This window comes from Phodopus roborovskii, unplaced genomic scaffold (genome assembly GCF_943737965.1).
Source record: "Phodopus roborovskii unplaced genomic scaffold, PHOROB, whole genome shotgun sequence".
Lineage (NCBI taxonomy): Eukaryota > Metazoa > Chordata > Mammalia > Rodentia > Cricetidae > Phodopus > Phodopus roborovskii.
The window spans coordinates 9537960-9678321 of record NW_026125295.1 but is presented as its reverse complement, the minus strand read 5'-3'; the positions used below and the strand labels follow the sequence as shown (position 1 = coordinate 9678321).

The window sequence follows — 140362 nt, the reverse complement described above, 5'->3', positions numbered from 1 at the left end:
AAAATTAGTAAGACAAACCAGGACAGGCAAGATGGCTCAAGGAGAAAGGCGTCTGAGGACCAGAGCTTGATACCTGGAACCCACATGGCGGGAAGACAACTGGGTCCCACAAGCAGACGGTGAACACCACAGTACAAACACCACACCACACACACACACACCACACATACACACCACACACACACCCACCACACATACACACCATACACACCACACACACACCACACACACACACACACCACACACATACACCACATACACACCACACACACACCACACACATACACACCACACACACCACACATACACACACACACCACACACCACACATACACACCACACACACCACACATACACACACACACACCATATACACCACACACACACACCACACACATACACCACATACACACCACACATACACACCACACACACACCACATACACATATACACACCACACACACCACACATACACACCACACACACATCCATCATAACACACACATACCACATACACACATGCCACACCACACATACAACACACACACACACACACACGCACAAAACACCACATACACATCAGTAAATTAAAATGTAAAAAAATATTTTTAAGACCCAAACCAACAGACTGAAGAAGGTAAGCAAACTGTAAACAGGACAGATGCAGGGAAATTGGTGCTTAAATGTATTATACTGAAAAACTTGAACAGAAAAGATAAAGACAGGTATGTGTGTGCCCTCTGAAGGGTGACGGGCAGCCATCTGAGTGACAGTGTCCCTCATCAGAAGTTATGGAAGCCACAGGAACTGGCACATTTTTAAAAAAGGCTCGAAAACCCATCAATCATGGGTTCAATACCCAGTGAAACTATCTGTCTGGGAAAGAATCCCAGGGAGTCAACTTTTTTGTTGTTTAAATATTTATTTATGGGCTCTGGGGAAGATGGCTCAGAGGTTAAGAGCACTGACCGTTCTTCCAGAGGTCCTGAGTTCAATTCCCAGCAACCACATGGTGGCTCAGAACCATGTATCATGAGATCTGGTGCCCTCTTCTGGCCTGCAGGCAGACATGCAGACATGCAGACAGAACACTGTATATGTGATTAAAATAATAATAAGTAAATAAATAAGAAAATTTGTTTGTGTAAGTGTGCTTTGTCGGCATATATGTATGCCGGCATGCCAGCAGAGGGCATCAGATCGCACTGTAGATGGTTGTGAGCCACCATGTCGTTGCTGGGAATTGAACTCAGGACCTCTGGAAGACAGGTGTGCTCTTAACTGCTGAACCATCTCCCCAGCCCAGGAGTTAACTTTTTTAAAATCCAGAAACAGAGGTCAGCAATAGGGCGCAGAGGGTAAGCCCGGGGTCCTAAGTGTGCCCCACCCGGCAGAAGAGAGAATTGACATTTTTACATTGTCTTCTGGCTTCACATGGGTGCATGGCATGACCCCATCACCAAACCAGGAATAGTGAGATGAACTTCCTGCCAGGCCCTGACGACCTGAGGTTCATCCCAGCCTGGCCCCTCCCCCAGCCTGGCCCTCCCCCAGCCTGGCCCTCCCCCAGCCTGGTCTGGGTCTGCTTCTGTGGCACAGCAGAGGAGAAAATGGTTCCCACAGGCTGGTCTCTGATGTCCGTATCCTCTCATGGCCTGTATATTTGGACACACACACCCCTAATAAATAAAATGTAAAAACACCCCCCAAACATACATGTAATAATTTTGTCCCCTCTTTACAGTCTGACATCTGCCAAAACCTGGATGAATGAACCTTGAAGACAGTGACCTCACTTGTATGAGTTAGTTCTCAGAGGCAGTAAGTTCTGGAGGCAGGCGGAAAGGATTTCAGACTGGGAAACTGAAAAGTTGAGGTGGTGAGGCTGCATACGGTGTGAGTTTGATGATGCTCTTCTGCACGCTCAACAGTGGTTAAAATGCAAAGCTTTGGGGCTGGGGAGACAGCTCAGCAGTTAATCGCCTGCCACAAAAGGCCGACGACCTGTGTTCAGAGCCATGTCAAAGCCCGATGCAGTAGTGTACCTGTCTGCAACTCACGTGCCTACCAGGAGATGGGAGGGGGAGACAGGAGGCTCTCTAGAGGGCAGCTGGCCTGGAACCCACATCGGAAGGATAAGATCTGCTCCCAAACAAGGTGGATGGTAAGGACTGACACCCAAGGCTGTCCTTCTCGGGTGCACTACGACACAATCTCACCGGCATTCATTCACATACATAAGCTCACACACAGTCACAACTCTTACCTGTGTTTTATCATCAGTAAACATACTTACTCATGTGCATACATGGTGAGGGGTATTATAACAGGGGGGAGTTCCTTGGCAATCCTGAGGCTGGATTTGACTCTCAGAGAATAAAATAAGTGAGTGTTGCTTAGTAATGTACACATGGGACTTGAGTGTTTGGGGAGACGCAGGAGAACAGCTTAGGTATTTTGGATCATGGAGTTGAGTCCTCGGCTTCAAGAACAAGACTCGTAAAAGGGAATTGTGAACAACTAAATCTCAAAACCAAACTTTTGTTCTACGAGAGCCTGGGTAAAAGCATGCTGCGATCTCCAGAGCCAGAGAACACGTCTGTAAGCACACTCCAGGTTCCACAGAAGATGGAGCAGCCACCACCCTCCCTTGGTTACGGCTGGGTTGCTTATGGTGGAGTTCGGTTCTTCTGAAAACTTAGCTGGTGTCCCTGTGTTCGGTGGCTCTCTGCTTTAGAGAGAGCAGGTTCTGCCACTGGTAGCCCTGGCCCTGATGAACAGTGACATGCGTCTGTCTACCTCTGAGAGCAGAAGAGGTGTGGTGCAGTTTTTACACAGCAAGTGCTTTGGACTCGGACAGATCTGGGATCTGATGCCTGTGTCCATTAGTGTCTGCTCACACAAGAGGCTCTGGTTCTTTGTGTCCTCATGTCCTGTGTCCTCATGTCCCCAGCACCACGGAAAGGGACAGACTGGGCAGCTATGGGGAGCTGCAGAGAGCTTGAGAACTGAGTTTTTACCCAGATCTCCCTGGGAGGCATGGGGTCTAGGCAAGGGGGGTGGAGAAGAGTTCAAGGCAGGTTCCTCCCACCCCGACAAGGCCTTGGAGATGCTGCTGCTGCCGCCGCCTTTTATCATAGACTCTCTCCACGCTTTATATTTTATACTCCCCACCCCCCAAAAAATAGCTGTATAAGAGTAGGGATATAGCTCGGTTGGTAATAGAGTGCTAACCTAGCATGCACAAGACCTCGGGCTGGGTCTCGAGTGCTGCATTTAACCCAGAGTGGTGGCACAGGCCTAGCATTCCAGCATGGGGGGGGGGGGAATGGAGGCAGGAGGCGAGTGAGAAGTTCAAGGTTGTATCAGCTACATAGTGTACCTGAGCTTGCACACACATGTACATACATGAATATGTGCACTGTACTGGCTGGTTTTGTGTCAACTTGACTCAACCTAGAGTCATCAGAGGAAGGAGCAGCAGCTGAGGAAAGGCCTCCCTGAGATCCAGCTGCAAGGCATTTTCTCAATTAGGGATCAATGGGGGAGGGGCCCAGCCCACCGTGGGCGGGGCCAGCCCTGGGCTGCTGCCCCTGGGTTCTATTAAGAAAGCAGGCTGAGCAAGCCAGTATGCAGCTCCCTCCAAGGCCTTGGTCTCAGCTCCTGCCCTGCTTGAGTTGTGCCCTGACTTCCTTTGGTGATGGGCTATGATGTGGACGTGTGAGCAGAATAAACCCTTCCCTCCCCAGCTTGCTCTCTGGCCATGGTGTTTAGTCATAGCTATAGAAACCCTCACTGAGACAGCGACTCAGAGCTCAAGTGAAGCTGGGCACAGTACTCGAACCTCAAGCCCCAGCAGGAAGTCCTTGGGAAGATGGGAGATGGTAGTGTGACAACTCTCAGGAGCTTACAGGCCGCTTAGCCTGGTCAACCACGTAGAAAAGCTAGAAATCCCGCTCCCATCCCAATAAACATGAAAACTGACACCGGAGGCCATGCGGACCTCTACATGTTCATGTCAGGACTCACACACATGAATGTGTACTCACAGGCACGCGCGCGCGCGCGCACGAACACACACACACACACACAAATACTGTATTCATCTGGGCTCAATCAATCCTCCTGCCTCAGCTTTCAGATGTCTCGATGCCCCTGGTTGAGTAGACTGCCTAGCAACCTGACCTCCAGAGACCAAGGCAAGGCACAGGAGAGGGTATTGCTGCCCACTATATTTCTAGAACTCTATTCATTCCAGCCGTTCACCAGGGTCCTCTTTCCTTTGAAGTAGGGCTTGGCCACGGAACCTTACATACTGACTTAGAAATATACCATCTCTGAAGGGCAGCATCGCTGTTCCCACCCTAGCTCATCCCGGAGAAACAAGTCAATATGAGTGTGGCACAGATTAACGTAACCTGTCATTCTGGGGCCCCAAAGCCTCTCCCACAGACCTCACAGGGTCATAGGTGTTCTGTCACAGAAGTGAGGGTGGCTTGTCACCACAGTGGGGTCCAGCCTCGCCTGAGTTACAGGACACAGCTAGGAAGCCATATCATAGCCTGGGAAGGCTGGAGAGCGCTGCTGACCCACAGTGCATGCTTTGTGCCAGGCATGCCGATACCAGGCATGCATAGATCAGGCACAGCCTTCCCAGCCAGGCTTCAAGACGGAGATAAGACAGCAACCTGGGCCCCAATCCTAGGGGAGTGCAAATGTTCTAGGCACTCTGACTGCTGACACCCGCAGCCTATTGGCACTCAGATGGATAAACCACACAGGTGAGAGAAAAGAATATAACAGGGTCTCCTCAAGAAGCCCACTCACAGCCCAGCAGTGGTGGCACTCAGGAGGCAGAGGCAGGCGGGTCGCTGTGAGTTCAAGGCCAGCCTGGTCTACAGAGCGAGTTCCAAGACAGCCGAAGTGACACAGAAACCCTGTCTCGAAAAACCAAACAACAATGGAAATCCCCTCACATCACAGCTTGCTTTGAGTCTTAGGCCTTTTTGAGACCGGGTGTCAATTCCATAGGGCAGGCTGCCCTAGAACTCATTGCGTAGCCAAACGTGGCTTTGAACGCCTAACCCTCTAGCCTCTGCCTCCCAAGTGTGGGTGTTACAGACACATTCTTCCACATCTAGCTTTCAAGACTGTGTTGGGCACAACCTGTTTCTTCTGAAGCAGGAGGCAGCCACCCCACAGGAGTCTGCATAGACACTGACCTGCCCACAGCCTCCCACACCAGGCCTCCGGGTCTAAGGTAGTCTGCAGCTGTGGGCAGGGTGACAGATCCCAGTTGTGGAGGCCTATGTCTCCAGGGACGGGAATTCTAGGCAGAGCATGAGTGCCAGGGGGCTGGGCTGGGGGACGAGGGGTTCAGGCCCTGGACTCTCATGGGTACCGCTTTGGGGGTTATCATCTCAGCAGACACCAGAGCTTCAGTTTCAGGCCCTTCTGTGTCTGCGTAGCCCTTGCTGGGGGACAGGTGAGCCCCACGAATGCCCTAAAAGCCTCGAGGGGCGGGTGGTGAGATGATGGGACACCTGCCACCTGGCTCAGGGCTGCAGCATTTAAAGAAGAAGCTGGGCCAAAGGCCAGGAGCGGTACCGAGTTTATTCCCCATCGCGCCTCTCCCCCAAGCGCCGCGCCTGCTGTCCCCACCCTGAGACCACGGGGATGTCACACAACAACTGGCCATTACGGCTCTACACATCTGTGTCTGGCCTTCTTGCCACCACCTAGACCCCTGGGAGGCGATACGGAGGCGGTCACCCCTGGGTTCAGGGCCCGCCATGCCTCCATGGAGGCTCCTTAACAGCTGCTCCAAGACCAGAGCAGCCTGCTTCACCTCAGCAGTCTCCCCAGAGGTGATGGTCCCAAGGCCACTGCCTCTCGGGTGGGCCTGGGAAGTTGTCACCACGCTCAGCTCCCTCATACCAGCATTCAGCCACTTGACCCATCTTTTTTAAAAATAAAGCATAAAAGCTGTCGAGACAAGAACCCCAACTCCACGGCACGGAGAGGCACACCGGAGCTCCCCGTGGGGTGAAGCATGTAGCACCAGGTTCACAGTGGCCTTGGGGAGAGAGGGCTGCACCCACTTTCCACACAGCACCCACCCCAGCCAGTGCCCCCGGGGGAGAGGTGTGTGAAACCCATCACCCGGGACGGGGTTCCATCCCCAGGCCCTACCCTTCAGACTGCTGCTTATTGAAGAATGGCCCGACAGACCAGGGTCCTAACCCCATGAAGGCCACCAGGGCCAGCAAGAGGCTAGGACGGTGGGGAACCCTGGAGGTCAACTTTTCTTTTCTTTTAATGTAAGCCAGCTCTGGAGAGTGGCCAGGCACTGGGGTCAAAGGTTAGGAATAGCAAGAGGCAGGGAAGGGGTCCCTGAGGACGTCGGAAGCCCAGAGATCAAGGGGGAGAACAGGTAGGAGCTGGAAGCCCAACCTTGGGCATCGAGGCAGGAGTCTGCAGCCAAAGGGGAAGCCTTCGTTTCTGAGCCAGGGCGCCACCTGTCTCCCCCATGGACACAGCGGGACCTGAGGCTATGCTTGCAGCCTGACTCTCCAGGCTGGGAAAGGGTGTCTACACCATGGACCCTGATCCTAGCCCAGAGGACAGCCGAGTCAGCAGGGCACCTTGGGCCTGCCCACATCTGTACAGAATAAAGTGCTTAGTTTATTGATGATTAAAATGTCCCCAGCCCTCCGTCCCAGCTCCATGGGCCTCTGAGGCCAGAGGGGTTTGGTACCCTCTGCCAGTCCCCTGGGGCACAGGGTCCCTTCTCACTGTGGCCGTGCTGGGGCGGTGGTGATGGGCGGGAATAAGGTGCGATGTGACAAACAGAAGCTTATGAACAGTGGGTGGACCAGAACTAGGAAACGTAGCTCATGGGAACTTTCTCCCAATTAAACGCAGGAATAAGGACATTAAATGACAACAGAGAAGAGTCACCTATTAGCGCCTGCCTCCCAAGGGCAAGCATTGGGCACTGGCTGAGCTCCTGCGGGGCCTACAGGCACTGGCTTCTCTCCCTGGCTGGGCTGTGGCACACCAGACAGCGTAGCGTGCAGGAGGGATCAGAAGCCAGCCAGAGGCAGGCAGTGGCCTGGCCCCAGGAGAAGAGGAGCCTGGTGTGGGCCTCGGGGGAACAGACACAGCTGCACGTGTCTCCTGGTGGGGGAGTCCAGCCAGGCAGGCTGGTGAGGGACAGGGGTGCCCCGTGGACAGCTCCTTGTCCCCTGACACACAGATAGCACCGTGAAACCCTGAACTACTTGCCTGAGGCTCCCGTAGGGCCTACCCCTGGGCTCTCACTCCCCTGCAGGAACCCTGGAAGCTGGGCTAGGGAAGTCAGCTCCTCCACCCCCTGAAGGCTTGGCCCCCAGCTCCCAGAGAGAATCGTTCCAGGATTTGGGGCTCTTTACAAGTCCAGCACAGGCTGAGGATCCCTGAGCCTGCCTGGCAGGGATATGACTAGGAAAAGAAACCCATGGGGGCCAGCCCCCACCTGTCCCACACAGAGGGAGTCTGCAGCCTGTCACTACCCTACCCTGCCATGCCTCCCCGGCCACAGGCCTCCTGGTGGGGCCTCCACAACTCCCTTCAACAGGGGTGCAGCCAAATTCTTGCCAAACCATCCCGTCCTAGGGAGTGAGTTAAGGGCACGGGAAGCTGGGGCGAGCACGTGAGGCTGACCCAGGCCCTGCCTGGCTCGTGGCCATGTCTGAGCCCAGAGCCCCCCCCTGCCCTGTATCTGTTGCCTCCGGCTCCCCTCACCTGGAGGGGAGTAGTCAACCGGTCCCTCTCTGTTCCTTCACTCCCAAAGACAAGGAGGAAAACCTGCGAAGAGCTGCAGAAGGGACATCCCAGCATGCACCAGGACCCAGTGCCGGGGCAGCCAGCTGCGGCACAGCGCCCGGCCTGTGTCCCTGCCGTCCCCGGCCTGGAGGGCCTTGCTGGGGGTCAGTTGGTGTCCAGCCTGGGAGCGGCAGTGGAGAAGAGCGGGTTTGTGGGCTGCAGGTGCGTGACGGGCAGGGCGGCGGGGTCGCTGGGCAGTGGGTGGCTGACCCGGAAGCATTTCTCCTTGTGTGCCTTCAACATGTTAGAGAAGCGAAAGCGCTGGCCACACACGTCACATGGGTAGGGCTTCTCTCCCGTGTGGGTGCGCCGATGGCGCTTCATGTTGGGGCGGCTGGTGAAACTCTTGCCACAGATCTCACAGATATATGGCTTCTCCCCTGCAACGGAGGGCGACAAGGGCGTTAGGGCCAGCTCTAACTCCCACCCCACCAGGGGCAAACCAAGGCCCACGCAGAGGGTTTGGACACACACCTGTGTGGGTCTTCATGTGCTCATCGAAGTACTGCTTCATGTTGAAGTCCTTGCCACACCACTGACACATGAACTGCTTGTGGCCAATGTGGATGCTCATGTGTGACCGCAGCTGGTACTTGTACTGGAAGCGTTCATTGCAGTTCTGTGAGGAGAGGAAGAGCTGCAGACGTCCTCGCCCTGCTTCACCCAACCTGATACTGTGCAAGCGTATGTGTGTCTATGTGTGTGCACATGTGTGTATGCATGTGTATGCTTGTATGTGTGTGCATGTGCACTTTTGTGTGTGCATTGTGTGCATGTGCGCGTGCATGTATGCGTGCAAGTATGTGCATGCATGTGTGTGTCTCTGTGTGTGTGCATACATATGTGTGTATGTGTGTGCATGTGCACATATCCATACCGACAGATGTACCTGTGTGGTCAACCTCTGGAATTTCCTCAGGGGCCCTGCTCCTTAGCTGTTTTTGAGACAGGGTCTCTCACTGGCCTGGATTTTGTTTAGGCCATGCTGACTGGCCAGTGAGCTGCAGGCACCGCCATCTCTGCCTCCCCTCCCCAGCACTGGGTTACCAGCATGTTCCTCCATGCCCAGCTTTAATTTAGTAAAAGCAACATAAACAAACAAACAAACAAAACACCAGGATTGAAGCTCAGGTTCTCACACCTGCAAAGTGAGCATTTTCCCGACTGTCTCCCCAGCCTTCCCTTGGGTTGGTTTGTTCCTTACACACACACACACACACACACACACTGACTCATTGTGTGTCTGAGGCTGATCTTGATCTGCTCAGGCAGCATCTGCCTCTGACCTCCCTTGCTCCCCACCCCTGAAGGTGGGGTAGGTGGAGGTGGGTGGGACCACCGGGGGACCCCCGCAGCCAGCAGGAAGCAGAGCTCACCTCGCAGCGGAAAGGCTTCTCCCCGGAGTGCTGCAGCGAGTGCACCTTGAGGGACATGCTGCGTTTGAAGGACTTCCCACAGGTCTCACAGGTGAAGGGCATGTCCTTGGTGTGGGCTGCGGGTGGGCACGGCCGTCACTTCTCCAGGGCACCCACCTCAGCCCCCACTCCCAGACCCGCCACACTTTCCTGGGGGGTGGGTGGGTGTGCTGAACTCATGAAGGCCAGTGAAGACGTCTGGAGACAGCCCTCCCAGCAGGGACCACCAACCTTGTTACCCAGCATGCTCCTGGCCAAGACCTAGGCTCCAGGGTTCCAGGCTCATCTAATTTATACTGTCGAGTGGGGGAAAGGGAGGCCAGGGCCATTTGTCTATTTGATCCTCCTCCCTGGAGTGTGGAGCCCAGTTGAGCCCAGTTGAGAAAAGGTGACCACAGGAACTCCAGACACTCACAGCCAGGCCCACCTGAAGGGTGTGTGGCCTTGCCTGAACATGGGTGGCTGTCACACCTGGGGAGGCCGCCTTACTGTATCCAGGTGTGAGCCCTGGGGGAGGTTGTATTCAAGAGAAGCCTGCTGCCCTGTGAGGGCCAGAAGGTGAGACAAAGCGTGAGGAGCCTAACGGCTGTCATGAGGACACAGGACTGTGCCAGCCCACGAGGAATTGGGGCAATTCAGGAAGCTTTTCCCGTCCACAGCTGGACAGAACCCCTCGGCAGGATCCACAGCCTGGCCAGCAGTGTGCCAGCTGGATCCCCCCCCCCCCCCGCCAGCTTGCCGGGTGTCCTGACACACTGGGCAAACTGCCCATCTGTGCGCCGCTGCCCCCAACCCTTTCCACCACCTGGGTACAGTCCCTTCTGACTGTGTATGTGGGTGCATGTGCACCCACCACATACACACAGTCTGCCCATCCTCCGCCCACGCCTGCCCCGCCCAGCAGGGACTCACCGACCATGTGCTTACGCACATGGGCCATGGTGTAAAACTTCTTCTCACAGATCTCGCAGGAGAATTTCTTCTCGGCGTAGCCGTGCACGATCTTGTTGTGCTCGTGCAGGGACCAGAGTTTCTTGAAGGCTTTGCCACATGTTACGCACTGCGGGGAAAGGAACAGAGCTCTGGGGGGGGGGGGCGGCGACCCGGGGCTGGCTTCAGCCTCAGTTTACCCATCTGAAAAGGGCTGATGCTCCGAAGCTGGGCTGACTCGCCCCATACCTACGCACGTGACCGCTGGGGTCCCCTTCTTAGGCCTCCCCAGGCACTGAAAGCTAGGTGGATTGAGGGTGGCTCTCATCCCAGCAGAAACCCCAGAGGCAGGAGGCCATGGGCTTGGTAGGAAGGAGTAAAGGCTTTACCCCCTTGAGCAGGAATGGTGGAGAAACAGCCCAGGGGCAGGAAACAGGTGCACAGAGTGGGGGATAGGCAGGGCACCGGGACACCGTCCCCACAGGCATCACAATTAGCAATTAGTTAGGGTAATTAACACCCGCCTACCTGTGGCCTTTTTTTTCCCTCCCTCCTGGGCCAGAAAATTAGCTGGCCCCGTGTGTGCATGAGCACACACAGTTGTGCATGCACACGCATGCTGGGGTGTGTTCAGACCAATGCATTCCATAATCTCCCACGCTTCCTCCTGTGCACACACAGCCTTGCTGCCCTTGTCCCCTGGCGAGGGTGCTGCCACATCCTCTGTTCATGACTCTGTGGGCCAGAGCCCAGCCCCACCTGCCTCCTCCTTAGAGCAAGCCTGGCCTGGCTTGGCTCAGGAGACGGTCTGGGCGGCGGGTCTCACCTGGATGTTGCGCTCGCAGTCTGTCTGGCGATGCAGCTGCAGCTCACTCTCCAGCAGGAAGCGCTTCCCACACTGGCCGCAGATCTGCATGCGGCTGTGGGTCACGTTCATGTGCTTCTCCAGGTACCAGCGGTTGTTGAAGACCCGAGGGCACTTCTGGCAGGGATGTTGCTGTTTCTCCTCCAGCTTCACCTTGGCCCCCAGCCCATCAGCTGCCTGGGTTGCAGGAGCAGCTCCAGAGGCCTTGGGCTTCTTCCCACCTCTGCGCCCGGCCTCCTCTGGCTCAGGAGTGGCTCGGCGCTGAGTGTTCTGTCCCCGGGACCGTGTGGACATGCGGCTGTGCAGCGGAGGGTCCTCCTGGCTGCCTTGACACCCTGCAGGACCTGCAGGATCCTGCCTGCCTTCAGCCTCCCCCTCTTCCTCTGAACTCTCTGCATCCTGCTCGCTCTGGCCATCCTCTTCATCTTCATCCTCCTGCTCACTGGGCCCTTCCTCATCTTCCTCCTCTCCCTGGCTGCCTCCTTCTTCTTCCTCCTCCTCTTCCTCCTCCTCCCCTCCACTCCCTCCTCCTTCTTCCTCCTCCTCTTCTGAATGTTCCTGCATCCCATCCTCCTGGCCCAGCACCACAGTGGCCCCAGCGCCTGGCTTGCCCTCAGGCCCAGTGGACACATGCAGAGTTTGGTTATTGAGATTCACCTCCACAATGATCTGTGATTGCTCCTGGCGCCCATAGGTGCCCGAGGCACCCAATCCTGGCTCCACACCCTCTCCACTTTCTAGCTTGCACAGGCTACCAGGGGCCTCGGCCTCCTCAGGCGCCCCTTCCTTTTCCTCCTTGAAGAGGAGCGGCTGTGCCGGCCCAGGAGCAGCAGAATCCCCAGCAGAGTCCCCAGTGGTCCCTGCCCCGTCCTCCACGCGCACAGAGTAGGGGTCCGGGCCCTCTCGGGCGTAGATCTTCGGTAGGCCCGGGGTGTCCGCCTCCTGCTTGATGTCACAGTAGTAGGGTGGTGGAGGCATCGGGGCGCAGCTGGCCGCTGGCTGTGGCAGGGCCACGGGGCCCGAGGGCGCCAGGGAGCGGGCGTCCAGCAGCTCCTGGCAGGAGGCTGCGATGTCCGCCATCTGCAGCAGCGAGGCCGCACTAAGAACCTCGTGCACGTTGGCGGCGTTCACCAGCAGCTTGGACGTGTAGATGAAGTTTAGGATCTGCTGCAGGCCCCCGGGCGCCAACGCCTCAAGAGACAGCTCGACCCGTTGCAGCTGCTTGTTCTGCGTGAACAGCGAGTGGAAGAACTGGCTGTAAGCAGCCAGCACGCCCTTGTGTGCGGGGAACACGCTACGCTGAGGCACCAGCACCAGGTCCACGTCGCACAGGTCTGGCTGGAAGAGGCGCTGCTCGTTCAGGCGGCCCATCAAGCAGGCGAAGTGTAGGGCCACGTCCTCCACCAGCGAGAACTCTGCCGCCGGGGAGTCTGTAGTCTTCTCCACCAGCAACTGCGGGGCGAGGACACAGGAAGGTGAGGGACGGCCACTGCCCAGCCCTGCCCAGCCCTGCCCTCAGTGGGGGCGCTATCAGAAGAAACGATCTGATTCATTCATGGTGGTGTGTGTGTGTGTGTGTGCGCGCGCGCATGCGCGCGCGCGTGTCAGAAACGAGGCAGGGACAGCTGCTCTTATGGCTACACTGTCCTGGGACCCGTGCCCAGGTGGCCACTCTGGGCCTCCTCCCTTAGCTCTTCTGTGCACACCTGTCCAGATAGGTAGGGAGCCCAGAGCTTCCTGGGAATGTGGGGCTTTTCGAGAAGCCCGTCCTGGAGGACCGGGGTCACCCCAAGATCCTTATTCACTGTGCCCCTACTGGGCTTCGGTCTGTTCCTCAGTGTGTTCTGAATGTCCCACCACACTGATGGGAAGAGAGCTTGACCGATGGTGAACGAACGACCGGAAAGCAGGGAACACAGCTTCTGCCACAGCGCCTGGGGGATGCGCTGAGACAGAGGCCAGCAGAGGACTTTAGGGTCACGGAAGACAACAGGTGGGAAACCCCCAGACCTAGTCCATCATTCCTCACACCCCCGCCCACAGCAGCTCCTTGCACCTCGGGCCCTCCGGCCCTCCGGGGAGGATGAGCTGTGTTCTCTGTTCACCACACTCCCAAAGGACACCTCAGTGAGGCTGGGATGATGCCTAGGCCTAGAAGCTCCAAGATGACTCTGCCTTGGAGGCCATACCGCCTGGACAGCCCCAGGGGCCTCAGAGACCACTAGACAAGACTGCCGGAGGACTCCTAGAAGTTGGGTGACAGAGACTGGCCTGCCGTATCCCTGCCTTAGGGTCTGGGGCTCAGCAGATTTCACTGGCTAGTCCAGCCCCACACAGGCCAGCTCCTCAGCTCTGCCTGGCGAGGTAAAAGCCATGTCTGAGTGCCGATTTGTCCCAGTGGGGAACATAGGCCCACTATCTTCCTCAGAGGTCCAAGGGTGAAGCTGCCCCGTGAGGCTATTCCCCTGTGAGCACTGAGTGGGCCAGACAGGCAGGACTGGACCTGAGCTCCCTTGTCACCATCTGAGGGAGAGCCCCAGGAAGCCTTGAGAACTTCGTCCTTCCAGACAGCATCTAGGGCATGCCTATGTTGCTCTCAGCTGACAGAGGACATCACTTTCCTCAAGCTCCCCCCACCACCCAAAAGCCACCCATCGTTTGACTCCGCCCCTGGTCCATCTAGCTGGGACGTGGCATGGGGCCCTGCCCATGCCTCTCCTCTGACTCACTCTGATTCACCCTCTAGGACCAATCCCTGCAGCACAGATGGAGAAACTGAGGCCCGAAGGGGCATTGCCCCATGGAGCTGTGGCTGTCCTGCTCTGCCTGGGTACCCCTTCATTCTGGCTGGGACGCTCAAGTTCTGAAAGTGAGGTGGGGTGAAGGTCTGGGGTCTGTGAGCCATCCAAGCATCTAACACACAGACACCACTGCACCTGCAGATGACTACGGAGGGGACAGATGGTGGCCCTGAAGGGCCTGCAAACCACAGACCCCACGCCTGGATCCTTTACAGAACCCTCCCACCCCACCAGGCCCCACCTGCTTGGAAAGGACAACCTGAGCCTGGCAGGACCCCATGCATTTCTAAAGCCACTTCCTAGCCTAACACCGCCAGCTTAGTGGCAGGGCCCAGCTGTGGGCAGGGCCCCTCCCACGCAGTGCCCACCAGCTGTGGGGCTCTGGCCAGATGCTTCTGCTCCCTGAAACTGAGGAGGCCTCTCTCCACCTGGCTATGCCAGCTCCAGCAGCCGCCCTCCCCTCTGGGGGAGGGGGCCACCTGCAGAAGCCGCTAAGCTGTTGAGTTCCGAGGGCCATCTGGTGAGACCTGGGGACAGTCAAGCCATCCGGTCTTCCCTGGGCAGCGTGGGAGAGCCCAAGCCGAGCAGGGGTACGGGCTTGTGACTTCTGGATGCCTGCCTTGGAGAGGCCTGGCTCAGAGACAGCAGGGGACCGGCCCAAGGTCACACAGGAGTCTCCACTCCAGCTGCGGGCGCCCCCCGCCCTTGGTGCGCGCAGTCCCAATCTCCGGCAGGGCCGCTGCAGCGCCCACGTGGCCCAAGGCCCGGGCGGGAATCCGACCCCCCCTTCCCCCCCCCGTTACCAGCCCCGGGGCGGCGCCGTCCGGGCGCAGAGAAGCGCCCCCCTCCGCCCGCGCACAGCAAGACCTCGGCCTTTTGCGCCCGCGCCCGCACCCCCCACCCCAGGAATTTCAACCCCCAGCCGCGCCACCGCGTCGCACTCCCGGCCGGCGGACACCCAGCCCAGAGGGTCGAGGACCCCCGGGGGAGGGTCCGGGTCGCTCCTGCCCCCGGATCGGGTCCCGCGGGACCCTGCGCTCCGAAAGGCGGCGCTCGCAGGTGGGCGGATAAGCGGGGGGACAGGCAGGGCCCTGCGTACCATGGTGCCGCGGCGCTGGGAGCTCACAGGGCCCCGCAGGATCGCGCTGCCCCCGGCGGCCGGGCCCGGGCCGCCCCATGAAGCGCCGCGCTGGGGGCCGCCCCCGCGACCATGGCCCCGGGGGCGCGGCCGGGCGGGCGGGCGGGCGGGCGGAGGCGCAGGGCCGCGGCGAGTCCGGCCCGAGCAGCTGCGGCCCTGGAGCCTCGGGCGCGGCGGGCGGGGGGCGCGGGGCGCCGATTGGAGCCCGCGCGTCAGCTGGGGCCGCCGTCTGGACGCTTAAAGGGCCAGGCCGCCCTGCGTGCGGGCTAGGGGCGCGATCGCGCGTGGTGCGTGCCGTCCCGGTGCGGCTGCCCCGCAGAGAGCCCCGGGCAGGGCCGGGCCGGGCCGGGCCGGGCGGGCAGGGCGGCAGCTGACGTGGGAGCGTTTGAACCGCGCGACCCCACCCTCCCGCGCTGAGCCCCTCTCTGCGGGGAAGTTCGCCCGGGAGTCTAACCCGCGTGTCCTCCCGCTGCTCCACGGGGGCGGGGCCGGGGCGGGCGTGAGGTCACGGAGCTGGGCGCGCCGGCCCCCGACCCACCTGCTCCCTTGAGCTCGGAGACGCCGAGGGCCCGAGCCCCGCACCCCAGCCACGCTCACCACCCGCCCCGTGGCCCCGGCTGCTCCGATTGGGGGTGAGTCTGGGGTCCCCAGCTGCTCCGGCCTCCCACGCGGTTTGCTCTGCACCCCTGGGACCCACCTGGTGGCCTTTGGCTGCGCTGGGCCTCCGAGCCGCCGCAGCCGCAGCCGCAGCCGCAGCCGCAGCGAGAGAAGCCTTTCAGATGACCTGCCCGGGACAGCCGGGTGGGGGGCCGGAGGCCCAGGCCCGGCCGGCCGAGCGGCCTCTCCGCGCAGCCTCCGCCGGGGAGATGCAGCCCGGCTTGCGGAATGCTGCTCTGGCACCGGCTCCGTGGGGGCAGGGGGCTGGCTGTGCTGGCAGGAGGCAGCGAAGGAACGCTGCCAGTGTGAGCGGCGGCAGGGCGGGACCGCGGGCTTCCACCGTGGTCTCTCCTTCGGACTCCCCGCACCCCTGCCCAGCGGCCGCTGCTCAGCCCAGTCGCTCCCCCAGCCCTGCTCCAGCCCGACCACTCCACTCCAACCACAAGGCTCCCTGAGCGTACGCCTTCCTCATGGTGGGCAGGGGGCTGTGGTTAGAGCCAGACAGGTGTCATCAAATAGCCGAGGGTCTGTCCCCTAAGAATGCAAGCATCTCCCACTAGGACACTGGGCTGGCCACCCCCGAGCCAGGGGGAGGAGAGTCAGGTGGGGTGGGAAGAGGTGGGGACAGAGGAAGGGCTCTCCATCTGAGCAGGACATACCCTGTAGCTGGGGGAACAAACCGCTTGCGGAGCGGCACAGATGCCTGACTGAGCTCCTGGTGTTCTAGGCTAAAGCTGTTCAACTGCCAGTTACCAGGATGCCTCCTGTCACTTCCAACCACCGTTTCCCTTCTGACTCCGAGTGGACTGCTACACTGAGTCCCAAAGGGAGACTAGACATGCAGATCGAACCCTGTGCCTGGAAGCTGGGCAGAGTGGCCAGCCTGACCACAGGAAGGATGCTGGCCCTTTGGGTGACGGCCTTGGTAAAGGAGCGAAGCAGCCCCACTCCCCAGCACAGGACAGAGGCCCGTGCTTTAGACCCCTGAAGCTGGGCCACAGCCCCAACTGCTTGGGTTCCCTGCGCTAGACTGGGGAAGCTAAGCTAACCAGGTGACGTAGAAATGCAGGCCAGGTAGTACCTGGGGTGGTGCAGGCTGGAGGGTTAACAGTGGTCTGCCTCTACAGCATGGGGCCTCCTCCTCTGCCTGAGCTCTGGCTGCTGAGCCGGGTTCTAATGGGCCACAGCTGCACCAGTGTGGGAGCCCTAATGCAAAACAGCAGGTTCCCTTTCCCACACCGACTCCAGGGCCTTACAGAGAGCATCTCCGTGGTAGTTTCCAGAAAGCTACTAGACCCTAGTCCTGCACCACCCTGGGAGGCTCGGTCTTGCAGACAAGTAGCCATGTCATGTTGAGGGCTGTTCATCGCTGCTGCTCAGAGGCCGGAAGGAGTCTAGGGTCTGTCCGGTAGTGTAGTCTACCCTGTAGTGTAGGCAGACTGTTCAGGCCGGTGCAGAAAGACTGGACCCCGTGTTTACATCTGCTTGCCTGATCACATGCATCATCCGGGTTCATCAACACAGAGGCAAGTGTCGTTCTCAGAATGTCACTGTCACGTGAGCTGCAGAGATGTGGAGAGCCAGGGCTCAGTGGACACAGGCAGCCCTGGCCCTTTCTCCCTCCTTCCCGCCTTGGTGTCCCTAAAGTTGTATGGGGTTGGGTCTTACTGCATGTGTGGTGTGGTGCGGTGAACAGAAGAGTGAGCTGTTCTAAGACAGGGAGGAAGCAGCCATGGTGCTGCGTTCTCCTTCATACCCCCTCCCCGGGTTCCTGAGGGACTGCAGCAACCCATGCCCCCCCCCCCCCCCCCGCTTTTCTTTTTTCTTTTTTTTTTGAGATAGGGTTTCTGTGTAACAGCTCATTGGAGTCATTCTGTAGTCCAAGCCTGCCTTGAACTCACAAATACCCTCCTGCCTCTGCCTCCATAGTGCGGGGATTAAAGGCATTGCACCATCACCGCCTGGTCCCTGTGCCAACTTTTTAAGATTAAAATTTATGGCTGTTTTGTCTTCATGTATGTCTATGTGTGGGTGTCAGATCTTGGAGTTACAGTTGTAAGCTTCCATGTGGGTGCTTGGAATTAAACCTGGGTCCTCTGGAAGAGCAGCCAGTGCTCTTAACCACTGAGCCCCACCTGGCCTCACAGCCTAGCCTTTACACATCCCTCATAGGACAATGGGGAGAGCTAATGTCCACTTAATTCAGAAAGTAAGACCAATGCCACTGGCAATGTCCCAGTACTGTCTAGCACACCAACTAAGCTCTGACTGGATGAGAATCAAGTTCTTTGAACTCTGTAAACACTACAGGAGACTTCCCTAGTATCCTCCCCATCTCTTAAGGGTGTGAAACAGGGTCTCGTGTAGCCCATGTTGGCCTTCTAATAATGGATCCTCCTGTCTCCATCTTCCAAGTGCTGGGATTACATAGGTTTGTGAGGCCAAACCCAGTTAATTTAAAATCACACACACACACAGTCTTACTGTTCAGCCCTGGCTGGCCTTGAACTCTCAGAGGCCTGCCTGTTCTGATGCTGGGGTTAAAGGTGTGTATCACCACATCTGGCATTTTCTTTAAGTTTTAAAGGAAAGCATCATCCAGAGCTGACAATTTTCCGTTTCTCAACTTGGAAAGACAACTATAACACTCAGTAGCTGCAAACAAGAAGTCAGGTCTCAAGGCTCACTTACTTGCCTGGCAGTCCCTCACCTGTATGTAAACGCCCTGTCCCCGTGGTCTCCATCAGAGGTAGATGACGATGGGCACCAGATGGCGGCTGGAGCTGCATCCCACCTGGGGGGGGGGGCTGTTTCTGCCAGGCTTTCCCTGGGCTCACTCCTGCTCTAAAAGACGCTCACTATGCAGTCTGAGCAAGCAAGGACAGTTGGCACAGACTCAACTTAGCGTGCACTTTCATTTCTACGAGACCCTTTTCAAGTTGTAGGGAAATTTAATTGGTATATACAAATTAAACACTGCTAGTATGTACAAAAGTATTTTCTACATTTTTGACAATATCAACTATGCCATTTGCAGTAAACAGGATGTTACAAAACTGTCCAATAAAGCATTTTCTATTAAGCACATTACACAACATAATTTAATTTTATTAAAAAAATAACTTCAAAATACAGAATGATCCTGGTTAGGAAGAAAAGCCATTTTTGTCATTCACTTGAGTATAAACAGCCAGGCGGACAATGCTGAGGATGAGAGCCTGTGCTGGACAAGGTGAAGCCCTGTCCATGGTGGCAGCAGGTGGCATGTCCTGTCTCTTCCTATGCCGACCCCCAGAACCCTGCCAGTGCCCAAAACTCCTCTGGCCACTGGACTGCAGACAGGGACTGCTCTCTGATCTTGTCTGACCTACGTCACATGGCCCTTGAAACAGGAGGAAGGCAGAACTTTTGAAGAAAGACAAAGACTCGAAGGAGCCCTGTTGAGGAAGGGAGGGGATGTGGGCATCCCTGGCCTAGAGAGGACCCGCTTGACATTCTACAAGAGGGTCTCCTGAGGAAGGCGCCCTTTAGCACACAGTCACAGTCTTGAGACCCTGAGCCGTGAAGTCAACCCCACCACGTCTGGCCATGGACCGCAGACTTGATAGTCAATGATGCATGCGCACTGTTTTGGGCTGAGAAATTTGGGATAATTTGTTACACAGCTACAGTGTAACAGTGACCTTTCCTTACTAATTCCATGTGGCAGTTTGTTTGGGCTCTGAATGCATTCTTCTCACCAACTAGTAGATTCAAACATCTTTGCAGGGGAAACTTTTAGGGAAAAAAGCCCCACTACAAAGTATATGTTTACTCTTCAGCAACCAAGCACTGACTTCTGATGTTTTCCCATGAACTTGTATTTACTGGCATGATGAACAATGGCTAGCCACCAATATGCTACTTACACACTGTTTATTTTTAGGGTGCTGGTCAGAAGCCCAGAGCATCATTACACGCTCTTACCCGGAGCCACATGCCACATGGTCCCGGAAGAGCATTTCCACATCCAGTGCCTCCCTCCATCGGGCCAGGGCTGTAAGACCCTCCAGCCCGGGATTGGATGGTATGGACGTCCACACCACATATAGAAATTCCTTCTGTGAGCAGGGTTAAACTGGCACTAAGGTGATTAAGTACACTTGGGGAAAGAATACAAACTAAAGAGTAAAACAAACAAACAAACACAAACTAATCTTTACAGGCTGTTATTTCTGGAGGAACCACGCAAAGCCACAAGAACATCCATCCATGTGTGCAATGGCCTGTGTTCCTTCTGCCCCAACTCTTGTCCTGGGTTCTCTCTGCTCAGACGGGCTCCACAGACAGGGAAAAGGCTGGTGTGTTGCCACAGTGGGACAGTAAAGCTTTGCCAAAGCGTCTCTGGGATGTGGTAATTAAGACCGTGGAGCTGCTTCTGAGTTCACTTTTCAGCTGGTTCTTCTAGCACACTTGGGCAAAATAAGACGACCAACCTTGCAGGCTGTTCCAACTGACCACCACCACACACCTGTTTGGAAGAAGCCCCTACCCTCAGTGAACCCAGTTCAGAAGAAATAATTTTTGGTGCCAGTCACTTTAAAAAGTGGAGATTCTGTCTTCTGGCATCAGGACATGTAGGACATGAAGTAAGTAAGGTCTAAGAGGAACCGAAGGCACCCAGCACCACGGCAGGAGCGGGAATAGCAACACCGTTACCGTCTGAGTTTCCGGCGTCTGTGGAAAGGCAGACATGGCGGCATGAGCCACCCCGCCCGCTGCACACCTGGCAGATGAGCAGGGATGTGGATGGCCGGACCTGACAGCACACAAACGAGACTACAGCCGGCATCGGCACTGCGCTGCGTGGCTTGCGATAGACAGCTCTCCATAATGTTTGGCAGCATGGATGCTAAGACCTGAAAACACTGACAAACCTGAATTCTATGGACTATGTGAGTTACAGAAGAACTATCTAAAATAACACTGCAAATTATACTCACATCGACTTCACCATTTCTTGATTCAAGAAAATGAAAACTCCATAGTTGTCTACTGTAAATATTTCCAGTTGACATCTGTACTTTAAACTTATCTGCACACACATAAGTGACAAGAAATACGCACTGTTGGATTTGAGCTCTAATACTGAAACACAACAGACTGCCATCCGGTTTCTTAAGCTTTAAGTTACCAGGTATTTACAATTAAGATACAATGCGCACAAAGCCGCCTCAGCTGTATCTGCTGCTCTCGCTGGGGCTCCGGTGACGAGAGTAACTTCTGTCACTTTCACTGTCCGAGCCATAGGATCTACCGCTCCTGGATGCAGAACAGAACAACACAGAAGCCTTTGACTCCGCCTCTTTGGGGGGTCTAACCATGGCAACACTATGGGCTTTTCAAGGATGTTTAAAATGGCACATGGTAGCAAAATCCAGGTTAAGATAACAAAGAAAAGATTGTGAGATTTTTTTTTTTTTTACATTTACTTGAAATCTATTCATAAAAATAAGCAAACTACTTTTCTACTAAATCCCAGTGAGTGTCAACACTAGATTACACTGAAGCTGGGTGGGTTTAAAGGTGTGGGTTTGCCTGTGAACAAAACCATTAGGATCCTGGCCCAAAGGCTTGGTTATGACCATCATTCGGTTCATTTAAAAGTATTTTCTGAGAGCCAGTCAACATGTAGGCACGGTAGGTATCCGGTAGGTATCATCCTACCACAAATGACCAGACCAAGTATAAGGGTTCAAGGACAACACAGGACAGTGGGCAGGTAGGCTGGTGCACTGAGCGCCCCATTCAGGCAGGAATGCACTCAGAGTTGCACTGGGATGCAGGTGCGGGGTCACCAGGGCAATGGGCTGCAGTGCAAACCTACTGGGAAGAAGGGGGTGATGGGAGATGTTACATAATCACTCGAAGACACAAATAAAGGAAATGATGGATATGGCGTTTGTATTTCTGGGCAGAAGGTTCTAGAACATTACAGGATGGAAGTCAAGAGTTGGAACCAGAGCTGGTAAGTGGTGGGGCTCATGTACACTGAGTGCCAAGGCCCCTGGACAGGTGGGAGACAGTCCCCTGAGACACTTCAAGCAAGGGAGTGGCCACATGCACTGTCTGTAAGGGTTTGTAATGATGGGGGGGGGGCGACAGTAGCCACCAGCAAGGGACAGTACGAAAGCTATTATAAAGGCTTACATCTTATTTTAAAAAAATGACACAATATAACCCTCAGCCCTGCTGCTGAAAGAAATCATTGTGATTACTAAAATGACAAACTGGCCACCCTAATGAGTGGTTTTCTCCATGATCTGGTTTTCTCCTTAACCCCCCTCTACAAGAGGTGCCTGCTCAAAGCTATGTGAGTATGTGAAACCCATTTTAGTTTCAGCTATAAAACAGTAACTAGCGCCGAAGGAGAAGAGCGTGGTCCCTTGCACCAAGTGCTCAGTCACTCGGCAGGGCTCTAGAGCAGGACCCACCTGGACCGCCTGTTGTACTTTCTACCTCGATGGTAGCTGTCACTCCTCTGGCTGCGGCTGTGGCTGCGACTCCGGCTGGAGTAGCTGTCATAAGTATAGGATCTGCTTAAACAGAAACACACACACTAAATTTTCTCATTCAAATACGGGAAGCCTCCTTCTTAGGGGTGCCAAGGGGGGCTAGCTCACACGGGCACTCTATGGAGGTGTGAAGACAGTTGCATAAGAAGTTCTAGAAACAGCAATTGCCCCCAGTTGGACTTACCATGTTAAAGAGAAAAATGTTAATTTCTTTTCTGCATTGAAAAATATCACAAAATTAACACTGAGTTAGTTTGTCTGAATCTGGATCTTATTAGGCAATTATATTCAATAAGCACCTGCCATCACAATCGGACACTGCTGCACAGTGGGCCACAGATAGACCTCATTTTTAAAGAGGTGACCTTAATGGCAGAAGGCAAGCTGTGGATTGCGCCTAGGCCCTGGGATCGAGCCCCAGCACACCGGGGCCTCCCACTGCCACTTACCTGGATCGACTGTGGGGGTCATAGGAGCTGCTCCTGGACCTGCTCCTGCTGGATGTCCTAGTATGAACCACAGAAGGGACTGTCACCTTGTGTATTAGGGCACAGGTCACATTAGCAATCTACACATTTTTGTCCCTCAAAGGGAAAACACAGTGAAATCTTTTAAGTATTTTGTTTTTATCACAAGTATATTGGAATTTCTTTTTAAAACCTTTGTATTTCACAAGGTTAAACTTTATGTAGTTCCCTGGGGAGACTCTCAGCTGGGTAGGAAGGGAAGAGGGCCATTTACATGAGTAGCCACAGCAGAAAATACCTCAAGGCTAAAGGGAGAAGCAGCTAGCAAGTGCAAATGCATGCCCTGCTTTAACCCTAAGCTGGTCAAGAGGGGCCCGCGCTTGCAGCGCTCAGTAACATTATGTGTGGAGGGGGCGGGGTGCCACGGCCACTCGCTCTGCCTCACTGATGAAGGGACAGGCAGGAAGAGTTCCAGAGCTCTCAAAGAGCTGCGTAAGGAACAGCCAACGTGGTACTTGACAAGGACCTGCTCAGTCCCAGAAGGGTTCCACTGCAGTGATGGGGCACCACACCTCCGGCTGAGTCCACAGCTTACCTGTGGCTATGGAAACTTCCATAGGAACTGCTCCGGCTGCGGCTTCGGCCTCTGCTGTACCAACCTCTGCTCCGGCTTCTAGAGTAGCTTCTTGACCTACAATGGAAACGAGTGAGAAAGCATGTACTCCCCAGCTAGGGTGACAGTGGGGACAGGAGGGAGGGCTCTGACAGACTCTACAGTGGACACAGGCAGGCACACAAAGGAAGCAGTCCAGATGCCACCATGGCTTAATCTAACAAGGAGACAAAGCCACAAGACACTGCAGCAGTGTATTAACACGCTCGCCCATGGCTGCAACTCATACAAGAGACCGCAGCACAGAGTGTATTAACACGCTCGCCCATGGCTGCTTCTCCTTTGTTTCCCGCTACCTGGACCCTTCTTCTTAGTTGTTACTCTCCTTCTTTGTCCTCCAGTCTATGCTGACGACAGACACTGGATGAACAGGATGTGAACATGATCTAAGCCCTGCAGACTCTGATTAAAGGATTCTTTACAAAGGCAAGAAAGCCAGCTACTTCACACCTTTAAATACAGAGAACGCATCACCAGACATGGCAAGAGAGCTTGCATTGTCCAAGTGGTAAAACCACAGATAACGATGAGTACAAATTTCTTCTTCTGAAATGCCCCTTCCCTATCTGTGTCCTCTATCTGTAGTTTTGGTCACATGGAACAATGTTCCTTATTCCCTTGTCAGATACTTGCAAACAGTGATCATACTTATGTTTTTCTGGGCTAAATGACATGAAGTGGGGGATGTTTCTTACCGGTAAGATGATGTGGAACTTCTGGATCGACTTCTTGAGTGACTGTAGGAGACAGACCTTGTTCTGTGTCGAGACTTGGTTTCAGATTTACTTCGAGATCTGTGTGGACTCCTGGACTGGCTATTGCCATCCCGACTAGGCGTCTGCTCATCACTGGAACTCTCTTGATTCCGTGGCCTCCGGTTTAGGCGTGCTGTCTTTCTTACTTCATCGAAGAGAGACCCAGGGCGAACTTTATTTTTGCTTTTGATTTCTATTCTCAAGCCTTGTGGCTTCACTTCAGGCACAGGAGCCAACGGCTTCACATCCAGGGTACTGGGTGTGCTTGCAGTAGGCACGGCCACATTTCCTACGCCTTGCAGTGGCTTCCACTTATCCGTCAGGTTCATCTGGCTCTTCACAGCTCCCTCCTTCTTTCCTGCAATTTCTACAGGGCCGGCCAAGCTGGCAGAGCTGTCCTGTTTCCCAGCTTCATTTGAGGTTTTACTCTCAGACACAATGCTTTCTTGTTTCCTTCCTGCTCTGGACGGTGCCATGTTCTCAACCTGCTCTGGAATAATGCTCACCTCTGGGCTGTCCAGCCCGTGGTTTGCTAATGGGGACACCTCCTCTGCCTTTGCAGGGGAGCTCCTATCGGGGGTGCACATCTCCATGTTGTCATCGGTCTGAAGCACGTCCTCCCCTCCACCCGGGACTTGCTCTTCAGTGTGCTGGGTGCCAGGGGGAGAGCTGGTGGCATTTTCTTCCACTTTCGGAGGGGCAGGGCAAGAGCTGAGGTTGCGGTCACCCTGGGCCAGCGGGTCGAGCTCTGAAGTGCCCTTCTTGGGGTTACTGGGGCAGCTGCCTTCATCACAGGCTCCCTCTACCTTTGCAATCGCGTCTTTCGCAGTGTCACAGCTCTCTTTCGGCTCCTGTGTAACTTGCTTTCCACTCACCTCCTCCTCCTCCTCGTCACCAAACTCCAGCGGGGGCTGCCAGTGAAAGGCTTGCTTCCGTTTTGGAGCCTTGTGCTTCTTGTCTTTCTGGGCTTTCAGTTTCTCCCTCACTTTTTTGGTGTGAACCCCTTTAAGGCTGTCCTTGGGGCGCCTTTGCTTGTGGGGCTCCGCTCTAACGTTTCCCAAGTTGAAGCAAGAGCCCTCTGACTCAGAGGCCGAAGACCGTGCTCTCCTGCACTTCCAGGCACCGTTACTGTCAGGCAGAGAAGTGTTTGCTGAAGGCTTGGCTGGGGGTTGGAGGTCACCCTGACCACCTTCTGACTCGGAGTCTGACGAGGCTTCGCCCTCCTCCTTGTCCGAACATCTCCGGGGATCACTTTTCCTGTTCTTAGCCACATCCTGCTCTGAGTTTGATTCAGAGTCCCACCTGCTCCCAGCACAGTGCTTCCCTTTGGACTTACTGCCGTCTCTAGAGTGATCAGAGAGACTCTCTCTCAACGCTCCCTTTCCCCACTCAGGCTCCCTGTTTCTCCCCTGCTGACTCCTCTCGGGGGCGGAGTGTACTCCTTGAGCATGTGACTGTTCACTGTCTGAAGAGTAATCTAAAGATGACCTGCTTTCACTACACTTCCTATGACATGACTTCTCTCTGCCTTTAGCATACTTACTGTGAGCTATCTTTTTCGAGCTGCTGCAGTGTCTTTTATTTGCAGTGACACTTTTTTCTCCACTAGACCTAAAGGTCCTCGTGGCTCGCCTTCCTTCGCCACTGCTAACAGAAGTGTATGAAGATGACCGACTATGCTGGGAACCATCACTGTACTTATTTTGTGAGCGAGACCTAGATGACGGAGACCTAGACTGTGATCGTGAAGTAGGTGGACTCCGTGATCTTGACCTTGTGTATGACCTAGAGGATGACCTGCTTCTAGAAGACTTGCCCCTTGACCTTCCTGAGCTCCCAGAACTCCTGCCACTATACTTTGAATAAGCGCTCCCATCACTTTCTGAATTTTTGTCCCTTTTGTGATAGGATGAACTTCTAGTTTCTTTAATACTTGTTAAACTGTATGTGCTTTGGACAGGCAGCAAGTGGGTTGTTTTAGCCTTCATCTCCTGAATTCGCTCATAAGAGGGCTTCCACGGCTTCTGCCCAGGCTTCCACCTAGAAGGGGGAGGGCTATCACTCAATGGAATTACAGGAATGCTTTCTGCTGCCACAGGCTGTACCAGAACATTTCCATTCTGTGGCATCGATGATCTTAAAGGTTCTGTCTTAACTGGCTTATTTTCACTCAGCTGAGCAGGTTGTTTTGGTGATTTTGATGCTGTTCTTCTTCGGTGCCCTGACCTGGAACTAGACCTGGACTTTGACAAAGCCCGTGATCTCGAGCTCCCTCTAGAATCAGATCGTGAATGAGACTTGGATCGGTAGGAGTTTCTGCTGGAGTGGGTTGAAGAGCTCCGGTTATCCTTGTCTGATTTAGACCAGTCCCGCTTGGATGAGGGGGAGGAGGAGGAGGCTCGGGATCTCCTTCCTCTATCACAAGAGGACTTCCTTCGGTGGGTGGAAGGTCTCGAGGGTCCCAGATCAGGTGGCACAACTACTCTTCTCTTCTTCGTCTGTCTGTGTCTTCTACAGTGTTTCTGCTTTCTGGCTTTTTTCTTATGCTTAAACTTCTTTCCCTTCCTGCGCCTCTTGCGGTGACCATCAGAGTGTCTGGCTGTGCTAAGATCTGAATAGTATCCATTATAGGACCATGATCTGGATCTCTGGGACAAGCTTCTCTCATCCCATCGGCTTGAACAGGGGTCACTCAGCCTGTAAGCGGGGGACATATGATATATATATATAAAACGTGCATGCAGCCATTTGCAAACACTTCTCTGTCTTACAACACACTTCTCACTAACAACAGAGCCACTTTTACATGAACCAGAGCGATGACAACTATTATCAGGCTCACTAAGACCCTTCTTGCTTTTCAGTGAAGCAGATTCACAAGTGATGCTTGTGAGAACCACACCAACTAACCAGAGTCCTATGGAGATACATGACTCCCAATAACACCCTCTGCTCACAGCCTTCTCTGTCCAACAGCAACCTCACTGAGGAATCTCTCAAGACAGAGTGGCGTACGACTTGTCTCTGTGGTACTGGACATCTTCAGGACTATAGGCATACTTAAGCAAACACTCTACCATAGAGCTAGATACCCAACCTCAACTCAACTTTTTAAAGAGTCTTCTTCAAATTTTCTTTTTTTAAAAAAAATCCATGCGTACATGTATGTTTGTGTGCACGTGTGTGTGGTACCTCATTTCTTTGAGAGAATCTCTCCATGGCCTAGGGTTCATCAATACAGTAAGTAGACTGCTGCCCAGCAAGCCCCAAGGATCCTGTCTCCACCTCCTTACCACCGGGATTATAAAGTGCTTACTATTACATTTTGCTCTTTTTACACATAATTCAGGGTTCTCATGCTTGGGAGGCAAGCATCTTACCAACTGAGCTATCTTTTTAATCCCTCTGTTTTTGGTGAGACCGGTTCTTATTATGTGGCCCAGGCTGGCCTCAACTTCCCAAGCACTGGCATCCCAGTGCCATCAGGCCTGGCTAATTCACATAGGTCTGTGTGAGGATGTCAGATCCCCTAGGATTGGAGTTATAGACAGTTGAAAGCTGCCATGTGGGTGCTGGGAATTGAACCCAGGTCCTCTGGAAAAAATCAGCCAGTGCTTCTAACCACTGAGCCATCTCTCCAGCCCCTTTCTCTTTTAAAAATATTCTTTTTGAGACATCTGAGGTGGCCTGGGAGCACCAAGCAGACCAGGCTTGAAGACATGAAGATGCATTCACCTGCCTCTGCTCCCCGAACACTGACCCTGAAGGCGAAGATGCATGCATGCACCTGCCTCTGCTCCCTGAACACTGACCCTGAAGGCAAACATCTCTATGCCCAGCTGTCTTTCCTTTCAGAGACTTTACTAACTAAAGTCACAGGAACACAAACGCCCTTAGTGGGAACCTATTTCAATGCTGAAATGACATCTACATTCCCTCTGCTTCACTGTGGCAAGTAACATTTTCTCCTAAGCTCCTATTAACTTAAAACAGAAATCAAACACAAGTACATGAAAACCAACAAAAGCTTTATGATCTTAAGAGGTAAAGACAAGGCGCACAGCGCGAGTCCTCAGCACCACGTCCATGCTATTCTCTTACGATGCCTTGAAGAATTACTTTCCAGCTAGCTATTCTGGAGCCAGACCCCCTTTCAGAAACAGGCAACTACTCTACTCCATTGCAGGGCAGCACTGATCAACAGTCCTTGGGAGTCAAGAGATGCGGTGCAGGCTCTATCTACCAATCCACGCACTAGCAGGTGTCAGACATCTACTAGTAATGTTTAAGACCTGATCCCTTCTACAACTGAGGCTCCATTCAAACTCTCATAAAGAGCCCTCTGTCTTGTCTCGGGGCGGCAGCGCTCCGCCTAGTAGCTTTCCCTTTGGCCACCATGACTGTGGCTGTCAGACCCTGGCTCTCTGGCACTAGCGCTCGGCGCCCAGGCTGTCTCACACTCCGTGCTTACTTGTCTCCTTTGCTCCACTTCTCCCCACTTGGTGGCCTGTAAGATCTCAGTCTCTGCATCTCCTCCTTCCAGTGAGGAGGGGTTTCACTGCTGTCTTCGTCTTCCGACTCAGAATGGGATCTTGACCGTGGAGGCGTGTGATAGCGCTTAAACAGAGAGAGGGTAGTGACGTCCTAAGAAGGCCTCTTGTAGGACACAGTCAGGCAGAGGTCTACTCTAGGCACCAATTTAAGTACTAACTGGAAAGTGTGAAGTTACTTCAAATATAAGACACCGAGAGGTGAGAAAGGCAAGATACTTGACTGGAATCCTATAATAGCTTCCTTTGCAGCCCTAACACATTCTAGCCTCCATTACTCAGTAGACTAATATTTCTCAATATACTATTTTATGTATTACATCATTGAATAATTACATCCACCCACAGCTGTAAATATATGCAATGGGAGTACCTTTCCAAACTGTGGGAAATAAAAACAATTCCTTAAATAAGTGGAATAGTCTTTTTCTTCTTTGCTTTCTTTTTCTTTTCTTTTTTTTTTTTTTTTTTTTTTTTTTTTTTTTTTTTGAGACAGGGTTTCTCTGTGTAGCCCTGGCTTCCCTGGAACTCACTCTGTAGACCAGGCTGGCCTCAACCTCAGGAATCCACCTGCCTCTGCCTCTGCCTCCCAACTGCTGGGATTAAAAGTGTGTGCCACCACCGCCTGACAGAAGAAATAATCTATCTAAAACTAAACCTCAGAAATTTTAAAATAAATTTTAAAAAGTTACTACTTAGGTAAGCAATTTGAAAGAAAAAAGTTCTAACATACGTACAATTGTGCCTCTTCCTCTAATTTTCCGTCCAGACTTTGATACAGATGGTTTCTGATCGCTTACAACAGGTGCAACGTCTGGAATGTTCCTGAAAAGGTTGTGATGACAATTATTCAAACGTCCCTATCCATACAGTCTTATGAGAGCAGTCACACCCACTCACCCGTTTTCTGAGCTCATTCACTCAGCTATGAGGCGTACCTCCTGTTACCAGGTACAGTCACTGCGCTAGCAGTTCAAGTGCTACATACATGACCCTGCAGACATGGAAGTGTGTGAACTGTCACTGCGGACTATCAGATCAGCAGTTCTAACCACTGTTCTAATAGAGCTCTAGATGAGGGTTACCCTGCCCTAGAAGAATTCCATTAGTAAATGTGTACTTGAAAAAGAAAGCATTTGATTTTCTAATCAATCAAATTTCTAAAAAAAAAAAATAAATCTTTTTTTTAAAGTAAAAGATTTGTGGAGGAAGCCAGCCAGCCATGTTAGCACACACACCTGTAATCCCAGCGTGTGGGAGAGTTCAATGTCAGTCTAGGCTGCCCAGCAGGACACTGTCTCAAAAGTAAATAATCAAAGAAAGAAAACAAAAAAATGTGAAGGGCTGGGTTCAGCTCTGCTTGACTTCTCAGCTTCCTAATCAACTACTCACAGGAACTTAACGATTCGCACCAGGCACTGAAGCATTCTTGTTCATGCATCACATTTTTCTCTCACTCTCCATCCCCATCTCCCTCTTTGGAGACTAGACCCAGTTACGTTGTTCAGGACGGACACCATATAGTGTTCCCTCGCTGTCCCTGCCCCCCACGAGCTACAACACTCAGGAAAGCAGGACCCACACCTAGGCTGGGCAGCACAATGGAGCCAACCGTGTTGGCAGATGTGTGGGTGAGAAACAAACATATACAGTGTAATAGCTAATCATCCATGTCAGCTTGCCTGGACATCCAGTCACTGACAAGACTGGGCATACCAACCATCCTGTGAGCTGGGGCAAGAGAAAGCCAGCCGAGTGACAGCCCTCCTCCCGGTGGAGACGAGGACCGTGTTCACCAGCTACTTACGGTTCAGGTTCCACTGCGACAGCGGGCATATCCCTTCTCAGTAAAAACCGGTTCTCAGGAACTGGAGGGATCTCTTCCGGGCGCACAACTGGCTTTTCTCTTTTAGCATTTGAGTCACCAGATCTTTTTTCATTCACATCACTCCTCTCAGAGTAACTAAAATAAACCAAGTCACCAATTTAGATGACAGCATTTCATAAAATAAAGGCACACACAACAGCGAAACTTACACTCATCCTGAAGCATTGATTTTTTACAAATATGTGAAAACATCAACACAGTGAAAAATCCAGAGCAAAGAAAAGTTTTATAAAACAAAAACAAAAAAAAAAAAAAAAAAAAAAAATTAAACCCAGAGTACAGAGTACTTAACAATTTGAATTGGAAGTTGTTCATGCTGTCAATGTTTCCTTTTTTTTTTTTTGGTTTTGTTTTTCCTGACAAGGTTTCTCTGTGTGTAGCTGTGTCTGTCTTGGAACTCACAGAGATCAAACTGTCTCCGCCTCCTGAGTGCTGGGGTTAAAGGTATGCGCCACCACCACCTGGTGATGTTCCCTTTTTTGCAATTGTATATTTGTGTGTTAGTGTGCATATGCCATGGTGTGGACATGAGACAGCAACTTGTGGGAGATGAAATCTTCCAGGGATCAAATTCCGGTTGTCAGGTGTGGTGAGAAGCCACTGAGCTGCTATCTCAGTGCCCATGGTTTGCTTTAGGGAGAATCAGTTCTCCTCGGGGTGTGGACCTTGATACAATGCCCATATTCCAGTGGGTGGCCCTAACCCTTGCACATATAGGACGCATTGCATGGGCTCAGGGTACTGAAGGAAAAGGAAGAAAGAGGAGGCAGACATAGTGGGACTGGAGTTTGAAGAGGGTTAGGAAGTAGATGATCAAATTATCTTATAATTATCTTATAGACGTGTGAAATTCTCAACCGATAAATAAAAATACTGTAGTGAGAAAAAGAATTTTCAGGCATTAGGACTGACAAGATGTTTCTGTGAGTAGAGACTCTTGTCATCAAGCCTCATGTCTTGAATTTAATCCCTGGGGTCCCATCTGGTAGAAAGAAAGCACTCCTCCAAGTTGTCTTCTGACCTCCACACACACGTTCATCTCCCACACGTATGTTCATCACACACACACACACACACACACACACACACGCACACGCACACGCACACACACACACACACCTTTGAATACACAAAATGACACTTTAAAAAATAAAACTTCAGAATACCTTTACGTGAAAAGGCCACTCTTTGCTCTGAGAGGTCTATGACACTCCTAGATTGCCACAGGCATCCCTCCCCTCTCTCAGTACAGTGAGTAGCAACCCTGAGTTTGCAGAGTGGTCACGGAGGCTCCCATTACAGGCATGTGTTGGCTCGGACCCCTCAACCCACACTCACCCTTCAGGGCTCAGCGTGCGCTTCCTCTTTGCTTCCTCTGAAGCGCTCCTCTCCTTCCGTCTCTTTTTAGTATGTCTGACTTTTGGCCTCCTCTTCTGTCTCCTCTTTCTGACTCTCTCTTGTTCAACTTCACTTTCTGACAGTGATTCTGAAGAGGAAGAGGAATTGGAAGAAGAGTCCGAGTCTTCTGAATGTGTTGGTTTCTTCCTTTTTTTCTCAAACACTTTTAATAGATATTAACAAAAACATTAGTACTTGAGTCCAGGGCATACCATCCAGAGAGAAAAACGTGACTGATGATTAACATAATTGCTTTGTGCATAGCAAACTAAAACCAGACTTAAAACTCTTCCCCAGTTACGTATAATATAGTTGTCTGCCAACTTGAAATAAACCAAAGCCCTCATCCACCATGAGGCATATATTCTGAATAAGTGTGACAAGTGATGAAAGCTAAGACAGAAAATAAACAATGTAAAGGGAACAGAGAGACTCACGTAGCCTAAGATTACATTTGAGCAGAGCCTAAAGTAAGAAGGGGTCACATGGATAGCTTAACAAAGAATGTTCTAGACATCTAAGGGCAGCACAAAGTCCCTCAGTGTCTGAATACAGGTCAATGTGGCTGAAGACAATGAGTAAAGGAAAAGTCAGGAAGACAGGGAGAGCCACAGGCTCTGTGCCGAGGACCCCACTGTAGGTGTCTGGGCAAAGGGCGTGTACATGAAATGTGGGGTAAGAGGCTCGCTTTGGTAGCAGCTAAAGACAAACCAAAGTAAAACAAGGAGACCCGTCAGGACACTCAGCCAATAAACGGTCACAGGGAAAGAGAATTCCAGGGCCCTGCAGTAACACAGGCATTTGATGGCTTGGATCAGCCAGCGGCCAGGGAGGAGGAGGGGCTGACAGCATGAGCTGGTGGATGGGGTCAAGCATGGCACAGAGGCACCCATGCTACCACCACCCACACTAAAACTGAAAAGTCATCTTAGACATCCAGGAGGTGTCTTCAAGTTACCATACACTTTACGCCTCTACCCTCCACAAGCTCTTACCATCTTTCGTCAACTTTGTGGCGAGCACCCCGCAGTCAATGACTCGGACATCCGCATAAGGCCTGCTCGCAGCATCTGTTTTCAGATTTTCAATCTGTTCAATCACTTCAAAACCGGAAATAACCAGTCCAAAGACAACATGAACCCTGTCATAATATAAATTCAAGATATAAATTAGTCTGATAATTACATTACGCACAGTAATTGGGATAATGCCGTGAGAAACACACCCACAGGACTGAAAACAAACCCACAGTGTTATGAACCAACTCCAAGGGAATAAATGACAGCTTGAAATCTACTTCATAATAGTGAATAGCGACAGTTCCCCTGTAGGAAACGTGTACTGCATCTGCAGTGGCCAGCCTCTCTGGGGTTAAGAATCTGGTAACAGGGAGAAACCACCTCAGCAGGGAAGCGGACCCATGACCACAAGTGAAAGGCCTCTTGAGCGACACAGAGGTGGCTTCTCAAAGCTGCTGGCCCCTGTAGGAAGGGCATGGCTACCAAAGAAAGACCTGTCTTTCAGGGCTATCAGCCAGACTTTTCCCCAAGATTGTAGTAACTTGATGCTTACCCATCCAGGTGAGGGGCAGGCTTTGTAGTTCTATACGATAAACATCAACACAAAGGTGGCGTCAATAAAGACGTAGTCAGATGAGGGAAGCAGAAGGTTTAAACATAGCATGTAGTGAACAAAGAAGTAAAGATAAAAAGACAAAAAAATGGTAAGCATAATATATATATATGTATATATATATATATATATTCAACCTTAAAGTCCCCTAAACACCAATAATAGCCATTTTACTGATTTAAAAAACAAGATTACAATGAATTATAAAATCAACTCTATCAGAATATGAGATAGGTTTCATTTGCATTATAGAAATGTACAGCATATACACTAAAATTAAATTTACTCTCAAATCAAAACAATAATGGCAACAGAAACAAATGTTTAAAAAAAAGAAACAAATTTCCCACTAGAATTAAACAAGGAGGAAGGCCCTGCCCACGTGAAGAGATGGACATGGCCACACACCCACTGGCTCTTCTATTTGTCACATGAGACCGGAAGGCAGGCAAATGGAGGAGCTCAGGAGTCCTGTGTGCAGAACTGTCTGCCCCTACTTACACTCAAGCTTTGCCACTCATCTGAAAATGCAACAGGACCCTCCTCACAGCAAAGTTAGAAACGAAGGATGTTACAGACACTTTCAGCTTCTATGGTCCAGAAAACACTCCAGCAGCTGCTCTGCGAGTGTCCCGCCGTCCCTGACGGGAAGTCTGTGGCTGCACTTCTATCTATCATATTGTGTTATATTGTGAACCCAAGCTGGCCTTCCCATAACATTTTCACAAATCTTTATATGTGAACTGTAATGCAAAGTGGACAGTTTGACCAGCATCAGACCATGAGAACCTTAATCGTAAGGGTGGAAACAATAGATGAGCCACAGGACACATTCAAGCAGTCACTTGTGCAGAAAAAAGTCATATGCATTTTACGTTCATTTTAAAGCCAGTCTAAAACACATGAACAGAACACAATGTAACCTTTACAACAATGCCAAAAAACATTACTATACAAGAAACTGTAATGTTTATACTTACTTTTAGAATATCCAGTTCTGTTAGAGGAGTATAGATAGTATTTAACTTAAAAAAATTTTAATGTCAATTTAAGTTTCAAAACTTTAAATGGAATTTTGAGTTTTAAAGTCACAAGTCTCAAATATTTCTCAGGAAACTGAGAAGAAATTAAAGCCAGTATAATTTTTAAAATAAAAATAAAAACAGGTAACAAAAAGAAGAAAAAGAAAGGACGAAAATTTAACAACTGGCGAGCCACAAACACTGAAACTATGAAACACTCACCCAGAAGCCATGGCAGACAACAACTGTACAACAAAATGCTTCCTGTATTGTAGAACGTGACATAACAGACAGAAACCAACACATGGCTAGGCAGAAACCCTCCTCAGAAGGTATAAGGGTGCTTCCAGAAAAACAGAACTGCTCTGCCTCGCACAGGATGAAAGCACGCAGCTGTTCACTGACTGGATACCTCCCTTCTTAGTCCTCACTCTCAGGAATCTGGCATCGAGACGAGATGAGCCAACAGATTTTTCTAGCACACAAAAAGTCCAATTCAATCGACACCTTAGCTAACAAATAACGTAAAAGCTATATATGGCAAACTCTTGGAGCAAATGGTGATATTCTGTCTAGCGGCAACCACACACCCTCAGATTAACCGAGGATGGGCAGTGATCTTGGGGCACGCAAGCTTAGGGTAGATGGCCTGTCTCAGTTTAGAAAAGAGCTGGGGGGGGGGGCCTCACGTGTGCAATGAGCATGCTCAATCACTGTTCCGGCCCTAGCTCTGTGCTCAACCCAAAGGAAAACCGGCTGACAAACACAGTGGACCCTCAGTGTACACACGACAGAGGAAAGGGCCACCTGTGCCTCTGAGGACAACCTTCCATCTGCTCAGTGTCCATCCCAACGTGAACCATTTTAACTTACTCACACCTGCAATTCAGGATACAGAAATATCAGCTGGCACCTTAGCTGGGACAGAATACAAAGTAAGAATGTGAACAACAGCTCACAAAAAAAGGAACTCTTTGGATCCGAGCCTACAAATTTCAGGAAGACTCGCTCTAAGGCAGGCTCACTGGCACTGTGCTGACAAGACACATGATAAACAGTAACAGCCTACAGGACAGAGAGCACATGCTCAGTCAAGTCTATTAAAGCTGACAGAGAAAGCCCACCCACCAACTCCTTCCTGTATCCAACATTCCCCATGATGTCACTCGTGACATCAATATACACGCAGTGAGTGAAGACTCAAGTGTAAATTTATAAACTTATACACACTTATTGAAGCTCACCCAGAGGAGAAACAAACACAAGACTATTTCACACGATAAAGCTCCCATGCTCACACGTTTCTATTTTTACCTGCGAGGGTTCACTTAAATCACAAACCACAGAACAAAGCTGAGAGGAATTGCTGTTGTCCCAAAGACTAAGCTACCCCATCATCAGGAGTTTTTGGACCTTACTAGCTCCTAAAATCCTAATGTAAGACACTACCCGGCATACACGAGAGCCACTGAAATAACTCTACTTTTTAGGTTACCCATAAGCAACAAACACCCCTGTTTTACACACACTGCTGCTACATAGAACACGCAAAAAGCTTTTCTCCTTAAAAGTGCTTCAACACACATAACAGGATTAAAGAAACAGAGAGAGAGAGAGCCTTAGAGTAATGAGACATTACCTTTGGAGCGCACGGTGTAACACTCTTTCTGTAAATTTTACACAAAAATGGCAAGAAATAAATTGTAATACACTTTTAAGACAAGACTGAATCTATGTTTTACTATCAATATAACTTTGAAATTAAACTTTTAGAGTTTTATGCAAAGCAAGAAAGCTTTTTAAAATGCAGGGCTCTAAATTTTCTTTCACAGGTATTTATGAAGAGATGAATTTTGTTTCAGAAAAGCCTCGTGGAGATCTTTTCAGACCCATGGTATTTTAATGGCAATAGCTAATAAAACATTAAAACTCCAATTATAAGTCCCCAGAGACTAGCTACTCCATCTTTCTCAAAAAGGTAATGCATCTTGAGTATTAACACAGACATACAAATCCAAACACTGAGAAGTAGGGACTTCTGATAGAAAGCAAAGATCCCCATGCCCACAAAAAAAGAAACCAAGTTCAGATCATTCAAACAGAACTTGAGAAACTTAACTAATTCGGTTCATGTTCATACTTCGGCTTTTCAAAACCATTTTCAGTTGTATATCACAACCACACGGGGCTGTGTGTATGTATGTGTGTGTATATATATATATATATCACAACATAATTGGAGAATGATTTGGGCAGAGTGTAGACTATGCTCACTGCTGGTTGCATATACTCAAGCTGTGAAGTCACTGGACAGAATTAATAAAAAACAGTCATAAGGTACAATTAGAACTTCAGGGATCTTCTCTCTGAGACTCAAAAGGCAATAGAGATGACAGCCTTAGAGCATAATATAAAATCCTAGCCACGGGATTTACATCTACTATCTTTCCCCTGATGACAACTTTTTTTTTTTTTTTGAAGAATACACATTGATGAATGTTAACTAATGAAATTAAAAAAAAAAAAAAAAAAAAAAAAAACCTGTGACTGTATAAACCAAAAACCCAACTATACTACAAACAAAAATGTGGTAGAGTTTTAGATCTGTTAATTAAAATGTTGTAAATTACAATCTCTCATATAGGCAATGGTACATGCATTAGGGTTACAAAAAAGTTTGAAACCATGCAGTTTTCAGAGTGTAAAACAGAAAGGCACTCCAGGCCTAAAGTAAGAGGGCACTAAAACAGCTATCTTAATGTCACCTTTGACATACAACCCGTTCCTTCACAGCCTGAAACTACAGCTATCACAAAACAGGAAACTCGTGTCCAGGCAATGGGCAACTCACAACGCTCTGTGTCCCCAAGTCACTCATACAGAAAACTCAGCACTAATATGAAGGAAATACACACAAATGATAACTAGACACAGCATTTCTTCCTGACTGTTGCTGACAGGTATGTCATAAAGCACGTGGTAAATCTAAACCTGGATGTTAAAAAATGGCATTTGATATTCAGAGAAAGTGGTTTTGAGTTCAAATATCACAAACTTCTTTCCTCTCAAAAAAAAAAATCTGAAACTCACATACGAACCAAAGCAACAACAACAAAAGTGTGCGGCTTAGGGTTGTGACATTTACTATCATCTCCTCTCTCATAAACTTCTCAATGTGTGGGTGAACCGTTTCTCCCCCAAAGTTATTTCTCTCTGCTCGCCAAAGTGTCAACAAACACTTGCTTTTTACCTTGGAAAGAGTGTTCCCCTCTCATGAGATAAAGAACCGTTTCTAAGTCTGATCTTAAATTGTAGAAAACAATCCTAGATCGTGTGCCCTGCCTTATTTATGGCCGCCATAATGAACAGGGATCGGAGGTGTGGCTTAGTGTAAAAGCACTGCCTGCCCTTTCATGACCAGAGTTCATTTCCTTACACCCACATGACAGCTATGTAATGCAGTCTCAGCAGAAAGGGACCTCTTCTGGCCTCCAGAGGCATTGTATCCATGTGGTACACTGACATACACATAAAAATAAAAGGGAGAGGACTCCATGTATGTAATCAACTGACTGGGTGGAGGTCCTCAATGTGGAGGACTTCTGCCTAGCATGTGCAGGCTTATAAGTCTGACCACCAGCACTAAGAAAAAGAAAAACACAAAGTTGAGCTTTTCTATATTATCTTGTTCATAAAAATTAACATGACCAAGAACAGTGGCCAGTGATAGTCTATTCACTGAAGCATTGAAGTCATAAAAGGCCTCCACTGGGGCTGGAGAGATGGCTCAGTGTAAGAGCACTGGATGCTCTTCCAGAGGACTGGGGTTCAATGCCCAGCACCCACATGATGGCTCACATCTACAATTCCAGTCCCAGCAGCTCCAACGCCCTCTTCTGGCCTCTGACGGCACTGCATGCACACGGTATACAGATGTGCAGGGAAAAACACTTAGTGCACAAAATAGTTTTTTTTTTTTTTTAAAGGCCTGTACTGACAAATATTTTAGGATCAGCTGAAGGACTTACTGCTGAAGCTCCTGGCTTAGACAAGATGAGTCCCAAGCCTTTTTGAGGCAAGCTTTTCTGACTGATAAAAATTAGGTAGCTAAAGAACGACTTCTTTTAAGAATGTTTACACACAAATCATTCCATATACTCAGAAATTTAGGGTCTTTCTGTAAGACATTCTCTTTCTCCTATGACATTTTTGTACCAAAATGTTCAGTCTATCTTAAAAACAGGGCTATTTGTGGCCAGATGGCTGCTTACTGTGTAAGCATGAGGGACCCTAGTGACAGGCAGCTCTCATTGTTATAACAGCTGCTAGGAACATGTGCCTGTAATGCTAGACCTGGGGAAGCAGAGAGATGAGCATCACTGGGGTTTGACAGCCAGCTAGCCTAGGAGAATCTGGAGAGTTCCTTTCAGTGAGAAACTCAAAAAAGGGGGGGGGGGGGAAGGGAGGGAGGGGGAAGTTGATAACGAAAGGTACATGATGTCAACTTCTAACTTCTGTTCTCAAGTGCACTCAAGAATACGCACCCATGCACACACATAAAAACATACGCTTTTTATAAATAATTGAAAGATTTTTAAAAAGAAACTCAAGGTACAAAAAAAGAACTAAAATCAAGATGTGTGTGTGTGTGTGTGTGTGTGTGTGTGTGGTTGTCTGGGACAGGGTCATGTGCAGTGTGTCCTAGGACGACTTGGAGCTCACTCTGTGCTAAAGTCTACAGCTAAGGTCCTTCCACAGCCATCTGCGTGCTGGGATCACAGGCATGAGCCACACCAAGACTTCCTGATAGCTAGGAACACACTCCATCCCAGGAGCAGTAATAATGGGAGCTATAGCCTCACCTTCTAATCACTGTCTTGTAAGTGCCTCCCATCTTCTCAGTGACTAAAGGCAATGTAACCCAGCACCAGAGCTGTCACCAGCAATAGCAGGCACACAAAGTCCCCCAACTGTCCTTCCCTTTCTCAGCACTGTGCCTGCCTGCCTGCCTGCTACTTAAAACACAGTGCTTATGACCGCGGAGCGTGCAGCCAGCAGCTTTGCTCTGTCTTAATGCTTCCTTCCAGAATGTGAGAGAAGGCTCTGGAGCAGCCTGGACTCGAAATGTTTTCTCTTCCTTATTTAGCATCTCAATTCTCTACAAAACAGAAAACAGCTTGTACCTGACTCATCCATTGCTTTACTTGCTTTCTGCAGGCTAGTGACTGAGCCTATAGCCTTGCACATACGACATTCGCTTTCTATCACTGACCTACACTCCCATCCTATAGCATTTATTGTTTTGTTTTGTTTTTTTTTTTTGATACTTGGTGTAAAAAGTAAACAGAAAATGACAAAACAAGTAAACACTAACGGGTTGACTTGGTGAGTGTGGTCCTACGATTTTGAATTCCTTTAAAACTGTTTCCATGTGAACTCATCTTATCCTTAGTGCTTGAGAGGCATGGGGCCACATTTCTTTCCAGCATCTGAGCAGCACTACCCCAAGAGAAGCTCGGGTTCACACAGCAGTCAACACAGTTGCCTCATCTTCACTACAATGTATGCATCTGCTAAGATATACTCTCTTCACACAGACACAGTTTGAGCCATGTAAAACTGTAACGACAACAGTCCACACCTTAGGAAGGGAAGTTGCCAAATGTGTGAGAACAGTTAGTGCACAGAGCACAATCATCCCCGAGGGACTTCCACACACCACACGAACAGCACCAAATCGACCCCTCAGGGACTGCAGGGGACTACCTACAGGTCCGCACAAGACCAATGAGACAATCTGTAAGACACATCAGAAGCCTCTCTTTTGACATATCCTTCCCTTCTGATTCAAAACCATTACTCAAGGTGCCACATGAAGTGTGTGGTTAAAAAAAAAAAAACACAGCCCAGAGCTGTCCCAGGAAAACCATTGGGTAGGTCTCATCTATGACTATACATACAACTAAAGACAGTACATTATTCTTTTTACTATTCCCAATGCCAAAAGGACATTGGCCTGCAAGATCCAGAGTTTCAAAGATGTCTCCTTTACTGGCTACCACCTCTTTCTTTATATTTATCCTTCCCATAAAAGTCAGGATATCTTGTTCAGAAAATGTGAATATTAGTTTATCTTGCAGCTCATGGAAACTGGAATTTTCAGCCAGCATAAAGCAGTACATGGGCACACAAGTTACTTAAAAGAAAAATTAGAACAAACTCTGTGTGGATACAAAATGTTCAATTACCTCCAAGACTGCGAACTCCTCTCCACAAGGAAGTTTCAAATAAATTTTCACCAAACTAAAGATAGAAAATTTTTTTATCATGCATTCAGTGATTTTAGTGTTATCTATAGTTAATTATGAAAACAAGCTTAATTTTTTTTTTATTCCTAACTTACTGATTTAAAATTTTCATTTGTTGCTCCTCTTCAAAACAGCAGCCTAATGCAAAATTAGGCCATAGAGAAAGCAGTAATAACTTTACTAAATGTTCCTAGAGATTTAAGTAGCTATTAAATGATAAGGTAACAGAGGTCTGTATAAATAAGCTAAGTGTATGTAATAAAGGCAAGACACTGCCACTACCCAATAAGGCAAATTTTAAATGTAATGATATAAAAAAGAAACTTTAGAGCCCTCAGATGCCGCCATCCTAATCAATGAATCGTTAGTTTTTCATGTTCACAGTTCAGATAAGCTTAAAAATGGAAACAAAGAGGACTCAGAGCAAACGGCTTTGACATGGCCATGGCATTACTACAAAAAGGCTCTGAAAATCCACCTCTTTCCTCTGCACTGCCCCCCCCCCCCCAGCCCCAACACAAAGGTTAAAACAGGAGCACACTCCAGTGAAAGCTCATGTAACTAACATCTGTGGGATCAAAGCAGAATGTGCAAGTGACTGTCCCAGAGTCCTGCCCCTCTAACCCAGCACCCTCGCCTTCCACTAGCTTCCGGTTTTTAGGACATCCTCAGGGACAGAGTGCCCCTTATCTCAACTTCTTCACATCATGCTGGGAGTCTTTCAGACAAACCCCAAATGTGAATCTTTATAGGAACAATTGGCTCCTTTAAAAGCCAGGGAAGCGCCATTCATATTTATCCATTCAGAAAGATGGAAAAGAAGATATTTCTCCAACATACATACAACACCAGAGATTACTATCAAAAGTATTAAGGTGCATGCTGGACAATTATCTTTCATATTTTATATGATGAGATAAAAAAAAAAAAAAAACAGGTTTAGAGAAGAACTTAGTTAAAAGTATGCCAAAGGTTTTACTTAGAATTTTTACATGAGAATCTGGTTTTTGGTTGTTCATGCATATACAAACAAGAAAAGACATGTTCTTTAAAAGAATATTTATCACCATTGTGTATTACGTCTGTATGAGTGTGGAGATTAGAAGACAACTTTGCAAGATTGGTTTTTCTACTTCTACCTTTATGTGGGTTCTGGAAATTAAACTCAGGTCGTTGGATTTATATGTCAAGTGCTTTACCAACACTGAACCATACATATAGCCAGCCCAAAATGTACTTGACTCTTTGAAAAGAAACTTAGTACTTTAAAGTTTGTTGAGTGATATTTACAAATTTTGGAAAAATGACAGCCGATGTTGAGTTATTAATTTTCCTATAATGTTATTGTTCTCAAAATAGGCTCATAGCAAGAAAGAAATCAAAACACAAAACTCACATGATGGTTTACCAAAACCAACTTGACCTAGGGTCCATCATAAATAATGTTTTTTTGTTTGTTTGAGACAAAGGGCCTCACTATGTAGCACTATAGCCCTAGCTGCCCTGGAACTCACTCTGTAGACTGGGCTGGCCTCAAACTCTGAGACTGGCCTGCTTCTGCTTCCCAAGTGCTAGGATCAAAGGCAGGCACCACCACATACATCGAGGCCACATCATGAACATTTTTTTTTTGCATGCTCATCTTAATTTCATATTCCAGTCTAACCTCAGCCTTCAATTGAGGAAGAGGCTAAAGTCCAATTCTTTCCTCAAGACGGCAGCATGTTGTACAAACAGTGTGTACCTTAGTTTGTACTTTTCAGTTCCATCCTTCAAATCCAGGGTATGTACTGAGTGCTGAAGCAGCCAATAGGGATTACGATTACTATGCAATTATCAGAGACACAGAGCCAAAGCAAAGCTGCCAGAGTCTGAGCAGAACGAGGTGAGCTATACATGTTTCTCATGAACAGTACTTCTCTGTAGGAAAAGCTCATCTGCATTATGCCTACTCACATGAAAAACTGGGAACCATTGGTATGTTTCCCGCGATTTGCCATTGACAAAAGGAACGCTCTGTCATGTTTGAGAATAAAGTTTTCATCTGTTTGAAGAAAACACAAATTTGTTAGCCTCCAATTATAAGCAGCTTTTGAAGTAATGCTCAAGTACTAAATGAAAGGAAAAGATGAAATTCCTCTTCTGGTCAGTAAGATATTTGGCAATGTTTAGAAAAAAAATTAACTAATCAAATAAAACAAAGCACAAAAAGGCCGAAAAGATACTAAGTAAAGCCTTGAGGAAAAGAACAGGTATTTAACACTCTGTACAAACAGCCTTAGAACAGTCACTTCCAGCAGTAACACACTTGGCTAAATGCTATAAACAGGCTCTCAGGGAAGACCAGTCAAGACATTTTTAGAAAAGTATCTACACTAAAATGTATTTCCTTCAAGTTTCCAATTAGCCTGACACATGAACTATAGACATAAGTGAGTTTTAATAAGCCTTAATCTTAAATGCTTAGCATTTGCATGGTAAACTTATTATTCTACTGAAGTCAAGCTGGTCTATGAGAACAAAAATATAACATATATCAAGTTTTAGGAAAATGTCAAATTAACTATTAGAAGGATCACAAAATTACCTAAGGAAGAAAGTTGTGTAAAACTAACATCTTAAAAGGCAAAATACAATTTTAAGCTACATAAGCATATGCCACAGGGAATAGCCATATCATGAGGCCCACAACATTGAGTGTAAGTTGCTACATGCCATTAGAACAAGCTAGAAAGGGGAAAAAAATTCTGCCATCAGTTAAAGATGGCTTTAATTCAGTAGAAATACCTTTAAAACTAGACAGCCATATCTCCCTGGATACGCCTGATACCCTCTAATACCACACGTTAAGCAGGGTCAGGCCTGGTGATATTTGGGAGAAATATTTTTAAAACCAAATTTCCTTTTACATTCACACAAACAAATCTTTCTTTAGAACTAACAGAAACATAAAACTTTAAAGAGCTAGTTACCTGGGGGACAGGCTTATGAAAAAGAGTAGTGATCCACTTCCCCCAAAAGAAATATAAAAACCATTATACACTGAAGCTTTGAAAGCAATGCTGGAACACACTCTAAATTCCTGCAATTGACTTTTCTAAGGCTTTTTGGGGAAGGGCAATAGTTAGACTTATGAAATGTTACTACTGTAGGAGTAAAATACAACCATAAAGTTCTAGTACACAAAAGAAAATATACAAACCTTTGAGAAAGGAAAAAAAATATCAAATTTTTATTCCTTGGTTTAGGGGGGAAACCTCAACTTGATTTTTCCCCCCGATGTAGAACTAGTAACCAATTGTAAAGAAACAAAGGCACAGATGCATGTATGAAATTACATAAGATTTTTTCCAAGTCTTCAAACAATACAGAATTCCAGCCACAACCTGACCAGACTGTCCGTGGATTTATTAGGAGGGCACAAGGGAGCAGAGTGGAGTTTGTGTTACTGAGCTTCGTTCTCTTACCTTTTCATTTTGCAAAAGACCACATTCTCTATAAACAAAAGAATATGTTGACAGTTTTAGGCAGGAAGATAGGAGTTTTCATGTATATAGTTGCCTAACCTCCATGCTGAAGGTCACGTTTAACCTTAAAGTTAGCCTTAATTAATCTTGTCAATTAAAAGTTATATATTACAATATAACTGATCCCCAAACTCATGCAAATAAAGTGTTTTCATGCAGCATTAGTTTCATGCAAAACGTGAACTACAAGTAACCCTCTTTTCATTAAAGTATGCGGCCAAACTTGCTTTACAGCAGAACTGAGACACAAACCACAAACAACACACAATGCCAGGCCTTACCTTTAAAGTATCCACCATAAATCGATTCTCCACCTTTTCCGTTACCTGAAAACAACGTGCCATAATGAAAATTTAAAATATTCAACACATGAAAACTTAGAATCTTTTAAACATCTACTGAGTGTGGGTATGGGCGTGGAGGGGTGTGCACGCATGTGCGTGCACACAGGGGAGTCAATTCTCTCCTTCAGCCATGTGAGTCTCAGGGATTGAACTCACATCATCAGGCTTGGTCACAAGTGCCTTTACCCACTGAGTACCTTGCCAGCTCCATTTGCTTTGGATTTAAGACATGGTGTCACGACTATAGGTCAGGGTGACCTTAAATTCAAAATCTCTGGTCTCTACATCCCAAGTGTTGGGAATATAGGTATAGGCCACCACATCCACCTCTACTACAAGCATTATTATATTATTTATTATATGATAGCTGAAGCACTTGAGATTGAAACCAGGGCCTGGTATGGACCAAGCAAGTGCTGTACCATTCAGCTACATTCCCAGCCCAATAAATTATCTTTGATGGCTTCCATATCTTGAAGGAAATCCTGAACCTTTTAATTGCTACAAAACAAAAAGTGATTCTACGAGCATTCAATTAATTTAATCATTAAAATATTATGAAAAATACTATCAGAAAAATGATCCCATGACCCATTTATATCACGTAGTAGTCACACTAAGAAATTTCTAGAATAACTATAATTGGACAGTACTATGGTGTTCACTGGAAGGAAATCTACGAGATAATTATAATGTTACTAAATTACATAAACAAAATAAAACAGCATTCTAGATTTATAACATCTATTCATCCAACAATGATGCACCGAGGACAATATTCACATTACTCTGTGACATAGTCACAATCAGAAGCAATAAATGAGATCTTTAAACACTGATTGATGGATTTATTAGGAATGTAACTTTTAGCTCTACCTTCACTGAAGTCCCCACCCTGAATCATAAAGTTTTTAACCACTCGGTGGAATGTAGAACCTTTATAACATAACTTCTTCCCAGTTGTTTTCCCAAGGCCTTTCTCCCCTGAGGAAAAAAAAAAAGAAGTTTAGCTACAAACCCATCATTCCATGGGAATAACCAACAAGCTAAAATGCAGTCAAACCCTCCCATGTGCTGACACCGTGACATGCACGACACAGATGACACAATGTAAGTAGTAAACATACAAAACATACAAACCAAAAAGAGTAACACAAAGCAGTATCAGTGTATGTATTAAACTGATCCAGAAACAATTCTATGTGCTACAGGAGATAAGGATGGAGATGAATAAAATATATTAGTTCAAACAATGTGTCTCCTTGTGTTAGAATAAAGGTTTTAAAAATGAAGCTTGCTATTTCTAATATTTAACATTATCTCTTTTTACTCTGTTAGGCTAGGACATGTGCAGTGATGCATAATGAAAAGCAAATTATGCTTTTCTAATCTGAGGTGCTAAATTATTTTAAACATTTCTTTTTCCTCCTGTCCTCTCAAAAAATGTTTCCTCCATTCTATGACGCAGTAATAACATTTTAGCTGTAAAACTCATTTCATGAACAATTATATTGTTATGAAAGTTGCCCTGCCTTAAAGCAGATATGGATGCAAGCACCCAGACATTCTTACTGAAGACAGGCTAAAACCTCACTCACCTGAGCACAGGCATAGGAAGTTTTTGCATGTTTTTGGACATATGTCTGAGAAGAGCTGAAACATAATTCGACCAACTGAAACAAAATACATGAGGGAAAAAGAACAGTGAGCAAGTTAATAAAAATATTGCATATAAGAACTTAACTGGGAGGCACCCTAATAACAGTAAGTTCTTCTTTGTTTCTTAAGAGGTCAACTCCATACACAGAGTTAAAACTCAATGCTCTAGCAAAAAAACTGTACAATTTAAAGTGTTTTTTAACAGAACCTTTTTGTACATTAGACCCATTTAATACAGAACTAATTAATAACCCTCTTACAAAATGTTTGTTTAGATTTGCTGGGCTAAAGACCAAACCCATGCCTCATATATACAAAGCAAACTCTCTAGTATTGAACTCCATATACTCCTAGCTCCAAAGTATTCCTTTTTTTTTTTTTTTTTTTTTTTTTTTTTTTGTGAAGCTTTTCGAGACCGAGTTCCTGGCTGTCCTGGAACTCACAAAGATCCACCTGCCCTTGCCTTCTGAGTGCTAGGCTTAAAGTTTTGCACCTCACCCCCACCCCCCCAGCTGCTCCAAGTATTCTTAATTAACAGTTGAATGAGCCATCAGGCCCTGTCAGTGATGAGCACATCCCTCAAGAGTCTATTCTGCCCAGCCCAGTCAGAAGGAAAGCTCTTCCATGCTTTCTCAGCAGCTCAAGTTCCTGAGAGCCAGGAGAGAAAAGGTTGCTCAGAAGATACAATGCTACCTACAATAAACAATAAAAAGGAACACACTATGCCCTCAAAAACAGTTCACAAATTCTGGTCTCCATAGTCTTCTGAACTGTTTAAAATTACCAAGCTGTTGTTTATGGGTTACATTTGTTAACTGGCAATGTATAAATTAAAACCAAGACTTTTTTTTTTTTTTTTTTTTGTTTTGAGACAGGGTTTCTCTGTGTAGTCCTGGTTGGTCTGGAACTCACTCTGTGGACCAGGCTGGCCTTGAACTCAAAGATCTGTCTGCCTCTACCTCCCTGAGTGCGGGGATTAAAAAAAAAGTGTGCATCATCACCATCCAGCTTGTGAATTTTTGTTTGTTTGTTGTTTGAAGATCTTCCTGAAAGTGTAAATCCTGTTTTAGTATTCTCATTTTTAAAAAAAAAATTCTGATGAATGCCTTTAATCCCAACACTTAGAAAGTGGAAGAAGGCAGATCTCTGAGTTCAAGGCCATCCTCTACAGAGTAAATTCCAGGACACGTAGGGTTACACAGAGAAACCCTGTCTCAAAAAACAAAAACAAGAAACTAGTACTGACTGTACAGACCTGATGAGTCTCAGTGAGATTTTTGAAGTTTATTACATTTCCTTTTACTGGTGGGAGCAGTATGCATGTATTTCAGAGCATGTGTTGAGGTCAGAGAACACCTTGCAAGAATAAATTTTCTCCTTCCACTCTGTGGCTTACACAGCTCAAACTCAGAGGATCCGCCTCAGCAGCAAGTGCCTATTCCTGCTGAGCCATCTCTCTGGCCCCCAAGAAATGGAGTTTTAGTTTACAATTCTCTCCTAATCCTATATCCTCCCTCAGTCTACAAAATATTTTCCCTTATGGACATTTTATTTAAAGAGACAGGATAAATCAAACTGAAATGTAGATCAAATATAAGTCATGCTTACAATAGACACAGACAAGTTCCTACTATTATCACTAACAGTTTTAATATACTTCTAGCTATCTTAGTCTGTCCTTTACTGCACTACAGACACCTATCATGGACACATGGGGTGGTTAGTGACCACCTTGTAAGGAAACTTCCTTGTGTCAACACTCCAAATCTAAACTCTGACAAAGTCAAATTTTCAAACAATTTCAAAGCTGTAGCTGTTCCCTGAAGAAAAAGTTGGGGGAAAGGAAACAAAAAGGAAGACTTTTAGGTAATGAATGACCAATGTGTTTAAATGCATGTCAGAATTCTCAAGAACATCTCATGACATCAGTTACATGAAAAAGATAGGGTAATAAAAGTGTCTGGATCAATTCTCATAAATGCCCAAAATAGCTGAGGTGGGCATCAAGTCCACAACCATAAGCTTTGCAAGTCAGAACACACTTAGATCTTTGGAATCATTATACAATGTTTAGCAGGCTAAAAAGAAAAAGAAAGAAAGAATAAAACCTTTAATCCCAGCATTCTAGGCAGGAGAAATTCCTATTGGGTTTTGAGGCCAGCCTAGTCTACAAAGCAAACTCCAGGAAAACCAGTGCTGTTACACGTAGAAAATCTGTCTCAAAACAAAACAAAACACTGTAGAGATCATTTCTCAAAAAAAAAGTTCTGTTTCAGCACGAACACCAGGTGGCCTACACTCCAGTTCTACGAGATTCCAGTGCAGCACTCACTTAGGAGGCAGAAGCAAGTGGATCTCTGTGAGTTGGAGGCCAGGTTAATGGTCTACAAAAGCTAGTTCTAAGACAGCCAGAGCTGTCCTGGAACTCCCTCTGTGACCAAATTGGCCTCAGAGTGCTAGGATTAAAGGTGTTTGCCACTACACTGGCTTCAACCACTAGGCTTTCTTAGGGCTATAGTAACATCTAAATCGAATGGGTTTGTTTTTGTTTTTCTTTTTCCCCTAAAACTCACAGGGCTTTAAAACAGTGGTTCTCAATCTTCCTAATGCTGTGACCCTTTAATAGTTAGTTCCTCATGCTGTGGTGAACCCCCCCCAGTCATAAATTTATTTTCATTGCTACTTCATGACTGTAATTTTGTTACTATTATGACCATAATGTAAATATCTGTGCTTTCCAATGGCCTTAGGAGACCCCTGTGTGAAAGGGTCAGTTGCCCCCAAAGGTGCTGGGACACACAGGTTGAGAACCACTGTTTTAAAATGAAAGCTGGTTAAAGTTTCTCCTCCACAGGTGACTAACTCCTAGTAACAATAAATTTGAAAATATGAAGCATAGCATTCAGACATGTAGGCCTAACTACAATAACCTAACTTGATATAACAAATTTTTCAATTGGATTCTTAATCACAGGAGGCAAGGTTTAGCGAAAAGGATTTGTCTTATGTATAGCACATAAGATTGGGGGATAGACAGAAAATAAAACTGGTATGACTTTACTTTGGTGCAAGGTTAAAAACATTGTCGTATCCAGCAAGAGCTAGCTCAGCAATTAAGAATATTGGCTGCTCTTACGTTAGAGCCAGGTTCAAGTTCCAGCAGCCACCTGGCAGCTCACAATAACTCCAGGTCAAAGGGGTCTTATGCCTTCTTCTGGCCTCCAAAGTGCTGGGATTGACGGTGTATGTACACACACATACATGCAGACAAAATACCCATACACATAAAGTACAAATAAATTGCCATCTGCAGAAAAATTTATTTTAAATATCCTAGAGCAATGACTTTCAACCTATGGGTCACAACCCCTTTGGGGGTTGCATATCAGATATTCTGAATATCAGATATTTACATTACAATTCACAAGAGTAGCAAAATTGTTATGAAGTAGCAATGAAATAATTTACAGCTGGGGGTCACTACAATGTAAGGAATGTACCAATGGGTTACAGTGTTAGGAGGCCAAGAAACATCGCCCTACAGCAAGTGTTGGAGAGATGATTCAACAGGCAGAACAATTATATACCACAAGTGTGAAGACCTAAGTTTGAATTTCCAGAACCCATGTAAAAAGCCATACACAACAGCCCCCCGAGATGTATGGCTTTTTACATGGGTTCTGGAAATTCACGAGGGCATGCACACACACACCCACCAGGATAAACAGATGAACCCAATTAGGTTCCTAATGTATAACAGCATTTTAAGTACATACTTTACCATTGAAATATGTATCTAGCCTTCCATTTTGAATGAAATATGGGCAAACTTTATCAGAAAAAAAAAAAGCTACCATAATTTATGCCTATAAAAAGGTATAATTTGGCCAGGCAGTGGTGGTGCGTGCCTTTAATTCCAGCACTGGGGAGGAGGAAGCAGGGGGATTTATGAGTTCAAGGCCAGCCTGATCTAAAATTTGAGTCCCAGGACAGCCAGAGCTGTTACACAGAGAAACCTTGTCTTGAAAAACCAGAGAGAGAATTTGAGTTAGTTCAGGAAAATCCTACACAGAAACTGACCACTGTAAAAACAAACAATATCAACCTTAACTAAACTCATTTGTGAAACAAACTGTATACTTCCAACAAACAACTTAATGGAACTGTAATATTTTATAGAAACTGGTAATATTTGATACTTTCAGGTTTCGGAACTTGGAACAAGGCATTCTGAATATACAGTCTCTGAGGAGAAGTAAGTAAGATGCTTCAGTAGTATACTTTCAGCGACAGGCACAAACTCTGGTCATGAAACAGACCCAAAAGAAAGAGCCGGCTAAGGGGCAGCTGAAAAGGGAGGGGCTGGGCACGAAGCTCAGAAGTGGAGCCCTGGATAGAATGCCTGATGCCCTAGGTTTGACTGCCAGAGTCAACAGCACAAGATAAAGGGAGGAAATAAGATGTAAACTTTGTCCCCTAAGTTTCTATAAACACAAAACCAAAAACAATAAAAACTTCATTCATGAGCCTTCAATACTATCCACTCAGCCCCTACATGTCTCACACTTTTTGAAGCATGGTCTCCATTAAGATGCTCGGGCTGGCCTCAAGGTTCAAAAGCAATTTGTAGCTCACAGGGACCTTAATTTAAAACTTTAGGCCAGGCCTTGAGAGTGGTAAACAATACATTTTCCAATCAAGAGTGAAAACTGAGTTATGACTACAGACTATGGCAAATAATGCCAATGTACACAGATCTGACAAGTTAAGAGAAATGCATTAGTTTCTTAAAAGCCACAAACCACCAATACTACATCAATAAATAATAGACATGTGAGTGAATACTACAGCAAAGAAATTAAAATCTTCATTAAGATCCTTAATAACAAAAGAACAGACACAGAATTATTTCCAATAACAATTTACTGACTTAATACAGAAAACCCATTAAAGAGTGCATGGGTTTCCCTCTTTAAGCCTGCATTCAATAGTCTTATTCAAAGATCAATCTGTTTTGCATTTGTATTGATTGTAACTGAAAATACACACTAAGTGTACTCAAGTCTATCAGTACATCTTGATTCCCATATCACCTCTGCTTATCAAAGTAAATCAGATACTATATCTGTGATGCTGAGAAGTGAACTTGGAGCCTTACACATAACAGACAAGTACTCTCCATTCAACTATATTCCTGTCTGATCATTAATTCTACATTCTTGCTCAGTAGTAAGCCCATGCTTCAGATAACAGGGTTTTTACTTGTTTTTAAAAGTTAAAAATAATCGAGGGGTGGTGGCACACACCTTTAATCCCAGCAGAGGCAAGAGGATCTCTATGAGTTCGAGGCCAGCATGGTCTACAGAGGAAATTCCAGGACAGGAAGACTGAACAGAAAAACCCTACTTCAAAGAGCAAAAAACAAACCAAAAAAGATTAAACAGAAGATGCCCTTAAAAATAGACATTAAGCAAAAGATCGTGCAACCCTATTAAGTATTTTCAGGATTTATATCTGTGATGTTGAGGATCAAAGCCAGGTCCTTGAGCATTCTAGGAAAATACTTTACTTCCGAGTTACATTACTAAGTAACTAATTATTGCTTTCTGAGTATGCTCATGCCTTAGGCTTGCAAAGGTCTGTGAAAATATCTCCACAATAAGCTTGGTGAACTCTACTTTGTCTCAGAACCTAGGTAAACGGTTGTCCTCTACGAAGCGCAGTTCTCAAACACATTCTCATGGTTCAGCTTCCCATCTACTTAAATTTTCTCACCACCTCACTAAACAGCACTACTGGAGGAGAAATGTGTTTTCACCCCTTTGTCTAATGCCTGTCTTCTTCCAACAGCTGTTTCGGTCACTGCTGCATCTTCAGAGGCTGGGGCAAGAAACCCACAACTTAAAACGTAGCACACACAACACACTTCCGATGAAAATTCCTGCCGTTTGGAACTCGTCTTGCGCCTAGCCTTTAATGCCAGAGCTCCGGGGGCAGCGGGAGGCGGGTCTGAGTTCGAGGCCAGCCTGGTCTACAGGACCAGGAACAGCCAGGCAGAGAGGGCTACGCAGAGACACCCCCCCCCCCGGTCTCGAGAAAACAAAAAACACCTGCGCCTGAAGCAAGTGTTTCAGGCACATAAGCATGCTTATCCGTGTGTGTGTACGTACGCCTCTGCTGCAGGCACGCAAGTTTCATGCGTGCGTGTGTGTCTACGTGTGCATGCATGGACGTGTGCACTTAGCGAACGGCTGCCCACTACGGGAACTCCTGACACAGACCGGCACGGCTGCGGCGTGTCCACGATGCAATCCCGGAGCGGAGGGGCGCCCAGGGCCCGGCCGCCCCAGGGGGAGCGGGAGCCCGGGAGGCAGCCGGGGAGGACCCGCGGCTACTGGCGGCGCTGAGCGGCGGGGCTGCACCCGGAGGGGCGGCAGGAGGCCGCCGGGTGCCCGCCCGCCCCTGCCCTGCCCGGCCCCGCCCGGCCCGGCTCACCCGGCTCCCGGTTGATCTCGATGTCGAAGTGGCACTGCGGCCGGTCCTGCGCGCCCATCGCGAGCGCGGCGGCAGCGGCGGCGGCGGCGGCGGGAGCTGCGGGCGGGGAGGAAGAGGGAGGGGAGGGCGCTGAGGGCGGGGCCGGGGCTGCCTGGCGGGGGCGCGGCCTCCGCCCGGCCCGGCCCCGCCCCGGCCGCCCGCACCCCGCCGAGCTCCTCACCTGGCCGCACAGCTGCGGGTCAGCGCGGGAGAACGCCCTGCCGGCGCCGCCGGAGCCCAACGTCACCAACGGAACGCCACCTCCTCCCGGCCAGCGCCAGCCGCCCGCTGCCACGCCGGAGCGCGCGAGAATGGACGCAAGTATCGCGAGAGCCCGGCCGATCTCGCCGAGGGCCAGCCCCTGAGCTGGGGCCCCGGGAGAGAGAGAGACCATCCGGCCCCGCCCCTCCACGCCCGGCCCCGCCCCTCCCAGGCTGCGGTCCTATCCCAAGTCCCCGGACGTGTGCAAGCTGTCAACCGCGGCTCGCGTAGCATCGCGAGGTTTCCCGGTCGTCTGAAGCCGGCAACGAATGCGGTAGCTAGGTGGAGGCTGCCAGAGGCGACGTGGCCCTTCGTTAGTCCTTGCGCGGGCTTGATGCTTGTAGGGGGAAGGGGTAAGCCTAAGGAATGCACCCCGACCCTGAAGACAGAGCCTAAGGAATGCACCCCGACCCTGAAGAAAGAGCCTAAGGAATGCACCCCGATGCTGAAGACAGCCTAAGAAATGCTGCATCCCGATCCTGAAGACAGAGACTAAGGAATGCTGCACAGTGACCCTGAAGACAGAGCCAAACCTGCCCCCAAACCTGTGCATTAAACTAACCAACCAATCCCCGAGCAGGAGATCTAGCCAATCTGAGCTCAGGCATTGCAATCTGACCAGATCTAGCCAATCTGAGCTCAGGGATTGCAATTTGACCAATCCCCACACAAGAAACCTCCCTGGGAAATCTCCGCCCCTAAGAAGCCATATATAAACCCTGGGCCTCTTCATCCTGTGGCTGTCCAGATGCCTCCTCCCATTGGCAGGGGTGGCCTCTCTCCTAGATTCTTCCTTTGCAGTAGGTCTCTCGAATAAGGTTTGGCTGAGACCTTCTTTTGCTGGAGCCAAACTGTCACAGGCTGTAAGCTGCCACGCTTACTGTGACCTGTGGTATTCCTTGGCTCCCAACTGCCAGAGCTGTAACACCCAGAATTCTGTGACTCCCGAGAGCCAGAGTCCCTGTCCATCTGATCCATACGTATTTCCTTACTGTTTGTCTGGAGATAAAAGACTCTTGGACACTGGGCAGTAGTGGTGCACACCTTTAATCCCAGCACTAGGGAGAAGAGGCGGGAGAATCTGTGAGTTTGAAGCCAGCCTACAGAGTGAGCGTTATGACAGTATGAGGAACACAGAGAAACCCTGTCTTGGAAAAAACGAAACAAAAAAATACTTATTTTATTTGTGGAGATTATAAACAATTATGCCATTTTCAACTTCTCTTTCCCTTCCCTAGACCCTTCCGTACCCCCAACTCAATCTTTTCAAATCAGTGACCTATATTTCCACTAATTGTTGCTAAATGTATTTATGTATATACATCCTTAATTACAACCTACTCAGTCTGTATGTTACTTGTATGTGTTTTTAGGGCAGACCATTTGGTATTGCATGGCCAACTGGTGTGTGCTTCCCTGCGGAAGACTATTTCTCACACTCACCATCCCTTTATTTTACCCTAACCAGTATGGTATTTCTGATGCTGTCCTTGTTGAGCTCACATTCAAGCAGTCTTTTTGGTGAGATTTGTGGGTGTAGCTTCTGGGTGTCATCTTTACAATACGAGGAAACAATCTCACAACACACCCTGATTCTCAGTCTCTTACAGTCTGTCCCGTCTTGGGCAACGGTTCCTAAGTAGTAAGTGTGGAAGTTGTTTTGCAGGTGTGTCTGTCCGGGCTCTACATTTCCACCGGGAGAGGACCTCCACTTACCAGGGCTGACCCTGGAGAAGGACGCCTCTGCCAAAGTGTATTTTGGTGATCAGTTTACCCAGGCCTTCCAGTTTGTCTGTCCGAACTCAGAAGTCCCTGGGGATGTGGCTCAGTGGTGCAGGATGTGCTTAGGGTATGTGAGGCTCTGGGTTCCGTCTACAACACGGGAGGGAGAAGGAAATTGAGGAGTAAAGAGGAAACGGGGAGGGAGTAAAAAAAAATACATGTATGGACTTCAATCGAGTTCATGAAAACGTCCTCTTGTTGACAACTGGGCATGTAAATTTCTGCTTTTATGTTTAAATCCAGTCTTCAGAAAAGCATTAAAAATTGTGATGAGGATGCTGAAGTGTAGCTCTTCACAGTTGATGGCTTCTGGTGGAGAAGACTCAGTTTTTTTTTTTTTTTTTTAAGGGTTAGCCACTGGGAGTTTTACTGTGCTCCAGCAAATGTATGAGCAACACAACATTAAACTTTGGTTTTTCTGCTGCTGCTACTGTTTTGGGGAAGTTCGCAAAGGTTGGGGGTAGACCTGCGAAGCCTGGGAATGAATGATTAGGAAGGATGCATTATGTGAAATTTCCAAATGATCGATAAAAAGTGTTACACAACTAATAGTTTTCTGGTGTCAGGTAGGGTGGGACTCAAATCTTGGCAGCCTGTGTTCCATGGCCATTTGTAGAAGACTATTTTTTTTTCAACACCTAATTACTTGGCTTTATGAACACATGATTATCAGTGCCCCTGTCATTTTTATAAAACTGTAAAGCCTGCACCTTTGAGGGCAGTTCTGTGGTATGAAGTACATTCACCTCATTGTAATGGCAGCCAACACCAACCAACTCAGGGTTACCTGGGATTACTGAAGGTATGCCCCTCACAAACTCATCTCCCTCTCCCCGTCACCCCCATTCTGGAAGACACCCCTACTTTCTCATTTTAGTGACTGTTAGTACTTCCTATTTGTAGAAGCAAGTTCTGATCCCATCTGTTTTTGTTGTGGACTTGACTGCATCTGGAACCAACTAAAATCCTTGGCGGGATTTTTTTTGAATTATTTGAAAGAGGAAGATTCACCCTGAATCTGAGCCTCTTTCCTTCCTCCAGCTAAAAGGACCTGGAAGAAGGAAACTTAGACTTCTGCTAGCTTGCACGGTCACTGCTAAGTTCATCTGTCCTTTGCTGGTTGATATTAGAACCAACTTAGTTTGGATTGCAACAGACTCAAGACCAGCAGCTCTGCAGGGTTCTTCCAGACCTCGGTGTAAGACTGGGATCGCTGAGCAATCGAGTCTCTCGGGCTGAGCAGCTAACAGACTTTCAGTCTTTTGAAGGAGAGTAGGTCGGTAAGCACCAGTCTTCCATGCCTCTGCTTCGGTTCCTGCCCCCAAATCTTTGCCCTTCATGATGGACTGTCACCAGGATGTTCAGGCCAAATAAACTCTTTCCTTCACAAGTTGCTTTTCATCACGGTGTTGTGTCCACGGCAACAGAAAGAAAACTGATGCATTTGGTGTCTATCCTTTTATGACAGGCTGGTTTCATAGCAGAAAAGTGAAAAACCTTGAAATTACATCCATGTTGTAGGAAGGGGTCAAGAAAGAGTAACAGGGAGTGAATATGATCAAAACACATAATATATGTATGTTCTCTGTGAGCGTGAGGCCAGCCTGGTCTACAGAGTGAGTTCCAGGACAGTCAGGGTTACCCAGAGAAACCTTATCTTGAAAAACAGCAATAACAAAAAGAGAAAAGAAAGGCAGAAAGGAAACAAAAGAAAGGTGGTCAAAGCCTTGAATCCCAGCATTTGGGAGGCAGAGGTAGGTGGAGATCTTGAGTTCAAGGCCAGCCTGGTCTACAGAGAGAGTTCCAGAACCGCAAAGGCCACAGAGAGAAACTCTGTCTCCAGAAGCAAACAAACAAAAATGGAATAAAATGTCATTGTTAAACCTTTTTTGTATATGCTAACAAAAACATTTTTCCTTTTTCAGGGTCTCATGTGACCCAGGATAACCTTGACCCCTTGCCTCTACCTCCCAGATGTGCCTAGTGTTGGTTATTAATAATTAAAAAAAAAAAAAGCCTCTCAGCTTTGAATGCACCCTGTGATGGATTCTCTCTTTAATGTGTAATTCAGCCTTAGGCAGGGATACTTGCTTCAACCCCTCTCCCTGAAAAGAGTCGGCATTTCTATAACCTAGAAGAAAAGTAACAACAGGGCCCTGTAATGGCAATACTGATGTAGGTTACAGCACGAAGAGACATCCTGGGACACTGAAGAGAAGTGTGCATCACTGTTGTGGGACATTTGTACACTGTGTGAAGTATACTGCTGTGATTGGTTTAATACAGAGCTGAACAGCCGATGCTAGACAGGAGATATAGGCGGGGTTCAGGGCAGGAGATGAATCTACATACAGGAGAGACACAAGGAGACGCAGAAGCAGGGTGGGCAGTGTGTGACAGAGCGTAGATGCATATAACTGAGTTAAGCTATAGAGCGAGTTGGGAATAAGCCTACGCTAAGGCCAAGCTTTCATAATTAATAAGTCCCCTTGTTGTCTGAGAGCTGGCTGGTGGGACAGAGACACATGATTTATTACATCAGAGACTTAAGAAGCACTGTTGATTTGGTTGACAATGGTAATGTCACATACCTTGGTTCAGTTTCACTGTGGGGTCTGCTTTATTACTAAAATATTTACACTAAGAATACAGTAGAGTTGGTAGCAACTCTCCTCGAAGTCTAGGAAGCACAGACTTCACTCGCCCATGCTCTAAGTTGTTGAGTCACTGGCAATTCTGTCTCTATTTTACAGGAGATGAGCTCCACTCAGTCACTCCTCCTGGAAGACTATTCCGCCGACTTTGTCAGGCTGCTTGTGTTGGCATCTGCGATGGTAGCTAAGTAAATGAGATTTCTATGCAAGACATGCTGGTACCTATGAGCAAAAAACAAGGATTAGATGCTTGTCTTTACAAACCATGCAGGCTAGAAGAAAATCTGCTGAATGGTGGAATGGAGTTCCCCTGAATGAACGACACCATCACCGATCTTTTTGTTATTTTTGTTTTTTTAACTTTTGATCCACCTGCCTCTACCTTCCCAAGTGTATCAACATACCTCACTTAACCACCATGCTCAATTTGGAATCTCATTTGGAATTCTCATTTATCACTCATGCATGTGCCCACTAGACCAAGCAACCTTGACTTTTTTGCTTGGACTATAACAGTAGTTTACTTACTCCATGCAGCCCTGCTTTGCTCTCCAGAGCTGGAGTGATCACAGCACAACTGACATCAAGATCCTCTTGCATTGCTACGACGTCTCATGTGAAGGGTCTCTCCAGTTACTTCCTGTGTGCCCATCTCCTATGGCTTTCCTTTGTTAAATTCTGAACACAGGGTCTCCTTACTATGGCTGAGGATACTCAGCACCCTTATCCTGCCTCTCTCTGGGGCGCAGGGCTTCACTCAATGCTACCTTGTTGGAGGAACTCTGCACCCCACCCCACCCATCCCTAGACTTAGCATGCTTGGTCTCTGCAGCATTGGAAATTGAACTCTGAATTTCCTGTGCATGGCAGGCAAGGTGCTCTGCCACACCCCCAACTTCACCCCACTCAAATCACTTATTATTACATGTCTCCTTATATTCCTTCCCTCTGAGTTCTGTGTATGAATGTTTTGCCTGCATGTATGTATGTGCACCACACACATGCCTGGTTCCCAGGGCATCAGATCCCCTGCAACCGGAGTTACAGATGGTTGTGAGCCACCACTACTGGGCATTGAACCTGGGTCCTTTGCAAAGAGCAACAAGTTCTCCAGCCCTCCCTCTGGACTCTAGAATGTCAGCTCCACGAGAGATTTGGAATCTTCTGTGCTTCTTATTCCCCAGTACATCAAACACTACTTCCTAGTCTATAGTATACCCAGCTCTCAGGAGGCAGGTGGATCTCCGAGTTCAAAGCCAGCCTGGTCTATAGAGCAAGTTCACAGAGAAACCTTGGAGGGAGGGAAAGAGAGAGGGGGAGAGAGCGCCTGTTCTACAATCAAGGTGAGCATATGACTGTAGCAATTCTCAATTGCTTGCCATTCAGGAAGGGTCATCAAACTTGGGAAGTAAAACCTTCACAATGTAAAAAAAAAAAAAACCAGCATAGATTTGTAGGGTTTTCCTATCCTTGCTCAAGAGTCAATGTACTAAAGAGATATGAGTGGCAGGCATTTTCTAAAAATGAGAAAGTGTTTACTATAAGCTGTAAAAAACAAAAAAACAAAACAAAAAAAACCCAGCAAATGCTGGAGTCAAACAAACACCTCAAATGGAAAATCTGCTATCCCATCGAGGCAACTGGAGGAGGATTGTAGGCGACTGATTCTTGAGCTGGATTTAGAAAGGGGCATTGAATTCTGTTCCTCCCCGGTCTGGTATCCCATAGAGGGCACATTAATCATATCCTGAATCAGCCTTCGGTTTAAGGTGTTAATCCCTTCGCTGTTCCTGTGTAAGTCTCACAGGCTGACTGCTATGTAACCAAATGCCTCGATTAACTTACTGGGAATGAAGGGAAACAAGGAGGCAATGGCTCTTCTCCGAGCCTAGCTTCCCGATGCTTCCCTGCCATCAGCCAACGGGGGCTTTACGTGAAACCCCGAATAAGCCCAGCTTCTACCGTAAACTACCTATATGGTTCCAAGTAGTAAGTAAATAACCTACGGAGGGCAGGGGGCACAGGGGTCAAACTTGTGACCATTCCCCTGCCGCAGCCCATGTGCCAGGGAGGGTCGCAGACAGGCGGCACGCACCGGCGACCCAGGCCGCCGCACCCGCACGTCCCGCCCCCAGGGGCACTCACTGGACGCACTCGTTCGCTCGGCCCTTGTTCTGGTACTCCACGATACAGCGGATCAGCTGGTCGTTCTCCTCCAGGAGCTGGAAGGCGGGCGGAGGGGGAGGTGCAGGGCGGCATCAGGTGGGGGCCCCGGGCCGGCGCCGCTGTGACCCGGGGCCCCCACCCGTCCCCGGCACACAGGGCCCCCGCCTCGGTGACGCTCACCCGCTGGATGGTCTCCTGGTTGACCTTGGCCTTGCCGCGAAGCCAGTCAGGGGCGAAGATGACCGACATGCCGCGAGTAAGCTCCGAACCCCGGGCCCGCAGCTGCACCGTCGCGCGCTACTGACGCGGCGAAGCCTGAGCCGCCGAGTCCGGCCCCGCCCTCCCCGGGGGGCGGGGCGTGGAGGGGCGGGGCGGGGCGCTGATTGGAGGCGCCGAGGGCGGGCGTCGCTCGTGATTGGACGCGCGAGCCTGCCGCTCGCGTAGGCTGTGACGCTCCCCCTGAGGGCGGGGCCTGGCTGAAGATGGACAGCCACGGGACTGACCCGCCTCTCCCTCCCGTCCCAGGGCTGGGAGAGCTGGGGGTGTCTCCTCCGGGCAGATCAAGCCAGAAAGCACTGGTATTAGCTTCCTTAACCTGGAAAATGCTCGAATGTGTCTAGATTGTCTCTGGACAATAAATTTGTATACGAGCGGCCAGTGGTTAATAAACTTAACCGCTCTTAGAGAGGAGAGAGAGTTTGAGCCCAAGCACTGACACTCTCTTTCTGGCCTGCCCGGCCACACATGTGCTGCACACGCATATACACACGAGTAAAAATTCGTTGTGGAATCGTACTCATTGCCAGTCGCAACCCTAAAAAGTACTTCCTTCACTTTACCCTAGGTCAGAAAATAGATGCCTTTCCCCGAATCCTTCGATCAAAGGGCCGTCGGGCTCTGAGCCTGGGCAATGTGGGTTAGGATTTCACTTAGGTGGCAGGTCTGGAGGGTCTTCCTGGAGCTTCCTTTCCCTGCCCTAGAGCAGGTTCGCCCCACCACCACCACCACCACTTGCTCCGCCCCCCAATTCAGGCTTGCAAAGCAGCAGCTTCCACCTCTTTTCCCAGTGCGGGGATTCAATGAGAGAGGTCGATGGGACCTGCCTGAGTGGGGTCAGGACTCGGAGCTCCTTGCTTCTCAAGTTCCCACAGGAGGTTCTCTCCCCCACAGGAATCTCCCCGAGACCTGCAGAAGGAAGTGGAGCCATCAGGAACGGATGGAGACCTTGCTTAAGACCATTCTGCCCTCAACAATCCCTGTCTGGACCGTGGAGGGGTGGCTTCACCAGGAGATGGTGTTGAGGAGCAGAAAGTGCAGGGGGCGGGCACTGACCCAACCATTGAGAACAAGCCCTCCAGGGAGAAAGTGTCTCCGCGTGAGGATGTGTAGATTACCTAGGCGATGGGACTCACTCAACTCGGAACTTGGCATCTGCTGGATGGCTCAAGGACCTAGCTGAGGTTAGCAATGTGCATAGCACAGACTCACGTGGCAGCCTCACTTACAGCCCAGGAGGAGGTGGATGGTAGGTGGGGACAGAAGGATGAGCCCAATGTGTCAATGTGTCATAGTGTGATAGAGGCCTGGCAGTGGTGGAACATGCCTTTAATCCCAGCACTTGGTGGATCTCTGTGAGTTCGAGGTCAGCCTGGTCTACAGAGCAAGTCCCACAACAGGCTCCAAAGCTGCTGAGAAACCCTGACTCAAAATAAATAAACAAATAAATAAATGGTGTCATACACGTGATAGGTCACCCCAGGACTCCCAACTTATGTTGTGAAAAGTAAAAGGAATTAATGAACAAAGTAAAGGGATACTGGCCTAGAAATTTCCCCAGACTAGTTTGGGAGGGAGGCAGAAGATCTGAAAGAGAGGAGAGGGATCAAATGTCTAACGTTAAAAAGAACTAGTCATGGAGGTTGTCCATGGAGATGTAGAGACTGTGGGGGGTAGAGAGCTGGAGAGGCTTGCAATGGAAGGCTCTGAAGATGACAGTGGGTATGAGTAGCCAGAGACTGGAGATGAGGTCCAGGATCATAGGTAGCACATTTTACCTGTCTCCCATTCCATTCATGGCAGTGTATGACACTCACCAGGTGTACCAGGCAGAAGGTGAAGAAATAGTCTATCTAAATCACTCACTCCTCAAATACCAATCCACATTTGAAAAGATATTATTTTGTTTATTTGATTTTGGCTTTAAGACAGTGTCTCGCTCACTGGGCAGTGGTGGCACCTGCCTTTAATCCTGGCACTTGGGAAGCAGAGGCAGATGGATCTCAGCAAATTTGAGACCAGCCTGGTCTACAAAGTGAGTTCCAGGACAGCCAGGACTGTTACACAGAGAAACACTGTCTCAAACAAACAAGACACACACACACACACACACACACACAGAGAGAGAGAGAGAGAGAGAGAGAGACAGAGAGAGAGAGAGAGAGAGAGAGAGAGAGAGAGAGAGAGAGAGTCAGGAGGCCCAGCTGGGCTGCAAATGCACCAGCAATGACTGTGAGCTTGACTCAGCAGAGTGCTGGAACTGTGGGTGTTTACATCATGCTGGGGTAGAGCCCAAGGCTTCACACAGACATCCCGGACAGCCACTCTCCCACATGAGCCACACTCACACTCCAGCTTGGGTTTTTCTACTTTCTGTGGAGACAGGGTTTCTCTGGCTGTAGACCAAGCTGGCCTTGAAATCAGAGATCCACCTGCCTCTGTCTCCCAAGCGCTGGAATTAAAGGTGTGCACCACCATGCCCTGCTCTATTTTTGTGTTTTAAAATGTATTTGTTTTATGTGTGTGAATGCTTTGCCTGCATATATACAGGCGTACCACAAGCCTATAATGGCAAAGTCAGTAGATGTCAAGAGAGGGTGGTGAGTCCTTTGGAAATGGAGTTACAGATGGTTATGTGTTGTAGAATATTACTTTAACTATGTAAAGGTGTGTTGTATTTGTTCATGCTGCATTTGTTCAATTATGTAAAGATGTGTTGCTTTGCATGCCTAAGGCACCTGATTGGTGGAAAGTAAGGGGTTGGGTTTGCTGGGTAGGGGTTGAGGGTGGGTTTGAATGCAGCTCTCAATTGAAAGCAGCTCTCTGTCATGGATAGATAAGGATGGGGAAAACAGATAGGCTGATGGATGTTTATTCAGGGAGAAATCACCTACAACAGAGACAGATGACGCCAGCAGATTCCTGTTCCAAGGATGCCTCCAGATGCTCTCTGTCTCTGATCAAGAAGCAAGAGATCGAGCTGGGGACCAGGACCCCAGACCTAGTTCTCCCAAGTCACATCCTCACCTGTCCCCACCCCAATGGGCGTGGTCAGGCGACAGGTGTGGGCGGGGTTGATATCTTACTACAATTCCCCTTTTAGTCTAAAGAAAAAAATTTAGGCTTGATACAAAACTATATACAAAGACAGTAAATATCAAGTATGCTCTAAGAAAAGGAAAATCAAAAATACCTCTTGACAAGTAACAGTGTGTTTTAAAAAGTGTTCATTGGATTAAGAAAGGAAAAAAAATGAGTATAGACAGTAATAGGAAAAAATAGTTTAAAAATAATAAAGTCTTTAAAGAGAGAGTAATGTAAAGGAAAATGGCCATATAAAGATTGCAAATACACGGGGAGTCTGGATCGGGTATGGTGTTGTGTTGATTTTGAAGTTTTTGAATACTGATGAGCAAATGACAACTGTTGGGAGTCCTTGGATTGTAGAAGGAATTAAAGCAGCGTAGATACTTTAGGGGTGTCTTAACTTTAAAATGGAATTCAGAAAATATATTGTGTTGGAGAAGAGGTTATACTTTTGTTTCCATGGGAAGGAAAAGGCTGTGGATTTCCTCAAATTTAATGGAGATCAGGTTTGATTGGTGGAGACCCTTGAAAATCCTGGCTACAGACATAAATTAAAAAAAAACAAACTACAGGACAGGTGACATATATTCTGATCCTTCTGCATGGGGACGGCTCTGAGACAGCACAACTAATGTTACAACTAGTTTTCCCAAGACTTGACCGATATCTCTATTTTCTCAGAGTCCCCTAAAGATGCTTTCACCCTCAGACAACAGGGAACAGTCTAGAGAACGCAATGCCCACATACCCAAGAGGTAGGGTGGGTGGTTTTTGGTCATTCGGTGGGTTATGGATGTTTGCTACCGTTTAGGGGGTCTATAGGAATGAAGGATTAAAAAGACAACTATTAACCTCAAATATTTTATGCTGGTATGGATTTTGGTATGTTGATACAAATTTAAATTAGTTTGTTATACTGTATGTATGTTTCTAGTCTTGTGTGAGGTATTGTACTTATGATGCTTATTTAAAATGTAATGTACAATTACAAAATGTGGGTTAGTAGTTGGTCATCTATAACAATTAACTTGTGGTCATATTAGGTATGTTTTCAAAGTTAAACAGGTATATTTTAGAGATAGATGAGCTTCAAATGATTCAGAGACTTACAGAACATGGCATTTAAGATGTTTAATAACCAAAGCTTTTCTTGAAAGTGAGACTCATCTGTTCCTGGCAGCACAAATCTACTCTGTAAAAGGATGAGGGACATTGAAGAACCTCCATATGGAATTTGTTTTCACTGTGGCAAAGCTAGCCACTTGGGCAAGAAACTGGCCTTGCTTTGACTGCTGACAGTATGCCATATGCCATCCAAACTGGACCAGCAGGACACAAAGGAAAGTGACTGCTGAACTTTGCCAAGACAAGATCCTTCAAATGTACTGCTTCATAGAAAAGTCTGCCAAAGGTTCTAGGCCTGTAGGCCAAAGATGGATACCCCAGTGTTTCAGAGGAACCTTTTGTGATTGTCCAGGCAGCCAGCTGTCTCTGTCTTTTCTATAGTTTTGGAAGTTGTTTGCTATGCACTTCCTGTGTAGTCAGATAATATTATATCCTTCTGTGATCTTTAACGGAGATAGTAATAGCTACAGTTTTCCTTAGTTATGATAGAAGGTGAATTTGGTACAGAGCTAATATGTTGGATAATAAAGTGTTTTCTCTGAATTTGTTAAATAAAAATGGACTGGATATTGTAAATGTAATTCTTCCTTGATACTTAGTCTTATTGTATATAGCCTTACTATGTTAAAGTTAGAACCTTTCTTTTATTTAGACAAAAAGGGGGAAATATTGTGGAATATTACTTTAGCTATGTAAAGATGCATTACATTTGTTTATGTTTCAGAATATTACTTTCACCAGGCAAAGGTGTGTTACATTTGTTTATGCTGCATTTGTTTAGTGATGTAACGATGTGTTTCTGTTTCACCTTGCCTGCCCAAGGCACCTGATTGGTCTAATAAAAAGCTGAATGGCCAATAGCTAGGCAGTAGAGGGATAGGAAGAGCTGGTGGGCAGAGAGAATACGTAGGAGGAGGGAGACAGAGAGAACAATGGAGAAAGCGATGGAGACGTCTGGGGCCAGCCAGCCAGGCAGCCTCCAGACAAACAGACACGGAGTATGACATACAGAAGGAAAGGTGTTGGAAACTGAGGCTGGATCTATGCTCAGTTATGGAACGGACCTTGGCTGAACTTTGGCTTCCTCTTGGCTTAAGTTATTCCACAAAGGTTTGATGATTTAGTAGCTATCTCTATTTAGCAAGATCAGCCTAGCACATAAGCACTAGCCCCCTCACCATAGTAACCCTTTCTTGTTCTCATAACTCCTGATCTTCCCACCCACGTCAATGAATGGATGAAAATACAGCCTAAATCTCCAATGACCACTGTATAAAAATATCCACCAGCATGTATTTAAAAATCACCCTAGTTATAGGCAAAGCTCAGGAAAAAGGAAACACATGAAATAACCCAGTCATGATGACCGGTTCCTGGAAATTGTTATTATTATTCATAACCACCTAGTTTCTGAGGAATGTTGTTATTCTCGACAACAGTCTGGTTTCTGGGAATTGTTATGGGTCATCTTGTTCAAAAAGACATAACCACCCAAGTTCTAAACTGTCCCAAGGTCTTGCTTTCTGGCTGAATAACAGGAGATGAGTTGACCAGCTGCCTATCTAAATTTAGCAAACTGCTTGCGGAACCCCCGCCCCAAATCCTAACTGCCAATTATCACTCCACCCAGGAGCCCACACCAATACAGCTATAGAAAAAAAAAAAAAGGTTTAAATTGATTGGCCTGTATCACGTGGGATCTTGACACTTTGGGATGATTGGTTTTGTGTGTGGGCTTTGTTATAAACCCTATAAAAACTGTCTCGATTTGGCATCGAGGTCCTCAGTCCTCTACCCCTGCGTGGCGTATGACTATGGACCCCAATGCACTTGAAATAAAAATTCCTCCTGCTGTTTGCATCAAGACCGCTTCTCGTGAATGATTTGGGGTGTCACCTTCCTGAGTTGGAGCATGAGTCTTTCATCAACATCCATTCTTTGTGATTTTTCTATATTCTGCCTGCAAGAACACCTGGTCCTCAACCATTCGCTTACCTCCCCTGCCCCTTACCTACATCCTTGCTCTGCTGACTATAAGAGTATAGTCCGGGTATAAAAATAAAGTTTGCCACTTGATCCTGTCTTGTGGTCAATTCCCCCGCATCTCTTGACCCCCCAACCCCTTTCATGGGTTTTTAGGTTCTAGATTGAAGTCTCACAGGTTGAGGCAAAAAGGTAAAAATCCCCAAGGCAAAACTTAAATGAAGAGAAACAGGTTAAAATAAGTTATAAGAGTTAATGGGACAAGCATAAGATAAAGCTGAATGAACATTCATAACTAATAATAAGTCTCTGTGCCGTGATTTGAGAGCTGGTTGTCGGCCCAAAAGAAATCCTGCTACCGTGGATAGCTGGGAGTCAAGACCAGGTCGTCTGCGAGAGTAATAAATGCTATAAACTCCCGAGCCAACTCTCTAGCTCTGCTGTGTTTTGTGTTTTTAAGTAGGTTCTCAAAATGTAGCCAAGCAAGCCTAGAATTCAGTATTTCACCCAGGCCAGGCTCAGGTTTATGGCAATGCCCCTGTACCAGCCTCCTGAACACAACACCTGTGAGCTGCTACACTGGCTTCAGCAGCACAAGTTCTCTTTGTTCTTAATAATAACAGCTCAGAGTCGGCTATCAGGCGGTGAAATCTGAAGGATCAGAGAAGCAAAGCAGCAGCCCATGGGGTTCTTTCCTCTAGCAATGCTCAGACCAAAGGGGCGACCCTATCCTCAGCCTGTATCCTCAGACTGCACCCTCAGACTGACTACACCCTCAGCCTGCATCCCCAGACTGACTGCATCCTCAGACTGCATCCTCAGACTGACTGCATCCTCAGGCTGCTCCTCAGACTACCTGTCCTGTCTTATATTCCTCTCTCCGCCCCGTCATATCCCTTCCGGTCCGCACCTCCTTAGTGCTGGGATTAAAGGTGTAAGTCACCGCCACTTGGTTCTGTTTCTGTTTTAGACTGGATCAATTTTGTGTAGTCTGGGGCGGCCTTGAACTAACAAAGATCTATCTGCCTCTGTCTCCAGAGTGCTGGGATTAAAGGTGTGTGCCACCACTGCCTGGCCTCTATGGCTAATTAGTGTGGCTAGCTTTGTACTCTGACCTTAATTAAGGCAAGCTTTATTTGTTAGATCATAAACAAAATATCACCACATGGAGTTGGAATTTTACAGGTCTAGCACCAAAGTTTCTCTGTCTAGACAGAGAAAACAGTGGGCAGGGTGTCAGTCTCCTTTACCTACCACTTTTCTCTGTGAATGTTATGACCTAGGCTTGCTGAAGCTTGTTACAGACCAGGCCTGACTCAGTGTGGGAGGGAACTACGGCAGGACTTGAATACCAGGAATGTCTGGAGGCTATCTTAGAGTATCACAAGCCTTCCTGTGTTCTTTTTGTAATTTGTCTGTGGTTACATAAACCCAGTTTCCATTTCCACCCACGAGAAAAATGCCTTATAGGAGTCTTCACCCGCTCAGATCTCTCTGTGGAACTGCAACCTGTCTATCCAGCTGCTGTTTCCCGCGTTAGGCTTCCCCATAGAGACAGAGCCATTAAGGCTGTTTCTTCTATATGAGGGTTTATTTGGAGGGTGTACTCATGTGGTGATGGAGTCTGAGGAATAGGGGAGTCACTGCTGGGGTTCACTGACTCGTACTTGGCCTCGGGATCAGGAAATCTGGGACTGGGGAATGTGGCTCAGTGGATAGAGCTCTCTCTCGTGTAGCAGGCAGGAAATTCTGGGTTTGAGTTCCTGTGCCACACAGACTGGTGGCGCACACCAGCAATCCCAGCACGCAGGAAACGGAGGCTAGGAGGATCAGGTCGGATCAGGAGGCAGAGTCACAGCCTGATAGACACATCGTGAGCGCAAGATCAGCTCGGGATACCTAAGATCCTGTCTCAAAAAGTAAAACTGAGGTTTCAGAGAAGCTGATGGGCCCTGAGAATGCGGAAGTGGAGAGTCACGGAGTCTAAGACCCAAAGGCAGGAGGGCTTGGAGTTCTGATGCCACGGACAGGAGAAGACAGGGCTGATACGGGGTTTTGCAGTTCAAGCATTCCATCGCCAGAGCTACATCTTCAGCCACACGGAGTACTGTGTACAAGCCACCGTGAAACATACCAACTCCCCTTCGCCCAGGCGGCTGCTCCTTGCGGAAGCTTTCCCTGAGCCCAAAGCGAAGCCAAATGTTCCCATAAATTCTCCCTAGAAGCATCCATGCTTCTCGGCAGCATGACTAGCGGTGTAGCCCCTGCGTTCCTGCCGCGTGCTCGACCCTACCCTCTCCTCTTGACATGGTCTCGGGAGTCAGGAGTGACTTGCCAGTGTTCACACTGCCTGGCGCACGCACACCGTGGTACTCGGCACGCGTCAAAACAGCAGGCGCCCGCCCAACTTTGCTACCCTACCCCCGCCCAGCCTCACAGCGAGGGTGTGTCGCTCGGGGAATCGGACTTTGGCACCTCCTCCAGGCTGGCAGGAGGCCGTGCTCTTCGGATCCTCTATCTGGGGCCTCTTGCCCAGCTGCTGTAGCCTGCAAGAACCCACGCCCAGGGAGTGTCACTCCAGTCACCCGGACGCCTCTGGAGAACGAACAGTCCTGTCCGCTCCGGGCCAGGCTTCGAGGGGACATCGGAGTCTCTTCACACCGCTCCAGGTGAGACTCACGCGTGGGCCTCCGGCCGAGCATGCGAGGAGACCAGGGAGGTGGGAAGCCAGTGGGTACCAGCCCTTTAAGAGGCACGCCAATTCCGGAGTCTGAGCAACTGGACTGCCGAGACGCGCCGTGATTGGTCTGTTTGGGTGTGAGCGTCGCTTAGCAGCAGCGAATGAGAGCTCAAGGTGTGCGCACGCGCACCACATCCTACCTCCCGCAGCGCGGCTGCCGGTGACCTGCACCGGGCCGCTGGGTTGGCTGCGGTGGCCCAGGCGGAGGTCGGCCGCGGGGCGAGGTGAGGCTGGAGGGCCAAGAGGGCGTGGAGAGGAGGCGGGGTCGCGGTTCAGGCCGCCAGGCTGCAGCAAGGGGCGTGGGACTCCGTCGAGGCCGGCCCCCCTGCATCGCGCGTACCTGCTGGGATGAGCTGCCCGCTGCGTCTGCTGCCCAGGGCGGGGCTTGGGCGTGTCTCGGGAGGGGCGGGGCGGCGGTTCCTTTTCTGTCTGCTGAGCTCTGGTCCTGGCTCTTGCTTCTTGATAGCAAACTTTCCTTAGCCTGTTGATATTTCAGGACCTGGTTTCTTCAAGGCCTGGTCACCCCTGCACCAACTTTCCTAGACTTGGGTTACCTAGGACAAAGGACCCACAGAGCAGGGCGGGCGTCAAGCTTGCACAAAGCCAAAGCCATGGAAGGAAGAGAGTTGCTACTGATGAAGGAGTTGGTACAGTTTGTGGTTTTGTGAGACAGGGTCCTATGTAACCCGTGTTTGGCCTTCAGCTTGGGGTCCTCCCAGCTCCAGCTCCCAGGTTCTGGGATCGCAGGTGTGTGACTTCCACTCCCAACTCAGTTGGCGTAATTGGTGATAGGATCAGAAAAACAAAAGCGAAATATAGATCAGAAGCAATGGGTAGAGTAGATGTCTGTCAAAGTCTGCAGAAAATTTCTCCAGGGAAGAGCACGCTAGGGAAATGAAAACGGGGATCGTTTTAAGTGATTGGACACCGAGTGGCAGGTCTCAGCTGCAGCAGCTGCCTCAGGAAGACGGTTAACGTGGATACCACTTGGTGTTTTACAAACAACAGAGAGGACGTCCCGAGGGCCCATTAAAAAAAAAAAAATTCAGACCAAAGGTGGTACATACCTTTAATTCTGCCACTTGAGAGGCAGAAGGGAGACAATCTTTGTGAGTTCGAGGCCAGCCTGATCTACAGAGAGAGTTCAGATACAGCCAGGACTACACAGTGAAACCCTGTCTTCAAAAACCAAACCAAAGCAGACCAAAACTGATTTCAGATCAGCTATGCCCAAAATGTGCACAGCCAGGCAAGGCAGCTGACCTCACAGTGTAATGCAGTAAGGACAAGTGGGTTGTTTGTTTGTTTGTTTGTTTCAAGACAGGGTCTCTCTGTATTGTCTTGGAACTAGCTCTGTAGACCAGGCTGGTCTCGAACTCACAGAGATCTGCCTGCCTCTTCTGGGATTAAAGGTGTGCGCTACCAACTCCTGGCAGGACAAGAGGTTTTATTTTGTTTTAGAGGCAGGATCTCACTATGTAGCCCTGGCTGGTTTGAGCTCCCAAGTGCTGGGATCAGAAGTGTGTACTGCTGAGCTCAGACACCCGCATTATTCTTTTTTCAGACAGGGTGTCATGTAGCCTGAGCTGGCCTTGAACATGCCACTTAGCTGGGGGTGACCTCGAGCGCCTGACCTTCCTGCCTGCACTGCCCAAGTGCTGGTATTAAGATCATAAACCACCATACCCTGTTTCTTAAGGGGCAGTTGTAACGGGTGTAACCTTGGGCCTCCTTCTCCACCAATCTGGAGATTTTTTTCTTTTAAGCAGTCTCACCATAACCCCAGCTGCCTTGAGGTTGCAGGTTTGAGCCCCACACTCAGCTCTGATTGGCTGTTTGCAGTACTGCTCAGGAGAAGGAAGTCTTTAGAGAAACAGTAGCTGTGATCCTAGAGGTTTGGAGGTCTGCATGTCATGGAAAGAATACAGAAGTCTGGGATTAAAGCCCAGTCCTACCTCCTAATCTTCAGGAGATGCAAGTTTCCTTGCTGGAAGCTTCAAGCACTTATTAGCATCATCCCTGAGGGTCCCAGTCCCTCCCCATCCTTGGGAGGTCAAGCTCAACCCATTGTATACAGTGGCTTACTGTTTGTGGGTTAATATGTGCATATTTTCCTGTATGCTTCAAGATAATATCTGCAGTAATTATAACATCCATATAGCGTGCTTTGTATGTGGTTGCTACGTGGCATTGCTTAGGAAACGACACGCCTGTACATGTTCAGTACAGAAATATTTCCCACCTGAGGTTGGATGGATCCGCAGGTGCAATGCTCATGAACACAGAGGGAGGGTGGACTTGCTTCTCACCCTTTGGGCTAAGATCAAATGTAGAGGGGAGGCTGTGACACTGCCCGCGTCCTATCCAGTTCAGCTTCCTTCTGTTTTTGGTTCCCTTAAAGACGACACGGTTGACCTCTGTGTCCCTCTCTACCCCTCCCCCGAGCAACTTGGAGCCTAGAGGATTCCAACTTAGGTAATCGGGTCTGGGAGTCCGTGGCTGAGAGTGAGTCCATTGTGGGTTCAGTCCCTCTAATGTGCTTTCCTCAGGAGTACCGTGCCTGTGGTGGGTGCTTACACCTGACTACGCATTTGTGTGCTAAATTCGACTCGTTTTGCTAGGTAGGGTTTGTATTTTGTCCCTCTCCCCCCCCATGCCTGCATCCTGGGTGGACTTGGGAGAAGCTAAAGAGTAAACAGAAAAAGAGAGTGGCAATAAAGACTGACCCCTGGTTCGGGCACAGAGTCTGTGGATCGATGGGGGGGGGGGGTGTCCCGTGTATACGTTTCTCTTATTGGTTGATGAATATAACACTGCTTGGCCAATGGAGGCAGGAAGATAGGCACGATGAGAATTCTGGGAAAGGTGGGCAGAGAGAGACCATGGGAGGAAGCCAGGCTGCCTACGGAAGGAGTAACATGCCAGATTATGGGTAAAACACAGCCTCGTCACAACACGTAGATTAATAGAAATGGGTTAATAGTTAAGACAGAGCTAGCCAATAAGAAGCCCTAGCCATCAGCCAACAGTTTAATACTTAATGTAGCGTCTGTGTGTTTATTTGGGGCGGAAGCGGCTGTGGGAAAGAAAATGTTAGCAACAGTGGATAGAGCAGGGATGATCTGATATTTGACACCTGCCAACATGGTAGAGGGAATTTAGGGAGTGAGAGAAGTGAGTTAAGGTGTCCTGTATGAGCCAGCAGTGGTGGCGCACGCCTTTAATGCCAGCACTCGGGGCAGAGGCAGGCGGATCTCCGTGAGTTCAAGGCCAGCCTGGTCTACAGAGCGAGTTCCAGGACAGCCAGGGCCACACAGAGAAACCCTGTTTCCAGAAAGAAAAAAAAAAAATGTGTTGTATAAAACATGAGCGTGGACCTTTCGATCATCACCCATGTTTCTACCGACACAGAATGCCTCCCACAGAAACCGTGCTTACTCTCTCCAAGAGGATTCTTGTGTGAGAATGTTCAAAATGTGGCTCATAAGTACAGGAATTCATAACTTTGTTCCTCATCCATCTGCTCAGCAGTTCTTTTAAAAATATTTATATTGATTGATTGATTGGTTGGTTGATTGATTTGTTTTTGAGACAGGGTTGCTCTGTGTAGTAGCCCTGGGTGTCCTGGAGCCCACTCTGGTCCATGGACCACCACCCAGATAAAATATTTAGAGTGTGTGTGTGTGTGTGTGTGTGTGTGTGTAGGTATGTGTGTGTGTGTGTGTAGGTATGTGTGTGTGTGTAGGTGTGTGTGTGTAGGTATGTGTGTGTGTGTGTAGGTGTGTGTGTGTGTAGGTATGTGTGTGTGTGTAGGTATGTGTATGTGTGTGTGTGTGTATGTGTGTGTGTGTGTAGGTATGTGTGTGTGTGTGGTGTGTGTGTGTGTAGGTGTGTGTGTGTGTGGTGTGTGTGTGTGTAGGTGTGTGTGTGTAGGTATGTGTGTGGTGTGTGTGTGTGTGTGTGTGTAGGTGTGTGTGTGTGTGTAGGTATGTGTGTGTGTAGGTATGTGTGTGTGTGTAGGTATGTGTGTGTGTAGGTATGTGTGTGTGTAGGTATGTATGTGTGTGTGTGTGTAGGTATGCATGTGTGTGTGTGTGTGTAGGTATGTGTGTGTGGTGTGTGTGTGTAGGTGTGTGTGTGTGTAGGTATGTGTGTGTGTGTGTGTAGGTATGTGTGTGTGTGTAGGTATGTATGTGTGTGTGTGTGTGTGTAGGTATGTATGTGTGTGTGTGTGTGTAGGTATGTGTGTGTGTGTATGTGTGTCTGTGTGTGTGTGTGTAGGTATGTGTGAGGGCAGTACCTGAAGAAACCAGAAGAGGGCTTGTATCACCGGGAACTGGAGTTACAGATGGCTGTGAGCCACCATGCGGGTGCTGAGAATTGAACCTGGGTCTTCTGTAGGAGCAGCCAGTGCTCCAATGACAAGTCGCTATCCATCCTCCAGACTGGTTGTGAGTGCAAGGCTTCCCTGGCTTTCAGGGCTGCACCTGTGCTGACACACTGAGTAACGGAGGCAGGTTTTGCTGTAGTCATGGGTTGTGTTACCCTCTCCTCATTGGCTGCTCTGAGTCGCTGGTTCCTCCAACACTAGGTCTGGGATGTGTGACACAGAGGGGCCCCCACGATCCTGCCGTTTGCGTCCTTGCCTCCATTTAGAACCTCTCTGTGGTTGTCCCGTAGCTGAGGTCCAGGGCTTTATTTGCACTTAGCAGGACCTGGAGAAGCCCTGCTCTGCACTTGCAGGAACAGAGCAGCCACATCATCTCCCCCTGCTCTCCCTGTTTCTAGTCCGACTTTTGGAGGCAGGGTCTCTGTCTGTAGCCTGAGCTGAACTAACCCAGGGTCCTCCTCCCTCAGCCACTGGAGCACTGCAGGGACAACAGGCTACTTAGTGCCCCAGCCGTGCGGTCTTATTCAAGGATAGCTTGCCCCAGGATAGCTCATGGCCCCAGGTTCACAAATGGCCACGATGGCCAGCCCTCCTGTTACTACACTCTTTACCCGTCTTGTGAAGTGTGTAGTGGTTTTCTTGTCCTGCCAGATGTTGGGGGGGGGGCTTTGAGCGTGTGAGGTTCATGTCCAACCGCTGAACGGCATCTCCCCACCCCAAGGCACATGTCACTAAAGGAAAATGTGAAAAATACGACCTCCATTCCTAAACCTCCATTCCTAAACGTCTTCATCAGATGTGTGTTGATCCCCTCAGCCCTGCCCCCCCCCAAGCAGCTGCCATCTCAGTCACACAGACACAAGTTCATAATGCCACCTCTGTTCCCCTCTTGGCAGCTCTCACTTAACCGGACAGAGCTCAAGTGAGGGCTTTTGTTTACAGTAGCCAGGAAAAGCAGGTTTGGCCAGTAAAAGTCTTATGGGTGAAGCTGGGTCCTTCTGAGAGTGGCCAAACTGGTTCTCTGGCACCCAAGTCCTCCTTACAGCCTTAGCAGGGAACTAACAAGTGGTGGTTTTGTGTATGTGTGTACTAGATTTGTAAGTGTAGCCCTGGCTGCTCTGGAACTCGCTCTATGGACCAGGCTGGCTTTAAACGCACAGAGATCCTCCTGCCTCTGCCTCCCAGAGTGCTGGGATTGAAGGCGTGCGCCACCACCATCCAGCTGGTAGATTTTTACATTGGGGTGCTTGGAGCTTGTCTTAACTCTTCTGTCTTATTTTACCCATTGTCCTTTTTCATTTTTTTTTTTTTTGTTTGTTTGTGTGTTTCCCCTTCATGTCAGATAAGGCGATTCTGACCGTATGAGGCCCTTGTTTGGAGTTAGTACTTTGAACCCCAGGCTTGTTTTGTTCTCAAGCTGATACTGTGTTCTTCCTCTGTCTCAGTTAGGACTTTGTAAAAATGTTTTTAGAAATCAGTATTGCAAACACAAAAGTGTAGCAGTAGTACTCAGGGTCCTTCTTCCCTGGGGTTGCTCTCCGCTATGGGACCTATGGTGCCCCCTGGCTGCCGGGCCTGGCTATATGGGGCTACTGGGGTTGCTCTCAGCGCTGGCCATGTGAGGTTATGCAGCCTACAGTGCCCCCTGGTGGTTGGCTTGGCTCTTCGGGACTGCAGAAATTTGAGGCAAGGCTTTTGTTCTTAACAACCTACTCTAGGGGTGTGCTAAACCAGGGAGATGAGAAACACGGATATATTTGACGGAGGGTGGAAGCCAGTCTAGCCTGGCAAGGCTGGGGGATATAATGGGATCTTCCGTGTGTGTGTGTGTGTGTGTGTGTGTGTGTGTGTGTGTGTGTGTGAGAGAGAGAGAGAGAGAGAGACAGAGACAGAGACAGAGACGGAGGCAGGCACACAGAGAGATTACCTGCCCTGAGAAGGGCACGGGACTAGAGCAGGGGTGGTGTTGGATAAGGCTGTCTCCTGGGGCAGTGCCACTCAGCAGAGGGCCCAGCATACCGGACGCAGAGGGACGTGTAGCTTGCAAAGACCAGCTGTATCTTTGGCCGCCTACCCAGTCCTGGTTGCAGGGCTGAATCATACACGATATGCGGGCTGCGTCCTGTACGGGTGTCCAGACCAGCCCCTGCTGTCTGTGCTAACACAGGTTCCCTTCCAGCCTGAGAGGAACCTTTTCATAATCCGCCACCAGAGGCACCGCCAGGCCCAGAACGTTTCCGTTTTGTTTCTTAATGTGTTCACACAGCACGACCAGATATTAGCTCCTCTGACTGGCCCCCTTCCGGCATCTGTAGGGACTGGTCTTGAGGAGCGGCTCTGTGTCGCACAGCAGACATTCCTGGTGGCAGAGCCTGTGCCCTCAGCTCCCCAGCCAACCTCCCTGTCGCCATACCACAGTGCTCCCTGTCGCTGGCACTGCGGCACCCAGACCCCCCCCCCAGCTCCCCTCCATTTCCTCCTGTGACAGTTGAACTGCTGGTACTTCCTTCCCTGGGTGACCTGGCAAATGCCGCTTGCCAGTGCGTGCCAGGCACTTCCTGCCCCTTCGGGGCCTCGAACCCTGCAACCTGCTTCCTGCCATTGCAGTCATTTGTTCCCGAGTCTGGCTCCACCTCCTTCCCCATCCCATTGTGCTTCATTCTAGTTGGCCTAGGGGAGGAAGGCGGGAAGGGGAGGAAGGCGGGAAGGGAAGGAAGGCGGGAAGGGGAGGAAGGCGGCAGTAGAGCCTGGAAGGAGGGAAGGAAGGCAAGAGAGGACTGGGAGCCGCACAGGGGAGATAATCAGCATTCCCAGGAGAGGGGCCTCTGTCGTCACCACCTGGCCTCGCTGACAAGGCGACCTTGCTCTCCTCAGGTGTCCTCATGACTACGTTTGCGGATCATGCCCATGATCCTCTTTGCCAGCGTCGTACGGGCGAGGGATGGACTACCCCTCTCTGCCTCCACTGACTTCTACCACGCCCAGGAGTTTTTGGAATGCAGGAGGCAGCTCAAGGCCTTAGCCCCGAGGCTGGCTCAGTACCCGGGCCGGGGTTCTGCAGAAAGCCGTGACTTCAACATCTAGTAAGTGGACATACTTCTCCAGGACGTCAGCAAAGCTGGGGTCATTCTACCCACACGCTGGGGTGACGCCGCTGGAGCAGTGTAGGCCAAAGGCTAAAGGTTAAAGGTGTGACCTCAGCAGGCAGGGGTGTATACTCACGACCGAGTCAGGGAAGGAGTGGATGTCCACCCTCAGAGCCGCTTCAGCATGTCGGTCTGATCAGTCTGCTGTTGGTAGAGCGCCCTGGAGTGTGGGGAGACCTGGCTCCCTCCCCACAGCGGGCACCCCTTCAGTCAGCTTATTTTTCACTTAGATGCAGCTTAAGGAAGACGGTGAGAAGCTGCAGTACCATGCCCGGGAGGGGAAAGGATGAGACACAGGAGTCCCCCAAGCCATGTCCTTAGACTGTAGCTGAGGGCGGCCTTGACCTTCTGGCCCTCCCTACCTCCACACCCTGCTGCTGGAACCCCAGTGCAGCCATGCTTGGTTTGTGCAAGCACTCCACCAGCTAAGCCTTGTCCCAGCCCAGTTTCTTTTTTTTGCTGTTCCACAACAGGAACGGGGGGGACTGAAAGTGTGTGAGGGTGGATCTCTCTCTCTCTTTTCAAAGAACTTGAAGTTTTATGAGGGAGGAAACATGAGAAATAGATTATGTATGGTGTTAATAGAACAGGGAAAGCCCATAGTGGGTACCAGTGATGCTGATACTAGAGGCTGTGAATGCTTTGTACCCCAGTGATGCTGTGCTAGGGTCTATGAATGCTTTGTACCCCGGTGATGCTGTGCTAGGGTCTATGAATGCTTTGTACCCCGGTGATGCTGTGCTAGGGTCTATGAATGCTTTGTACCCCGGTGATGCTGTGCTAGGGTCTGCGAATGCTTTGTACCCCGGTGATGCTGTGCTAGGGTCTGCGAATGCTTTGTACCCTCACCACTTTCCTGTGCTTCCAGTGGCTCACGAGGCACTTGACAGGGTCAGGCAGGTCAGGCAGGGTCACATGCTGAACAGAGGAGGAATTGAGGTCAATCGACTTACGGAAGCTTCAGTGAGTGATAGAGCCAAGATTTGAAAGCAGCCAGTTGGAGACCTGAGCTGCCACCTTGTGGAGAGGACTCCCTGAGTTGCTGCTGGCCTCCTCCTCCTCCTCATACTAGCTCTGCAAGGCTGTTTGTGCATCAAACAGTACCCCATTTCCCTGAAAATGTCCACACCTTGGTAACCTGTGGAAAAGAGGACTATGAAATGTCCTGTTCTTGTTTTTTTCCTTTTGCTTGTTTTTCTGGCGCCAGGGATGGACCCCAACACCTGTGCACATTAGGCCAGGGCTCTCCTTGTGAGCCATCCCCAACTCACTTGCTTCTTTGTGTTTGAACTACCCTTGTCATCACAGAGGAAATTTAGTCACTTCTTTCTTCCTTTCTCTGTGTATCCCGGCTGTCCTGGCATTCACTCTGTAGCCCAGGCTGGCCTCGAACTCACAGAGATCCGCCTGCCTCTGCCTCCCGAGTGCTGGGGTTAAAGGTGAGCACCACTGCTGCCCAGCAGTCATTTCTTTTTAAAAAACAGACTTACTGTCTTGTGGTGTATGCATGCATGTCTGCACACATATGTGTAAACATACCTGTGGTTATTCGGACACTATAGCATGTACAGGGAGGTCCCATCCCCCACCTTGTCCAGGTCAGGCCTTCCTTGTTGTCCCAGGCTTCATAGCAGTCCTGCCTCCAGCTCCCATCTTGCCCTGGGAGCGCTCACATTACAGATGCTCGCCTCCAGATCCAGCTTCTTAGTGTGGATTCTGGTGGGGGGGGGTGCGTAACCCGGTCGCCAGTCTCGGCAGCAAGAACCATTGTTTGCCGAGCCGTCTTGTGAGCCTTAGTCTTTCCTTAAACTTTTAAAAATTTTAGACATGTCTGTTTAATTTTATATGTATGATGGATTTGCCTGTGTGTGTGTGTGTGTGTGTTTGTGTGCGCGCGCGCACCAAGTCTGGGCCTGTGGTCCTAGCACTCAGGAGGCTGAGGCAGGAGGCTCATCAGTTAAAGGCCAGCCTCGGCTACATTAATTTGCAGCCAGCCTTGGCTACCTAGAAAGATCTTGTCTTTAAAGGCACAGCAGCCACAAAGATGTGGGGGTGGGGGTGGGGGGATGCTCTGTTTCCTGGCAGCTCACACATCACCCTCTCTTTCAGTTTTTCGTCGTTAGGGGACGTGGCCTGCGTGGCCATCTGCTCACGTCTGTGCCCAGCAGCCATGGTCTTCTGCTTCCTGGAGACTCTGTGGTGGGACTTCACAGCTTCCTACGACACCACATGCATTGGCCTGGCCTCCCGGCCCTACGCTTTCCTTGAGTTCGGTCTGTAGCTGTCTTCTAGCTCTCTTTCTCATATGAAGTTACGTGTGTAGAAATGGAAGTTTCGGTTTGGCCTTAACCGTCGAGGAAAACCACGGGAGGTCCCACCGCATGCCCTTGATTTCATAGCAACTGTAGTGCTAACCACAGTGGCTTCCTGTGTCTTCCGAGCCTGTGGGAACTGTGGGAAGGGGGGCTGGTGGGGACGGGGTGGGAGGGGAGGCTATCCACAGGCCTCTGAAGCTGGGGTCTGCAAACCATAGCCTGCATAGTTCAGAGCTAGTCTAGACGAATCAGTGCTGTAACCTATGGGTAATAGACATCCACAGATACCTGTCTATGGATGCTTTGCCCAGGACAGGATGTGCCCAGCAGCCTCAAGTATTCCTGGAGAAAGTCCTGTTGAGACCAGCTCTGGGGCAGGGCCACTCAGGGAGGATTTCTCCATGACAAATAAGTCCAGAAGGTGGAGGAAATGTTTCCAACATCTGTGGTGATTTTATATTCCTGAAAAAAGGGTCTAAGTGGTTCCCAAGTCTGAAGAGCACAGCCTGGTAGTCACAGTGTGTGCTTACTTTTGGCTAAGTATGGTTCATTTTAAGCTCTAGGGCAATGGTTCTCAACCTGTGTGTGGGCCACAACCCTCTTGGGGAGGTTGAAGGGCCCTTTCACAGAGTTCACCTAAGACAATCGGAAAACACAGATATTTACATTATAATTCATAACAGTAGCAAAATTACAGTTATGAAGCAGCAATGAAAAAATTGTATTGCCAGGGTCACCACAGCATGAGGAACTAAACTAAAGGGCCACAGCATTAGGAAGATTAAAAACAACTGGCGTGGGGAATCAGAGAGGTGGGAGTTGGATATTTAGTCTCTGGGATGAACTCGAGCAGGGACTTGGAAGTGTTTGGTACAGGCAGGCAGGTATGAGGCCAGCACTTAGGCCACCTGGCTATGACTGCCAGAGTCCTTACCTTCCCTCAGTGGCCTCCTGCCTGGCCATTGTTTGTAGTAATATTTTTCTTTTGTGACCACCAGCTCACAAATAACAACACAGAGACTTATTATTACTTATGAAAGCTTGGCCTTAGCTTAAGCTTTTTTTTTCTAACTTTCATAACTTAATTAATTTGTTTCTATCAATCAGCATTCTATCATGTAACTCGGTTACTTTTCCTCTGTCCTGTGTGTCCACCCGTTCTGCAGCCCTTTGGCATATCCCTGTAACGAGTACGGTTTTTCCGCCTGCCGCTGCTGGTCTTGTCCTGCTGCCACGCCAGCCCCAATTAACACAGAGACTCTGTATTTGATACAATACTGTTGGCCCGGTTACTTGTTTCTTATCGGCTAGCTCTGCCTTTAATTATTAACCCATTTCTGTTGATCTATGTATCTTCACATGGCTTCTCTTACCGGGGAGGCGGCTGGCGTCCAACTCTCTCCAGACTCTCCATCTTGACTCCTCCTTACTACTTCCTATTTCCTCCTCGTCTCCTAGTCCCTCCTATCTTCCTTTCCTATTGGCCAACAGTGCTTTATTATTAACCAGTATGAGAAACATATACAGAATGACATCTCCCATCATATCCCGCATGCCTAGATTGCATGCCTAGATTCATCCCTCTGACTTTCTCTCTCTGAAGTCCCGCCCATCTGTTCTTGGCCTAGCTATTGGCCATTCAGCTCTTTATTACACCAGTCACAATAATGTATCTTCACACAGTGTCCAAATCTCCCACATTTCCCCCCCTTATCTGGTGGGAAATAAGATTCACTGGTCGAATGATGTTTATTCGGGGAGAAGTCACTTATACCTGAAACAGATGACCGCTCCGGATTCCCGCTCGAAGTACGATGCTCCGATGCTCTCCACAACCCGACCAGGAAGCAAGAGAGCGAGCTGGGGTCCAGACCTAACCTCTCCTGTGCCCATGCCCCAACAGGCGTGGTCAGTGCAACAGGTGTGGGTGGGGTGCATATCTCACTACTAGGGTAGGCAGGAGGTGCAGGCAGGCAACTTCCAAAAGGTGCAGCGAAGACAGGAACAGCAGACTACCTGGACAGTCACCTAAAGTCTCACAGCAGCTTAGCTATCTTTAGCTAAGGCCTAGAGTAACTGACTGACTAACACAGAAGCAGGGAGGGAGAAAGGCTGTCTTACCCTGACTTGGCAAGGTTCAGCAGTCTTCTGTGTCTGTCTCCTGCAAGCACAGTAGGACAGCATGCCCAAAGTCAGCAGTCGAGGTGGGGGTGGTTCTTTGCCCAAGAGGCCATAGCTGAGGAGAGGATGGACTCCAGAAGGAGGGACATCAGTGCCCATCTCTCAACCTCATACACTTTACACCTCTTTTCTGAATTTGGTAACAAAGTAAACTACAACTATAACTATTTAGTTTTCAACCCCATCAAAGTCTGGAGAAGAGTATAATATTACTGGAGTAAACAGGAAGTATAGAGTAAACAACTTCCAAGTCTATAGAAACAACAGAGACAGCTGGCTGCCTGGACAGTCACCCAAGTTTCCTCTGCAGTGTTGGGTCATCCATCTTAGGCGCACAGACCTAGAATATCTGGTAGACACTTTTGTGAAGCAGAAAATTTTGAAGAACCGTCCTACCTTATCTTGGCAAAGCTTGGCAGTCTCCTTTTATGTCCTGCAGGTCGGTCCAGGTTGGACAGCACTCAAGACAAGAGCAGTTTCTTCCCTAGCAGCTAACTTTGCCACATGGAAAGCAAATTCCATATGGAGGTTCTCTGATGCCCTTCATCCTGTTTTGAAGTAAATTGGTGCTGCCAGGAGCAGATGTGTCTCACTGTCGTGAAAAACCTTATGTTATTAAAATGCCTTAAATGCTGTAATGTTTGAAGACCACCTGACTATCTAAAGTATCTGTGTTTGACCTTGAAAACATACCTACAGAACTACAAATTTGATTGTTATAGATTATTACAAACCTACGTTTTTATTTTTTCCTAAACAGTTTGTAATAATATCCTCTAAAGACTAGAACTTTACATTTAAAAATGATGGGCATAGGTATAATACCTTAAACAAGAATAGAAACATACAATGCAGTATAACAAAAAATGACTTTAAATTTGTATCAATATGCAAAAATCCATACCAATGTAAAATATTGAAGGTTAGTAGTTGCTTTTTTAGTTTAAAAGTAGATTTAACAATCTACCCTTTTATTCTATCATTCCTGCATCCTCCTTTTTCTTTTCAGAATGAGATTCCTGAATCTAGTCTCCTTTGTTTAATTTCCTCCCTAATTATGACCAATAACAGCTTGTAACCACCCCCCCCCCTTAAATGATGGCAAACATTCATAACCTAGCAAATGACCAGGAAACACCCACCTCACCTCTTGGAAATGTGGGTGTCATGTTCTCTAGATTGCTCCCTGTCATCTGGGGGCGACGGCATCTTTAGGGAACCCTAAGAAAACTGGGACAAAGGCCAAGGCCTGGGAGTACCATCTGTGTCATTTTTTTGTTCAGTATTTTTCTATAAACACACAAACTTTAAAAAATATATATATATATATATATATATATATATATCTGCATTAACTCAAGTATGGAATGTGCAGTGTGCACAAGTCAGTTAAAGATGATTTTTCTTTTGTTCTATGTTTGAGCAGGTAGAGTCTGTCAACTTTTATAAGTCCATCTGTACTGCACAACCGGACTATAATATAAACCTCCAGCCATGTCATATGTAAGGACGGCATGTAATAGTAAGTCATGAGGACTCTGTAGCCAGCATGATTCATCATGTCTCACCCAGTCTCGGAGCTGTTTCCGTGTAGAGGGATCAGCATATAAGTCACCTGTCTTTCTAGGCTTTTCCCCCTCTTGTCCCTAACCACTGTCCTCGGGAGGTCTCCCCCAGTCAAATCTGATCTCAATTAACTTTGAAGGAATCCATGCGTTTTTGTTTCTTGTTGAAAAAGCACAGCCTCCTCCCCAATGCAACACGTTTCCTGACCTCCATTCTGAAGCCAAGACGCTCCTAAAGTATGTAAGCAGGTTTAATCCAGCAGTCCCTTCCACAGTACAGTGTCTCTCAACAGCTTACGCTCTCTGTTCATCGGCATTAAAAAATTCAAAATTAACACAGCGCCATGTAAGATCCAAACTCCCTGCATTAAACTATTTCCCGTTCTTATGTGACTTTTTTATACTACTTTGCTCTCTCTTTAAAGACGTTATTTTTAAATTGTCTATTTCTTTATGACTGCCTATACCTGTTTTCTTTTCTTTCTTCAGCACCTAAGCTCCTTTTTAGGCATACTGTACCCTTGTAGAGGTTTTCTGTGTCTGGACCTGGCTCTCTGTGAGTCCTCTTCAGTTCCTCTGTCCACATGAGCCAAGCCTTAAAGGGCCTGTCCATTCACTGTGTGTGGTTCAGCTCCGGCCACTGCCTCAAGCCCACAGGCAGCGGCCAGGAGCTGTGCTGCGGGCACTGGCCCCCTCGAGAGGCTGTGCGACTAGGAAGCTTTGTCTGGCTCCTTGTCCAGAACTTTTCTTAAGCTTTCTCGGACCCTGTGTTTGGATGTTTGAGCCCCATGTTGGGCACCATTGGTAGTCAGGTTTTACTCTTATTGACAGCCAACTCACAATAACAACACAGACTCTTATTATTAATTGTGGAAGCTTGGCCTTAGGTTAGGTGTTGTAGGAATTCATCCTGCCAATAGCTTTTGGGTACTGGCCTTAGGGTGTGGCTTCTTGTCTTCAGATGTGATCTATTAAGAGGTGAGAAACAGAGGTGGTGCCCTCTCTCGGGTCGCGAAGACCAGGTCAGGCTGTGTGAAGCAGCGTGTCCAACCTGTTCCGTTGGCATCTCCGGAGGGCCTAGATTCACCCCACTGATTTCCCCTGTCTCTGTCCCCCCTGCCTAGCTCTGGGCCACTGAGCTCCTTATTACGCGGGTCACAGCAACACCTCTTCTCACAATGTACAGATTCCACAGCAAGCCGGAGTGAATGGGAGCAGCAGCCTGTGGTCACCTTCAGGGACAGGGATGCCAGGGATGCCGGGGATGCAGGCCGCACTGTGGCGGACCCGGGGGCTCTGTTGCTGTCTTTGGCGCCTCTTCTTCCTGTCAGGAGGGGGGTGGCTCTGTCCAGGCAGACCAGGGAATTTGGAGGAGCTGAGTTGTGCCTTCTCTGTCTGTGCCTTCCCTGCAAAGCAGGGGGCAGGGTCTGACAGGAGGCCGCCCCAGGCATGACCAGGACTCCTTAGTGTGTGGGAGTGTGAGTCAGCAAATAGTGACATTAGAATTGGGTGTGACTGGGCCTCCGAAGGCACGTGAGGTTCAACTTCAGAAACTTGCTAGGCCCTGCATGGTGGTGTGTACCTGAAACCCTAGCAGCTGGGCTCCATCACGGTTCAAGGCCATCCTTGGCTACACAGCCAGCCTGGGCTGTATGGGCCCTTGTCTTTAAAAAAAAAAACAAAAAACAAAAAATAAAAACCAAAAAGCAAAAACCTTATATAAAACCATGTTATGATTTGTTAAAATGGGTTAATGGTAATATAACTGAAAGGATGCCTCCTGCCGACTCTGGGTTGCTGGGGTTGGTAGTCTTTCTGCAGCCGCACTTAATCACTCTGCTGCTGAAAAATCGGATCAGCCTAGTACTAATGCATCGCAGTCACCTGACCCCCATAACTGACTCAGTTCGGAATGTGGCTGACTTACTAGTTGCTTAGCAACAGGCCCTTCACTCCCCACACGCTGTCTTGGAGCGCCTATTCTGATGATGCTCAACTTGGTCCACTCTCTTTCTGCAGACAGTGTCATTCAGAAAACCAAGTGGCGTTTTAACCACATGAGCTCCTCCCAGATGAGCTTAGGAAAGATTCAGGAGGAGCTCGAGTTCCAGCCTCCAGCAGTGCTGTCCCTGGAGGGTGCAGGTGTGGCAAATGGCGTGCTGAACGGCCACACCCCAGTGCACTCTGAGCCTGGTAAGTGCCTGCTGTTCTCGGGTGAAGATGAAGGGCTGCGTGGCATATCAAACGCGTTGGGAAGAATACACATGGGCCCTACTTCTACACAGCTGTTATAAAAGCAAAAACAAAAGCCTTAGTGTTGGGATGGTGGCCTGCTTCAGGGAAGCGATCTGATGACATTCCGGAGTTTCCAGCCTGAGTTGGCAGTTTGTTCATCAAGGTGAAGTTCACAGGCTTGCGTGTTACGGGAACTACTGTGTCGGGAAGCCCCTCGTTGGGCCGTATGGCTTACCACATTGCTGAGACACTGGAAGCCTGCACTGGGAAGCCCCAACCCTCTTGTTGGACAGGGCAGTAGGGAAGGTGTCTACGGGACATCTAAAAATTCTGCAGTGGGGACCCCTGGGATGGCTCTGTGTGTAAAGGCTTGCCCCTACACCCGAGGTCCTGGGTTTGATCTCTGAAGGAAACTCCCTTTAGTTGTCCTTTGACCTCTGCACACGTGCCACGGTGCATCCCCTGAAAGAGCTGTCTACATGGTAATAATCTAATTTCTAAAACCTGTGTACTAAACTCCTGGCTTGAAATTTAAGTGGCATATTAAGTATGTTTGGTTTTGGCTTGATTAAACCAATGAATTCCCAGGTTGGCTCAGCTGCCAGTCAGCAAACTGCTCTAATTTACGTTGGGAGGATTCGAAGAAGGAGGCTGGGAAATGGAGCCCAAGCTCCTCCCTTGCTCTGCATGAACACAGGGATCCCTCTGTAATGTTTGTTTCCTTTTGTTTTTAACCACTTAGAAAAGAGGAGCAAATCCCAAAAGCGAAGTCACCCACATGCCTAGGACATTTCACTGCCTCACCTAATTGTCCCAAGGCTAGAGTCCTCACAGGTAGCATGTTCTTTTCTAACGGAAACTGGAATTGCCCCATGGTAACTAACACACACTAACAGTAGCATCAGCTGGGCTGTGGCTTACAGGGCATGCGTGTGCGTGTTACATGCGGGGAAACGTCAGGACCAGAAAGGATACTTTAGGGAGGAGCAGGACAGGAGAACGGGCTGGACAGCATCTGTGAATCAGTTTCCGTTTCAATGGCGACCTTTGGGAGCGAGCAGGTCTGTTCCCGTTGATCCTCCAGCTACAACTGTAGCCTGACAGACGGTTGTAGACCGAACACCTCCCCTTCCCGGGAGCTTTAGAACTTAAGAGCTTATCTGCTGTGCATTTCTCTGGGTGCCCATGAGACACTGCACATCGTCCCTTCTGGGAGGAGAGGAGCAGTTTGCAAACCGAACACTGAGGTGGTGGTGGCAAAGCTCGTAGCATCTGGACGGTCCCTGCCCGCAGCATCTCAGCCTGACCTGTCGGCATGCAGCACCGGATGACCCTGCATTGGGACATCCCATGTCCTGCAGGATGCTTAGCAGTATCACCGGCACTTGCCTGTTCTGGTGACAATCACAGGTGTCTCTGGACACCCCTCTGGGAGCAAGTCACCCTGTTAAAGTGAAAAGGCAACTGAGTGCTAGCAGATTTGTCTAACGTGAAAAGGGCCTTTTTTTCCGGGAAGAAGTTCACCTCTGTTTCTGAGATCCATTCTGGCATCCGTTTCCGGCTGGCCCTGCTAACTCCTGCTGCTTTTTAGACATGTGCTTGCAAGTCCTGTGTTTAGCATCGTGAGTCTGTTAGCAGAGGTCTAGTTGGTCCTGTCCCCATGCGCCACAGAGACAGTTCTCACAAGACACTCTTTTCTTTTCACGGTGAAGCTCCGAATCTCCGGATGCAGCCGGTGACAGCGCTGGGTGTCCTCTCCCTGGTCCTCAACATCATGTGCGCTGCCCTGAACCTCATCCGTGGAGTTCACCTGGCAGAGCATTCTTTACAGGTGATACTCTTTACATGGCTTTTATTATTTTATTTATTTTTTTCTGGTGGTCTTGGGGATTGAACCCAGGACTTTATGAACAACTCAGCATGCACCCTTTACCCCGGAGCTGCGCACGCAACCCTCTTTACAATCCAAATGGAAAGACAAGGGACATAGCTTTTATCAGGTTGTTATGAGGTTGGGGTTTTGTTTGTTAGTTTCTTGTTGTTTTTGCTTTTCTGGTTTTTCAAGAGAGGGGTTCTCTGCATAACAGCTTTGGCTGTTCTGGAGCTCACTCTGTAGACCAGGCTGGGCTTTGAACTCATAGAGATCCTCCTGCCTCTACCTCCAGAGCGCTGGGGTCAAAGGAATGTGCCACCACCACCTGGCACAGTTAGGTTTTATGAATGTTAAAAATTCAAATAGAACATTTTAGAAATTTTAATCCATAAGCTGGAGATGGTGATGCACCCCCATAATCCCAGCGCTGGAGAAGTCGAGGCAGGGAGATCAGAAGTTCTCACCCCATCCCAGCTACCTAAGAGCTCTGGGCCAGCTTAGGGTAGAGTATAAAATAAAAGAATCCGAAACAAAAAAAAAAAAATTGCTCTTTGTAGTAAGTTGAACAAATCTGGAAAGATCCCCTTGTGACTATCTTTGGGAGTTCTGGAATGTTGCTAAGAAGTAGGCAGCTTGCTACAAGGACTTTGAGCTGCCGCTGAGCCCTGAGGACCCAGGGTTCTATCGTCAACAGGATGCGGGCTGGCTTCTCACACTGTCAGGCTCTAGGAAAAGATGTTTCCAGTGTGTGGTGTGTGACCCGCAGAAGCCTCTTCTCTTGCCAGAGATGAATCGAGTATCATGAGACCCACATCCGTGGCACTAAGCAGGTGTTCCTTTTGTTGGCCACAGATGGCGAATCAACTTTCTATCTCAACACTTTCTTCAAATACTTTGTTAAAAATATTTTTGGAAATATTTCAAACATTTGTCAAAGGGATAGAACCGTTATTAGCACAAGCAGGTAGTTGTTATTTTTAAGGATAGGGCCATGGTGTTTTTGTTCAACGTTGCTTTTGGGCCTTTTTTTAAATCTTACTGGCCTTTTGATTATAATTCTGGTTTCTGATGTGCTCTTATGGATTTGGGGGCATATGTGTTTGCTGTACCTTTTCATTTTCTTTCTTTTTTAGTTTATTATTGTTGTTAGGTGGGGAGGAGTTAAGGAGCATCTGGGAGGGGGCGGGGAAGAGGATCATAATGTGCCATACGGATTTTCAATAGAAAGATAAAGCTGTAGTGCTCACTGCAGTGTTAGGTGTTGGCTAGAGACCGAAGCGCGGTGGTTTGTGGGCGCTGAACCCAGGAGGCTGATGTGGGCTGACCTTTTGTGGAGCGGCATCCGTCCCACGTTAGAGTGAGTGGTACCTGTGAAAACCCTAAGGCCGGTAACCACGTTTCGCGTGTGGTGTGGATCGGGCGCCTGACCGCCGCTTGTGGTAGAACTGGTACCTGGCTGGCACAGCGGTTAAGACAGGTCCTGCCTTGAGGTTCTGATGGCGTCACAGCGACCCTGAGGAGGTGACAGCGCCCCGGGCAGGCAGCGCCCCGGGCAGGCAGCGCCCCGGGCAGGCGGTTCTAGGAGAAGCTTAGCATTAACTGACGGGAAGAGTGGGAGCACACTGCGTGTTACAGATGTAGCGTGGAGGTAACTGGCACAGGAGTTCGCAGGGTGTGTCCAGCCACTGAAAATGGTCACACGCCAACCCTCAATCCGGCTGGGCATCTTTGCACGCTCAGTCACACCAGCGGAACGAGGACAACAGACTTCGTGCCACCGTGGTTCCCTTGAGCCAAACCTTTCCTCTGTGTGCCCCGATCTGTTTCAGGTTGCCCAGGAAGAAGTTGGGAACATCCTGGCCTTCTTTATTCCTTCTGTGGCCTGCATCGTCCAGGTGGGTGCGGTCCCTGGCTGGCTGGCTGCTCTTGGAGGCTGCAGGCAGGTGCCCGAGGGAACAGTGACACCCAGGGGTGGCTGTGACTCAGGAGAAATCTCAGGAACCTCCTAGCTTGCTCAGCTGTCAGGTTCCTGAGGGGGCTTCACGGGGAGGCCAGCCAGTCCTGGCAGGGCCTTCCTGCCTGATCTGCCCCCACGCTTCATATCTCTCTCTCTCTCTCTCTCTCTCTCTCTCTCTCTCTCTCTCTCTGCATCCCCAGTCCGTACATCTTCTCTGACACCTGTTTCATTCTCTTTGCCTCTCCTCCTGTTCGTCTGGTGATTAGCAGCCGCTGGTCCCAGCTTTGCTGTAGCCAATTCAGTTAATAGGTGAATGCATACAGGTGTCAGTTAGTGGGGGAATGCATACAGGTGTCAGTTAGTGGGGGGAATGCATACAGGTGTCAGTTAATAGGTGAATGCATACAGGTGTCAGTTAGTGGGGGGAATGCATACAGGTGTCAGTTAATAGGTGAATGCATACAGGTGTCAGTTAGTGGGTACATGCATGCAGGTGTCAGTTAGTGGGTGAATGCATGCAGGTTTTCAGTAGGTGCATGCATACAGGTGTCAGTTAGTGGGTGCGTACATGCAGCTGTTTGTGGCTGCATATGACTTGAGGCTATCTGCCCCTCTGATTGGATGTATTGTGGTCTCCTTTCAGTGTTACCTGTACCTGTTCTATAGTCCAGCCAGGACTCTGAAGGTGGTACTGATGCTGGCTTTCATCTGCCTGGGCAATGTGTACCTGCATGGGCTGAGGAATACCTGGCAAATCCTCTTCCACATAGGAGTGGCTTCTCTGTCCTCGTACCAGATCCTGACCCGGCAGCTGCAGGAGAGGCAGTCCGACTATGGAGTGTGAGGACAGCACACACAGTGGATGGGGCCTTTGGCTCCCCGCCCCCACCCCGGAAGGCCAGTCCGTTCCCACTCCTGCTTCTCAACTTCACCTCAAACCGCCACCCTTGAAGCTCCCGAGGTCACAGATTCGGGCAGGTGCAACGGAGGACCCGGGGATGAGGTTGCAGTCCAGGTCTGTGTGGAGCGTTTGTGCGGAACTGCCAGCTGACACAGGACAGGGCAGCGGGAGCTGGAACTTGCTCAGAGAGCATCTCTGGTGGTCAGAGCAGCAACACTTTGTCGTCCTAAATCAAACGATACTGCTAACGGCTAGATTCCGTAACGGTCCGTGGCAGGAGCCTGCAAGGAAACTCTCTACAGTTGAAATCATTTCCAGTTTCAGTGGACCTTTGGTGGATTTTCCTTGGGAGTGTCAGTTCAGGGTAAATTAAAAGCTTGAAAATATGGTTCATAAATATGAGCTAGGTAAATTTTGTTTACAGTTTTGATAACCTGGGTTCAGCACACCCTTGGGATATTTAACTATATTTTGGATATAAATTGAACCTCATTTAGAATGAAGGCTGAGGAGATGCTAAGGAAATCCAGGTTTATATAATTTACCCTTTACGGTGGTTGGACTGTGGATACAGATGTGGTTCGCATCTACTTTCAGGGTCTGTCTGAAGATCTCTAAACGAACAGCCAGTCTCACTGGGTCATAAGCACACGGGCATGAGCGGATGCGAGAGCTTCGGGGTCCTTTCCCTGGGGCAGAGAGGGGTGGGAAACGCTGGGGTTCAGAGGTCCTTGATGGAGTTGGGAGCTGTGTGTGGCAGCCGAGTGCCTGTCACGGTAGCACTGCCGGAGATGCTGTGGCCCTGGGCCTCCTAGAGAGGCCTCCCCATAGCACCTCAATCAGACCGAGGGCCTCGCTGTTTGCAGACAGACATTAATAGATGTAACAGCTCTGTGAGGCCAACCCATGCTGTAAAGCTAAGGTGTGCTTCTGAATAAGAGCCCCCTGCCCCTCCAGTGTGGATGCCTGGCAACACCTCAAGAAGTCATGTTGGGGTTCACCCCTCTGGCTTGTCCTTGGGGTTCACCCTTCTGGCTTGTCCTTGGAATAGTGCGCCCACAACTGTGTGGGTTGACCTATATGGTTCCGTCAGTGATCCCCAGAGTTCCCGAGTAGTGGGGGGAAGGCGTGAGTATAGGGGTTAGGGAGTCCATCAGTGAGAGCCACCAGGTGTCATTTTAGGAGCGCACTTCTGTGACCCAGAACTGGGGTGGGAAAGTATTGCCGTCGTGATTTTGTGTCCCCAGAGGAGATTCTCCTATCTCTGATCAAACCTACAGTGTCTGGGTGTGACATCACATTGGCAACACCCTTGGGCGTGAACTCCTGCCTTGTGTCTTTGCTTACCTCACACCTGTGTAATTTTGTAGGTACGGTGCAGGCAAGTGCTCACTCTGCCTGACAGGGAATTTTGAAGTGGCCAAGGAGGAAGTGAGAGAGAGGGAGGAAATTCTTTTAATTCAAAGCACACACTCAAAAAAAAAAATTAGGTAATTTAAAAAAAGAAATCAGCCTAAAAAGTGTATTGTCTTCCTCTTGAGCCTGTGTGGTATTGCGTTGCCCTGTGTCTGGAGACTCCACACACTCGAGGGTCTCAGCCCATGTTCGTCAGTCCACAAGCAGTAATGACGTCGTTCCTGAGGCTGAGCAAGCCCTTGCTAGCTAGACACCCTTCATACCCCGTAGATGTTAGTGAGGGTGTTGAGGGTGATGTCCACACTTGGTTGACAAGGCTCATGAGTTACCACCTAGACAGGGTCCCAGACTGTCACAAATGGAAGGAGGCACCCTCGAGGGAAACAGAAAACAGAAAACTTTAACTGGAACCCAGCCAAGAAGCCTCACCTCCCTGGAGGAAGAGGGGGACGAGAGTAACAAAGTCCCCGTCTCTGGGTTAACTTGGTCCTGGCCTAGATGTGGGTAGCCCCCGTGGGGTCTTCGATGCCAGGAGACAGGACTACTCCTGTCCCCCACGCACCGCCTGCCGTGCTGGCATCGTGAGACGGTGTTCAGACTGTCTTCAGGTGCTTCCCTGTTTGATGCTCACCAGCTCACAGGCTCACACACTGCAGGCTTCCTCAAGTGCTGAGTCCTCAGCTAACACCTGGGTGGGAGTGGCCTGTGTGGGCGTGGCCCGGGTGGGAGTGGCCCAGCACCCAGGACAGAAAATGTAGGATTTAGATTAGCCACACCCCCTCCCCCTCCCCCCAGTGGCTTCATCTTGACAGGAACTGGACTGCACCTGAGATTTCCCTTTTCTGGGTGGAGATAGCTGGACCATCGGGGGGTCGAGTTTCCTCTTGGTCCGGACCCCTCACTGCCCCCATGGCTGTGGTGCTTGCTGCCCGTGTGAACCCTGCAGACATGCATTGTGGGCTTTTTCCTTCCCAGCTGCTGTGCGCTCGCTCTCCCCTGCCTGTTCCCACCTGCCTGACAGCCCTTTCCCCCACACAGATGCAGGCTGAGTCTGTGGAGAGACAGGATCCCTGATGGAGAGGATGCTGGCTTTGAACCCTCACCCTCTGCCCCACCTTGGCTCAGGGCTCAGGAGAACCGGCGCTTTGCTTGCCTCCCCTCTGGGGGCTGCGGCAATAGCCAGCAGTCAGGTCCGAGAAGATGGCTGTTTGGAGCATAGGAAACCACATGAGGGCCAAACTTGCGTTCACACATGAACCTGCTGCGCCTTGAAGGAGCAGCCTGCTCACTATAACACCAACACAGCACCCTTCAACCCGTTATACATGTTTGCAATGAATGATACATTAATGAGGCAGGCATGTCCGGGAGTGCTCACATGAGAGAGGCCAGGCATGTCCAGCGTGTTCACATGAGAGGCCAGGCATGTCCAGCATGTTCACATGAGAGGCCGGGCATGTCTAGCGTGTCCACATGAGAGGCCAGGCATGTCCAGCGTGTTCACATGAGAGGCCAGGCATGTCTAGCGTGTTCACATGAGAGGCCAGGCATGTCTAGTGTGTTCACATGAGAGGTCAGGCATGTCTAGCATGTTCACATGAGAGGCCGGGCATGTCTAGCGTGTTCACATGAGAGGCCAGGCATGTCTAGCGTGTTCACATGAGAGGCAGGCATGCTCAGCAGTGCTCACATGGGAGGCCAGGCATGTCCAGCAGTGCTCACTGCTGTCAGCTGAGTCCAACCTGCCCTTGCTGAGCTACTGCTCGTGCCCGAATGTCCCACTCAGGAGGGAGCTGTGAGGGCCAAGCACGGTGGCCTTGAGAGATGAAGTGGGGGGAAGGGCCACACAGGTCAGACCGCTGGGTGTGTGCGGCAGGCGGAGAGGACGCCACCTGTGTTCAGACATTTACAAGGTGGCATTTTATACTGCTGCAGTGTAAAGGCCCCATGCCCTCATCCCGGGGAGGAAGTGGCTCCTTTCTTCCCCTGGACCTGCCGCTCCATCTCTGTGCATGGGCAGCCGTCAGCGCCCGCTCTAGGATCTGTAGGTTGGATCAGACCTCTGTCTGTCTCCAGTATCAACAAGGAGAACCCCTACCCCATCACTCCCCCACCCAGAAGCAATGCTGTCACTCTTGAGTCCCCGGGGAGACGTCAGCAGGACAGCTGTGTGTGTGGGGGGGGGTTGCTGTTCACACCTGGTGACAGTGGAGTAGGGAAGCGCCTGCCCGTGGGAAGTGATGGGCAGGTCTGTGGCCTTAAGTTAAACCCATTCTCTGTTTCCCTCTGACCCATGTTTGCTGCATTATGTGTGACCTTTAACCCTTGTGTAGACACGATCCTCCTTAGATTGCTCTAGAAATGTTATCTAATGAATACTTTTTATGACTCAACCCCTAGGATTTGATTGGTCTTAGTGGATTTTTCTAAGAACATAAAAACAAAACGGTGGCTAATTTAGGCAAAAGCATTCATCCGCACACTCATTCCCAGGGTTTGCTGCCCATATTATCATCTACTTTTCAACAAACGTCTATTTTGAGTACACGGTGGGCACCTTTTAACTTCCGCACACTCGTATAGAACGACCACATAGCTGCTCTTATCCAGCCGTTTATATACCGTGTATATTAAAATGTCATGAGGTGGATTCAGAAGTGTATGGAGAATAAATCTAGAGCGTTTACCCATGCGCGCTTGTGTGTGAATGTATCGAGGACAGTTTCGTTGGTCTGAGGTGGTCTGCAAACCACCTGACAGGTGAGAGACGGGACATTAGATCTGAACAGGTCCCTAACTGAAGTAGCAGGTGCTGGTCTGCCCTCAGGGCTGGGCTAGCCTGCTTTGTGGGCCCAGCTGTCACCTCAGACTTCTGGGCTTCTGCAGATCGGGTGAGTGGCCACCAGGAGGCGCAGCAGCTCGACACATCACCTTGTCCCAACCTGGAGAGGCAGCTAGACTTTGTCAGCCTCTGCTTTGGAGCAGCTGAGAAAATCTCCAGGGCTGGCCTCCTAAGCCATTGAGAGCTGTGTTCCCAGCATCTCTCCTCTGTCTGTTCTGAATCTCGGCCAAAGCCACTCTCCAAGATAGTCATTTGAGTTGCTGGGTTTGGGGATTTGAAGGTAGACAATTCCTGTTGGTCAGGTGTAGAAGCTAAGGCCTAGCCTAAAGAGCCAATTGGAGAATAGCCCAGAGATCTGTCCCCTGGCCCAGAAGGGAGGGCTGTCTCCATCTGGTAACACTCACAAATAATAAATAGCAGCCTTGGGTCATGACTAGGGGAAGAGTTTAGGTTGATGAGTCTGCCTTTTCCTTGAGTCCTACCCATGCAGGGGCTCTGATGACAACTGCTAAGCATGCTTGCACAACTCCAGAAGAGGAAAGACTAAGGAGAAGAGCTTGGCAGTCTCTGTGTACCAGGTCTCAGATGGAGCCTCATATGGATGGCCGAGGCAAGGTCTGGAATCTGCTGAGCGCCAAAGCGAAGACCCTCTGATCTGACGGGAAAATACTTTACTTAAAGTCATAGGCACAGCCCTTAAAAAGATTGGCAGGTTTGGAGCTGGAGAGACAGCTCAGCAGTTAAAGGGCACTCGGGGCTTTTCCAGAGGACCTGGCTTCAGTTTCCAGCATTCACACGGCAGCTCACCACTGTGTAGCTCCAGTTCCAGGGGATCTGGTGCCTTCTGGCCTCTGCAGGCACCAGGCATGCATGTGGTGCACAGACATACATGCTTGGAGAACCCCCACAGATAAAAAAAATAAATAAGTGCAAATGTTTAAAAAGAGTGACCAGTTTGATGGCAGGAGGCCCCGGGGAAAGTAAAATGAATGGGAGGTTTGGCCACAGAGCCGGAAGCAGTAAGGGTTAACATAGGAGCGGTTTGTGTGGATTGGCAAGAGGCCGCGGGCACACGTTAAGACAGCAGGAAGACACCACGTTCTGCCTATGCACTTCACAAAACGGGGTAGGGCTGGGGTGTGGCTGGGTCTGTCCAGAATAACTAGCACTTGTGAAGCTCCAGGTTCGATTCCCGTCACCACATAAGCCAGGTATGGTGGCTCAAAACTTCAGTCCCAGCGCTCAGGAAGAGGAGGCAGGAGGACCAGAAGTCCAGGTCATCCTTGGTTTATAGGGGGTTCAAGGCCAGCCTTGGCCACGTGAGACCCTGTATCAAAACAATGGAAAGCGTGTCCATGGCTGCTTCTGGGACCAGGGAGGGGTCAAAGCAGAGTGCAGGGGCTGGAACCAGGGAGGGGTCAAAGCAGAGTGCAGGGGCTGGAGTGGCAAGGGCGTGTTTCCGGGAGCCGCGAGGGGTGGGGAAAGCGGAGGGAGAAAGTGTGAGATCTCAAAGAAGGGAGAGCAGTAGTGGGCACCAGCCTGACCCCCCCACCCCCCACTCCCCCTCCCACCCCCGGAACTGTCCTCCACAGATCCAGGCTGTCGGAGGTGGCTTCCTGACTGAGGCTTTCCCACAGGAGGCACTGTGTGGAGAGGATCTCATGAGGACAAGGGACAGCTGCGGGGGGGGGGGGCAGAAGTGCCCCAAAGCCAGCCTTCCCTCCCACCCCAGAAATAGCCCGCACCCAGAGTTTGTGCCTGGGGAAGTGAAGCCAGGATGGCAGGGCTTTGGCGAAGCAGACCAGGACCACCATGGCCCAGGGGGCTTGTTCCAGGCGTATTTCCAAGGCCCCAGGGATCAGCTCAAGGGCAAGAGACAAGGGACGTGGGGCCAGTCAGAGTGAACTTTCTCACGGGACCGTCCAGCAGGCCTCACAAAGGCTGGGAGCTGTGTCCTGGAGGTGTGCAAACAGAGGGTTGGGTGCAAGGCGACCTCAGGACACGCTGTCCTGCTCTCACAGGCAGAGTCCTGTCCATCTCGTTGCTGGTATCTGAGGGGACATCTGTTTGTCTCCCAGAGCTCGCCTCCTGTTGTGTTCATCCTCGGGTGAGCCAGACACCAGCCACAGGAAACAGCCCATGCCAGCTCCCGTTTGAAGAGTAAATATTAGTCTTCTCGAGAGCTGCCCGTTCTCTGTCACTTGGCGCAGAGGATGTTGAGCTTGGTTGGGGTGGGGTACATCTTGGTCTGCATACGCTAATGGAGTCTGTGGTCCTCCGTTGATGCTGCAGGGGAGGGCTTCAGAGCAAGCCCCGCCCTTCCTCCAGGAGCTGTGCCTGTGAAGAAGGCCAAGCTGAGACTCAAGCCCTACCTCATCCCCACACCTCTTTGCTCAAACACTGTTCAAGTCTGACTTGACTTTACTTGAGATATCTGGGCCCCAGTTCTGATTTATGTGACCACAAACACACTGCTTTTCAGGAAGGGGGGATAGCATGCCCGCATCTTGCCATCAGTGCCTAGAGGAAGCCTCGGGAGCAGCCTACCTGGCCACAGAGCCCAAACTCTGGCCGCCCAACCTGTTACTTTTCCCTGTGACCATCCTCATCTGTCTCCACTATTAGCACTCCGGGGAAGGTCTTAGCCCCGCCTCCATCCTCAGCGTCTAAGATTTGCACAGGGTGAATGGTGAGCAAACGTAATGGTTATTCTTTGGGACACTGACTGTATTTGCAATTACCTAGAAGCCACGCCTCTGGGTATGACTGTGAGGACATTTCCAGAAAGGGTTAACTGAGATAGGGGAGCCCACCTGAATGTGGGTGCCTCTGTCCCATGGGCTGGGGTCTCAGGCTGCTTCCTGACTGTGGACACCAGCTTCGTCACTGGTGGACTGCTTGCTTCCTTCCATGACCTCCCTGCCGTGATGAATTCTGTCCCCTAATGCCACGAACCAAAATAACCTCTTCCTTAAGCCGCTCTTGGTATTTTGTTACAGCGATGAGAAAACAACATTCAGCCGAACGAATGTGAAATAATAACGTGAAAGCGCGCCAAAGAGCCGTGATTCCAAAGCCCCACTCCCGCAACCAGGGAGCAGCGGTGGAGACAAGGCCTTCCATCTCCAAAGGCGGTGGGGAGGAGACACCCTAGAACTGTTGGGCAGGGAAAGGAACCCTGACACAGGAGGCCCTGTCTCATTATCTGGAACGTCTTGATGAGGAAATGAAAACTGATAAAAAGAGGCGTGTGGCCCCCACTGAAACAGGAGCTCCTCCTCCCCCAACTCCTAGGCAGCCTTCAGGAACAAATGAGGGTACAGATGGAGAAAGGGGGACTTAAGCGAAGGTGAGGGAAGCCTGGGCAAGAAGGCAAACAGGAATCTGGAGGCAGGAACTGAGACCACGGAGGAATGAGACTTACTGACTTATTCCCAGGGGGTGTCTGCACCGCAAGCTTCAGTGTATAACCCAGACCCACCTGCCCAGGGCCGGCACCACCCACAGTGGCCTGAGCCCTCCTCCATCAGTGAACAATCAAAGAAACGCCCCGCAGACATGAACATGCCTGTAGGCTAGTGTGACGGAGCCAGTTCCTCAATCAAGGTTCTCTAGTCCTCGAGTCTCTAGTTTGTGTCAAGTTGAATCCCTTTTCTTGATATTCACTATCCCTCCCTGTCCTGTGTGGAGGCTGGGGCATTGACAAGATGACCTCATGACCTAACCCGCTCATCCTGGTGATCTAGATGGATTATGTTTCCTGGTGAGGCGTATCCTCCGTTCCCACAGGTGGGCTTCTGAGGGCATTGGCGGGCATCTTACGGTGATGGGGGGCACACGCTGAGGAGGGCAGCGGAAAGGCTGGGGTCTGTGGGGACGACAGTTGCTGGGTTAGCCCGGGGCTGTCACACCCGGTTGGCACCACCCTGGAGAAGCCCTTTGTGGAAACCACACAGAGGACAACCTGGAGCAACCTGGGACTCTTCAGTGTTTCTCCCGCTGCGCCACCCTGGAACTCAGGGATGCTGGGGCCCCTGGGACTGAGACAAGGACTAGGGGTGACCCAGGGGACACAGCTCCCGAGAGTATGGGGTCTAAGCGTCGAAACAAGACAGCAGCACAGGAATCAAGGTAAATAATACTTTAATGCAGCATTTTAAAATATCAAAATTAATGCAAAAATACAGGGTGAATAACGTATGAAGACAGAGTCAGGATTGCTGACTGGGTGGACACAGTTCACATCTCCAGGTAGGGCACGCCCAAACGATCCAGTCTCTGACAATACACAGGATTTCTGAGGCACGACTGTGGGATTTGGACAGCTGGGTTCAACATCATCCTCCACAATGACTCCCTTCCCTGGAATTTTGTTATCCCATCTGTCTTGTGTGGAGGCTGGGGCATTTCGGAGATGGCCCCCTGACCCATCCCTGGCCTGCTGAAGTTACTCTGGGGATTTTGACATCCTAACCCTAACCCTGGCGCTGGAGCAGGGTGTTTAATGGCTGCCAGCTGTGGCTCCACCCTCCCCCTTCCCCCACCCTCCCCCTTCCCCCAGAGAGATAAGAGCCATTCCTGTTCCCACATGGGGGGAGGGGAGCTCGCCACTGCTCATTAGAACAAGACCTAGTGTGACAGTTAGAAGGCAGGGGCTGAGTCAGACCCCTCACCCCACGCGCCCCCGCCCCCCACACCCCGCGGGGATGCCTGGTGACTTGCCCTTACACTCACTGTTTCTTCCAAGGGACTGCCTCGGTCTTCCCACTGTCGTGCTTCCAATAGGTCTCTCCTAGGAGACCCTGCAACATCGTCTCCCCTGCTGACCTCCTCCCCTTCCTGTTGGTGGCCTAACATCCTTCCCAGACATACGCCCTAGGCTCTTCTCTGCATCAACCCACCACCCTCTCTCCACCTCATCCGATAGACCTCCTCTTTGTCTCTACGGGCAAGCACCTCCAACATCTACTCGGCTGGTCCCTGACACCTGGACACATTCCCTTGGGAGCCTAAGACCTCTCCTAGCCCTCAGACACCTCTGTGATGTCCCGCCTTCTTGGACAGGCTATGCCCCCCAGTGAGAAGACAGCCTGCAAACAGGCCTTTCCCACAGAGTGGACGGAGCCTCTCTGGGTTCAGATGGGACAGCTCGGCGTCCGTACCCATCTGAGTTACCTGGTTGTTGGCCTCGGAGACTGTGGGTGGGGTTCAATTTGAAGGAGAGTGTAGGTTCCCTCAGGTTCCTTTGGGTCAAGGCGGGACTCACATGGGTGGTTTTATCTGAGGGGAGCTGTGAGGCTTGTCCGGGTATATTCTCACCACATCCTCTATCTCACTCTTGGGAACTCAGAACAGACACTTTTCTGTGCCAGCTGCCTCCCAGTGAGAGACCTACTTGACAGAATTAAGCCTGAGGGTAGTGAAGGTTGGTGAAGTCTTAGAAGTGTCCACCAGATGGCGTTAGCGATGAGTTGGCCTGAGAGCGGGCCCCACCTGGGTGTTAGCAGAGGAAGACAGGGCTGTAGCCACTCCTGCCCCTCGGCTGTCACTAAGCTAGGGTGTAGGACCCCTTTTCTTAGTCTCTCAACCAAGGCTCCCAGTCTCTCTTCGTGGCAGCGCACCCTCCACCGAGCACCTCACCTCTCAACCCTCGTAAGCAGGGCTCCAACTCTGCCTTTCCTTTCTTGAACACATTCTGGGTCTTGCTTTTATCCACTCTGTCCTCTTGGCTAGTAACTGCTTGCCACCCAGGGCTCGGAAACTTACCCCATGCCACAACACACTACTACTGCTGGGGAGACTTTGGGCCCGGTTCATGTAGGCACGGGGTCCCTTCTGGCCTTCACATACCTTAGAAGGTATTTCTAATCTGTCCTGTGATGGCTCCGAGTGGCAGCCCCCTTTGAAGGGGCCTTGCAGGCAGACCTGAGTCTCTGCTAGCCCATCCTGGCCTCTTTGCACCAGCCCGGCATCCACGTCTGGCATGCACGTCTGGCATGTCAAACATGTCAAACCAGACAACTCCACATGTTTACAAAGTGGAATGAAAAAGATACATTTGCAAAAAACCTTGGGAGCTACCTCTCACTGACCTGCCCATATTACCTGCTACGTCTAACCTCTCCTCATTTGGGTTAATCACACAGCCTCTCCTCACTGACTTGTGCTGGGACATTTGCACTGATCTAACCCTCCTGGTTGAGTCCTAGGCGACAGCGACCTGGCCATTGTAGTCTGTTTGCTGTGTTTTCAGGAATAATTGTGAAACATCCCTGTTTCTCACTCTCCTATTGGCTGTTTTGATTTGGTCCCAGGCAGAATCTGTCTCTTTCCAGCTGGATATAGGGGGTGAGGGTCACAATGGGGCCCGGTTATAACCTCTTCACACTCAGGTGTGAGTCAAAGACTCTGGGGATTTAAGCTCACATGGAAATGTGGGGCTCCTGTCCAAAGCCAGAAGGGTTTTGTCAGCTTCAGTGAGCCATCTCTGTCACTGCCAATAGTTACTGTCGCACAAGCCTGGTGCAGTTCTGAGAGGGACCTGCTGGTACCAGCTTGGGTTACAAGCTCTGTGGCTGTAAGGATGGGGGGAGGCATAAGACACTGTGACCCCCAGTGTCAGTGACACACTCAGCCACCTTCTATGGAGGCAGGGGAACTGGGGGATGAGGACAATGGCATCTCTGGCATGCAACCCCAAAAGACTCCAGCAGGTCATGGTATGTAAGAAAGTAGTCTTTATGTTGGCATTAGTGATAGGAAAAGATGCCTGCTCCCTCTGAGACTCAGTTTCCCTACCTGTGACGTCAGGGTGGCCTCAGGATTGATCCTGACCCGTGGATTCCTGTCTCTGACCCTTGCTGCAGGAGTTGGCGTGTAGACAAGCTCCCAGGGTGGGCAGCTCGCTTTTGCTTTGGTTGTGCATAAGGCTGGTGACGGACAAAGCCACTTGAAGCCACTTGGTGAGCACTGGCTGGGGTTATGGTCCCCCTTTCCCAATGGTAGGTCCGCGGACATACCAACGCTGGGACAATTCCATCCCGAGTGAGGATCACAGCACAGCTGTGGTCCCCCAAACCCAAACTCCAGGTCACAACCGTATCTGTCTGAGGTAGAGGAACTCACCCACCCGGAGGAGCTGGCAGATAAAAGCAGTACCACTCCGGGAGGGTACTGCATCCTCAGGGAGGAGTCTAATCGGCAATTCTTAACCCAAAGCGACTTTGAGGGCCACAGTGGAATTCTAGGCACGAACTGGGCAGAACCTTATTGCCCTCAGGAGTCCCAAAGCTTTGAGAACAGGCGGTTGCTTTCCAGGAGGTTGCTTTCCAGGAGGTGTATGCAGATTTTGTGCACATGTCTGGCACAGGGGCCTTTGGAGGCGGAGTCTGATGCTGGTCCCTCCCTGTATCCTCCAGGGTTGGACCTCCCTGCTCGCCAGCTCGCATGGACCCGGTCCTGGTTGCGGTTGTGGCAAAGGAAATTTGTCCAAAGGTTGGAGTTAGCAGCGCCCCCGTTGCAGACCTCTACTCCAGCCGGTGTGGGGAGGGTGCGAAGGGACCTGGCGGCCTCTGGCGGTCAAACTAGGGAGACCTCGGCTTGGAAGCTGGAGGACCGGCGCGCGCTGGGGCTGACGCGGGTCAGCATGGACACCTGCGTGCTGCACGTGGCGCCGTTGCTGCCTCCCCACGGGTGCTGGGATTTGGAGCTCCAGCCCAGGACGCCCTGCAGATGCCAACGCCGCCACTTCCGCCGCAGCTCTGCCTGCACCTAGGGGTGAAAAAGGGTGGTTAGGCCCGATACCGTGGCGTCCCAGTGCAGGCTTGTTAGGCTAGCCATAGATACTCCCTAGTTTAACTTGAGAGGTGTAGATATTGTCTTGGGAGGTGTGTTGGCACAGGGTTGGGAGTCAGAGAATCAACTCAGGAGAGTTGGAGAGAGGGAAGATGGGATGGAGGTCACAAAATGCAGTACAGGAGACCGGAGGGCTGCTGTCTGGAAAGTGTATCCCAATTCTTCATCCACACATCCACTTGACTACATTTTTGTGGTTGCAGATACACCTTCCCTCAATGTGTGACCCCCTCACCCACACCCGCTTAGCTGGACGTAGTCTCCAGCCGTGATGCGCCCAAGAGCCGGGCTCCTAACCCCACCCAGGGGTTGTTAGTGCAGCCTGTGTCCTCAGGGTACTTTTTAAAGTGACACTCTAGGCATCTAGGGGGCTACACGCTCAAGAGAACCGTTCTCGAGAGGCAACTTTTAAACTGTCCTTGTTCTCAGTGATCACAACAAGGTTTCTACACCCTGAGCCTGGGAGTTCTGGTCCCAGGCCACCGCCACCGAGATCTGGAAGGTGCTTACCTCGCCATTGAGGAAACAATAGAGGATGGCCACCACAAAGCCCTGAGGAAGAAGGGGACAAGACAGATGAGGCAAAGAGACTCCGGCCACTCCCAGCCCCACCGCAGCCTGGCTCCCCACAACCCTTTATTCCCCTGGTTAACCAGCACTGTGCCATGGAACATAATGGAATCCAAAGTCCAGGGCCCTCGGCGGCCCACGATCATACCTGGAAAGACCCCACGACAAGTTCGAAGACCATTTTCACCTCGGCCTTAAAGTTGTCAGGGAAGAAGGCAAACATGACGTAGTGAACTCCAAACAGGGGGATGAGCAGGAGCGTGGACTTGGCCAGCCTCCTGGGGACAGGGAGAGGCAGGCTTTGGGTGTGTGTGTCCACACATATCGATAGCGTGTCGACGTGTGGAGATGGTGCGGGTAGACCAGATGACCAGACCGCGTGAGGATGAACAGTGGCTCCCCCACCCCAATGTCATGCCCACATCTATTCCTGTCCCCTGTCAGTGTTCCTGCCTTCTTGTCCCCTACTTCCTTGCCTGTACCTGGGGGAAGCACATGAGAGAATTAAACTCCTTCCGGAGGAAGACCACCGAGGATGTAAGAGGAAGTGGCAGTCTCCCTCCGCCTGGTCAGACTCCCCTGCCTGAAAAGTGGGGTGATGCATGTCCAACACAGCCATATCAGAGATGGTGTCCTTGGAAATGCTTTGGGTGTACGCACAGACACTAGCCCCCTTTGGGGATGAGAACTCGGGAACGAAGTCTTCCTAGATGCAGGAGGGTGATGCGCGCTCAGCTTTACGCCTGGTCGTCCGGGTAATATGGGCAGACGTGGTTCCCGCTCTTCTGCTGGGACTTCCCACTTTCCCTGAGCCTGCATCCCTCCTCCAGAGTCCAGCTCCAAAGGACCAGTTTGTCTTTCTGCCGCCCTGGTGCCAGCATTCCCTTTTGGCATCCACTCATCTGTCCCTCCATGTGTACACACATCTCACCTGATAGCCGTGCAGCAAGCGAGGGCCATGCTTTCCTGATTCCTGGCAGAGACTAGGTCCAGGGGCGATGTGGGTGGGATGTGGACACACGTTTGCCCCTGCCTCTCCTGCCTTAGTCCTGAGATCCCACCCCAAGCTCTGCACAGAGGCACCCTGGTCCTTCCCTCCTTCTCGGGCTTGGCTCCCAGCCACACCTCTTTGGCCATGAACCCATCCCACACTTGGAGGCTGACAGATGGAGGCTTTCTTTAAATTGAAGAGTGGGAACTGACAGCCCCTCCTTAGGAATTGCCAGCACCAGCTCCCGCTTCTGCCTGTGGCAGCTCTTCCTTTCCATCCCTCACACAGACCCAGCCACGGCCAGCCTGGGGTCTGCCCCCCTGTGTTCTAGCCCACTGTAGCCGGACTTTTGGGAAACAAGGGTGTTAAGGTAAAGCACGCCGGTGTGTGCAGGACGTCAGCGGGCAAGCCCCGCAAGTTTCCTTCTGGAAAGGAGAGCGGTGTTCTGCCCACACAGCCTGCTGGGTACAGAACGCTGCCACACCAGGGATGGGAGGAAGCCTCAGCTCAGGCAGGCCTGACAGTCGCAGGGTTCCAGAATAGAATCCCAAATCCAGCGGCTCGTGACTCTCTAGCGGCGAGTCTTCCAACCACAACCGAGATTCCCCTAACAGAGGCCAGTTTAAGGACACCTAGGATCCCAGGACTGGGTGATCCTTGTGAGATTGCCAGGCTTATCTGGCCTGCATGGTGGGCCTCTGTCCTCCATCGCCACGGTGAACATCAAGGCCCCAGGGCCTTTGCATAGGCACCCCGGTCAAGTTTTGCGCATCTTTCCCTTGCCCGTAAGTTCCGATTCCCATAGGAACTCGCTGGTCTCCCCAGGGCCCAGCTCAGGCAATGGCCATTCTCTTTCTGAGCAAGGGACTTGGTGACTGACTGTCCCGTGGACACTGTGGCCCCCATGATGGTTGACACCAACTGTCAACCTGACAGGATTTAGAACGTGGGTGAGACGAACCTCTGGGCGGGCCTGAGAGGGCCTTTCTAGATGGGGCCGAGGTGGGAAGACCCACCCTGACCATTGGTGGCGCCATCCCATGGCTGCTTAAAAAGGAGGAAGTGAGCTGAGCACCAACATCCATCTCTCTCTGCTCAAGGCTGTGGCTGTCATGTGACCGGCTGCCTTACCCTCTGCAGCCATGCCTCTGCCACGATGGGCTGCACTCTTGAGCTCTGAGCAAAAACAGACCTTCCCTTCCTGAAATCGCTGATGGGGATTTGTTGCAGCAATAAAAAAAAACACTACCATGGTGGTATTCCCCAAACCTCGGAGGGTGGGGCAGTGTGCGTCTGGGGAACGTTTTATAGGGGACTCTGAGTGTGACACCCACCGACTGATGCATGGAGACCTCTTGGCTGGTGCCTGCCATGGAATCTGCTAGAACGGCTATAATCACTGGGGAGCATTGAGCATGGCTGCCTCGCGGAAGAATGGGAACACCTTGGAGCATCTCCTGCTGGACATCTGTTGTGCCCCCCTCTCCCGGTTACCAGGCACAGGCCAGGGACTGAGCACAGTGTGTGAAGAAGGCGCAGGTTTTTTACTCCCCCTAAGCTCCCTGGGGGCAGCAGGTTTGAACTTCAAGGACACTGGATGCAAATGGGAATAGCAGATGCTGGGCAGCCTGGTGACAGGCAGTGGGCGCTGAGCCTGGCCGTGGGACTAGAGGAATGGCCTGGCTTTGGGTAAGCCTAGCTGTGTGGGGGTGATGTGTCAGGGATGATCTGAGGGTCCAGGTTGGAGGTCTGGAGCTGGGCGTGCCGGGCCCACACTTACGAGTATGGGTTGCTGTCATTCTTCCCGACGTCCGGTGGCCGTAGTTTCTGAACCAGGATTCGGATGATGCAGATAAACAGGATGAAGTTCACCTGTTGAATGAGGGGACCCCAGTGTTGGTCACTTATGGGGGTTAGGGGTGGGCTGTCTTCTGCCATCCTCCATAGCATCCCTTTGGACAAAATCACCTGGGGACTCTCCTGAGGTCCCACCCTCCAACTTTACCTGCTCTAGAGGGAGCTCTGGGGGCATGGGAGGGTGACAGAAACCTGAGGTTCCTTTCTGACCTAACACCCATTTCCTATGTGTCCTGAGGTTGGTTGTCTAATGAGGGCTCAGTGGGGGGAGAGGAGGGCTTACCAAGATGGATGTGAGGATGGGGGCTTTTATGATCCACCACAGTGAGGAGTTGATGGTGTCCCAGCACCTGGACAGAGCACAGGGGGTGAGGGGAGAGTTGTCCTCAGCCCGAGACTCAGCCATCCCCCAGGGGCCTGTGGCTCTCCCCCCCAAGCCCAGGGGAGACCCCACATCTCCCTGCGGCCTCTTGCTTTGGGCTTGGTGTGGTGGCCTGTCTACCTGTCAAGCCTGGGCAGGTACCGTCATCCCCAGGGAGTCTGCCCCCAAACGACAGCTGCCAGAGAGAAGGGTTGGGGCAAGAGCTCACCCCAAATCCTCAAAATGGATCCGGACAATGGTCCATACCATGGTGAAGACACTGGGCACTCCTGTGAGGGCCAACGAAGAATGGAAGAGAGGGAAACGGGCCGAGAACACAGGGAGAGGGTTTGGAGAAGGGAGAGAGAGAGAAGGGTGGACGCTTAGGGCTGCTACCCCCAGTCACACAGATGGTTCACTGTGTAAAGACTCCAGGAGTTACTGAGGCCGTGTGCCTGAGGGCCTGGGACCAATTAGACAGGTTTTTTTTTTTTTCTTGTTCTTTTATGATTTTAAACCCTTATAGATTAGCCGTGACCCCGAGTGTCAGGATGGGAAGGGGAAATGGATGTGTTTGTCCAGGCTTTCCAGCACCATTCAGTAGCTGCAGAAGACTGGAAGGTGGGCTGCCCCAAGGTCACACATTCTGGGGACATTCATCACTGTCGGTGGAGAACCTCATAAGCAGGCTAGGGTTGCACCCTCCCACCTCCCCGTGAGCTTTCCCAGCCTCACCCCCTCCCTGGTACCATACCCCAGCCGATGAGTATGTACCCCCAGAAGTACTTCCGTTCAGAGAAGAAGGAGATGGCCAGCAGGGTGTGCAGGTAGAGGCCCTCCACCAGCAGCCAGAAGAAGTTAGCCATGATGCAGTACTGGAAGAAAACCACAGCTGCCTTGCAGCCTACCTGCGGGGAGGGGTGACAGGAGGCTCAGGGGTGGCAGGTCCCTCGATGCCCAACCTCTGGTTGCATGCAGGGGACAGACACAGTTGTGACCCAGCCAACTCTGTCACTGTCAGTTCCCAATCAGGCTCTTGAGACACACGCAGTGGTCTCCCTGTGATCTCGATTTTATATTCTCAGGCACTTTGGGCCAAGCTGGTAATTTAAATTACCCATCTGTCAATATATCTTCCCTGCGTCTTCTGGCTACAGATCCCAGTGTCTCTGGGCATGTGCAATCCTCAGTCTGTGGCTGGCTGCGTGTGGCCAAGAATAGCCATGGATGCAGTCCGACACAAAATGGTAAACTTGTTTCAAATGTTAGGAGATTTTTTTTTTTAAATTCTTATTTTTGGTAACTGGATTTTAAGGTTGTCTGGCTCATAACAACATGGTGTCACAATGTCAGGAAGTTGTACAAAGGTGTAGCCAGCACCTTCTGTCTGTCTATACACCTGCCCCTTTACCCACCCACCAGACGCTTGTCTCTTTGTGTATGCACACCATGCGCCTGAGTGTATTTTCAGCCACTCTCACACTGTAACCAGGACAGTCTAGAACCTCAGCCTTCTGCATATTGGGATTACAGGTGTGAGCTCAATCTTGGCTTTATCTGTTTACTGACCTCCCGACTCATGAAACCGCGGCCATCTATTCATGTAAAAAGGCGGCCATCTATTCGTGTACCATCCAGACAGCCACTCATCAACTGTTCTGCTCATCCATCAACCTACCCACCCACCCACCCACCTAGCTGTCTCTGCCCACTCACCTAGCTGTCTCCGCCCACTCACCTGGCTGTCTCCACCCACTCACCTAGATGTCTCCGCCCACTCACCTGGCTGTCCCCGCCCACTCTCCTAGCTGTCTCCGCCCACTCACCTGGCTGTCTCCGCCCACCCACCTAGCTGTCTCCGCCCACTCACCTAGCTGTCTCCGCCCACTCACCTAGCTGTCTCCGCCCACCCCTGGCTGTCTCCGCCCACTCTCCTAGCTGCCTCTCAGTTACCTCTCCGCTTGTTAACCACTCCACCCATACAGTGCTCCCACTGTTTTTTGAGCTGGCCCAGGACTCACACAGCCCTGCCTATGTATCCACCTACCTGCTCCCTCTAATTGCCCCATCCTCTCTCCATTTACCCTCTGCCCATTCAGCCCTCCGCAAACCCCTGCAGCTAGCCCATTTCTCCCTGCTCCCTGTCCTCCAGTGAGGATTCGGGGAAATGGGGCCCCGAGGGTGAATTCTTGCTGGAGACTTCAAGAGTTTCCTGGTCATAAGGTGTGAGTTGAGGCTTTGGAGGCGGCCCAGAGACAGTGTGGCGCAGGCCGACAGGAGGGTAGGACAGGGGTGCTGACTTGTTTTATGTCACCTTGACACAAGCTGGGGTCTGTTCAGAAGAGGGAGCCTCGACTGATAAGTGTCCCATCAGTGTGGCTGCGAGACATTTTCTTGATTGGTGATTGATGCGATAGCTCCCGATGGGCAGTGCCGCCCTCAGGCAGGTGGTCAACGGCACAGTAAGAAGGCAGGCGGAGCAAGCCGTGGGAAGAGAACTAGTAAGCTCGCTCCTCCGTGGCCTCTGCTTCGGATCCTGCCTCGGGCCCCAGCCCCAATTTCCCCGAATGGCGGACTGTAAGTCATAAGATGAAATGGACCCGTCCTCCCCACGTTGCTTTTGGCTGTGGCGTTTATCACAGCAACAGAAAACTAAGAGAGGAAGGGAGTCAGAAGAAAGGAAAAGGAGAAGGGGAGGGTGGGTCTTCCTCCTGGGTGCCACAGGAACGGGTCGGGGAAGGACAACAGGCCATCAGGGGAGACACGGATCAGGGTGCTCAAGGGACTCTGTGTGGCTTAGTTGGCATGACCTGCATAAACGACTTTTGGGCCTCTGTCTCCTGTCAAAACCCCTCCCAGGGAAGCCATTCACCTCTCATTCCCTCTACACACAGAACCTGGCTTGCCTCCCTTTCTTTCAGGCCTTGGGCCGTGAGGCATCCTCACGGAGCAGCCTTCCCTCTGCTCCCTATGACTGGGAAGTCCTTTCCTCGGTCACACTCTAGTCTCTCCAGCTGCAAGCCTGCCTTACCAGCCTTACGAGAATACTCTGCAGAACCACTCACGACAAGGGCTGGGAAGCGGGAACTGGCCGTGCTGCTGGACAAGCTCTGGAGGCTGCAGGCCTCTCCCTGGCCCTGTGCTTGGCCCTCGCTTGTGGACTTACCCTGGCTTTTCCTACTCTCTTGAGATCCCTCCATCGATGGAAGCAGATACCAGTGACCCTTGCGCTGCCTCTCTGGCCTCACTCAGAACACCTGCCCTTAGAACACAGCGCAGCAGGGACTCCTGGCTGCTTTAAGCTCTGCCCTAGGCGGCAGACATCTTTTGAGTCGCTTGAAGAGTACAATAGTTAATATCTTAACCTGACAGAAGCTAGGAGACCCAGGAGGCACGCCTTTGTTGTGTCTGAGAGAGGAGGAGTTTTTAGTTGAGGAGTTGGACAGCAGCATTCTAGGACTGAGTAAACAGGACACAGTGAGTGAGCAGAGCATGGTGTTCATTCTCTGCTTCCTGACTGCAGGTCATGTGACCAGACTGCCACTCACCTGCCATGTGCTGGACTTCACCTTCACACCTGAGCCAAACAAACCTTTCTTTCCTTACAGTGCATCTCTCAAGTATTTTGTCATAGCAATGGAAGAGTAACAAATACAGAGACAGACTTTTCAGTGCCCAACAGGGAATCCCTCAATCCCTCAGAGCGTCCCTGAGCCTCCTGACCCCAGGGACACCTAGGACGGTGGTGTGGGGATCGGCACTTTGGCTGCAGAGAGCAGAGGGTTGAGCTGGGAGGAATGTGGGGAGCGTGGGGAGTTGCCTGAGGTCACATCAGAAACTAGCGAAGAGGCAGGATGGAGGCTGTGGGCCCTGACTGTGAGGTTGTCCATGTACATTTCTTACTAACGTGAACTTCCAGACGGCCCAGAAACCTCTGCAGCTGCCGGGAGGGGAGTGGGATTCGAGGAAAGGTCAGGGTGTGTGTGGTTCTATGTGAGAGGAGGGAGGAGGGGCAGGGATTGAGAGGGAGGAGAACGAGAAAAGGCGAATGAGGAGGAGGAGCTGGAGGAGGAAGATGAGGAACAGAAGCTTACAGAGGATGTGGGGCAGGGGTGGGGAGGGGTGGGGGGAGTCAGGGTCAGGTGGGTCCTCACCGAGCCCTCAGAGCAGTGGTCCATCTCTCGGCTGTTGAAGAGAGCCATGTCCTTGATGAAGACGGCAGCGGCCCTCAGGATGAAGGACATAAAGAGATGCATATGGATGTAGTTCCGGGTACAGTGTAGCTTCCTGCAAGGGATGGAGAAGGGGCCTTGGACCACCCCTGATTGGCATGGTGCCATGCCTTAGGCAAGGTGGTGGGGAGATATGTGGCCTCCATGTTGCAGGCCCTGCCTCCAAGGTGACAATCCCCAGTCCCCAACCTAGGCATCAAGAGTGCTCCCCCTCAGCACACAGGAAAGGGGACAAGGTCGCTCTACAGGCCACATCTTGGCCATCTGCTGTTGAGGCTGGCATGGTTGGCCTGGCAGAGGCAAGGGCAGGGATTAGCTACCCTGATGGTGGGACCAACGGGGGACCATGCTGGGGCTCCACCAAAAAAAGACACATTTCATGTCAACTGCTGGGGCTGGGCCTCACCTGAACAGGCTCAAGATAGCCATGGCAACCAGGAGGCTGGCAAGGGACAGGCTGTAGCCGATGGTGTAGCCAGTCTTCACGGCACTGTAGAACTCGGTCTGTCTCTGCTGGGGGAGGGGAGGGGAGGCAGGCAAGGATCTTGGGTAGGAGTGAGGGGGGACCTCCAAGCTCTGGTTCTCTCCAGCTCCCAGACTCAGGCCTCTGGGGTTCCCCTGAGGTGAGGAAAAGTTCCTACAGGGCCACTGGGGACCTGATGACAGGCTCAGGACTGTTGATGGGGGATGGGCTGTCTGTGTGTGCTCTCCTGGGAGATGTGTCCAGGGCTTCCAAGATCAGCTGAGTGGTGACCACCGAGCCCTGGGTCTTCACAGACACGTGGACACTGTGCCCAGAGGAAGGTGGGGTAAATGGGTTCTTTCTGCTGCTCACAGGGAAGAGAAGAACCTACAGCTCCTACTTGTCAATCATGCATCTATTTTTTAAAATAGAATTTTGAGAGAGAGAGAGAGGAGCCCAGGCTAGCCTCCAGCTCCAGCCTCCCAAGTGGTGCTGGGATGGCAGCTACAGAGAGGCAAACCAGCTTGAGGGTTAGTTAGTCCAGGCTAGCCTCAAACTTATGATCTTTTTGCCTCAGCTTCCCAAGTGCTGGGATTGCAGCTACAGAGAGGCAAGCCAGCACTGGGTGTGGTCCTTGTGAAAGTAACCTGTTGGGGGACCCAGGGGATAGGTCTCAGGAGTGAGAGCCTGGGGATGGCGGACCTCAGGGTGTACAGAGGCACAAGACTCCCTTACCTCATCCAGACTAGACGAATTGTCATCCAGTCCACAGGCAATGTAGTAGGAGCCTGGCTTCAGTTGTGACCAGCCTTCCTCAGTGCAGCTACGGCTGACGTTGTGTCCTGGAAGCAGGTGACAGAGGAAGGGGTCTAGAGCCAGGAGGCAGGGTACAGGGACACAGACCTTAGTCTTGTTCTCTCCAAGCTCTGGTTCTCTCCAGCTCCCAGACTCAGGCCTCTGGGGTTCCCCTGAGGTGAGGAAATTTCCTACAGGGCCACTGGGGACCCGATGACAGGCTCAGAGCAGATGTTCCTGCGACTCCGTTTTACAAAAAGGGATTCAGCTCCCTTTTTTAGCACAGACACAGAGGCAGGAAGACTCTGGTTTGTGTGCACAGTTACCACCTGTGCTGAAACAACCCAAAGGCACAGACTGATGAGCAGCTCAGCCATGCAAACAGAAGGGCGTCACACTCTACACCTACCAGAGCACATTAAGAACACGGGGGCCCATGTCGGAAGAGCCAGGTAACAGATGTCAAACACACCAGACCAATGAAGGGTCAAACCCCCCCACCTGAACCCCATAAAGAGCTGGACACCTAACAGTAGGATGGCCCCAGGGGCCTGTTATCTGAACACCCAGTGTGTGTGCCAAGGTGCAGAGAAGGCCTCATTGCCCATGAAGTTGCAACTCAGCATACTTCCCCCTCTCGATTTTCTGTCCACCTGTCCATCATTCATCTATTTGTCTGTCTGTCCATCCATCTGAACCTGGTCCTATGTCTTTCCTCAATGGTTCTGTACCTCTGCCAGACTGGACACTGTGTCTGGGCTCTTCATCTCCAGGAGCCCAACGGAGCTCTTACTAACTTACCTAACTACTGCCAGCTCTGTCTTTGATGAGCCTCTGTCTCGAGAACGCTGGGGTGCAGACGCACCCCACATGTCTATGTTTATACAGTTGCTTTGGATCTGAACTCAGGTCTTCATGCACACACAGCAAGAGTTATCCCCCTAGCCTTCCTGAAGTTATTTTATCCAGCCCAAGTGGAAGACTTCCTTCTAACCCTTGGATTTTTATCTTCTGTACGAACCAAGATTCTGTAGGGAGAATGTTTCCCCCAGCCCTGTTACTCCAAAGGACAGGAGTGGGGGGAGGTGGCCTCACCCTTTATCCACTCTTGGGAATGTCCCTCTTTGTGGTGATATCTTGTTTATAAGATCATAACGGGGTCAAAGGCCAACTGCTCCAGTCTCTCCTGTGTATCCAGCCACTAGCCATAGTCTCCCGTTCTCTCCATCGGCGTCAGAAGTGGGCTATTATTAACTGAGTATTGTACTATTGACTGACTAACGATAGTAACAACAACAACAACAATAGAGTTATAGAGGTTTGCTGCATTTGCTCTTCGCTTTACAAGGTCATCTGGCTGTTGGGTCCCAGAGGCTTAAATCCTCATATTCAGGTTGTGCCTAAGGAAAAGCTAGGCTACCCTGTTCATACCCCAGACCCTCATCACTGGTGTACCCACCTCCTCCCTTCCAGAACCTCTGCCCTCGTAGTACACATTTGTTTACTGCCTCGCTTAAAGGTGTCTCCCCGTTAGTACCATGACTCCCAGAGGGCAGGCAGGTGACAGTTCCCAAAGTCCCTTCCCACTGTGTAGCGCAGAGCTTGAGGTGATGGGAGGTACCCCATCTACTGACTGAATGTGGGCTGGAGGTCCTGAGGGGACCCCCGTCCCCTTCCCTTTCGGTCTTACATGTGACTGTTCGATCAAATAGAACATGACAAGTCATGTAAGCAAAGCTGTAACGGCGGTTTCCTAGGGCCCCAAAGGTCATCTGTTCCAGGCTGTGACAGACTGAGTCACAATCAAGACAACAAGAACATGGGAGGTGTAACTCAATCAGACCTGCCGGTCAATCAGTTATCAATTGCTGAGCAAATATTTAGTGAGCCCTTCCCACATGCTTATCTCCATGCGAAGAGCTAATCAAATCCCACAAGTCCTATCAATGCCATTCTTGGCTGTGAAGCCCCCCAGATTTCTCTAGCCCCTTGGACAGATTTCTTATTTCCTTAAGTGGCAACCCCTTCGCTGGCCCCGTTCACAACACACAACACAGGTCCCAGCTCCTGGTCTTCAGCCCAGGCCTCTTACCATGAATGGGGGAGAAAAGCTGGAAGATGAGTGGACAGTCCATGACCACCTCCTGGCCCCGGGGAGTAGTTGGCCAGCAGGTGAGGTTGTCCCACATCTTGCTGCAGCCTGTGGGGTGGAAGCAGAGGGCATGATGTCACCAAATGGGCATATTGACCACCGTCTTCCTCTTTCTCAAAGGGTCTCCTGTCCGAGTGGAGATCATGCCTGCGCAGGCTGCAGAGGTCCTGCTCTGGTGGGAAGGAAGGAGGGTCCTCTCTCCGTAAGGGATGGAGCTTCCCTACATGGTATCGTTTATTTATTTATTTATATTTATTTTAGACGCGGTCTTGTGTAGCCCAGGCTGGTCCTGAGGAAGACCTTGAACTTCTCATCCTCTTGTCTCTACCTCTCGAGTGTGTGCCACTGTGCCCAGTTTGCATGACGCTGGGGATCAAACTCACGGCTTGTTGTGCATGCTAACTGCCCACTGAGCTACATCCTCATTTGACTGGCAAGCAACAGGGATGCCAGGCAGGTAATCTAGCTGGTTCTGCCCAATGGAAAACTGTCTCTCATTCGGGATGAGCGACTGGGCACTTGCGTAGGTGTCGGTCTTTTTGAATGACAAGAGCTGAGGCTTTGGCATCCAAGTACCCAGAGCAGTGGCGTTAACTCTGCCGGAGCATTCTGGAAAGGCAGTCCTTGAGCAAAGGGGACAGAGCCTGCTTTCGTTTTGCTCTGAACGTTTGTTTTAAGGAGAGCTGGCCAAAGTGTGAGAAGGTCATGTCACTTACTGTCATGCCTGCCTGTGGTATCTGAGCTAGTGGCAAGCACAGCTGTATACTCCAATCCACATTTACAGCTCTCTCGTTCCCAGAGCTCATATTTATAGGCACAACCTTCAGACTGTCTCCTTTACCTTTTACTGCCATCACGCCTGCACATGGCATTTGGCGATAAATCACTCTCCACTCTGTTTTTTTTTTTTCCCTCTTTTATAGAGCGTCGTATATATTTCTAGCAGCACAATGAGCGACCTTCATTTTTATGGTTTGTAAGAAAACAGACATTTAGATTTCAAAATCTTATATCACCCAATTACCGGCAGCAGTTTCAAGCAGTTAAACCCCACAGTTTGAGCCTGCCTTCCCAACACAAACAAGGCTATTAATCCACGTTAAAAAAAAAAAAAAAAAAAAAAAAAAAAGCAAGATCCGTCCCTGGAAGCTCTGTTAGAGACGATCATTTTTTAAAAACACAAGTGTACATCTTCTGATTTTGTTTTGTAATGGTAAAGGCAGTACTGGAGATGTTCCCATCAGATGCTGTGTAACAATGGAGCACAGGGGCAGCGGCTCTTTACAAAAGAGCTTGCAAAGCATCGCAGTCTGGTTAGTGTGGATGCCAAGCGGGGCCTCCAGGGGGACACAAAACTAGGTGTCCCTGGGCTTTCCTGAAGGAGGCTGTCTCTTGCAATGCTGCCAACCCTACCGATTTGCTCAGGAAACCCAACCCCAGAGTCAAAGTCAATGCCAGCTGGGCCAAGCCCAGACCAGCCCAGGTCCGAAGGTTCACAAGTTCTCAAGAAGGGGGCCCGGGAAGAGGAGGTGGAGGGATGCACCCACTTTCGGGAAGAGCCTCCAGACCCTCAGTCCTGTGGTCATGTGGCAGCCAAGGAGGGGAGTGGGGTGTAGGGGGCGGGGCCTCCTGGGCTGCAGCAGTGAAGCTGGTACCTGCAGCCAAGGCTGAGGAAGTCACCCAGAGCACAGCCTCTCTTCCTGTGGGCTTGACATGTCCCTCACCTATCCCGAGTCCCACGGTGTGCTTGGCGGTCCATCCTCCGCTCCTGGCAGGACGTATAGCAGCCCCTCAGGCTGGGTAAATCTGCTCATGGTTTATGTACGCCCTGTTTCAGTTAACATCAGCAAGGACTAGGTTTGGAATGTCCCAACATTGTTTCAGTCTCCAAATAACTAGCTTATATAACCCGTCCATTTCACAGATGAGGAAACGGAGGTAAGGCGGGCAGGATGAGGTGTGGCCGAACCTCACGCCTATTCACACACTCCTCCCCTGGTTTCAGGGCTCGGTAGCATTTCTCTGGGAAACTGGCCGCTGCTGGACTTTATGTACCCTTGCTGACAGTGCTGGGCACACCCTGTTTTGCGGGCCAGCTATTGTGTCTGGGTCTCTGCCAGCCAGACCTCAGGCTTTCAGAGTTGCCAGCCTGAGCTGGAGTTGGGGGCAGGGGTGCTGGGTCATGTGCTCAGCTTTACTAGAGGTGGGACAGCAGAGAAGGGCACTTGGCTACGTGTGCCCCGTTGGGACGCTGCATCTGAACGCAGAGAATTGCAGCACAGCCAAGGCCATTCTGTGAGCTGGTGCTGGGCTCAGCTCAGCAAGCAGACAGGGAACCGAGGAAGAGGGGCCTGTACGGGTACAGGTTGGGAAGCTCCTTGTAGGGGGCACCTCAGGGCTGGTTTTGCTGGGGCAGCTGGGCTGGGAAGCATGGAGGGATGATGTCATGAAAATGCTTGGTTTCTAGAAATGACTGTGTGTCTGGGAGACTTCCCCATGTGCCCATTTAGGGCTAAGATCCCAAAAGGAAAACCAACTAAGGCTGAGATGGCAAACAGAGAGGCAGGCAGGCACAAAGTCCCCGTTAAGTCAATTTTATATAATTTCCTATACATAACGACACACATATGCACTTCCAGAAATACTGATCCCAGACACACATGCAAACACACATGAATGGGCATGGGAAAACCACCAAGTGAGCAGACACGGAGAGGAACAGTGAACAGACTGACGCGCTCACACACACACTCACACACGGACACTCAGAGGCAGGCAGAGTGGTCGGCTGGAGGGCCGGGCGCAGCCTCAGACAGACACGGGCCGGGGGTGGCCACCTGTGCCCCCGTGGACGTATACAGAGCCTCAACAGCAGTTAGGGAAGATCCAAAATCTGCACACCCATGCCTGCCTTCTTCCAGATCTCAGGCCCGTTGTTGCTGTGTACAGGGTGTTGGCACTCCACGGGCAACCTGTGCCAGCAGTGACCTCATTGGGTTCCTGAGGGTGGCCAGTCCCCACTCTGGGGACAAGTCTGGAGAGGAGCTTTAGTGGGGCCCAGGGCCTGGAGTCTGGGCTCCTGGGGTTTCCCCCGTGATCTTGAGGCCTGCTGAGACCACTCTGTAGCTTGGCAGCAGAGGCTGGGGCTTATAGGCAATAGGCAGGTCTAGTTCTAGTTACCTACTGACCCAGGCCTCGGTCTCAGGGTCACAGGAGTCAGGGGCCATTCTGCCATAAAGTACGGCTCAGGCCAGGCCCATCTGTGAGAGGACATGCCCACATACACTCATGAGCACAGGAGGCCTTTGCACCCAGGTAAAGGAGGAACCTGAAAAGGTTACATAACAGCCCCAGAATGGTGCCGGGAGCCAGGAGGCAGCGAGCTGGACAGGTGCTCCCTGCTCCCATTGAGGGTAGGACTCATGAGGGAGGTCCAGCTGCCTTTCTGCCTCTGCCACACCATGCTGGCTGTCTCCCAATGCAGTGAGTCGTGGCCCCCCATCCTCTCAATCCCTCTGCTTCCCAAGCCCTGCCCACCTTTTCAAATTTGCTCAACCCTGGGTGACCAAGCCAAGTAGATCGAGCTCTCCTTTGTCCTGATGATCCCTGCAGGGTCTGGCCAGTTGGTTTCATATGTGCTGTAGGTTAAGCCAGGGGTCAATCGTGCTCCCACAGGATTCGGGGAGAGGCAAGGGTTCATGGAACCCACCTGACTCATCATGGAAGTCTCTACCATTGAGCACCCTAGATCTTGTGGCTGGACCCTTAAAGGCAGAACTAGCTGGGCTTTCAGAGCCATGGTTCACCATGTCCTTGCCAGATTAAGAGCTGGGAACTCCCAGACCTGGGTGGGGTCAGGAAAGCATGGAGGCCTGTGTTCCTTCTGCTGTGTATTCCCTGACAGTTGCGGGAGGCGCATGCTTCAGCCTGGGCTGCTCACATGAGGGAACCTGGGATTCCTCTGCCTCCACCAGACTCACCTGTGGTTTCGTTCTCCAGCTGGGCCTCCTCCAGGCACTGCTGGCGTTGTATCTCAATCATCTGCAGGTACTCACACTCCTGCTGCGGGCTGGCTGCCCGGCTGCCCTGAGGACAAAGCAGACAGAGATGTCAGCCTCATCCACAGACTCGGGGACTGAGCCGAGACGGCCAAGGCGGAACCAGCTCTCATCCTGAGCATCTGAGTTCCACACTGGATGTTCACTGTAGCTTCAGACTGAACCTCCACCCCAAACCTCAGTTTACAACCCATCTTAGCCCCAGACTGAACCCATCCTAGGCCCAGATGAGCCCTTATCCCAGCTCCAGTTTGCAGCCAACTACAGCCCCAGGCTGCATCTTCCTCAGGCCTAGGCAGTTTTCTCCCTGACCCCTGGATTCTGCCTTGAGGACAGTTTCAGGCCTCTTGGCTCCCAGCTGCCGCTCTATGAATCCTAACTCTGGGGGGAGGCACAACCCCAGGTAGAGGTCAGAGAGCTTTTCCCTAGAATCTTGAGCTGATCACTAGTCTCTGCCACTCTGTCCCATGCTAGTGATTCCCCTGTTGTAGGATGTTCAACACCATCCTCAAGCTCCTGGGGCCAAGCCGGGGCAGAACAAAGGAGTCTGGCTGGGCTGCAGCATCTCCTCCATCTGCAGAGTCTCTGTTCATGAAGATGGAGCAGGAATACTGACCCTTCTTGCCCAGACAGCGCCATCTCCTTCACCACAGAAAAATAAAAGCTAAAATGGATTCCACGAGGACCAGGGAGGCCTCCTGAGCCTCTGGAAAGTCGGAGGGGCATGGAGAAGCCCTTGCTTCTTCTCTCCTGCTCGCCAGCAGGGCTGGGGGTGGGTGTGGGTGAGGGGAGTGACCTGGCCACTATGTCCCCTCCGCCCTGATAGGTTTCTTATTCCCGTGACTCTCATTTCCCAGGTCACCAGTGGTCCAACCGGCCCTTTGTCCTAGCCCAGGTCCATGGGGAGACCCCCTCCTCCACATGCCCCTGCCATCCAGGCCTCACTTGTCCAGGACCGGAAGCCACATTTGAACAAAGGTACCCAGCCAACAGGGATCCGGACGCGGGCTGCTAAGTCCTTTTGGGCTTGGTGGATGGAAAGCAGCATGGATCTATCATGGGGCATCCGGCAGCAGAACCCAGGGCCTGTGTGTCCCCTTGGGGATCATATGCTCCACCTCTTTCAGCTGGGACACTTGTAGAGATGTGGCTTAGGGGATCCGTGACTGGCGCATCCTCAGGTGTGGGAAGTGGGGTAGTCACGGCCTCCCAGAGGTGACCTCTGAAAGAGGCAGTCGGGCGGGCCAGCCAGCTGCCCCCCACCTTGCTCCTGTGGGAGCACACACACCTCCTCACTATGCACCCTCCCAGGCCCAGTCTGCCAACAGCCACATGCCTTCGGAGTTTTGTCCCCATGCCCTACTGACTCTCAGGGTTCCCTCACATTTTCACCTTCTGTCACACTGAGCTGAGCCACCAAGGCAGGGTGTGCCGCGTGGATACCCGGCTATTTCTGTGCACATGCACACCCAGAAGCTTTCCTGTCCTCTGGTGCCAGGGTCTCATTAGAGACAACCCCAGCCCCGTCATGGCTCCTGGTGAACGCTCTTGCAGGCACCGGTGTGAGCAAGATTTTTCAGCAGTCCCAGACTCAGTGCCTGGCACCTGGCCCAAGCCAGGCTCCTCTGAGACAGAAGGTTCACACTCTTGGGACTTTGGATTAAGCTAGGAGGCAAGTGGGCTTAATTCTCCCCACTGGTTTGGAGAAACCTCAAAGGACCAGAGGCTGGGACTTCCGTGGTAATCTTGTTGACAAACAGAACATGAAGATGAAGGCCACTGAGGGGGTGGCAGGGTGGAGACAGAGGGAAAAAAAAACCCAAAAGACAGAAATGCTTGACAGTGAAGGCAAGCTATGTCTGAAACCAGATCTTCCCACAACATGAGCCAATAGCCTTGTTTTTGGCTTAAGCTATTTAGTTTTCCTATCTCAGGACCCCGAAGTGTCCGTTCTTGTGGTCTGAGGACCGAGCAATGGCTGTCTCTCACTTTGGGGGGTCTTTTTTTTTATTATTTTATTTTTTTACATTCCAGTCTCAGCCCCCCTCCCCCCTCTCCTCCCATTCCCTCCACCCCTCATCCCATCTGCTCCTCAGAGAGGGTAAGGCCTCCCCTAGGAAGTCTAAGTCTGTCCCATCATCTCACTGAGGCAGGACCAAGGCTTCTCCCCACCCCCACACTCCTGTGTCTAGGCTGGGCAAGGTATCTCTCCATACAGAATGGGCTCCACTAAGTCAGTTTGTGCATTAGTGTTAGATCTTGGACTCACTGCCAGTGGGCTCATACATTGTCCCAGTCACACCATTGTCACCTATATTAAGGGAGTCTAGTTCGGTCTTATGCAGGTTCCCCATTTGTCAGACCTGAGTCAGTGATCTCTCTCTAGCTTGGGTCAGCTGATTCTGAGGGTTTTCCCATCATGATCTTGACTCCTTTGTTCATATTATCGCTCCTCCCTCACTGTGATTGTCCTCCAGGAGATTGGCCCACTGATTAGTTGTGGATTTCTGCATCTGCTTCCATCTGTTTCTGGAAGAGGGTTCTAGCTTCTCTGAGGCTGGGTATCTTTTGCTTTATGTCTGGCATCCACTTATGAGTGAGTACATACTATTATGTCTTTCTGGTTTGGGGTTATCTCACTTAGGATTTTTTTTTCTAGTTCTGCCCATTTGCCTGTGAAGTTTAAGATGTCATTATTTCTTACCACTGAATAGTACTCCATTGTGTAAATATACCACATTTTCTTTATCCATTCTTCAGTTGAAGGGGCATCTGGGCTGTTTCTAAGATCTGGCCATTACAAATAATGTTGCTATGTACATAGTTGAGCAAATGTCCTTGTGGTGTGAATGTGCCTCCTTTGGGTATATGCCCAGAAGTGGTAATGTAGGGTCTTGAGGTAGGTTAATCCCTAATTGTCTGAGAAATGTGCCATACTGATTTCGACAGTGGCTGTACAAGTTTGCACTCCCACCAGCAATGGAGGAGTGTTCTTGGGGGGTCTTCTTAAGCCAGAGTAATGAGTACACAGATTGCCAAATGGTATTCCATATTTGTGTGTGTGTGTGTGTGTGTGTGTGTGTGTGTGTGTGTGTGTGTGTTCCTAGAATGTGCTAAACAGACTGGGTTGGCTGGTTTGCATGCCCCAGGAATCCACTTGTCTTGGACTCCCCAGCACTGAGATTTCAAGTTCCTGCTAGTCACTCAGTTTTTTGTTCTTTCATTCCTTTATTCCCTCCATTCTTCCTTTAATTTTAGCGTGGGTTCCCAAGATCTAACTCAAGTGTTTGTTCTTTCAAGGCAAACAGGTTAACATCAACCATCTCCCCAGATATTCCTTTTTGAATCACTATGGGATACCTAGTTCTTAGCCACTTCTGCCTACTACTCTTTAATAAAATTCTGGCTGACATCATGTAACTGTCCCTCCAGAAATACTGCCTTGGAGCATGGTTTTGAGTCAGAGAGAGGAGAGGGGCATGGATCCAGGAGCCCCCAGGGTGATCTGGAATCCTGGATAGCTGTGAACCGTGAAGAGGTATGGGATCCAGTTAGTTAAACTGCCAAAATTTAGTTGAATAAAACAACCCTGTCTGGAAGAATGTAGAGGAAATAGTGACCCAGAGAGGGACTTGAGGTCACCCAGTAAGTCACATCCTAAGATAGGACCCAAGTCTTTGACCCTAGTCTGTGTAGCATCAATCCTTTGCCAGAGATTTGCCTTTGGCCATCTGGTCAACCATGGCCCTTGGGAGGACAGAGCCAGGGCAGCTCCCTCTGGCCCTTATCACTGAGGAATTCAGACAGACCCTGTCCTGCTTGTTCCTTTTTCTAAACATCCTCATTATCCTTCTGGACTCCAGACATACAGTGGACATTGGAAAATTCCCTGGGCAAATAGAGCCAAGTTTGCTGCTCATTGGACAAGCTCTGGGGTGGGATCTAGGTGGATCACGCAGGGTGTTTATACAGAATGTGGAAAGAGTTAGACAACCAGGGGTGGAGTGAGCATCCCAGGGTACACACAGGCTGGCAGACATAACTCCCCACCATGTCTGAGGTTGCAGGGAGACTTGTATAGCTTCTGTGAGGACTTCTAGGGACATCTTGCAAGGAGTCATGGAAAGAAAGCAGGGACAAACTTGGGAAGGGCCTTGAATACCCATTTTGAAGTATGACGTTTGACTCCTGGGCTATGGGGGACCCTCAAAGATGTGGTCCAGAAGGGTGAGGGTAGGGGACGAACACTTTGCAAAGACCCATCTCATTATAGGTATTTGGGTACAAGGGAACAAGAATCTCTTGGGGGACAGGCGGCCTCTGAGGGGAGTATGAGGTGGACTGATTCAAGACAAGTGTGCTGTCTGCAGAATTCTAAGCACTAGGAGTCACTACGAATGACTTGTGCTGTTGTGACCTGTCACAGAATTTGGAGCCATCAGAAGAGGCAGGGAATCAGCAGTAGCTGGTAGGACACTTCAGGTATTTGGTATCTTCCCCATTGTATTAGCCCCATACAGAAACCATCACGCATACTGACATTCACTTAGGTCCCTCCACCCCTGAACTCAATCATGTGATGACAGGCACAGAGGGAAACTGATGACCCTGGAAAGGAGAAGCTCTGTAGACGACTAAAGACCTCACCTTATTGGTGAAGGCATGAGAAACCCCAAAAGGAAGGTGTAGTAAGTTGACATATGTGGTTGCCACACCAACACACACACACACACACACACACACACACACCACACACACACACCACACACACACACCACACACACACCACACACACACACCACATACACACACACACCACACACACACCACATACACACCACACACACATACCACACATATACACACTCACCAACACACACCAACTCCCATCACACCCCAACACACACCACACACATATACCACACACACACACCACACACACACACACACACACAGAGCATACACACACCACCATACACACCAGCACACACCAACACCCATCACACCCCAACACACACCACACACACATACCACACACACCACACTCACACACATACACACCACACTCACATATACCACCATACACACCAGCACACACCAACACCCATCACACCCCAACACATACCACACACCACACACACATAACACACACACACACACACACACACACTTTCGAGAGCTAGACTCTCAGCAGAGACACCCAGCCTGCTCCACCTCCGGCATTTGTTGGGAAGTCTCCTCTGGGGCAGGAAGCCTTTCACAGAGTACATATTCAATTGAAATCTTCTGTGTCCTGGACACCCTGGAGGAAGAGGACCCAGGATCTGTGGGTGCTGGTAGTGTTAATACCACCTGCAGTACACCCAATACCAACCATCCAAGGAGCCCAAGGCTGCAAATCTTCAACAGCCTGTGGACTCTTCCCCTCCTCCAATGCCCTGTTGTGCAGGAAGAACTTGTTTTGAAGGTGGCAGGAGGAGGTGCTTCTTGAGAGATGTGGATCTTAGTACCTTGAACCACACAAGACAGAATGCATAGAGGGCGGTCCTGCCTGGGGAAGCTGCCCAATGCTCACTGCCAAGGCACCTCACTATTACCCCAAGTGCCTGCCAGCTGGCTGTCTGACCCCATCAGTCAGACAGAAAAGCCACTGCAATAAGACAACCCTCTGAGAATGTCACTGTTCACTTTGTGATGCTTAAGTGTGGTTAGAGAACATTTCGGTATTGGATACGGGAGAGACTAGCGTGTGAGGCGTGAGGATATCATAGCTATCCAGGAAAGTGGTCTTTGATTTCAGAGATGCATTTGGGACCAGGGTTAATGGCCAATATTCTTCTAATTGACTTAAATTTACTTTAGCCAAAATAAACAAGTGATGTAAAAATTAAACATTGAAGTTACCCAATGTCAAACTTAAGGAATGTTTGTCTGTTGATTGTACTATCCTTTCACAGGGATTTTTAATTTCTTATGTGTGTGCACGTGTATCTTAGCATGTCCATCGCATGCCTGCACAAAGAGTGTACAAGAGGGCTCTGGATGCCCTGGGGCTGGAGTTATAGGTGGGGTTAGTGTACCAGTAACGGTTTCCTGCAAAGCAGGGCGTTTGCTCTTCAGCCACTGCAGCCATTTCTCCAGTCCCTTATTGTACTAACCTTACTTGTTTATTTATGTGAGATAAGTTTTCACCGAGGAGTCCAGGCTGGCCTTGAACTCAGCCCTTCTGCCTCAGCCTCCTGTGGGCTGGAATTACAGGCACTCACAGCTTTATCACTAATATTCTTTCTACTTGTTTATGTTTGCAACATTGTTTACGGTAAAAGGAAGAGAAGCCTATTCATGGGGTGGAGAGATTAAACTTCTCTTCACAAGCATTGCCGAGAAGCAGGGGAGAGTTTCTATGTACTGTGGCTCTTCCTGCACACAATGTTGGGAATCCAAATGGGAGGGCGAAAGTGTGAGAGGCGGAGAAAAGGCCACCGCTCACTTTAGTCCCCAGCCTCCAACCCTTACCCATGCCCTAGCAGCCGCAGTGAAGGGGTTGGTAATGGCAGGAGGGTGGCTGGGTCGAGGCCCTGTGCTGGTATGAAAACACAAATCGGATTGCCCTCAAGGGTTCCCTCACTGTGAGATGCCCTGCCGACTATTGTCAGCCTCCTCTGAGAGGTCTGGCCACCTCCCGAAGACACCGCATGAGAACACCCCACCCACTCCATGGATCCTGCCTGCCCTGTCTGGATAAAGGGTCCAAGCTCAAGGATCAAGGAGCAGGGATGACTGTCACACCGGCCACACAACAACTGCACTGCCTTTTCCTCCCTCAGGGGTCACAGAGTTCACACAGGGCCGTCTGGACATCCAGCCCTGTCTCATTTGGGACCTGGGGTTCAGAGAAGATCGGGCCCCAGCTAGAAAGTGGGGCTAGCTCCAGCCCTGCCCTGCCTTCCCAATTCTCCTTCACACTGGGCCAAGGGCCCTCTTGTCCCCTCAGAGAGGCGGAAACCGGGTTCTTCTATGGAGATTAAGATGCTTCCCAAGACATGGCTGTGGGCCAGGACAGGGTCTAAGTCTCCTGTCCCAAGCTGTGACCCCAATGTAAAATACAGAAGCCTCAGAGGAGGCTAGGCCTCCAGAGTCCGGGAGAGGGGGGCATAAACCTCTGGAGACTTCTGTCTTTCAGGGGGCCCCCGGGGGGTGCTACGCAGGCATAACTGAAGTTGTCTCTAGTCCAGAAAGGTAGCCGAACCAGGAGCCACCATCTCTCTTAAAGTTCACAGTAAGGCCCGCTGAGGCCAGAGGCCTGGGCAGTAGTGGGAGGTCCCTGGGAAGTAGTGGCCAGGAAGTACTCCTCCAGTGAGGTGTGACCTTCCGAAGCAGGTGATTTCCAACTGTGTGGGGAACGAGCAGCCAGCCTTGCCCTTCATCCTAATTCATTCGGGTTCTAATGGAACCCAGGACTCGGCTTCTCTCTTCCTTCTGGGGCCAGGCAAGCAAAATTTGTTTTCATAGTTTGTAGTTAAAGGTTGGCCAATGTGGCCAAACTTCAGGGCACTACCCTACTTCTTTCAAGGGGTTTCCCTGTCATCCGTCCGTCCGTCCGTCCATCTGTCTGTCTGTCACAGCAGCCCTGTCCTTCAGAGTTAAGAGGCTGTGTCCCACATCCATTTGAGGTCACTGGTTGTGCCGCGCTCCTGCAGTGGAAACTCTTACAAGGGCTCTGAGTGTCCCCACCAGCCTGGCACTGGGCATCTGTCTGCTGCCCTGGGGGGGGGGGAGCAGGAGCTACAGAAGGCCTTGGGACATACTTTACTTCCTTCTTGGGGACACTGGAGGTTTTCTTTTCTCCCCCCACCCCCCTTTTTTTTTTTCCTTCCCCGTTCAAAGATTTCCCTTCCCAGTCCCAGGCCAAGGCAGGGCCCCATAAACAGAGCGATAAGGCTCTGTGCCTTCAGTGTGAACTCTGCAGCTGCTATTTTATGGCTCTGATAACATGCCCCCCCCCAGTCCGGCTGGAGCAGGAACACTGGGTGTCCATTCCAGGAGGGAGCAAGTAAGGACAGGGGCAAGGCAAGAACAGGGACCCTCTTCCAGGCCAGGCTGAGTCCCTTCCCCTTGTTTTGTGGGGCAGGCCCTGAACTGTACCAAGAGGACAGTGCATCTGGCTCCACGTGAGGGGCAGGGCAACTCAGGTGGGGAGGCTAATGGAACGAAGGACCGGGTCAGAGTGGGAGATGGAAGCGGTCAGGAGGAGGAGTCAGAATTGCTGCTGAATGAATGAGCTGGGAAGACGGGAAGGAAGGCATCGGAGGGGCTGGGCTCAAGCTGCTTCCAGACGGAGGACACCTGGAGACCCCCAGTTGTGAATCGGAGTAGCTGAGACCAGAGTTGGGAGAGCTGGAGAGCTGCTGCTGTGTGGCCTGAAGACTGTGCAGCTGAGGGGCAGAGTGAGATGGAGCTTGGAGTGTGAGGGGGCGGGACTCTGAACTAGAGGAGGGGGCAAGGCCTGCCAGTTCTCAGGGGGCTGCGCCTTCACCGGACAATGACCTTTTCCAGGCTAGCCTGTGCCAGCTGGGTGGAAACAGATTCCGGTCCCAATTCCTGCCTTGGTGCAGGTGATAAGGGAGGCAACTGTGGGGTAGAAGCCACTAGGTGGGTTCTAGATTCCCTGCCTCCTCCAGGCAGCCTGCTGTCTCCTGACCAGAAAGCACCTGGGGACAGACTGTCTTGAAGCAACAGACCTACAGGCCAGGAGGAAGACGATCGCCTCTATCCAAGTATGGCTGACAAGGACAGGTGTGGCTTCTGTGCCCTCCTTTTGCCTTTCTGTAAAATGGGCAGACTGAGTCTTGAGGTCTTCCTTACTCTTGGAGGAGGTGACCCAGCGGCATGTGCCCATGGCCCTGGGGACACAGCCACAGGATCACACCCACACACATGCCCGTGTGTGGTCTGAGGCAGAGCAAGGCCCCCTGCTTTCCCCAGCACGTGCCAGTACCTGCCACCAACTCTGGCCTTTCTGTGCCCACCACTACCCTGTAGCTGGAGGAGACACAGCACAGGAGGACAGTCCTGTCACCCATAAGATCCCAAGGGCCGTTCCCATGCCATAGGCGTGAACGCTGCATCTGCTGCTGGCGGGTCTTCACATCTCACAAGTTCACAGAATGCCCAGAGACACTTCCAGACCCACCCTCACAGCCTCCTTCCCACCTCACTGTCTACCGGATCTCTCATCCCACCCGATCCTGCCACCCACAGCTCTCCCCCCCACGCACCCGTACAGGCACTCCTTCCAAAGTGAGCCTGGGGTTCCCCCTCGCCCTCAGCCTCTCCGCCGCTGCCTGGGATCGCTCGAGGTGAAAGCCCTCTAGGCTGTGCTGGGAGGGACCCGGTGCCATCGAGCTCCCACGCCTCTGGGCTAGATTCGGCCCCGGGTGAAAAGATGAGAACCGCGCTTCTGCGCACCCCCCACCCACCCCCCGGGGCCAGATGGCCCCAGATCCTCTGCCCCCGCAGCTCCCTCATCCCGGGGATCCGGGTGGAGGGGCGCACACTCACCGCGGGTCCGAGGGCGCAGGCGAGGGCTCCTGCCAGCAGGCAGAGCCAGCGGGCAGGCGGTGCGCTCGAAGGGCGCATGGTCCGCCCTGAGCCCGCCGCGGGCGGCCGCAGCGGCTGCGGGGTCTGCGGCTGGTGCAGCTCGGCAGAAAGGCGCGGGCCAGCGGCCCCCGCGCTAAGAGGCGCAGCTCCAGGCCCGGAGAGGGCGGCGGGGGCTCGTCTGACGGGCGGCGGGGTTACCCAATGGAGCGGCGGAGGCGGGGCCTCGGCGCAGGTAGGGGGCGGAGCCTGGGCGCCCCGGGGCGTGAGCTCGGAGTCCCGTTGGTGCTGTGTGTCGTCGGGAGCCGCAGCGAGACTCGAGACTCGTCCTAGCGGCTCCGTTGCGGGGATGCTGGGCTCCACACCGCCCAGCGTGCCCGCGCCTGCACCTTCTCTCCCAACCCAGGCCGCTCCCTCGGACCCCGGCAGCGTGCTCCTCCGGTCCTCTGCTCCAGCGGGTGGGGGTGGAGAGGAGCGGCCGCCTCCTTGGTTCCCACGCCCGCGCGCAGCCCAGATTCCCGGACCAGAAGGGCGGCAGCTCCAGGGGCTACAGACTGGGTAACAACGGGGTCCCGTGTATCGCGCTGCTGGAGAAGCCGAGGGGAGCTGAGCTGTAGTCGGGGAGCCCTGACTCGGGGTTCCTCCAGGCTGCTCTGGGGCCAGGCAGGACGTCGTGGCCCCTTCACAGCGCGCACTCAGAGGTGCACTCGTCTCGGTCCGCGCAGCTTGCGAGGGAGCCGGACTCAATGTTCCAGCGCCACGGCGCGGGGACCCAAGCTTGAACCTGTTCGCGGGCCCGCACTGTCCGCAGACACTTCCACCCGGAGTCTGAGATCCCCAGGAACTAGGACCAGGGTGTCGGTGCCCCGCGCTGCGTCTCCAAGATCGCGCCGGCCGGCAGCGGGTGATCGGAGACTGCGCTCCCTCCTACGCTTGTCGTTAGGGCTCGGTTTACTCTGTGCTAGCGTGGGGCGCGGGGTCACCGGCTCAGAGCTCCGAGCGGGCGACTTATTAGGGAATCAGTGGTCTTCCCGAGAACTCGGGCGGTCCCAGTGAGAGGTGATGTTTGTGTGTGTGTGTGTGGGGGGGGGTGATGGTGCGACAGGAAACAAGGAGGGAGGAAGACCGAGGTTCGGTGCAGAGATGGAGAGAGCCGCGAGTGCCTGCGCGCGAAGTGGAGGGTGCTCTGCGCCTGGAGGAGGTCCGTCTCCAGGCGCTTTCTGGCCAGCAGGGGCGCGGGAATCTCCCCGAGGACTCTCTGGCCTTCCCAACCTGCAACGTGGGAAACTAGGGCTGTGGGCGTGGCCTTGAGGACTGTTACAGAAAAGTCTGGAAGCGACCCCTGGCCTCCCTCCATTTCTCCTGGCTGGGTGGCGCTTTCTGCCCGTCCCCCTCCCCCTCCCCCCTCTACATCGGTCCATCCCCCTTCCTTGCTCTCTCTGCCCCTGACTTTATTATTCCCAGTCAGGCATCTTATACTCATCAGGGCATGGAGGTTAGAGATACAGGGGCTCTCCCTGCAGTTCGTGCTGGACACAGGCCTTTCTACCGATGCGGGGATGTCAGAGGGAGTGGTTCAGTAGTTGCCTTCCAGTGCGTTCAGCATCAGGAGCCACCATGAGCACAGGAATCAGAGCAGAGCGTTCTTTCTCCTTGTGGTCCTCGGTACCGTCCTCTCAGGCCTTGGGCCCTTAACGGGGCAGTGGGGTCTAATCAGCTTGAGGTGGTGTCGTCAAGTCCTAGATGTAAATGTCACCTGCAGCTGCAGCTGCAGAATGCTGAGGTCCCATCAGCAAAGATGGTGGCTCATGCCTGAGACGCCAGAGGGTAAAGGATTGCAGCGGATATCAGGCCAGCCTGAACACGGCATTCACCGTATGGGTCCGTTGGCATTTTCTTGCTCTCTGTGGACGAGGATCTTGGGGGGGAGTGGAGACCGGAGGGTGGGAGGGAGCCAGACTCCATTTCTCCCTGTGGCCCTCACCAGGTAGGTGACGTAAATGGGTGGAAGGCAGAGGGCACCAGGGGTAATGGCTGCCCTGGCCACACTGACCCCTCTTACGCTGGGGGTTGGAGGGCTGGTGGGTGCCAGGCTGCCACCGAGAGGAGAGAGGGCATGCAGGAACTGCTGGTGTCCTCCCAGCCTGACCCCCAGGAGAGGAAGGTGGCTCAGGGAGAATAGTTTTCCTTCCAGTTCTCTTCCATGAAAGCCACTCTTGGTTCGTTCTGGATTCTTCCCTGAGGAGTTCATCCTTCCTTACCATTGTAGGACACAAGACACATCCAGAAATAAAAAGATCAAGAAAACAGCAAAAACAAACACTCAACTTAGGCTACACTCACCATGTGTCAACCCCTGGCTCTCAAATCGTGTGACTGGGAGGTCAACCATGAGCTTACTCTTGGGAAGCCCTGTGGGATCTGAGGAGAGCAACTGTTGTTTACTAAGGCGATAGCAAAGGCTTCGGGAAGGAAGGGATGCCGGAAGTGGGGTGGAGGCAGGTGGGCCTCCTGAGGCTGAGGAGATAGATGGCACCTAAGGCGGAGGGAGCGGACACCTGTGGTGATGGGTGTAGTTGCCTTCCCCACCATGTCCTGAGAAGGAGTCCCCGATTTATTATTTGCCTTTGCTTCACTAATCTAGGTTGGAACAGTTGCACAGGAGAGCCTGAACCACAATCTGTCCCCATTCCCGAAGCTCCTCTTGCTAGGCAGATCTGTTCTGGATCCCTGCAACCTGTTCCCAGATTTTGGCTCAGCCCCTTACCTCCCTTCTAGTTGCCAGAATCACAGGGGTGCAGCAGATTCAGGGGGGTGGGGGAGAAGGGAGACAGTCACTTGCCGTTCCCCGTGACAGCAGAGAGAATCTTCAGTTACTCATCTGAGCTTGCCTGGCTTCCAGCCCAATGCATCCCTGTGGCGTGTGCCACCCTCGCCTCCTCCAGGCCCGCACCCACCTCTCAGGATGCCTTAGTCAGCGCCTTGTGCTGTGGCTGATGAGTCAATGGTAAGGAGGTTCTGGTGAATGGTGAGTGCAGCTTCGAAACATGGAGTGTTCTTAACACGATGGGGGCTAACTCAAGGCCAGTGACAAGCTCGGCTTGGGTAGCTGCTGTTTCAGGGCTCACCAGCAGATCCGCCCACGTTGCTGTCTGGATGAAGGCAACTTTACTTGCCCTGAGCTTCCGAGTTGAAGGGACTGACAGCTTCAAGTCTGTATCACTGGAGGAGGGTGTTGACAGCTGCCCCCCTGCACCCCTTCTTTGGGGGCTAGACCTTTCTGAGTGCCAGAGCATTTTAACTGCTTGTGTGGCTTGGAGGGGCAGGGAGGCCTGAGCAGGTGTTTAATGTTTAAAGGGTGTTTCTTGTGTGTCTTCTGTTATATCATGCAGTCATTCATTCATCTCTCTCCCTCTCTCTCTCTCTCTCATTACCATGTCTGGCTCTGTGATGAGGCTAGGCTTGACACTGAGGGAAGCACGGATTGTGTCATCCCAGGGCCCTAGCCTTCCTTGAGCAGAGGACGAGGGATCTCACAGAGGCCCCGCCGCCTTACCTGCTCATGGAGGGGGAGCCTTGTAATGACTGGTGGGCATAGCAGAGGAGCCCAGGGCCCAGTGCTGAAATGGCCACCCTTGATTCCGACGGCTGGGGCTTAGAGCTGCGGGGAGGGCCAGTGCCATCCTGCCCATCATCTCAGGAGGCTGAGGGAGCAATAATGAGGTGGGTGTTGGAGAATGGAAGTTCACTGAGGGCAGGGTTCCTTGTGAATGGTAAAGGAGGGGAAAGGGGGCAGCGAGGTGAGATCTTCCAGATTGTGTGACGGATAAGAAACTCAAACACTTCCTCTCTACTACTCCCCCCCACCATAGGGTCTCATGTAGCACTGGCCAGCCTTGAACTTGTTATACAGCTAAGGATGCTTTTGTCTTCTGATCCTTCGCCTTCCACATCCTGAGTGCTGGGACTATGGGCAGGCCTGGGTTATGAGAGCTGGAACTATGGGCAGGCTTGGGGTACGGGTGCTGAACACAGAGCACTGTGCATGCTGGGTAAATGGGTTCTTTCTCAAGGATACCCAAGCGGTGTGCCTCTATGTCCACACAGAGAACACTGAGGCATGGGAAGGGGAGGCAGAGAGGAGGAGAGCTTGAGTTTGGCTCCAAAGGACTGAGGAAGAGGCCTGGGCCCTATCTGAACAGAGAGACAACGTGAGAACTCCTTTCCCCCAAACTCAGGAGTCAGCAGTCCCTCCTCAGGCCTCTGGGCATGGGATCCCTGGCGCAGAAGTCTGGAGAGTCTGCAGAGAGGGGCTGCTAATCACATTCACTCTCCAGCAGCAGCCTTGAATGCGTGCACACAGGCACATGTGTCTGCCTGCAGTGTCCATTAGGGCAACTGTTGCTGTGAGGAAACACTGTGTTCTGGGGTTGGGCGGGAGCCTAGGACAACAGGCACTGCTCATTTCCCACCCCAGGAGAGCTCCCCCCCCACACACCCTTCCCCAGCTCTGTCCCTGTGAGCTGGTATACAGGTGACCTTGGGCAGAGATTCTGGAAGGGGTTGGAGCAAAACACACATGAACTTTCCGCAACATAATTAACATAATTCATCTCACCAGAGATGAGTATTAAAATTCTGTAGCTACCATTGTGGAAATGGACATTCGTATGTAATTCCCAAACAACCAGGAGGAGGGGGAAGAGGAGAGAGATGCTGAGGAGGAAGAAGAGAAAGGGAGAGGGGAGGGGAGGGGGGGGAGGAGAAGAAGCTCAGTGACTCTGGCAGGCTCAACAATAGAGTACCACGGGGGACTTAAACCAAGACTGCACCGTCTAGAGGAGCACAATCTCAGAGTTAGAGGTAGTTTCAGGTTTTAATTGGTGCAGGCAATGCGAATGAATGAGAATCTAAGATGGAAAAGCAATTTTAAAAAGAGAGGACTCTATTGGGGCTCTGATGGGAGCATAATAAATAAAATGTGAATATATTTTTATAGGAGGCGATGTGTTAGAATGGCTTAAATTAGGGGCTGGGTCACCTAACAATGGCAGTTTGCAAGCTGTAGGGTTTAAGAGCCATCCTGTCTGAACTCCTAAATGCTGGATGGCAGGTGTAGTCCATGATGTTTGGTTTTTTTGTTTTGTTTTTGATTTTAAACCAGAGCTGCTGTAGCTTTAAGCCTCTCTGCCTCTCACTCTAGGACCTGTAAAACAGGCTCTCCCTAGTCTGGAGTCAGGTAAAGTACCTGACTAGGTTTGATCTCCACCACCTAAACCTGGCTTGGTGGGCCAGGCTTGCAATCCCAGAACCTGGAGATGGGGGAATTTGTGGTCCCTGTCTCCAGCCACCCCCGCCACCATCAACAAACCCAAGAATTGAAGACCTTACCTGATGAAGTCAGGACACCCATGCCCAACGGGAGAGGGTCACACAGGATAGGATAGGGTGTTGTGGGCAGGAATCTTGGTGATACCTGAGAACTCTGCCAGCCAAAGCAAGAATAGATTAGTTCACAACTAAAAACACCAGATAAGACAGAACAAATTAAAATCAAAGAAAGAAGGAAGGGATTAGTAAAGATCAAACAGAAAGTGATGAGAAACAGGGAAAACATCAAATGGGCGAACTTTGGACGGAGACTGAGTCTGGTGGCAGAAAGAGCAGAAGCCAACAAGCCCCGGGCGTAGTTCCAGGAAGACAGGGTATGTTAATACGTTAAAAGAACGCTGCTGTCATTCAAATGTCTAGGTGAGATGGACACTCTTGTAGAAAAACATGAAGGATTAAGGTTACTTCAAAAAAAAGATGCTGGGCTCAGGTCCCTTTGTAGAGAATTTTCTAAACCTTTAATTCACAGATAATTCTATTTTTGTTGTTGTTGTTGTTGTTGTTATTTTTTTAAAGGCAGATTTTTCTCTGTAGCTCTGCTGTCCTGGAACTCACAGAGATCCACCTGCCTCTGCTTCCTGAGTGCTGGGATTAAAGATGTGTGACACCACCAGATGCACAGATAATTCTTATCAAACCAAACTCCAGAGCACCCAAGAACCTGCATTTCCTGACCTCCCTCAAGGCACCATAATGATTATATTAAAGCAAGAAGCCAGAGATGGTGGCAGGCCTCCAGTCCCGGTATTTGGGAAGCTGTGGCAGGAAGGAGGCCATTGTAATGCCAGTCTGGGCTATACAGTAAGACTGTCTCAAAAAGAAAAAGTGTGGTCCCGCCCACACCAGACTTACAGCCTGAGTTTAATTCCTCCAAAACCTTTAGTGAATGAGAAAACTAACTCCCAGAAGTTGTTCCTGACCTCTACACATGTGCCCTGGCATGCACAGGCCTGTGCCCCACCCCACCCCCCCCCCTCTCTCTCTCTCTCTCTCTCTCTCTCACACACACACACACACACACACACACACATACACCACCACCACCATCACCACCAGCAGCAGCAGCTGTAGAACAAGGATTTACAAAGTCAGAAAGGGTTCAGATTCACACTGACTGGACAAGCGGCCACAGTGTGCGCTCGATACTGAGGTGGGCTCTGAGAAGGGACAGGTCTAAACATCGGCAGACAGCACAATCCTGGGATGTCTGACCTCCACCCCCAGCTACAGGAAGCTTCCTAATGGCCTCTGAGGTCCTGTGGCCACAATGAACTATTCCATCTTCCTGTCTTAGGGTATGACTTCCCTCTGATCCCAGTGCTGTGCCCTGGAAGCTTGGGGCCACCCTTGCTGGATCCCAAGGCCCTCTGCAGAGAGAGAGAGAGAGAGAGAGAGAGAGAGAGTTCCAGTTAACCTCCCCAGGTACTGAGGAGGGCTGGCCAGTCCTCAGGATGACAGTGGTCTGCAGTCTAGGTCTGTAGGAACCACACTTGGGCCTGGCATAGTCCAAGCTCTCAGACTCCTTTCCGCCTTTCCTTCATGGGTGGGTGCAGGGGTGCGGGGGTGGGGGCAGGGGCGGGGAGGGGACAGGGAGTGTTGCTCCACAGAATGAATTTGAGAACAGGGCTTGTGTTCTCATTACATTACAAAAACCCAACTTCAGCCTTTTGTGGTCCCTGGGTGGTTTGTACTGGGGAAGGCAATCCTGCCTGTCCCTTCCATGGCTGGTGCCAAGACCTGTGTTAGCCCAGCAGTAAGATCCTGGCAGGCGCACAGCTGACACTCTGGGCCCGAGAACCACGGGGAGCTTGAGGGCGAGTGTCCTGTGCACCCTGCTGCTGGTTTGTTGAGGCGGGGAACAAGTCTAGTGCTGCCCAAGAGAGGCAATCTGGGGGTCGTAGAGAGGTCTCCCACCACTCTCCGGGTCCCTAGGCTAGCACTCCAAAACAATGTCTGGGCAGAAAATGCCTTTGGCGTCTTCTGCCTTTCTCCAGCTGAAGGCTGCCCCTGTGGTAGCAGATTGTCTATCTCAGCCAGGAACCATCATCTGTGGTTGCAAAGCTGGGTCCTATGAGCCACCCTGCAACCCCGACTCTCCTTAGGTTGCTCTGAAGGGCTATTAACCCTCAGCAAGGGGACAGCAGATCCAGGGGGCCTGGAACAGTGGGGGTCAGAGGACTCACATTGGGGCTGCCTGGCAACCTAGCTGTCTCATGGGGCGACCTGCCAGGGGCTGGGAGCCAGGCCTGGAAGAGAAGATGGTGGGAGGAAGAGGAAGAGGGTGAGCAGAGGATGGGAACTTGGGAGGGAAAAGAGGGAACAGGCATCAGGGAGGGAGGAGGAAGCTGAGCTGGAGCAAGGAAGCCGTGGGCTGCCCAGGTGGCCTTTATCTCCCTTATCTGCACCTCTAATTTCCAAGATCCTTTGGCTTCTCCCTGGTGCCCCAGTCTGCAATCACAGTACTGAGTTGAGTATTCATATTGATTGGTGTGTGTGTGTGTGTGTGTGTGTGAGAGTGAGAGAGAGAGAGTCAGTGTGTGTGTGTGTGTGTGTGTGTGTGTGTGTGTGTGTGTGCATATTTAGCATTAATTATCACTGTCTGGCATGACAGCATGAACAGAGCAAAGTCCATGCCTGTGTGTGTGTGTGTGTGTGTGTGCGTGTTCAGAGCCAAGGTTGCAGTGAAGTTTCATGCAACATGAATGAACCAGAAACACCTCAGATTCCTGACACATTTGATTCTGAAGTCATGTTTGGTCCATGTAAAGTTTGACACTTGACCCACTGCAGTCCGCTCTGTAACCTTTGTGGGGAGCTCTGCTCTGAAGAATGGCACCTAGCTAAATTCCTTCACAACTTCCCATCTATAGTCAGTATTTAATTTTTAATTCTACTTCCATGCTTTACAATAGTTTTAAAAAGGGGATTGTTTGTTTAAATTAGCTTCACACATTAGATAGAGTCCTGCCTCTCTGTGGCGGTGCCTCTTACAAGCTCTGTCTTCATCTTGAGCACCAACCCCTTGTGATGGATCGATCAGCAGCTGGCAGTCTGCCTCCCTCCCTGCGGTGTTATTTAACTCTTTCTTTTTTTTGTCCTTAGGTTTTTAGAGACAGGGTTTCTCTGTGGAGCCCTGGCTGTCCTGGAACTCACTCTGTAGACCAGGGTGACCTCAAACTCAGAGATTCTGCCTGCCTCTTTCTCCTAAGTGCTGGGATAAATGGTGTGTGCCGCCACTGCCTGGCTTTAACAACTTTCAAACTAATTTTCTTAAAGCACAGGTGATGCCTTGACCCTCAGAGTGTTTGCAGACCGTGGGAGTTCTGGTCAAGAACCTTCTTCCTTTCCCCACTTATCCCCTGTCCCCCTCCCGCCACTCTGCCTCCTGCTGTCCTGAGAGACTTTTCCTGGAGTTTCCCTGGTTTGGATGCCTTTCACCCAGGGATTCCCATGCCCTCACCTCCGTAGTCGGAACCCTTCCAGTTTAATACCATAAACTGCTCCGCCTCCCACCCCAGTTCCTAGTCCCCTCCTACACGGATGTCCCCCTGCTCTTAACAGCTTCTAAGATACCGTTTAATTATTTGCCATCCCTAGTTAGAACGTTTAGCATTTCAGTCCATTCCCGGAACATAAACTTCATGAGTGTAGGGAGTCAAGAAGATAGCCTGAGTTCCTGGATTAACCTGGGCTAATTGTGTTTATGGAATAAACGACCGATCTGTGCTGACTGTGCCCTCTCTTTGTCTGTAGGTCTGTGAAGTTGCCTTAGTCCTTCCTTCTGGCCTGCCAGGTCCTCCTGGGGACACTGAGGGATTCTCACTGGTGACAGGCCCATAGTGGCTGTCCTTAATTGTAAAGAAGCATGAAAAAAAGTTTTTCTCAGCTGGCCCACAACCAAGCCTCTTTCATGACTGCAGGCTAATCCCCAGGTCCAATCCCAGGCCTCCACCCAGCCACCCGGGACTCTGAGTTCCCTTCTGACCCCAGCCTGACCCTTGACCTGATTACAGGCTCCAATGCAGATGGACCCCGACCCTGATAGTGATCCTTCCGGCTCACATTGACCCATAATTGTAGAACCACACCTGATTGTGATCCCTCTACCCACCCTGACTTCTGACCCCCTGTACCCTGACTGCAGCCCAGCCCACGTGCCTGATATGGGGTCTGACAGGTTCAGCTGGCTCCTGGCAGGCAGTCACTGAGTCTGAGCCCACCTTGCCTAGAGGAAGCTAAGGCCTCCGGGTAGAAAGTCCCTGGGGCACCTAGGGACAATTCTTACTGCTTTTTCTCTAGCTGTCCTTCCTGTCTGTGTGGCTCCAACCAAGCGGGTACTGCCTACCTGGTAATGGCCCTGTAGGCCAGATGCCAGGGGAGGGAGAAACTAGCTGGACCAGCCCGCACCTCTGTTTGCCCAGGTCTTGGTAAAAATAGCCTCATCCTCTACACACACCGTCATTTCCTCCCTGACCTGGATGGTGCCCCAGGACCAAGGTACTTGCCAGCTGTTCCTGCCCCAAGTCTTCATTTTGCGTGGAACAGGACAGGGCTCAGAGGGACAGGGCAGTGGCCTCTCAGAGTTGATCAGAACCACTGGATCAAGACCTTGATCTCAGGCGTCCAGTTCTCAGAAAATTAATTCCTGCTGTTTCAACCTCTCTATTAGTGGCCCTTCATCATGCTAACCCTGGAGACTCGGAGTGATTCAGGTGACATCCAAGGGGTAGTGGTCCCTAAGACAGGACCCTCGCCACTCCAGCGGGAGCCTCCCTACTGGCTCAGAAATAAAGAAAATAAAGTTCTACCTTTACATAAGGTGCTTGTTCGTTTCTAGGACGTTTGGTTGAAGCCGCACCCCAACAAATGCACTATGTAAAACTGTGTATCTCCCAGGGACATGCGGCCCCCAGGCAAACAGACAGAGGCCACTCTAAGATTATGAGGCTGACTTCTTCACAACCTACATATGGACACCTGCGGCTCCCCGCTAGGCTTAAGGTTTTTCACTTTCTTCTTCCGTGTTAGTGTCTGTATCCTTACATGTATGTGAATGCACATGAATGCGGGGGTGTGTGGAGGCCCTAGGTGGATGTTGTAAGGGTTTCTTACCTTATTCTTTGAGGCAGGGTTTCTCAAACAAACCCGCTCCCTGATAAGGTACGCACTGCCTTGCTCAGGAGAAGGCAGTCTGCCTTTCAAGGCAGGATGGCAGGGAGGCCGCTATGCCCACTAGGGATTTACATGGGTTCTGGGGATCTGAACTCAGGACTTTTTGCTTTCAAATCAGGCGCCTTAACTGCTGAGCCACCTCCCCAGCCTGACTCCTGTGCTTCCTAACTGACACTGGGTGACAGGCGACCTATCTTTGTCATCGTTCCTCCATTTCTAGAAGCAGCACCTCAATCTACTCCTTTGGCCAACCTCCTGTTTGTGCATGCATGCGTGTATGTATGCCTGTGCGTGTTTGCACATGTGTGTGGACGTGAAAGGCCAGGGTTCAATCTCAGAGGGTCATTCTTCAGGAGCTGTCCACCTCTCTTTTTTTCTTCTGAGGCTCTGTCACTACTGATTTAGTCAGGGTGGCTGGGTGGCAAGCCCCCGGAGTGGCCTGTGTCTGTCCCTCCATTGCTAGGGTCCCCAGTGCTTAGCACCACACTTGGCTTTTTTCTCTGGGTTCTGGGGATCAAACTCAGACCCTTATTCCTGTGCAGCAAGCACTTTGGGGGTGGGGCCACCTCCCTTGTCTAGAAACACTCTTTTACGAGCTTACGTTGGAGTGAGGCCCACCCTATAATCCCATTTGGACTTGATTACCACGCTAAAATCTGTTTCCAAATGTCACCACATTCTGAGGTCCTGGGGGACCAAGCAAGACTTCAACATAAGAGTTTTGGGAGAATACATTCCAACCCAAAATAGTTGTCTGATTTAGCAGTTGGCCCTAAGACTGAATCGTTTTAACAGATCATCGTTGCCTGCCTCTGTGGTCCAAGATGACTTGGCTAGCTAATGTCAGCCGGAGACTTCCCTTGTCCCACTCTGCGGGCGGGTGGCAGGGTGGTGGTCGTCTTCGGGCGTGACTGGGTGGCGGGTCCATTTACACGGTGACTCACTCACATGGCTGTTAAGAGGAAACCTCAGTGCTCATACGGCAGTGTGGGAGGAGGCACCACAGGGTGTACATGCAGGAGACTCTTGTCCCCATGGCCCAAGTTGGCCACCGCCACTTCTGCTTTCGAGTCAGGAGGGAGAGGCCAAGGAAAAGCGGAGGACATGCCTTTTCCTAGGAGCAAGATGGTTTGAAAGTTCACAGTGACCTCTTTCTGTGTCTCACTTGCTGTGAGTGTTCACATGGTTGTGTGTGGCTGAAATCACAGCTGGGAAACACAGCCTTTGTAAGGGACTTAAAACCTCTTACCTGAGGAACTCATAGACCCTACTGGCGCAAAGCTACCGCCGTTCCACTAAACAGATGTGCTTGCCCGCCAAATTGCCTTCCAATCGCCCACGCTCACGCCTGTGGGTTGGTGTTCTGATCACCTGTGCTCACACCCATGGGTTGATGAGCTGTCAGCTTTGGTGGGAGAAGCTTGGTTTCAATGGGCAGCAGTTCCTAGAGGGACTCATAACTGCTGAGAATTAGCAACTAGTGACTGCTCAGCTATAAGTGGGATAGATATTTATCACCCCTTCAAACCTCAGGGAACTTAAGAGCTGGAGGGAGGGGTGGAGTTTTGTGGGACACTGTCTTCTGGGCATGGCATAGTTGCTGCACTCTGTGTGTGTGTATGTATGTATGTGAGAGTGTGTGTGTGTGTATGTGTGTGAGTGTGTTTATGTGTGTGTATGTATGTGAGTGTGTGTGTATGTGTGTGAGTGTGTGTATGTGTGTGAGTGTGTGTATGTGTACGTGTGTATGTGTGTGTGAGTGTGTGTATGTAAATGTGTGTGTGTGCGCACATGTGTATGTGTGTGAGTGTGTATGTGTGTGTATGTATGTGAGTGTGTGTATGTATGTAAGTGTGTGTATATGTGTGTGCACGTGTGTATGTGTGAGTGTGTGTATGTGTGTGTGCACGTGTGTATGTGTGTGTGTATGTGTGTGTATGTATGTGAGTGTGTGTATGTGTGTGTGCACGTGTGTATGTGTGTGTATTTATGTGTGTGTATGTGAATGTGTGTATGTGTGCATGTGTATGTGTGTGTGTTGTAAAGAAAACAATAAACAAACAAACAAACAAAAGAAACAGGATTTCTCTATGTAACAGCCCTGGCTGTCTTGGAACTTACACTTTAAACCAGGCTGGCCTCAGATTCACAGATCTCTGCCTGCTTCTGCCTCCTGAATGCTGGATTTAAAGGTATGTGCCACCACAGCCTGTTGCTGTTAACACTTTTGAAGTCATAAGGTTGTGGCTATCTAAGAAAGTTGGGCCTGTCAACATTCCCTCGTGGACCAAGACGCCCTTGGAGTTATACGCTACTAACTGCTGCTGGGCAGAGAGGAAACACATACAAATCGAAGCCATGTATACAGGCTTTTTCAAAAATACAAAACGGAATGGAGTCCTTTCCTAGGCAGTCCACACAGACTTACCCCCAAACCCCTGCCACCTCAGAGTGAGTGAGGTTGTGTTTTCTTTTGTTTCTGGGAAGTGTGTGTGTGTGTGTGTGTGTGTGTGTGTCCATGGGGAAGTTTGACTTGTTCACAGCTATGTGTCTTCTGAACCCTATGGGTTCATGCTGGGATGCAGTTATCATCTCTGCTGTCCGGAATCAAGCTTAGGGGTTTGCACACATTGGCAATTGTCCTATGCTGCTTCTCCAGCCCAGCATATTTTAAACACACAACAAACCAAACATAAAGGATAACAATGAACTGAAAGATAGCTGTCAAAACAAGTTGAAACGTAGATACCAAAAAACCATTAAAAAACAGGGGCTGGAGAGACGGCTCAGCAGTTAAGAGCACTGGCTGCTCTTGCAGAGGACCAGGTTCCATTCCCAATAAGCACAGGGTGGTTTATCTGCAACTCTAGTCCCAGGGGATCTGATGCCCTCTTCTGGCCTCCATGGGCATTGGGAAACAAACTGGGGGACAGACGTTCATGCAGGCAAAACACTCATACATAAAATATAAAATACAAGTAAAAAAAAAA

At 50.5% G+C, this 140362-nt stretch overlaps 5 protein-coding genes across 10 annotated transcripts; 1 reads left to right on the top strand and 4 right to left on the bottom strand.

Moving 5' to 3' along the window:
• Nucleotides 1-7957: 7957 nt before the first annotated feature.
• Nucleotides 7958-15727, bottom strand: Zbtb47 (zinc finger and BTB domain containing 47). Of its 2 annotated transcripts, none has more exons than XM_051202727.1 (6): nucleotides 15714-15727; nucleotides 11039-12529; nucleotides 10195-10342; nucleotides 9244-9359; nucleotides 8342-8486; nucleotides 7958-8247 (listed from the first exon to the last, which is right to left on the bottom strand). In XM_051202727.1, exons 2-6 carry the CDS (start codon nucleotides 12446-12448, stop codon nucleotides 7973-7975), a joined length of 2094 nt encoding a protein of 697 aa, XP_051058684.1. In that variant the 5' UTR covers nucleotides 12449-12529; nucleotides 15714-15727; the 3' UTR covers nucleotides 7958-7972. The 2 variants fall into 2 exon arrangements, with proteins under 2 accessions (XP_051058684.1, XP_051058673.1); XM_051202716.1 differs by lacking the exon at nucleotides 15714-15727 and adding an exon at nucleotides 14978-15139.
• A 3033-nt stretch (nucleotides 15728-18760) lies between these two features.
• Nucleotides 18761-53049, bottom strand: Nktr (natural killer cell triggering receptor). 3 transcript variants are annotated; one of them, XM_051202627.1, is made up of 16 exons: nucleotides 52946-53049; nucleotides 46390-46464; nucleotides 45668-45775; nucleotides 44729-44773; nucleotides 42877-42964; nucleotides 33531-33560; nucleotides 32954-33099; nucleotides 31899-32121; nucleotides 30480-30635; nucleotides 29410-29497; nucleotides 28594-28739; nucleotides 24063-26819; nucleotides 23290-23385; nucleotides 22677-22733; nucleotides 22147-22251; nucleotides 18761-20974 (listed from the first exon to the last, which is right to left on the bottom strand). In XM_051202627.1, exons 1-16 carry the CDS (start codon nucleotides 53001-53003, stop codon nucleotides 20887-20889), a joined length of 4266 nt encoding a protein of 1421 aa, XP_051058584.1. In that variant the 5' UTR covers nucleotides 53004-53049; the 3' UTR covers nucleotides 18761-20886. The 3 variants fall into 3 exon arrangements, with proteins under 3 accessions (XP_051058584.1, XP_051058595.1, XP_051058603.1); XM_051202638.1 differs by having other exon boundaries at nucleotides 22147-22248; XM_051202646.1 differs by lacking the exons at nucleotides 46390-46464; nucleotides 52946-53049 and adding an exon at nucleotides 44388-44415 and having other exon boundaries at nucleotides 45668-45771.
• Nucleotides 53050-57623: 4574 nt separating this feature from the next.
• Ss18l2 (SS18 like 2) lies at nucleotides 57624-102436 on the bottom strand. The gene is made up of 4 exons (XM_051202690.1): nucleotides 102430-102436; nucleotides 60028-60107; nucleotides 59827-59903; nucleotides 57624-57903 (listed from the first exon to the last, which is right to left on the bottom strand). Exons 2-4 carry the CDS (start codon nucleotides 60094-60096, stop codon nucleotides 57816-57818), a joined length of 234 nt encoding a protein of 77 aa, XP_051058647.1. The 5' UTR covers nucleotides 60097-60107; nucleotides 102430-102436; the 3' UTR covers nucleotides 57624-57815.
• Sec22c (SEC22 homolog C, vesicle trafficking protein) lies at nucleotides 69208-90019 on the top strand. Its single transcript, XM_051202702.1, has 7 exons — nucleotides 69208-69282; nucleotides 76323-76531; nucleotides 78704-78867; nucleotides 84675-84848; nucleotides 86603-86721; nucleotides 88593-88658; nucleotides 89364-90019. Exons 2-7 carry the CDS (start codon nucleotides 76350-76352, stop codon nucleotides 89562-89564), a joined length of 906 nt encoding a protein of 301 aa, XP_051058659.1. The 5' UTR covers nucleotides 69208-69282; nucleotides 76323-76349; the 3' UTR covers nucleotides 89565-90019.
• On the bottom strand, nucleotides 98574-127210 carry Vipr1 (vasoactive intestinal peptide receptor 1). Of its 3 annotated transcripts, none has more exons than XM_051202678.1 (13): nucleotides 126774-127210; nucleotides 117135-117240; nucleotides 113095-113202; nucleotides 110943-111049; nucleotides 110151-110257; nucleotides 109667-109799; nucleotides 106287-106416; nucleotides 105742-105802; nucleotides 105435-105501; nucleotides 105075-105166; nucleotides 102452-102581; nucleotides 102244-102285; nucleotides 98574-101649 (listed from the first exon to the last, which is right to left on the bottom strand). In XM_051202678.1, exons 1-13 carry the CDS (start codon nucleotides 126849-126851, stop codon nucleotides 101458-101460), a joined length of 1353 nt encoding a protein of 450 aa, XP_051058635.1. In that variant the 5' UTR covers nucleotides 126852-127210; the 3' UTR covers nucleotides 98574-101457. The 3 variants fall into 3 exon arrangements, with proteins under 3 accessions (XP_051058635.1, XP_051058625.1, XP_051058615.1); XM_051202668.1 differs by having other exon boundaries at nucleotides 106267-106420; nucleotides 110151-110254; nucleotides 126774-126996; XM_051202658.1 differs by having other exon boundaries at nucleotides 106267-106420; nucleotides 126774-126993.
• Nucleotides 127211-140362: the final 13152 nt, after the last annotated feature.

Bases quoted from the DNA above. Each gene is read 5' to 3' on its own strand.
- Zbtb47 (XM_051202716.1), bottom strand. The intron at 8,487-9,243 runs GTGAGCTCTGCT...CTCTCCTCACAG, and splicing joins AGAAGCCTTTCCGCTGCGAG to AACTGCAATGAACGCTTCCA. The intron at 8,248-8,341 runs GTGTGTGTCCAA...CCTCCGTTGCAG, and splicing joins GCACATGAAGACCCACACAG to GGGAGAAGCCATATATCTGT.
- Nktr (XM_051202627.1), bottom strand. From the start codon at position 53,003: ATGGGCGCGCAGGACCGGCCGCAGTGCCACTTCGACATCGAGATCAAC. The intron at 23,386-24,062 runs GTAAGAAACATC...TTTCCATTGTAG, and splicing joins AGTTCCACATCATCTTACCG to GTCAAGAAGCTACTCTAGAA. The intron at 22,734-23,289 runs GTAAGCTGTGGA...GGTTCATACTAG, and splicing joins GGAAGTTTCCATAGCCACAG to GACATCCAGCAGGAGCAGGT.
- Ss18l2 (XM_051202690.1), bottom strand. From the start codon at position 60,096: ATGTCGGTCATCTTCGCCCCTGACTGGCTTCGCGGCAAGGCCAAGGTC. The intron at 59,904-60,027 runs GTGAGCGTCACC...CCCGCCTTCCAG, and splicing joins ACCAGGAGACCATCCAGCGG to CTCCTGGAGGAGAACGACCA. The intron at 57,904-59,826 runs GTGAGTGCCCCT...TTTTGCTCATAG, and splicing joins CGAGCGAACGAGTGCGTCCA to GTACCAGCATGTCTTGCATA.
- Sec22c (XM_051202702.1), top strand. From the start codon at position 76,350: ATGCCCATGATCCTCTTTGCCAGCGTCGTACGGGCGAGGGATGGACTA. The intron at 78,868-84,674 runs GTCTGTAGCTGT...CTCTTTCTGCAG, and splicing joins CTACGCTTTCCTTGAGTTCG to ACAGTGTCATTCAGAAAACC. The intron at 84,849-86,602 runs GTAAGTGCCTGC...TTCACGGTGAAG, and splicing joins CCCAGTGCACTCTGAGCCTG to CTCCGAATCTCCGGATGCAG.
- Vipr1 (XM_051202658.1), bottom strand. From the start codon at position 126,851: ATGCGCCCTTCGAGCGCACCGCCTGCCCGCTGGCTCTGCCTGCTGGCA. The intron at 109,800-110,150 runs GTGAGGCCCAGC...CATCCCTTGCAG, and splicing joins GCTATCTTGAGCCTGTTCAG to GAAGCTACACTGTACCCGGA. The intron at 105,803-106,266 runs GTATGGTACCAG...TGGCCCTCACAG, and splicing joins GTACATACTCATCGGCTGGG to GAGTGCCCAGTGTCTTCACC.